Below are 144179 nucleotides of genomic sequence, written 5' to 3'. Positions count from 1 at the left end.
GGAACGAGGTTAAGGGTAGACCGTGAGGGGGAGCAAGAAGCTAATGTGGACTGTCTAGTCAGGGAAGGCCTCTGTGAAGGGGACTTTTAAGACGAGACCTGAGTTACAGGGAAGTTTCAGTCATGCAAAGCCAGGGTGGGCGCGAGTCTGCATTTTCACCGGCAGGAAAAGGGTTCGGGCGCCTCAAGCACAGTTTCTGCAGGTGAGGTCAGACAGCGAGAGGTCACGACGGGGCTGGGGAGGGCCACTTAGGCCAAGAGAAGATATCTAGATTTTGTTCTGCCCACAGCAGGAAGCCACTAAGGCTTTTATACACAGGAGTGAGATGATCTGATTTAGTATTTTTAGAAGATCACTCGGCTTCTGTGCAGAGGGCATGAATAGAAGCAGTATCAGGTTATCGGTGTAGGACAAGAAGATGACTGGAGATGGCGATGCGGAAAAGCGGGTGGATTTAGGCTGTCTCAGGGCAGAGTTGACAGGACTCACTGATGTGATGTGTGAAGGCGGAAGCAAGAGGAAGAGAATGACCCCTCAGTCAGACGTAGCAGCTGTGTGGATGCTGGTGTTACTCACTAAGGTGGTGGCGATTAGAAGAGAAACAGGTTCGAGGGACAGCGGGTGGGGAAGAACCCAGAGTTCTTTTGGGGGCGTACTGGGTAGCAGATACCATGATATGTCCATCAGTGGGTGCAAGCAGCTGGTGGGCTCCACTGGGTGGGAGCTCCAAGTCTGCTGATCACCTGCCGATGAAACACGGGGTAGGACAGATACAGATGGAGCCAAGGAGTATGAAGGAGGTCAGAGCAGGAGGAAGGGAAAGGAGAGAAGGGAAGAGGAGAGGTGAGGAAGGAAGGAAGGAAGGAAGGAAGGAAGGAAGGAAGGAAGGAAGGAAGGAAGGAAGGAGGGAAGAATCAGGGCCCCAGTGAAGCTCAGGTGTGCTCAGAGAGAGGAGAGCGGGCAACACGAGCGATGGAGGAGGGAAATCCGACCCAGGGAGCGTGTGCTGTAGAAGCCGAGACAAGAACATGACAGGCTGAAGAAAGCGCTGAGAGGTCAAGTCAGATCAAAGCAGCAGTGCCTGGATTTGACAAAAGGGAGGCCTTTGATGACTTCGGTTAGAGCCATTTCAGTGGCCGGGACGGGATGAAAAGCTCAAGGCTGGGGAGTTGAGAGGATGAGGACTGAGACAGTGACTCTAGGCAACATTTTAAAGATGGTTCCCCGTGAAAAAAAGAAAAATAAAAAACGTGACACTGGCAGAGCAGGAAGGAGCAGTCAAGAAGGTGGGGGAAGAGGTTTGGGATTTCCTATTTAAGATGCAAGCTTCTGGCACCTTTATCCGAGCACAGAGCCGAAGAGAAGGGCTGGTTGCCCAAGAGGACAGGTGAGAAGGGGAGTCCAGGCACAAGTGGAGGGAGAAGAGTGGGGTCACCTACTGTGACCACAGGGATGGCAAGGCACCCGGTAGTGGCCGGATGGTAGCGTTGATCACCGGAACAGTCTGGCAGCTTCTATTTTCACAGTAAAGTCTGAGTGAAAGGCGTCAGCAGGAGCATGAGGAGAGGAGGAAGCAGGTGCTGGAGTTCAAGGGGGGAAGAAGCTGTGAACAGTTTCCTGTCGAGTGGACGGTGAGTCACCAAGGGGCGTGTAGGCAGGTCACCAGTCGCTGCGAGAGCCATCCTGTTTGGTGATCGTGAGTTTCAGTGAGACTAGGTTCTAAGCTTTCATTTCCTCATTTTCAGCTGTTCAGAATAGCTAACTGTAGGCGATACCATGGGAGGAATTTTTTTTTAATTGAAGTATGGTCAGTTTACAATGTTGTGTTAATTTCTGGTGTACAGCACAGTGATTCGGTCATACACAGATGAGAGGGCTTTTGACCAGGAACAAAAATGCTTCAGGGATGTACATTCCCGGCACCTGAGGCAACAGAGCCAGCACTAGGGAACGAGTGAAGCGGGGAAGCTTCCTGTAGGAGTCACTACAGCTCTCTCAGCATCCTTCCCTCCTTCCTCTTCCATAGTGGAATCCAATTTGGTTCAGGTGTTCACCCAGCCCCTGGGATTCACGAGAATGGGAAACTGAATTCATCTGCAGTTCTAGGGGATGCTGATGTTCTAAACCAACCAGCACACGCCACTCTTCTGATGATGATTATTAATGATGGTCTAGGCGTGGGCATGGGGACCACATCGGTCCAATCAGATGGAAGGGAAGGACCTGATTCCCGGGTGGACTCCTATCGTTTCTCACACTTAACAAAAAGGAGGAAACTTGAGGACCCATCTGCTGGTCACAGTTTTGAGATGAAGCTGATGTGGATAGCAGTGTGGGGAGGTGGAGATAGCGTGAGGCCGCCATGACACCATTAAACCCCTGAATCAATCAGCCTTGAAGCCCCTCTTACTTTTAACCTTCTTGTTATTTGACATAATTAAATCTCCTTATTTTTTCAAAACCAGCCTGAATCCGGGTTGCTGTTACTTGCAGCAAAAGCCTCCTCCTAGACACAATTGTTTTTCTGTATTTACAGTGTATCAGCAACCTTCCAGGCTGGATTGACAGATGCGTGGCTTACTCTCAGTTAAACATTCTGTCTGATGGCAGAGTGAGCTTGTGCTCTGGAGGCAGGACTCAGGGTCCCTGCGCCTGCTTCTGCCCCCACAGTGTAGGGTCACCAAGAGGCAGATATGTTTGTTCACAAACCGGTTTGGCCAGTTGTCCTTGTTTTGTAGCTAAGTAAACCAAGGAAATATGAGTGAGGAAAAGAATTGTTGTTGTATAAAATCCAAACTGAATGCCTCTAACAAACAGTAAAGGGAAAGTAGCTTAAAAAACAAACAAGATAAAATCTTTTGGTTGTGGGCAAGACAAATGTAAACCAATTGGTGTAATTCTGTTTAATCTAGAAAACTCTGACTCGCATTGCTTCCCCTCTGTCTCTGGGTTCTCTCTCTACTTTAAATATGCTGGGACTGATGACCACTGGCCATTGTGTCAACCTTTACTTTTTAAAAGTTCACGCAGAGCTCCAATCAGCTGTCATATGCTTAAAGAAGAAAACGCATCCTTTCAAAATATTTTCAAATGAAGTTATGTTTTTTGTTTTACTTCAAAAAAAGTATGTTTTACTTTAATAAAATATTCCAAATGTTTTCCATTTTCACTAGTTCCCTATTGTAACTGGCTAACTGAACTGATTACTCAACTAGTGGGCAGACTGGGGGCTTCTGAGAAGACGTGTCAGTGTCCCCCATCAGCTCCCTCTTCCACTCGGTCAACCCATTGCCCTCAAACTCTCTTTTTTCTCCACCTCATCAGCACCTATTTTTACAAAATTATAATCAAAGTAACAAGAGTCCCTTCCATTTTAAGAAGACATCTTGAAGGATCTACACTACAGTGTTAACTGCCTTTTCTGCATGAAGAGCTTACGAATTTTTTTTTTCTTATCATCATGGCCATGAATAAGAATGATGTGAGCTAGTATTGATTTAATGATAAGAAAACACACATAAAAGTTTTTGGTTTTTAACATTAGTAATAATAATAAACATAAAAGTCTTTGTTCCCCCAAGAACAAAGAATACCTTGTCTATTTACGAGAATTTACCCTTGACAGAGAACTTTTAGGTCCATCGTATCAGTGGCACTTCATAACCACTCAGTGAGAAAATCATTTAGTCTCACTTACAGATGAGGACACCAAGGTGGAGAGAAAGGAACAGATCGGCCTCAGATGGCAAGGCTGATAAGAAACAGAGCCCGTTTAGATGCACAGGTCCCTGCTGCCTGCTTCAGATGATTTTTGCATTCCTCTAAATTACCAAAGATTTAGACCAAAAATGGACCGATCATAGCTAAACATACCACCTCTGCCAGAATGGAGACGTATATCTATGTTACAATTTTTTAGCAATATAAATAAATGCAGTTTTAAATGATGGAAGCCCAAGTCCAAGAAGAGACAGGAGGGGGAGGAAGCTGTCCCCAGCGCAGCTGACAACTCCTATGCAAGGTCAGTGTCATATGGGAGATGGCAATTTCTTGTCTAAATCACACTTCAGAATCAGCTCTGCTGCTCTCTCCTGGAAAACTGAGGCATACCATTTGACCTCTTTGGGCTTTGGCACGGCCAAAGTGAACTGGGAGTGATAATACGTAAATACCGGTGTCAGGGTTTTAATGGTAACGTGCGTAAAGCCCTTAGCACAGCAGCTGGTGGAGTCTGTCATCATCACTACTAATACTGTTAGAAGTAACCTCAATACCACTCTTTTCACAGAAGGTAAAGGACTTGTTGGGTACCACCTGGGTGATGGGCATTCGAGCCAGAAGATGAGGAATCAGAACAGCACTCTAAGGATTCCTTAGAGCTGTTAGGATTTATCTCTGCTTGGCTCAGGTCTTTTTATTCTTATGCTGAGAATTTGGCCTCTCAGAGTTTTGGGGGCAACCTCTTTATCACCTGCAATAGTTATCACCTCCCCTTTGGTCCCCTGAGCCTTCTGAGAATGGGAAAACTAGTCTCTTTGCAGAGGAATTCCACAGTTCCTTCCATGTTGGTAGTTAGTCTTGACCTCCCATTGCCATAGAGAGTTCCAGGAGGCTGCTACCTTGTGTATTTCCCCCCACGGAGAGAATGGAGGATGGGGGCCTCATTTATAGGTGGCCTGAGCAGCCCTAGTGCCGTGTGAGCCCTCAGACAAGCAGCCCCCACAGCCTTGTGTCTGTCCCACCTGTCCACCATCCTTCCAACCAACTGGCCAAACCCACTGTGTGTTGACGTGATTTATACTTCGCAAGGATTTCCCATTGTACGTCACAACATTGTAAGGAATTATAACAACTCCATTTTGCAGTTGTAAAACCCAAATAGTCTTTGAAAGCTGACCCTGAAGAAAACCTTAGATGTTAGCCCACCCCAACCCTTTCCTTTTTTTGATGAGGATGTCAAGGCCCTGAAAGGTTAAGTGGCTTGTTCCAAATCACAGTGACAGTGACGACAACATGGGTGACTTAGCCAGCTATGGCACTAGGCACTTTACACACATCATCTCTCTTGTTCTCACCATCTTACAAGGTGGGATGCATCAGAGTGTAACAGGGAAGAAGAAATCTGACTCCATATGAGATCTGTTCCTTTAGCTCTAACCCTGGGCTCTGTTTCCTGGGCTTAGTCGTGCTGGTTCTGCACCTTTTATAAAAGATTGCTGCCTAGAGCCTGAAACATACAGGAGAGCCCATTCTCAAGGATCTGACCTTTAAGGGTAATAATAACCTTAATAAACCTAAATAATTTTCCATTCATAAAAAAGTTGCAAAACAGAGAATAACATTTGTCATGTTGGAGGTTTCCAGGGGCACCATGACCTGACCTAGGAGGACAGCTGCAAGAGCAAAGGATTCTGACACCAAGAAGTTTGCAACAACCAACCACACCCCCTTCCCCTTTTAGTTTAAAAGGAGCCTGAATTCTGACTTGGGTGAGGATGGTTCTCTAGGACATTAGTCCCCCATCTTCTCAGTCTGCTGGCTATCCAAATAAAGTCGTTATTCCTTGCCACAGCACCTTGTCTCTTGATTTATTGCCCTCTCATGCGGTGATACCATGGACTCGGTAACAAGAGGAGGGAACTAGGAGGGTAGGAGTCAAACTCAGCTTTTCTGATGCAAGCACAGTGCTGCGTCTGCTCCCGGGGGCGACTCCACTCCCGAGGTCAGGGCCATCCAGATGGGGGACATGCTCTGAGCGGGGGAGAGAGAAATGGGCAAGGCCTGCCCATGGCAGGAAGGAATCCATACATGGCACGGACACTGGGAAAGCAGATGAATTGCAGGGAAACTTGGCTAAGGATGAGGCTGGAGATGGGTATCAGTAAAACCAGCAAAACCATCATTGTAGCCGCTCGCTCCAGCCACCCAGGACTTCTCTTAGTCGTGATGAAATAACATTTATATTTTAATGTAGGGCAAGAAAAATTAAACATAAAATTCTCTCTCTGTGTCTGTTCGGGCCTCCCCTCAGCTCCCTAATGTGTGGTTGGCATCGGCATTACACATTAACCACAGCTCTTCAAAGATGGGAATGCCTGCTCAGCCATGAAGATCTTTTTTTTTTCTTTTCTTTCCTTCTGACTCTAGCAATGTAACGTCTTAGAAGAAAAGCGTTCTTTCCTCACTCTGTAGGGGGTCATCGTGCCTTGCTGCTCACTTGGTACCGTGCTTACCTGGACTATGAATTCTTGGCGAACGTCACATAAAATATCAGTATCTCATTTTGATGTACGATCCTTTGTCTCAAAAATGTGTATGACTTTTTTTTTTTTTTTTTTTTGCCTTGGACATCTAACAGGGACAACAGTTCTCAGAGTTTTCTGAGAGTCTGTCTCCCAGGTTATAACCCTCAGTTTGGCTCTAATAAAATTCCTTATTTTTCTTCTTAACTTGATTGTTAATTGACTTTTCATTGACAGCAACACAGTATGAGCAACATGGAGCTGCATGAGAGTCAAGGAATAGACCAGAGATTTTTAGCAGGATTTTTTTTTTTTTTTACATAAACCTCCCAGAGTCTGGTGAACTCTGAACAAAGGTCTAAAAGAAAAGGTTGCTGATTACATGAATTGTCACCAAGAGTAAATCAGTGGTTCTTAACCAGAATGATTGTGCCCCCAGGGGACACTTGGCAATGTCTGAAGACATTTTTGATTGTCACAAAAGGGTGAGCGGATCCTGGGGGTGCTACTGGCAAATGTGGAGAGGGGCCAGGGACACTGCTAAGTATACTACAGTCCACAGCACAGCCCCATTCCACAAAGAATTATCTGGCCCATGACATCCCTGGTTCCGAGGTGTGAATGAAACAGAACTGCATGTAAACATGACCTCAATTGTACACCAAGCACCTCAGATTCAGAGAAATAGTGAAGTTGGGCTCAGGGCACTGGAGTGGAGGTGGCAAGACCTAATTTCTAGTCCTGACCTGATGATGACTGGTTAGAAGCTTGGGGAAGGTCATTTGCCTTCTCTGGTCTTTTTCTCTTCCTACAACTAGGGCAGCCTCATGACGGCACCAGATCCTTCCTGGGATAGGCTGGTGGCACATCAGAAACAACGGGGCTACTTCATCTTCACAGGACGTCGTTAAGCTGTGATAACCAAGCATCTCAAAGGTTTGTGTCCCATGGCAGTTTTAGTAGATAATCAGCACTTCCCCCCTCTACTTATAAAGGTAATCCAGTCATTATAGAAACATAAGGAAACATAAGATAACATAGAATAACATGCACACAAAAACACATCTTATAATACCACTCCTTAGAAAGGAGCTTTATTCTAGAAGTCTTCAGATACCAGACTCCACTATTTTGAAAATGGAGAGGAAGTGGGGAGGGTGAGGTCTCTGCACTCCCCTTCTGTTGCTATTGGGTTTCTGTTGTTTTTTTTCTTTTTCACTTCCTTGTAGTGCAACAGAGCTTTACAGACTTTGAGTCGGAAGTGGAATGCAAATATTTTGAACAGTGAACTACTTTGCACTAGTGTCTTAACTTCTTTTTTTTATTTTAATTTTTAATTGTGGTTAACATATAAATAACATAAAATTTACCCCTTGTCATTTTTAAGTGTACAGTTCAGTAGTGTTAAGTATATTCACATTGTTGTATAACTTAGTCCCCCAAATTTTCATCTTGCAAAACTGAAACTCTATGCCCATTAAATGCAACTCCCCATGTACCCCTCCCCTCAGTCCCTGGGAAACACCATCTACTTTCTGCCTTATGAATTTGACTAGTCTAGACACTTCATGTAAGTGGAATCACAGAGCTCTCGATCTTTGTGACTTGTTTATTTCACTTAGCATAATGTCTTCAAGGTTCATCTATGCTGTAGAATGTGTCAGAACTTCCTTCCTTTTTTATGACTGAATAATATTCCATTGTATGTTTACAGCTTTTTTGTTTGTCCATTCATCTGTCAATGGGCATTGGGCTACTTCCACCTTAAGTCTCCCATGAACACCAGTGTGCAAATACCTCTTTGAGACCCTGTTTTCCATGTTTTAACCTCTTGAGTTTCCTTCTCTTCTTTTGTAAAATGGAGAAAAGAAGAATACTTGCTTTGCACGCCTTATAGAGAGAGTGCTAGAGAAACAGTGAAAGACAAATAGCAGTTATGTTCCCACCAGAGCAGGAGCGGGGATTGGATGGGGAGAACTGGCCCTCGCTGGAAATGCCGGGTAGAAAATGCTGGAAATGACAAGGTCTGGGAAGGTGAGAAAGACTGCAGCCCCTGCTGTTCCAGCACGAGCGCCCATGCTCACCCAGGGCTGCCGCGTCCCCCAGCCTGGCCCTCCGCTGTCATAGCTTTCCTCCTTGTCTTTGGTGTGAGGGTCTGGTTTCTCTATGAAGCCCTTCTTTGCTTCCTCTGGAGAATGTCTGTCATTTTCCAAGAACCCCTTAAATAAGTGTCCTGCCTACAAAGCACCTGTCTAAGAACTCCAGCACGTCTTGTTTCTCCCTGCAGTAGGGAAGAACCAATCTGTCTCCATATAAGGTCTGTTCCTTTGGCTCTAACCCTGGGCTCTGTTTCCTGGGCTTAGTCGTGCTGGTTTTACACCTTTCATAAAAGAATGTTGCCTAGAGCCTGAAATACACAGGAGAGCCCATTCTCAAGGCTCTAACTCTTAAGGATATAACACTTTCCCATTCATATAGAGGTAAACAGTTGCAGAACAGAGAATAACACTTGTCATATTGGAGGTTTACAGCGACACCATAACCAGACCTACATGGACAGCTGCAAGAACAAAGGGTTCTGGCATCAAGAAGTTTCTAACAAACAATACACACCCTCCCCTTTTTAGTATAAAAGGAGCCTGAATTCTGACTTGGGGAAGATGGTTCTCTAGGACATTAGTTCCCCCATTTTCTCAGTCTGCTGGCTTTCTGAATAAAGTTGTTATTCCTTGCCCCAACACCTTGTCTCCCGATTTACTGGCCTGTTGTGCAGTGAGCAGAGTGAGTTTGGACTTGGTAACAGAGCCTGAGTAACAAAATCAGATTATGTCCATGTTTAATAATCCCTATGCTGTCAATTTACAGACCTTTGGAAAACAACTCTCTCAGAAGTATAGGGCTATGAACTTCTCGAGGAGGCTAAATCCAATCCTGGTGGGCCAGTGCCTTGTCTCTAAGGTACTCTGTTTCCTTCCAGAACTCAAGTGATTCCCAGGAGACTTGGGCCAATAATCCCCCCACCTCTAACCTTTCACAGGACTTTGACCTCCGTCCTCACTGGGACGTAACAATGACAATAGGATCTTCCAGGCTGAAGCACTTGACGGATTATAAACCACTTTCGTATCTTTTATCCTGTCTGAGTCTCACAGGCCTATGAGATGAGCAGTCAGGGATACTTCAGTGTGTCTGTTTCAGAGGTAAAGAAGTAGGTGCTCAGAAACACAGTCAGGATGCAGGAGAGCCAAAACTGAACCAAGTTTTCTGTCTCCTGCTCCCATGACCTGACATTCCACCCAGTGGAGAAGTGTTGAGGGTGACAACCTGGGGGTCACCAAGGCCATATATGGGAGCTCCCAAGTCAGAGACAGAAGGGATTGGAATGGCTCTGTTTTGTTTTGTTTTGTTTTTTTAGTTACTTCCGGTTTTAAGTCATCATTGAACAATGACAGGGGTAGAGAAATACTAGGGTATGCATACGTGTGCACGAGGAGAGAAAGCAGCAAAGAACTTGCAAATAGGAGGAAAAAAAGAAAACGAAATACCACCTGATCAATTATGATGAGTCCTGTCAGCTAAATCTTGAAGTTAATTACACGTGTAGGTGGTCCTACTTGAAAGGATCGCTTACAGATTTATAATCAAGACTCTGCCAACATGCTTAAACTATTAGCAAAAGAGAAAGAGTTGTCTGCTGTTTAAAACGATGCATTGACCTGCTGGGAAAAAATTCATCATCTGAGCATAGCTTGCAGCAGTGCCATTAGGAAGAGTTCGCGCTGTGAGAAAAACACAATTATGGCAGCTCTGAAGATGCGCCCTTTTAGAACCCCTCCAGAACTAAAGGATGTAGAAAGGATTTAGCCACATCACCAATATGTCTGCTGCCGTCTGTTTCTGTTCTGCTCCATTCATCACAACTAACTAACTACTCACCTGTGACTAAAGAGTGATGTCATGCAAGCCTTTGTGCTGGTTTGTTAAAATACTTACGTGGCCCTCCACTGTCTCCTACAGCTTTCGTCCCGAGGCAGGGTCCTGTTTGTCTTTTGAATGGCACAGAAGCATCATTTTCCTTCTTTGATCATTCCTGTGGGATGGCAAACCTCCCACTCTTACAAGCAGGGGACGTCTACAAATGTCTTGCTTTCAGATGAAACGCTGTCCACAGTTAAGAAAAATGAAATCCCATGTTTTCCTTGAGTATGACTGAGGGAATTTTTTTTTAAATCTTTGCTAGATCTCCATTTGATTCAAATATTTTTTTTTCCCATTATAGAGCATTCTTTGTGAGTGGGCCCCGTTCAGATGAAGTTAAGTGCTCCAAATTAAGTATATTGCTCTGCTTGGGAAATCACCAGGGCAGAGTGCTGTGAAGTTGGCAGTGGATGTGCCTCTGACTTCTGAGACCAGCAACTGCCTCAAGGCCACGGAGAGTCTAGTCTGCTTTCCCCTTCCCCTGGGGATAGTTGGCCGTGGTGGGAGACATTCTGGATGGTCACAAGTTGGGGAAAGAGATGCCAGTGGCCTTTAGTGGGTAGAGGCCGAGCGTGTTGCAAAACATCCTACAGTGCACAGGCCAGCCCCTCACAGCAATGACCAGACCTGTATTCCCTGCCAGGGCCGCAGTAATGAGGCACCACAGACGGGGTGCCCTAAACAACAGGAGCGTATTGACACTGTTCTGGAGGCTAGAAGTATGACAGGCAGCATTCCTTCTGTCTGAGGCTCTGAGGGAAGCATCTGTCCTTGGCTTGCAGACAGCCGTCTGTCTTTCTGTCTCTTCACTCAGCGTTCCTCTCCAAGTCCAAATTCCCCCTTCTTGTGAGTCACCCGTCCTGCTGGATCAGGTCACCCTCAGGACCTCACTTTAACTTGATCACCTCTGTAAAGAGCCTGTCTCCAAATCAGGTCACCTTCTGAGGTCGTCAGGGTTAGAACTTCAGCATGTGAACTTTAGGGGACACAGCTTGACCCAGAACACAGCCTCAAATGGCGTTAAGGCCGCGGTTGAGACACCCTCATCGGAACGGTCGCTTAACTTCTCTGCCCTCTCCTTTCTGCTTCTGATTTGGCTGCATCTTTGGAACAGCATTCGCCCAGAAAAAAGATGGGAATTCTCTCTGAAGCATACTTTCTGATCTTCAAATTCCCAGAGACAGAAAGTGTTCATTAATTATGATTTTAAATAGCATTTTGTTCCAGTTTTTAACTTTTCTTCAGAGTCTCCGTTCATTAGAATTTATCTGCTTCTCTTTCACTTCACCCATCTTCCCTCCGACCATTGCTTCTTTATCTTTTATTCATTCTTTTGGTTATTTTTCTGCATTGTTATCAATTTTATTCTCCCTTGGTTACCCTCTGTTTTAGTCTTCTTTTCTTTTTTTAATCGAAGTCTAGTTGATTTATAATATAGTGTTAGTTTCTGGTGGTACGCAGCATAGTGATTCAGATACACACACACACACACAGATATCCTTTTTCACATCCTTATAGGTTATTACAAGCTATTGAGTATAGTTCCCTGTGCTACACATTAGGACCTTGTTGTGGGCATTTTCACATATCATCAGAAGATTATCACTAGTCATTTAGGGATGAATACCCAGAAACCATTATGATGATTGGATAAAATTTTCACTTTCATGCCCCATCTAGCACCAAATAGACGATTTTGCCATCCACTTTCCTCTGTCTCTGGTTTCCTATACATGTTCCTCCCCTCGGACTGGCTTTTGTTTTGAGGCCACTAGCCAGGTATTATTTCCATGGATGCAGCAGATATGCCTATGTTTATATATAGGAATAAAAAGAGGACTAACAGAGGCAGTCCTTTTAAACAGTTTCCAGTTATGGTGAACTGACACGACTTGATAGTACAGCGTAAGGTTGAAACACGAGCCTCTGGGTTAATCAGACGTGGGTTCCTATCCCACTCTGCCGTCAGTGCTGTGTAACCCTGGGAAAGCTAATTAACCTCCATCTCGCTCTCGCTCTCTCTCCCTCCCTCCCCGTGCTGGTTTCCTTCTTGGTAAAGGGGGCAGGGATAACAAGAATATCTGCATCATGGATAAAGCCGCAGTGCGGATTCTGTGAAATAACACATGAAGTGAGGCCAGCTTAACGCCTGGGTCATAGAATGCAGCCAGTAAGCGTTAGCTGTTGGTATCATTATTTTAAAAAGAATGAAAATGCAGCCTTGAATTCATCCCTTCGTGGCAGTGATGTTGATCGAGAAGTCAGGGCACTAGGCGCTCGGGAAGCAAATGGAGGTAAGATCCTTAGAGTCTAGTGAGGAGGGAAAATGAGCAAACAATGACAACTGTGCACAAAGCGCCGTGATAAAACCAGTATAACCCGCTACGGGAACACAAAGAAGGAATTATGGAAAAGGCCTTTGGGAAAATACTCAGAAATATTTATAGAAACCTGAAGTCGTCATCTCCACTCATCTACATGCAACTTGCGTTTTACATCAGTGGCTTTTTTTAGACTCTATTATGACAAAATCATGCCCCCTTTATCACTACAAGAACGAATACAGGGTTTTCAAACATTAAATGAAAAACCCAAACATTAAAGGGAAGAACAGCATTTTTAATAATAATGAATAATTTGTTTCTGTGAAAAGAGAAATGAGACCCATGTGAAGCGATGACATAGTATTTCCAAATATTGGTGGATGAACGAAGCAATGAGAATTTTTTTAAATGTGTTTATTTCAGCAATAAACATGAAACATAGCCTGGGAAATCCCACTCATGTTACAAAGATGGTAGAAATGAAAAATAGGAGAACAGTTGTTTCCAATAATGTTACTTTTAGAAAGAACACAAAAGTAAAAGGAATTACAACCTTTAATGAAAAAAAAATATGAAAATGAATATATGTATGTATATGCAAGACTGGGACATTGTGCTGTGCACCAGAAATTGACACATTGTAATTGACTGTACTTCAATTAGAAAAAAAGTAAAAGGAATTACTGAAATATAACACTTATGAAATAGTTTGCCTGCTTTGTTCACAACTGTATCCTACTGCTTAGAATTATGGCACAAAGTAGGTTCTGAAGAAGCCAATGAATAAATTGGTTGCTTCTCAGCCAAAAGAAAATGAATAATCAGCTAAGATGAATGGAAAGAACTCACTTGAAGATCTTTACATTACGAAAGAGCTTGGAAAGTCACACTGGAAATGCCACACACAGGGAATTTCCTTCCAACCTTGGGAAGCTCACTTCAGACCATTAAATGATCAGTCAGACATGTTAAGGGTCCAGTACCGCTGCACCCAGGGGTGCACAGATGAGGAGAAACCTGCCCTGCTTCTGTGAGGAAGAGGTGGGCAAGGACACAGGGGTGATGTTTGACACAACAGAGGAAGAAAGCACAGGGATGTGGAATCCAGCTGGAAGGAGTTAAGAGTTAGCTCCTGGAGAAATAACACATTTATGAAAATAAAAATCTTTCCCACATCTATCCACTCGCTCAATAATCACTCTTTGAGCACATATGATGTGCCAGACACCAGGTTCGGGGCTGGAGAGAAAACATTGGATGAGGCATCACCACTGCCTAAGAGCGTTAAGGTTTAGTTGAAAGACACAAATGTGTAATTCACAAGTGCAGTGAAGGGTTACAGACGCGCTAGCAACATGGCTGGGATGGGCTGGGTACCACGGAGGGAGAGGTTTACTGGTAGGACGGGACCAAACCTCTGCAGTGAGAAAGCCCCCAAGCCACTCACACTCACCAGGAACAGGACCCAGGAAGCAAGGAGAAACCGGGGCAGCCCTGGCCTCCCATTCAGTTCCACCGAGCCACCTAGTACCCTAGCTAGACAATCCCTCACCAAGGGTAGCAGGGCAGTTACTGAAGCTTAAATAACTGAAAGCACAGTTTGCAAAAAAACAATTTGTCCAATTATCAACTCACCAAATTTACCATTTTATTAAAAAAAAAAAAAAACCTGCTTCTCCTAATTCTCTATAACCCTAGCGTCACTTGTCTCCATGGAACCATCTTAGTCATTTGAGAGGATTTTTCTAGTTTTCATTAACAAGATTTCACTTTGCCTTCATAGCAGCATTGAAAAAAATCTTTAAGCGCTTTTACACTGTATTAAAAATTCAGAAATCATGTCATAACCTAAACGTCAGTCTTTGCTTCCCCCAAGAATTTTTCAGTTGACACTGATTTCTTTCGTGCTGTTTTGGTTTTGCCAACATTTTAGCATATTTGGGATTGTTCTGCCAATTTCTCAAGTACTTAGTCATTTCTAACAATTTAATAATTCAAATCTACTGTGTGATATGATTATTCCTGTAGCTTCCATGTTGTTTCTCACTTTGTCAGTCTCTTCAGCATTTTAGGATTAAAAAAAAATTAAAACAAAACCCTTTCACAACAATTTTGTACTTACAGTCAGTGAGTATCAAAGTTGAGACACTGATCATAGAAATCATTATAACCCAATCTTCTGGGCATCCTCCCTTTCTTTCTTCTGCCTTGGTTTGTTTTATCTCAATTGTTTCTTGTTAGAATTTAAAATGTCACTATTTCTTATGAAATAATTGGGACTACTACTAATTTTTTTCCTCAGGTGCTTTTAAGCTTAAATTAAAATTTCTAATTTAAATACAGCCTCATCTGTTTCTTCCTGCAAAATCCCCAGTTAAAACTTCATCCCTTTATCCTAAGCCTGTACAATTTTAATCTAATTTGATTTAATGTGGTATAATTAAGTTTTAATTGCTGGAAGCTCAAAATTAAGGCTGACATCCCAGTTGAGGAATTGGCAAAGAATACTAAGCATTGAAAAATAGACAAATGACATTCAAATCATTAAAAGAGACAACTTTCAGAATATTCGTAAAATTTAAAAGTTAGATAAACTGGTCATTGGGAAACTGAAATGCAGTGAATTGATCACAAACCAACTTAGTATAAAATGTCTTGGATACTCCATTCTGTTCCTACTCTACAATTAGCTCTTTCTCTGGTTCTTCTGGTAGTGATTAAATGGTGTGTGAGTGCGTGCGTGTGTGTGTGTGTGTGTTAGTCTGAATAGTGAAACATAATTTCAAATATGTCCAAGTCCTAATCCCCAGGACCTGTGAATGTCTCCTTATATGGCAAAAAGGACTTTACAGAGATGACTACATTAAGGGCCTTGAGATAGGAAGATTATCCCGGATTGTCTGGATGGGCAGTGTCATCCCAATGGTCTTTAAAAGAGGGAGGCAGGAGAGTCAAAGTCGAAGGAAAAGCAGATGTAATGACAGAGCAGAGGGTGGAGGGATGCACTTTGAAGATGGAGAAAAGAGACACAAGGCAAGGAATATAGGCAGCCACTAGAAACTGGCAAAGGCCAGGAAATGGATTCTCCCAGAGCCTCCAGGAAGAACCAGTCCTGGTGTTGACTTCAGCCCAGTGATACCACCTTAGGACTTTTGAACTGTAAGGCAATACGTTTGTGTGGTTCGAAGCTGCTAAATTGGTTGTAATTTGTTAGAGCTGCTATAGGAAACTAACACAGGGTGTCACTGACCCCCTCTCAAAGGGGTCTTTGCCCTGTTGATGTGCTGGGTTTTGCAGCCAGCCTCTGGTCCACCAAGGATGCTGTTCATCTTCTCAAGGGAGAAGATCAGAAAAGCCTGCCTGGACCTTTGTGAGTCCATCTCCCCTCAACCCCTTTCCTGACTTCAGTATATCCACCCACCACCCACGAGATGAACAGTCATACAGAGCCTTGTCTGTTGTGTTAATGTTGTCCTAGGAAGTCACCAAAATATGTTAGAAAATTATCTCAATTAAGGGCACACTGTACACTAGCCTGTCCATCCCATTTTCCATCTCCAGCCATGCCTAGCTACATTTTCCCATAAATCTCCTCAGCCAAAATGCACATCAGATAATTGTGCTAAAAGATTCAGATAAAATATGGTTAGCGTTACAAAAAGCATCTAATTTGCACGCACACCCTTGCAAAATTGAGCTACATAGATTTCTCCTCTTTTCCCATAATAGTTCCTGTTATCTTCCCAGCAATTCCATAAGACAGGCACACTTTGTCTAACCCCGAAGAGCTGTGAGATTAACTGACATCCCCAAGGCCTCACTGACAGAGACAGGCCAGGGATTCAAACTTGGGTCTCATGACTAGCTCCAGCTTTGCACCTGTAACTTGGAGCAGGGGCGCACACACACAGGTGGAATAGGTAATTTTACTGGTGCTGCTATCAGAAGAAATACAACCCCACCTGCTGGTTCTAGTCTGAAAAGCCCCGGTAAGAACTTGATCCCTTCTTAAAATGCCAATGCCCTAGAGAGAAGCACAGCAGGGCACCTGTGCTCACTCCAGTCCCAGTGCCCACACGTCATTTCAGCACTCAGGTGAATTGCTGCTCCTGATCCTCCTAGACTTCTGGGCAAGTCTGGGGTTCACAGTATTGGCAGTGGTCCTCTTGAGCCAGGCTACCGCTGGTTCTTCATCTGGGCCCCTGCACGCTGGGCATGAATTGTTTGGGGGAATTCCTTGAAGTTTGAGGCTGTGAGAGAAGTTGTGTCTGAATCCCGCCCAGAAGATGAGATGATGGAGAATGGAAAGACCTCGGACTCACTGGGATTTCCAACTTTCAAAGAAGAAGCTATGACTTCTCAATTGCAAGACTTCTGGGTCCTACTTTCCCAAAGAACTAAGAAGAGAGAGTTCCTGATACTGACCAATGGCGCGGGGACGTCATTAGCATCTTCTGTCTATTTCGTCAGAGGACAACACCCAGGGCAAGAAGGAGCCGTCTGCTTCAGAACGTGTGTCTGTGCAGCGGCAAACGTGCGCAAGAGGGTCCCTGGAAAAGAGGAGCTGCTTACAAAGACAGCAGAAGGGAAAGAGAAGGAAAAGCCTTTTCCCCCTTATTGCCTCCAGCAACGTGGAGATCAAACAAGAAAATCGCACCAGAGTGAGTAAAACAAGAAATTGGAGGAAAATGCCAGCATTGCAAAAGACTCTATAAAATTTTTTTTACTGTCCTTTAAAAAATAGCAGTAAAATACGTGTAACAAAATTTACCATTTTAACCACTTTTAAGTGAACAGTTTCGTGGCATTAAGTACCTTCACACTGTTGTGCAACCATCACCACCATCCATTGCCAGAATTCTTTCATCTTCCCAAATCGAGGCTCTGTGCCCATTAAACAATAACCTCCCATCTCCCCCCTGACCCCAGCCCCTGGCAGCCACTGTTCTACTTTCTATCTGAATGAATTTAATTATTCTAGGTACCTAATACAAGTGGGATCATGTAGCATTTGCCCTTTTGTGTCTGACTTATTTCACTTAGTACGTTTTCAAGGTCCAACCATGTTGTAGCACGTGTCAGAATCCCCTTCCTTTCTGAGGCTGAGTATATTCCATTGTGTACATATGTCATATTTTACTTATCCAGTCATCCATCAGTGGACATTTTGGTTGTTTCTGTCTTTTGGCCGTTGCAACTGACGCTGCTGTGAACACAGCTATACAGCTATATGACTTTTAAGTGTGAACCTCCAACGACTAGAAGACATCAACATTTGGAACAGTGGAGAAATCTTATATATATATATATGCGATGATTGTGGAAAATCATGCCAGAAAAATCCCACCATAAAATGTATAGGAGAATACATACCTATGTGTGTCTTGAGTCTGGGAAAGTGTCTGTAAGAACTGAGTCCTTACTCAACATCAAAAAATGGAAAACTGGGGAGAAACCATTTGCTGGGGGACAGAGGGCATAGAAAAAGCCCACTGAACTGAGAAGGCATCTTGAGACCTGAAAACAAGGCAGGCAGCTCCATCCAGTCAATGGGTCAGTGTGTTACTGGGTAACTTTCTCACAGAGTGGGACTGGGATCCTGGGGACAAAGATCTGGAAGCATTTGCAGATGCACGCCACACAGCCAAGGGGCCATTAGGACAGGTTTATAGTTAACTTGGGGCACAGGGGTTGGTGCTTGGAAACAGGACATGCATGCCTAGGTCAAGATTGATGAATGAGTAACTATTCTCGTGAGTGCCAGGAATATGTCAGGGAAGGTTTTCATCATTGTTTGGGGACTAGCAGAGCGTAGAGATCACCTGGTCCTAATGCTTATTAAACAATTTTTAACTACAAAGCCCTTGATGACAGAGAAGTGATTCACTGCACAGTACAGTCCTGGGTAAGGTCAGCAGAAGGGCAGGAGGAAGGGTAAGGACCCAACATGGTGTCAGTTATGCTAACAGCCACACACCATTTAAACATGACCACTGCGGAAAACCCTTAAGACAGAACCTTTGCCTAATTGGACATCAGAGAATTCTTAGCATAGAGAAACCAATTAAATGTGTGAATGGGGAAAATGGCCTATGAAAATCACGGCGTACTTACTATAAGGGACTAGACAGCAGAGCAAGAGTTTATTCCAATGAAGAAGATGGCAGCCCCGTTAACCTTAGAGCAGGTCATAGCACGCATGCCATAAGTGCAGGCAAGCCTTCGGTCACGCAGACGAATCTACCTGTGACCCAGGCAACAGCAGGTCCCAGCATGTATTGCAGTAGACACCATGAAACCCACAACAAAGGGAAACCTTTAGAAATACAGCAATTGTGGGCAATTCCTTTTCGGAGATTCAAATTGCCTTACATATCATAATATATAAAAGTCGTGGTCAATGTGAGGAAAGCTTTCTTTGCAAGGATTCTTGCTTATGACTTACAGAAGAGAAGATCTTCTAAGAAAGAAAATTTACAGGAAAAAAAAAAAAAAAAGAAAGGGAAGACCAAAGAGAATATGGAAGAAAGGAAGAAAATACATTCCTGGGCAGGACAAAAAGCTCTTCTCTGTTTTTCAGTCCAGAGATCCTGCTGGTAGGTTCACAGGGGAGGGCACCTGAGGTCCTGGATACCGGGGCCCCCAAGGAGAGAAAAGGATGGACATGGGATGCTGGGCTGCCTCCTTCCACATTTGGGGTTTTGGACAGAGAGGCAACTGTAGGATCTGAGATCAGGCCAGTGCTGAGCCGGTAACTGGTCCCTCTGCTGGGGGCCTTCGCTGTTGTGTTGCCCCTCAGGGGGGTCCTCAGCCCCCTCGTCCTCACCCCCACACACTGGTGCTTCCAGCAAGTGAGCAGGAGGCCCTGAGGTCAGCCAGGATTGAGGGCTGGAGCCAAGTTCAAGGGATGTGGGTTTCCCAAGGTCTAGTGAACAACCCTGCACAGTGCCTGTCACCTTGTTAAAAGAGAGGTTAATGCTTCATCCAGACCAGCTTCCAGCAAAATTGCACCATTTTTCTTTCCTCCTCACTCCCATCTACATGCCGGGAGGCACTGGGCTCATCATGATCACCCAGGGCATGAATCTGGCCTTCCCTGCAGGATCTGTCCCCTCCATCCCTGCTTGTCCTGCTTCACACCCAGCCTGTCCCCTCTTCACAGGATCTGGCTCTCTGATGAACAAGCCAGAACTCTCGTGACGATCACACATCTGTGTTTCAATGGGCGTTGTCATCAAATCACTGAAACAATCAGCCCTAGAGTAGGTGGGAATGCGAGGAAGGTCCAGACACGGAGTCAGAACTCCTAGCCCCACCGTGGGTAAGAGGTAAGTTTTTCCTGAGCCTCAGTGGCCTCACCTGTTAAATGGGCATCACCAGGGCCCCCTCACAGAGTTGTCGTGAGAACAGGGGAGCAGTGCCCACCTCCCTGTACCTCAGCGCCTGGCACATAAGGAGGGTGCTTCCTAAGCAGCAATGAGGCAGACAAATGTATACAAATGTGAGCTGAATAATACGTCTACAGCAGTAGGATCCACACCACCAGCAAAACATAACACATTAATGATTTCATCCTCAAGTAGAAACATTAGTCACTGAGGCAGAGCAGGTGGCAGACATACCTTAAGGCATGTGACTTTTCTAGGAGCTCAGTTATTCTATGGAGCAGCACTTGGGCCCCATCTGAGAGTAAAACCTGTCTTATTTCACCCTGTCTTATGTCTTTGGTCCTCAAAAGGTTAAAAACACATGTGTGGACAGATGACTAGATAAAGAAATTGTGGTGTATTTAGACAATTGAATGCTACTCAGTCATTAAAAAAAAAAAAGAGTGAAATAATGCCATTTGCAGCAACGTAGATGGACCTGGAGATGATCATACTAAGCGAAATAAGTTAGTCAGGGAAAGACAAATACCGTATGATATCACTTATATGGGGAATCTTTAAAAAAAAAGACAAAAATGAACTTATTTACAAAACAAAAACAGACTCATAGTCAGAGAAAACAAACTTGCAGTTACGGGGTTGAGGGGGCAGAGTCAGGAGGGATAACCTGGGAGTTTGAGATCTGCAGATACTAACTACTATGTATAAAATAGATAAACAGCAAGGTCTTATTGTATAGCACAGGAAACTACATTCAATACCTTGTAATGGACTATAATGAAAAAGACTATGGAAAGGAATATATATATATATAACTGAACCACTATGTGTACACCAGAAATTAACACAACATTGTCAATCAACTATACTTTGGTTAAAAAAAAAAACCCACTTGTGTGCACTTCCTAAAAGACAGCTTTTCGTCTGTGTCTTATTTTCAGGAATCAACTTGCTTAGGCCCTCTTCAGGTTTTCAGTTATTTTGCTAGCAGAACATGTAATTCCTTTTTTTTTTTCCCAATGTGATCTTATTTTGCAGTATTGTCCTGAGGAAATGTGATAACCCTAGTTGTACAAAGGAATGAGAAAAAGCCAACTAACTGGGCAGGGATGAGAAAGAGGCAAGGGACTCAAGTCCCGGCAACACAAAGAGATTGAAAAAGGAGGGAGGAGGGGGTGAGGAAGGGAGCAACCGGAACCTGAAAGATGTGGGCTCCCCAGGAGCCTGTCAATTTTCCGGTTGTGTTTGCATTTCTGTTTCTTCTTAAGGCAATGATGCATATTTCATGTCATCCTTTATTGTCTTTGTGGTCTAACTAAGAGAAGAGGAGGAATCTAGGCATGAAGAACAGTTATTTTTTTCCCCAAGTGCTACATCTGTTCAAGGTTGGATATAAACGAATTAATTGCCATAAATGCCTGAGGGAGAAGGCACACGTTTGTTCTCCAGTTTAGTCACCAGGGATTGCCAGAGCCTCATTCCAGCATCCTATCCCTGGTTGAAAAACAAGTTCTCACCAGTCAGGGTGCCAATGCTTAAACAATGAAGAGGGAGTTTAATCTGAAAAGGATTTTTTTCCTACCCCCAAATACTGTTGCTCACACAATGTAGGAGTCTACTTCTGACTCCTCAAGCTAAACACACACACACACACACACACACACGTACAATAAACACTTGCCCTACCACAGCTGAATCTTTCCAACAGCCAGCCCCACCGCCATCCTCCCTACCCACCACCACCTTCCCACTTTCTCAGGGAAATTTCCTCTTCCCCAGTGACTTGGGCTTTTGTGATACCATACAAGGGAAGGGGTGGGGGAGGAGAGGGGCTGAAGATGTGGGAGAAAAGGGGAGGACCAGGGCCCAGAGGCTGAGCGGATGCACAGGATGCGAGCACAGGTTGTAGAGGAGGTGGATGGGGAAGCACAGAAAGGGGATTTTATCTGAGCTGCCGCGTTGCCAGTCACTGCATCTTCACTCTCTCACCCTGTCCCCCCATAGAGTAAACCATCTGCACGCTAATGATTCCTAAATCTGTAACACAAGCTTTGACTGCTCCCCAGAGCTCCAACCCACTTGGATTTTGTTTAAGAAGCATCTCAAAACTTATCCAAAACACAACAGTTGATTAACAGTCCCCCAATGCTCATTTCTCCCCCTCTTCCTTCAACTCAGGAAATAGCAGCAACCCAGTTTTCAAGCAAAGACCTGAAGGATCAGCTTTGATTCGTCTGTTTTTCTCCACACCTGCAACCACTCCCTCAGGGAGTCCTGTCGGGTGGATCTCCAAATATTATCAAAATGGCACTGGGGAAGGCGAGTAGGGTGGGGAATCTACTTCCAGAGGAGCGGGATGTGGAACTTCAGGTAGGTGTAAATCTAGTTCTCTTTCCAGTCTTTCTTTCTGCCCTGGGGGGTGGGGGGCACTGGCTTCCTGGACCCCAGTCTTCCCACCTTCAGAACAGAATGCCCACCCTTTCTTTCTCTCCACCTCCCGCTGTCAGGTCCACATCTCTATCTTCCTGACTACACTGTTGAGTAAGAGTCCAGATGCCAAAGTGTACATACTGTATCCTCCCCATTCATGTAAATTTCAATAGCAGGCAAAGCCGTTACCATTATGGTGGTGATGGGGGCTGGGGGGTCGGTACGGAGTGACTGCAAGGAGTTGCCAGGGGCCTTCTGGTGAGCTACCCGTATCGTTTCTTGATCCAAACACAAATGTGTTCATTTTATGAAAATCTATCAAGCTGTGTGCTTAGCACTGGTGCTAAGCATGTTGTGCTTCAGTAGAAAGTTTACTTAAACAGAAGTGTTCATCTAGACTTTTGGAAAAGATTAAGCAATTATTTCTGGACCAAGGATATTTGTAAATCATTAGAAATATTGAAGTGTCTGTATGTTGAAAATATGTGATTTAATCCTTGGTACTCAAGGAGATTCAAAACGCATCATCTTTCAACAACAAGTGAATCTTTCCTCCCAGACTCCAAAATCACTCTTTTTAATTCGACTAAAAGAAAAATAGGACTCAACCGCTGCTAAACTTTGGAGAGCTGTAAGAACAGCTGAAATGGGAGGAATGTTACCAACACTTGGGTAGAAACTGTCTGGGGTAGATGTCACACCATGATGTACGTAACAGAAATCAGCCCTCAGCTGTGCTGTGAAAGCTTCCTGAGACTTCCCTTCACCAGATGTTCCCCTTTCCTAAAAGACCCAAGCCGAGCCACTGCGTGCCACCGTATGTTCTCTAGTTTTCTGATTATCTAAAATAGGAAAGGTGGATGCCAGGGATACCCTAATAGCCAGAGACAGCTCCTGCTGGTGTCCCCAGGCTGGTCTCCAAGGCTGGCTGGGCCACTAAGGTCAAAACGTGACCAGGCTTTCTGGCCCCAGCACCAGCAGGCATGCCAAGCAGCTGCCTGTGGGGTGCAATTTGGAGAGGGCAGATGGTCCCCCACATATAGAGCCCCCGCCAGCCTGCCTGAAATTCCACCATCAGTACTACTTCCGGGTTGTCAGGCCCTTTAGCACTTCCCAACCCCACCTCCTTTCCCTCACGTCAGCACCATTAGGTCTACTCCTGGCGCAGGTGGGCCCGGCCACCAGTTCTCAGGACCCACTGTGACCTGGGGTACCACTGAGTTACCCAACTCAGTCATAACATTTATCACATAATGTCCTTGCCTGTTTCTGTGTCTGTCTTCCTTTCTAGACCAGCAGTTTCCTAAAGACCAAAGCAGTGACCTCTTCACCAGGTCCCCTGAGCATCCAGCATGGGTCTAGTATAGTATATATTTATTGAATAAATGCCACCAAGTGTCCAAAAAGACCCCGACATACTATGTCCATAAAAGAAGTGCTGAAGGAGGAAAGCATGGAACAGGAATTCCACTTTTTTATCTCTTTATTAATTGGAAAATGTTATTCTCTCTCTCTCTCTCACACACACACACACACACACACACACACACACACTACTGTGAAGAACGGAAGAAGCAACAGCATGGTGGCTCTTTGGACCAGCAGTGGGATGATGTGGGCTCCAGTGTTGGTTCCACTATTTAGGAGCTGAGAGACCGTGTGCAATTCACTCATCCCTTCTCCATCTGGCCAAAGAGCTGCTCATCTTGAAAAATTATTAGGTGAATCTGGGAGGTGAATATAGATTGGATTTTTTAAATTTCAAGATACAATATAAATATAAGGGACTCCTATGTACCGCGATTCCTCTACTCCTCAAAATAACCCTTCGCCATCTTAAAATTACACACACAATAATTTTATTACTTAGAAAAAATTACAATAATTCCTTGCATTAGCACCATATTTAAACCCTTCAAAGCACTTTTATGTCCATTATCTGATTTGATCCTCATAAATGAGATAGGAAAAGCAGGAATTAGCATCTCCATTTTATAATTAGTGAAACTTGAGCCCCAGAGATCAGGCGATTTGCCCAAGAGAAGCTACTCTGAGCTTCAGGGAGGGGACTGGGTTTTCTGTCCTAATTGGATTCTGCATTTGCCATATCAGACTTCTTCTAATGGTTTCAGCTCTGGAATATTCCATCTCCCATAACCCGAAACAAAACACACACACACACACACACATACACACACACACACACACACACACACACTTCAATCCTTAAGTAATTACCCTCAACTTTACAGAAAATTCCATCCAACAAAATAGCCACATCCAGGGAGATTTAGAGAGAAACATACAGCAGACAAACTCCTGAGTGCTCCACACAGTTGGGCAAAGCATGACACTTAGTTCTATATAAAACTAAATCTCTCATTTCAGGAGCCAATGGGGAAAAAAATCAACCAAAACTCTGCACTGAGATAATAAAAATATCTTTTGTTATCCCCTCAAGACAGATTGTAGATGTGCTACATGTTAATTTACTGCCAATTTATTCATTTTTTATGTAATCTCCTCCAGTCAAGGTAAATTTAATTCCATTTTCATCTTGTGTACTTCCCTTTCAAAGCCTGGTAATTTCTTTTCTATTTTTATTCATTCCATTTCTGCTTCCTGTCAATTTTTATATCAAAATCTGCTTCAGTTCCATTTGGCAAGGTGCAGTGATAAAAATACTCCTCATGCTTCAATGTAGATTTGCCGTGGCACTTGAAAATGGCGCTCGCCTTGTGCCAATGGCTCAGTGTTGGCTTTTCCACCTGGCGTGGCTTCCGGGCTTGCAGAGGCAGGAGCTCCATTTCTACAATGGTTCTTCTTCATCGTCTGAAATGATCTTTCATTTCCTAGTCTTGGAGCAAGCACTGAGCACCCACTGTGTGCCCAGCGCTCTGTGTGTGCAGTGGGAACACAAGTCAGAGGCGAGGTGAACTAACCAAAGCCGGTAACTAACAAAAAGATGGGTTATGATGGCAACACAGGCGTTGGGAGGAAGCTGCCCCCGCTGTCGTGGAGGAAGTGGCAGGCAGAGGAAGAAGAAAGATCTGCACAGATATCAGAGTTAGAAACCAGGTGCTCCTACCTAGAAAAGGAATGTAGACACAGTGTGCCACATATTGGGGCCATTCTGCAGTCACTGGACCACAGAACACAGAGAGTAATCTAGAGAGAAGCCTCTCTGGTGTGCTTGACTAGAAGCTTGGCTCGGCAGTGGATTTGCTGGAGATACTGAAGTGCTATGCATTATTTGAGACCAGAGCCTGAGTTACAGGCTTTTCTTCTTCCTTGCTTTTCAGACCACCCCTCACATCCTGGGAGGGGAACTAGAGTAGCGGTTAAGAGCCAGGCTGGAAGCCAATCTGCTTGGGTTCAAATCCCAGCTCTGCCACTGGCTACCCTTGTACCATAGGTGAGTTATTGAACCTATTTGATCCCTGTAACTCAGTTCCCTCATCCGCACTGTAAAGTAGGATTCTTATGAGGAATAAGTGAGTTAATTGAAAGCAGGAATGCTTAGAACAGAGCCTGGCACATGGTGAGCACTCAGTGAGTATTTGTCATCACGATGATCCTTGATTTTTGGTTCTTGAGGAAGCAGAATTTACAGGTTGTGTGGCTCTGCATCACCCTTCCTAGGATGCCCTGGTGGATACTGTGCAGCAGCTAAAGGTGCGGCAGGTGGCACGGAGCTGGGACTATTAGCTGGTGGATCAGCTCACAGTGGCAGCCGTATCTGTAATGGGCTTATAACCTCCTCATGGCCACAACAAGCCCTTTTCTTCTCACATTGGGAAGGGAAGCAGCATTTATCTGAGTAAGTTTCTGAATCACTCATTTACTAAGCACAGAACAGGGTAACTGCCTCCTAGAAAACCCCCCTGAGAAAGTCATGAGGTCAGAGTAGTTGTAGTTTTAAAACAATTTACTCAAAATCTCACAGCTAGCAAGAGCCAGAAGAGGAATTTGGACCCCGACCTGCTCAGGTTCAAGTGCCTGCTCTCCTCCTGCTTCCCCATGCACCAAGTGACACGGGGACACATACACATGCTCCTGCACTCCAGGTTACACTGCAAGTTCACTGTGATCACTCACACCTGTATAGACTAAGGAGTGGTGAGGGGGGTGCAGGGAATCATGGCCGCCAAGGATGACGAGAAAAGACCACCAATTATTTCCTTCTTTGCCACTCACTCACATACCACAGATGTCCCTCTCAGACTTAATGATCCAAATGAACAAATGCATTCACTCATTCAACAAGCAATTTTTAGCACCTACTACGTGCCAGGCGCTATTTTAGACACTTGGGTGAAGAGCAGTGAATTAAATTGGCAAAATCATCACATTAAGAGTTCACATTTGATTGGTGTGGGGGAAGAGGAGACAAGTAAATACGTAAATGTGCAAATTTCAGATTATGATGGGTGCTGTTGAAAATAGGTCAATGACACAGAATCATTTACCACTCAGCAACCTAAACCAGCTTTTGAAAGCAGATATCAGATCGTTTCATGCCCCGGCTTCCAACTTGTCAATTTCATTGTACTTGGAATTGAATGCAAATGTTTTTCCATGTTTTTCAAGGCCCTACACAATCAAGCCTCCCCTCAACTTCATCTCTTACTGTTCTGCCCCTCCTTCAATAGTCTCCAGTCATCCTGGCCTTCAAAAATATAAAGCTCCATTCCCACTCCAGGCTTTGCACCTATTGCTTCCCCTTCCTGGAACATTCTCTTCCCGCCTTGTCCCCACCACCAGCTCCTTTTCATGCCCCCAGCTCTTTAAATTTCACTCATTCTCATCTTCCTGCTTAAAAAAAAAGCAAACAAACACTGCTTCAGAGAGTCATCCCTGATGACCCTACAATCATGTCATTCTAAATCTCTTTCCTTTTATTCTGCTGGTTATTCTTTATAGCACTTACCATTGTCTGCATTTATTCACATACGTGTTTGTGGTCTTCCCCTCCTGCTCATGCCTGCAGATTATAAACTCCATGAGGGCAGGGACTCTGTCTCCTACACCACTGTATCCCCAGTGCCTACAACACATATAGTAGGTGCTCGCTGGAAGTTGACTGAATGAATGAAAGCACATTCGTACATAACAGCCAAGAAAGAATCCTGACAATCAGCAAATGAGGTACGCTTCTGAAGACTGCCCTCCAAACACCAAAAATCTTCTATTTAATAAGCCCAGGAAACCAAAATGTTGGGAAATGGAGACTATGTGAGAATATAAAACACCAAATAGAGTATATTTAGTCTTTAGACTCCAAAGGCTCTGAAATTAGGGATAATTTGGAAAGAAACTGTCATGGGGTTTATACAGGGATGTTTGCAAATTGTTTTTTTATCTTCGAGACAGAAGCTGGGTCAGCACCCAGCTAACCATGGGTATAGATGTCAAAATAGACACATGATTGCTTTTCTCACATGATTTCATTGGGTATTTTTTCTACTCACTGAAAGAAAAGTAACATGAAACTATAAACGGATCTTTCAAAGTGGTCTGTGGATTTTGAGAAGAATCAGAATGTCAGAGATAAAGGATTTTCTCTTTAAAAAATAGTGTTTTTCAGTGGCAGAAACTTTTGCTCAAACAAGGTATTATGCAGAACGTGTAAGTACACATAAGAGAGATGCAAGCAGCGGTGGTCTGGCTGCAGTCTGGGCAGCCACATCACCCCCACCCCTGCCATGTCTCCCTGGCACCTAGGCAGAGCCCAGGATGAAACCTACTCACACAGCCTAACCTGCTTATTTCATTGGGAATGAAAAGGAACACGCCAGCCCATATCACAAGGACAAATAAGGAAACTTCAGAGCAGACACTCAAACCCGAGCTCCTGATGCCCGTTCATCCTTTCAGCTAAGCCATAGCAACCTTTCAAAAGGACGGAATAACATGCTTAAAGAGAGTTCTCTAGGCTGGGCTCGTCAGGCTTCTAAGTACAATTATGTCTTGTAAGAAACATTTCCTCTTCTGCCAGGGGTCACATGGCATCCTCTGCAACGGGCTTGGTCCTCTCAGCCAGCCTCAGTCTGGCCGGCACCATCTTCCTGTGCTTTCCTTTTCTAACCACTCACATATACCCATGAGATTCAGGGCTAATGTTAGAATTTTCTTAACTGGTCTCATTAAAAGTTGCTATACAAAACCACTCTGGACCAAACAGCTTGCAGGATTCAATTGTTCCCTCCAAGTGGTGAGAGGAGGTATGATGCCAAGACTTACAAAGCTGTGACAGAAGCAGTCAGAGCTTCGCAGAAGGCACTTTCTCCTGTATGTTTCTTCGACACCTCACAGTTGGCACAGGAAGAATGCGGGGTGAGAATTCGGGAAGCCAGGGTAGGAGTTGACGTCTCATGGCTTCATCTTTAGCTCTCCCAGCAAGGACTGGAGTAGGTCACTCAACACGTGCACCCCATCATTCGTCTATCCAGTGTGTCTTTATGCACTAACCAGGGGCTATGCCAGGCTCTGAGGATACTTAAGTGAGATTGTAACCCATTGCACTTACAATGTGGTAAAACAAAAAACAAAATAAAATAGCAATTACAGACTCAAGAGATGCTGCTGAAGAATGAGCAGAGAGACAGACCCATGGCTGTAGACTTTGACTCCGGTAGTCCCCGCCCCCGAATTCACACGCCTCTTATTCGTCGTCGTATAGGCTCCACCCACACTGACTTTGTCCAGTGAGAGAGCAGCGAGCATGCTGCAAGCAGAGGACTGGTAAATGCTTATATGTGAAGGCCTTCCTGGCATGGAAAAAAAAAAAAAAAGCCAAAACTAGTCATACAGAGAAAGCCACAGGAAGAAAAAAGAGTCAGAGAGAAGGTCCAGCATTCTGATTGTCCTCACCAAGGTTCCGGACATATGCGCGTAGCCAGCTTGAAAGTTCTGGTCCCATCCATCCCCTGACTGCAAAAGCATCGAATACCCCGAGACAGAGGAAGAAACACCCCCAGCGTCCCAGCCAACCCACAAAATCATGAACAAACAAAATGGTGGTTGTTTGTGGTCACCAAGTTTTGGGGGTGGTTTGTTACATAGCAATAAAAACATAAACATGTACATTTTTTAATATCCTTTTTTGTTAAAATTGACACCGGGTTGGGGGTTTTAATTTTGATTGATTCTTTTTGCCAATGTGATCTCTTTTTAAAAATTATGTTTCCCAAGTGATTATTGCTTTAGAATAACGTTTTCAGTTTGTGGCATGCATGCAAATGTATTCATTTGAGGAAGAACAATCAATAGACTATTGTCAAGGAAAGGAGTCAAGAAATAGAATTTCCAGGAGAAAGAGGAGAGGAAAAACTGAAGACAGTCTGGGAGAGTGACTTTTGTTTGCATATTTTTTGAAGTAAACTGATTAGCTTGTTTCTAGGGGAAAAAAGTCAGTCGGGACAGTCTGTTCATAAGTAGGCTGATGACGGGTTAGCAAAGGAAAGAACTGAACTGTTTGTGGATTCTCCCCAAAATGGCTAACGGGCGTCCTGTCATTAGATCATGGCTAAGCCAGGCCTTCACCATTTTCCTCATCACAGTTCTACATGTGGATTTTAATGTGCTTAGCCACTTTATTCTAACCTTTAAATTAATTCTTTTAGATTTTCTCAAGATGAAATTAGATCATCTGTACACAATGTACATCTTTCCTTTCATTAACATTACAGCCACTGACAACACCGCATCTCATGTGGGATATTAACACAAATTATGAAGTACTTAGAGCACATGTCCAGCTGGTGCTGAGACCTTACAAGGCCCCTTGCACTCCAAGGTATTTGATCAGTGCAGCTGAGGCTGCTCTAATTTGGACCAGGGAGCAACGCCAGATGGGCCATTTAGAGTTAATTCTCACTATAAAAATTCTTCTGAAATCATCTGACTCCTCAGGAAGTTCTGTCTTAGAATCTGGGCAGTAACAATTCTTTCTTCGAGATTCAGCAGATGGTTAATTCTCATCACATAGCACTCCACAATCACCCAACTCTATGGGATGCTGAGTTTATTTCCTGGAAAATCAAAGTGAAACAAGTACAACTTGGCTGAAAATGGTTTTAATAATATCCAACAAAATCGAGGGTTTTTTTTTTAATTTTAGAGCCAAATTTTACAGGTGAATATTCCACTGTCTCGCTCTGCTGCTGCTCTGACCAGTGCACGCACACACGCACATGCATGCACACACATGGACACACACTACCATCACCACGGCAGCACCACCCACACAACCCAATACACCTCACAGCCTTTAGGTGGGAATCAGGTATATACTATGTTCCCCAAGAGATCTACCACGTAACTCTAAAAATTATCTATTCACCGTAGGAAATCTGCTGTGCTAACAGACTAACAGATGGAGCTTTCTGTGGAAGAGGTTAGAAGCGGCTTCTTCTATATAAGAAAGTTAAGGTTTATTCCACAGGTTGGTGATTAAATCTCTAGGGAAGGCCCTTTTCTTCCCCCAACACTCAACATATATGTTTGCAAGTCAGGAGAGTATGAATTTGCTTTCATTTAGCTGACCTGCGGCAAGTTATTTGGGACAACAGACCAGACCACCATCTGCCTATTTGATGCAATCAGAAACGCCAAGACACATGCACCACGGTGTTCATAGCAGCACTGTTTACAATAGCTGAGACATGGAAACAACCTAAATGCTCATCAACATATGAATGAATAAAGAAGATGCAGTGTATATACACACACACATACATATATATATACACACATACACACACACACATATACACACATACACAATAGAATATTACCCAGCCATAAAAAAAGACTGAAATAATGCCTTTGCAGCAACATGGATGGACCTGGAGATCATCATACTAAGTGAAGTAAGTCAGACAGAGACTGTTATCATATCATTTACATGTGGAATATAAAAAATTTGATACAAATTTATTTACAAATCTATTTACAAATAAAAAACAGATTCATGGAATAGAAAGCAAACTATGGTTACCAAAGGGGAGAGAGGGGGAGGGATAAATTAGGAGTTTGGAATTAACAGATACACAGTACTATATATAAAATAAACAACAGACCTACTATATAGCACAGGGAACTATATTCAATATCTTCTATGACCTATAATGGAAAAGAATCTGAAAAAGAATACATATATGTATAACTGAATCACTTTGCTGTACATCTGAAACTAACATTGTAAATCAACTACACTTCAATAAAAAATAAAATTAAAAAAGAATCCAAAGGAGGAAAATGCCAATTTCCTGAGTACTTTTTTTTTAACATTTTTTATTGATTTATAATCATTTTACAATGTTGTGTCAAATTCCAGTGTAGAGCACAATTTTTCAGTTATATATGAACATACATATATTCATTGTCACATTTTTTTCTCTGTGAGCTACCATAAGATCTTGTGTATATTTCCCTGTGTTATACAATATAATCTTGTTTATCTATTCTGCATTTTGAAATCCCAGTCTGTCCCTTCCCACCCCCCAGCCCCCTGGGCACCACAAGTTTATATTCTATGTCTATGAGTCTGTTTCTGTTTTGTATTTATGTTTTTGTTTTTGTTGTTGTTGTTGTTGTTGTTTTTAGATTCCACATATGAGTGATCTCATATGGTATTTTTCTTTCTCTTTCTGGCTTACTTCACTTAGAATGACATTCTCCAGGAACATCCATGTTGCCGCAAATGGCATTATGTTGTCAGTTTTTATGGCTGAATACTATTCCATTGTATAAATATGCCACTTCTTCTTTATCCAATCATCTGTTGATGGACATTTAGGCTGTTTCCATGTCTTGGCTATTGTAAATAGTGCTGCTATGAACATTGGGGTGCAGGTGTCATTTTGGAGTAGGGTTCCTTCTGGATATATGCCCAGGAGCAGGATTCCTGGGTCATATTGTAAGTCTATTCCTAGTCTTTTGAGGAATCTCCATACTGTTTTCCATAGTGGCTGCATCAAACTGCATTCCCACTAGCAGCATAGGAGGGTTCCCCTTTCTCCACAGCCTCTCCAGCATTTGTCATTTGTGGATTTTTGAATGATGGCCATTCTGACTGGTGTGAGGTGATACCTCACTGTAGTTTTGATTTGTATTTCTCTGATAATTAATGATATTGAACATTTTTTCATGTGCCTATTGATCATGTATGTCTTCCTTGGAGAATTGCTTGTTTAGGTCTTCTGCCCATTTTTGGATTGGGTTGTTTGTTTTTTTCTTATTAAGTCGTATGAGCGGCTTATATATTCTGGAGATCAAGCTTTTGTCGGTTTCATTTGCAAAAATTTTTTTCCTATTCCATAGGTTGTCTTTTTGTTTTACTTATGGTTTCCTTTGCTGTGCAGAAGCTTGTAAGTTTCATTAGGTCCCTCCTGAGCACCTTAATAATTGTCACTTACATTTATACCATTCAGTTTACAAAGAGACAGAAATTCCCTATTTTGAAGACTCATGTGATTCTGAAACAATCCTCTGGGGCTCCAGTATCAACCATTGTCACATTATATTAAAGACCTGAAGGAAAGAGCATAGGATTGATGTGCTCTGGTTGTGGAGAGGGGAGAGATTGAAAGCTGGTGGGGTGTTACCAAGGGGAATTTAGGCACCCAGGGACTAAACATTTAAGTACACTGGGGTACAGAGAGTTGGAGAAAGGCAGGCAAGCACAAAAAGGAGCAGTTATGACAACAAAAAACAAACTTTGCCCCACTTACCAGTTTTTCTGGCTCCTAATCCTCACTGTAGCAGCTCTCTCTTTCTGAGCATTTACCTAGCAGGCTCGTAAAGATCCTTGCACATGTCTCTCATCACATCTTTACATTTCCTAGTAGGTTTGACATTGGCCTGGAGTGAAAGGACAGCTGGAGAAATGTCCTTCTTTGTAGGGTTATAGGATAATGTGAGATAAATCAGCTCTTTGCAAGTGATAAGGCATCACCAAGTACACAAGGTGGAATTTATTTCTACTGTCTTCCATCGTCTCATCTCTGGCAACTATTTCCAGTGTCTGTGAGAGATTTTCTATTCCCATCAATCTTATTTTCCACTGTACGGACTGTACTCAGTAAAGGAGGCAATGAACAGAGGAAATTGATTATTACCATGAATAAAATTGATCACATGTCATTAAAAATAAAATCGGTTACCACTGATGCCCAGGATGAGCTTGATAAGTAAAAGATGACCAATCAATACTTATAAACTGGCTGAACATCAAACTAAATTATTTTGAGTGTCGGTAAGAAGGAGAGATTTCAGACGGGCTCACTCAACACCTGCTCCAAACCATTCCATGTTACCTTCCTAGATTATAGGCATTAACTGTAGTTTTTTTTTTTTAAGTTCACTTCTTTCTGCATTTTCACTCTTTCTTTTTGGCCTGGACACCCCACCTCATCCCCGCTGGAGGGCTCCTTCAAATGTGTAGTGGGTCTTTGTTTGGCTGTCCAGATTTCAGAGTGATTTGCAAGGAAAAGCTGGTTTGGAGTGTTACTGAGTCCAAACTATCCAAATTCATTCTGCTCACCACATGACAGGCCAATAAATCAGGAGACAAGGTGTTGGGGCAGAAATAATGATCTTATTTGGAAAGCCAGCAGATGGAGAAGATGGCAGACTAAGGTCCTGGACAACCATCTTCCCCCAAGTCAGAATTCAGGCTTGTTTTATACTAAAAAGGTGCGGTTGGTTGTTGCAAACTTTTTGGTGTCAGAATCCTTTGTTCTTGCAGCTGTCCACGTAGGTCAGGTCATGGTGTCCCTGTAAACCTCCAACGAGACAAATGTTATCCTGTACTGCAACTTTTCATCTCTATATGAATGGGAAAGTGTTATATCCTTAAGGGTCAGCCCCTTGAGAATGGGCTCTCCTGTATATTTCAGGCTATAGGCAATATTCTTTTACAAAAGGTGCAGAACTGGAATCAGAGCATAGGGTTAGAGCTAAAGGAACAGATCTAATATGGGGTCAGATTTGTTCTTCCCTGCTACAGGAGCTGTGTATGTGTGAGAGAGGGTTTGTGAATTGCCGAAGTCTGCTCTAGTTATCAACTGAGAAATCATCTTTTCTGCAGTGCTAGAATGCATTAAGTCTTTCCCCAAGGGCCAATGTCCCCGAGAAGAAACGCCAGTCTCCAGCCTGGATGAGATACCCAGCTGCCAGCACTGGACGTGTTGGTGTTGCAGTGAGGTGGGGGAGAAAGCAAGGTTCCACTCTTCTATACCCAGGCTATCAATTAATTCCCTAGTTTTTGGCTCCAAGCTTCATTCCTGCCCCCTACTACACCCAGCTACTCCAATCCAACACTTATAAGTTTTTATAGAGCAAATTGTCAAGATGCCTCTTTATGAACAATCCAAATGATGGCTTCCTCGGTCCATGCCACATCCTTCATTTACATCTTTCAGAATTTTTCAAATAGTTCTTCTACTGAGCCTGCTTATCATTCTCCTTGTTGCTGGAGATCTGGTTTTGTTTTGTTTTGTTCTGTTTTGTTTTGTTTTGTTTTGTTTTGTTCTGTTTTGTTTTGTTTTTTGGTCTTCTTTATGTCTCTTCAGTGGAATCTCAGAAGGGAAATAAACATATGTGTTCAATCCACCATCTTTAATCAGAAAACCTCTGACTATGCATTTAGACCTGTGTGAGTCATGGAAGACCATTTGTTCTTGTGTGTTCAACGAAAGGGGGACAGAGGAGGAGTTTTTCCTTAAGGAACTATTAGCAGGCTAAGGGGATGTTCACCTTGGACTGGAAGCAAGGAGCAAATGGGTGGGGGCCCCTAGTTCCAGAAACTTCTCACTGGTGAAGGATCAGCCATGTGGAGCCTGCCAGGACCAAGGCACAGACCGTGAGGAAGGCCCAAGAGTGAACATTCCCCAACATTCAGTAAATTGTTATTAACATCACTTCCAGATCTATATCTGTTTGGGAACATTAAGAATGGGAACTCTATTGACACTTGGAATGAATGATTATGGGACAAAAAACAACCTTGAAGGACAATTTCAGAGAAGGTGTGACAAGACTAGCAGGGGACCAGAGAATGTATTTGTGGATGGAGTTGAGGGCCATTACACCCTAAAAATCACTTGGGGAAGGGGGCCCTGGGAGAAAGATAGGTCTTGCCCAACCTGGGAGTATTTTTTCATTGTTATGTTTCAACATTAAAATAAATATAATATTTTGTCTCAAGCTGGTGATACAAAATATACTTGTTGGAAATATTTTAAATCTATGTTTTGGCTTTATTACATAATCACATTTACCTCAATGCTCTAGCTGGTTTCAGCTTGAAGGACATTCTTGAGCTATTGATAATGTCAAAGGGAAAAGGGGAATTGTTTATCTGGGAGGATTCTGTTTGGATTTGCCTTGCCCTCCTGGGTGACATCTGGGGGTGTGGATCAGTGTCACACAGGGCATGTGACTCCACGGGGCAGTGAGAAGGCACAAGTCCCTGACCTCTCCCTGAGACTGGCTGCAAATAAAAACTGATGGGGTGGAGTAGCTATGGAAACTGTGAGGGAGATTTTTTTTTTTTTTGCACATGAATTAGAATAAAATGACTGGCATCTCTTTTTCTCTTTCCATCTGTGACAAAAGTTCTGTGTCCTGGTTTCTACCTTCCCTTGGAGTAAATTATGAGGAAAAGAACATCACGAAGACCTGTTATTACCAGAGTGGCATATTCCATCTTCCTATGGAATCATTTTAAGTCATTTGATAGAATTAACCATGTAAGTCAGTCCCATTTTTCCTGAGAATGTCCACATTTGTGCAGGTGATTTTGGAGAGAGGAGCTTCTCCAAAGGAGCCTCTTTCAACCACATGGATGTGAAAGAAGGTCGTTTTGGAGACAAGGAGGCTGGGATCTGGAGAGACAAAGTCACTTTCTGAAAGGCCTCCACATGCAGGTATGAGTCCCTCAGTGCACAATTTGAGATTTTTATGAAGTTATCTGTCTTCCATCCATTTCCCTTTATATACGTTGGCTCTCTTAGCCTTAATCAGAAATACACATTTTATGAGCTGCTGACATGTATAACCCACCCTACCATTTTATTGGAGACTTTCTGCATTTTGCCCTTTCATGGACCACATATTGGCTCTTGGACTCTGAGTTTTTTTAAAAGGTATCATTTTTGTTTCACTCCAGGCCATGGTAGTTCCACTTCATGCCCAAGCCTCCCACCATCAGCTGGCACTCTGCATCCACTTGTTCTATTAAAGTGTCATCAGGAAGGCCCACAATTGATCCAGGGTAAAGAATCCTGTTCCAGCAGCAGGTGACTCATCCAATGCTGTGTGTCCACTGGAGAAAAAGAAACCCATTGCAGCATATTCATTTTCTTCATTATTCTTATTATGCATTACCTTCCAGGGGAATTGTTACTAATTCTCTCCTCAGAGAGGCCCCCAATGCATTTCAAAGACTATGACACTAATTATTGTAGGCATCTTTACACTCACTTTATTTCACTCTGTTCTACCTTCTCAAGGAGAGTGTGTCTTGCTCTATTTGCACCTTTTTCTGTGGATATTCAGGCCAGTGATGGGAGAACCTGGCCAGCACAAGGAGAGCCCCTCAGATCCTCGCGGATGACACAAAACGAGCTCACGAGGACAGGGGAGAACAGGGTCCTGCAGCACGTGGACGTGGGAGGCTGGCGTCTCATTCAGCCAGAAAAACACAGAAGAACAGACTCGTGGGTTCCAGTATTTCTTCGGGTGTCTTTCAGCTGAGAACTGAGGTTGTACTCCCCAGCAGATGTGAATGTTTCCGTTCAGACGAGATGATCTTTAAAAAGAGGAAACCAGCCGAAATTTGAGGAACATTTTGAAACATGTTTTTATGCTTTGGAAAACTTTCAAAGTATTAAGTAGAGTATTTCAAAATCAAATTTATTGTAGATTTTCACTACTATCGGCCTGAAAGGGCAGTCCACGTTTAATTAATTTTCTCAGGTAAGGCTATGACACCTATACAGGACTACAGGTAACAATTTACAAGATACATTGATGTTTGAATTCCTTGCTCTTATTTATTTAGCAATTCCTTGATTAATAACTAACTAACTAAATATTTATTTATTATTTATAGTATTTATTATAAAGCCCTACATAAATTATAATAAATTCATATGATATTTATAATAAAGAAAGAAAATTTATTTATAATAAATTATAAATTTATTATAAGTAAATAAATAAAAAATAAAGGAATTGCTCTTACTTATTAAGCACTAGCAAGGAGGGGCAGTGGCCAAGAATACAGACCTAAGAGTCCACGATATCTGGGCTTCATGAAGACTTAAACATGCACTAGCTGCTCGACACTGGCCAGGTCACCTAAGCTTTCTAGCTCTCAGCTTCATAATCTTGAGGCTGGGGAATGACAATACCTATTGCACTGGGGTATTATAAGCATCTGTGTCTGACACATGGCGAGCACTCAGTGCTAGCAGTTGTTCTGCTCTAGCGTATTACTGAAATGTACAAACCTTACCTTTCCCACCGATTTTCAGCAGCCAAACGCCCTCCACAGTGTTTCTGCAAATTCCCCGGGGTGTACATTTTCATGCCCCTGGTTCAGACAAAGGACATCTTTCTTACACTCCTCACAGGATAATTTATTTCAAAATAAAGAACTGGAAAGATCTAACTGCTAATGAATACAGAATGCTGGATCTTCCTTAATAATGAACTTCAATCTGCCATTGCAAATTTTTAAATCTATTTTTAAAATGCTCATTCTATATTCAATTGTTGACATTTTCAGGTCTCTATTTTGTAGGGTAAGGACAGCATTAAATATAAAATGAAGGACAGATCTCTGGTGTAACATTTCTAAGGCAGTGCCATAATTCGTGCCCCTGCGTGTCTGGAGAGCTCGCAAGCTGGCTGGGGCCCCAGGCACATCAGAGATAATGTCTCAAGGAGGGGAGGGGGCTGCGTGGGAGGAGGACATGGCAGAGCACTGAAAAGTTCCCTGGGGAGGGCATCTAGTTCTCCAGGTCCTAATGAATTTTGTCGTGATGTTGTGCCACTCGTCTCCTTGCTAGCTCTGTCGGAACATTCTGAACAATAACAGTGACAGAAATGCAATGACAGCTACTCCTCATCCCCAGTGGTTTCCGAAGAAAGTGACAGGTATGCACGAACAGTCTCTCCCAGTCCTGATTAGGTATTCCACGGGTCCACTCCTTGAAGGAATCCAGGAGTGCTGACATGTTCTAGCTGCTTCACTTATCTGCCAAGATTTGGGTATCTTATACAGAGGTGGATTCGAGAGCTTGGAGTGTTGTTTTGGGAGCTGGACTCACCATTTTAGGGCCCAGGGTTGTTATGCCCTAAGACCAAAAGCTTGCTAAGGATAAGCATTTTAGAACTCTTCCGTATCCTGCACAAGCTTTATCTTGGTGTCCTGTATATACAAGGTGCTAAGAATAGTTGATTGACTGAGTTGAAGTTCTCCTTCCTCTGCCTATACCATTCTTCTGATACTAAAATCCACTCACAAAGTGCTTGCAAAGTGCCTCTCTCACACTGAGTATGCCACAGTGGGATGAGTATGTCACATTGTCACATGGAACTGTGTTGGTTTCTTTCCTTCATTCTCTGTTTTCATATTGGGCTTTTTAGGGGCCTGAGAAAATAAAACATGGGCTCAAGACCAAAAAAATGTGACTCTTAAAGGCAACTCTCTTTCCCTAGTGATTTATCGATGTTTCGAGTTCATTGCATAAAAGGACTCAATATATATTTTAACCTAAAGGGCTTTTTCCTCCTCAATTTCTGTCTGAGGGGCAGGAAGTAGGTAGGAGGTGTTTATTTTTCAGTTTTCCTGGTCTTCCAGTTACCCGATCACAAGTCCGATGGTCCCTGTTCTTTGAGATGCTGACAGAGTGATGTCATGCAGTCAAGGACAAAATAAATCCAAAGAAAGAAGGAATGACACAATAAAGATAAGAGCAGAAATCAATGAAGCTGAAAACAAAAACCAGTAGAGAGAGTCAGTGAAACAAAAAGCTGGGTCTTTGAAAAGATCAATAAAATTGACAAACCTCCAGCAAGATAGAGAAAGAAAAAAAAAAAGGAAAAGACACAGAGATCAATAGAAGGAATGAAGCAGGATATTGCTACAGACCCTGCAGACATCAAGAGAATGATAAGAGAATTCTAGGGATAAATCCACACACATAAATCTGACAACTTAGATAAATCACTCAGTTTCTCAAAAACAGAGTATGAAGTAGATAATTTGAATAGCCCTATGGCTATTAAGGAAATTGAATTGGTAATTTAAAAACTCCCCAAAAAAGAAAGCTCTAGGCTAAGATGGTTTCATTGGAGAATTCTATAAAATATTTAAAGAAGAACTGATACCAATCCTATACAGTCTTCTGTAGAAAGTGAAAGAGAGGGGAATACCTCTCAATTCACTTTATGAAGCTAACACTAACTTGATCCCAAAATCAACAAAGACAGTATCAAAAAAAGAAAAACCTACAGACCAATATCCCTCATGAATATATATGCAAAAATTCTTAACAAAATATTAGCAAGTTGAATTCAGCAATATATGAAAAGAATTTTATACCATGCCCATGCCCAAGTGGGGTTTATTTCAGGGATGTAAGGCTGGTTAAACATTAAAAATTAATCAATGTAATTTACCATATTAACAGGCTAAAGAGGAAAAATCATATGATCTTATCCACAGATGCAGAAAAAGCATTTGAAAAAATTCAGCAGCCATTCATGATCAAAAGCTTTCAGAAAATTAAGAAAAGAGGGAAATTTCCTGAATTTAATAAACAACATCTACAAAAAAGTTTCTATAGCTAACATCATACTTAGTAACAAAAGAATGAATACTTTCTTCCTCCAATCAAGAATAAGGCAAGAAGTGTCCATTATCACCACTGCTATTCGGCATTGTATTGAAAGTTCTGGCCAGTGCAGCAAGGAGAGAAAAGGAAATGAAGTGCCTACAGTTTGGAAAGAAAGAAATAAAACTACCCCTATTTGTAGATGACATGATATTCTACATAGAAAATCCCAGGGAATTTACGAAACTCTCCAAGAATTTCTAAGTTCAGCAAGATCACAGGTCACAAGATCAACATGCAGAAATCAGTTGTATTTCTCTATACTAGTAATGAGCATCTGGAAACTGAAATGAAAAATATAGAACCATTTACAATTGCTCGAAAAAGTGAAATATTTAGGTGTAAATCTAACAATACATATATAGGCTTGTATGCAAAAACTATACAACACTGATGAAAGAAATCAAAGAGGATAAAAATAAATGGTGACATAGCTCATGTTTCTGGATTGGAAGGCTGGGCATAGTAAAGATGCCCATTTTTCCAAGTTGATATATGGTTTAATATTATGCCTATCAAAAATTCTAGTAAGATTTTTCATAGATTTAGAAAGAGTATTCTAAAGTGTACATGGAGAGGCAAAGGAACTGAGAAAGCTTAAATAATTCTGGAAAGGAAGAATAAAGCACCAGAATTTAAGGCTTGTTATATTGCTATGGTAATCAACACTGTGTGGTTTTAGCAAAGGGACAGACTCATTGATCAACAGAATAAAGAGAGAAGGAAGAAATCACTCCATATGGATATGCCTACCTGGTTTTTAACAAATGTGCAAAACAGTTAAATGGAGGAAGGAGAGCATTGTCAATAAATGTTTAAAGCAATCAGGTATCCATAGGCAAAAAAAGAAAAATGAATGTAGACAAACTTCATATCATATAAAAAGTTAACTCAAAATGGATCATAGGTTTAAGTGTAAAATGTAAAACTATAAAAATTTTAGAAGATAATACAGGAGAGAACTTGGGGGACTTAAGGGTCAATAAAGAGTTCTTTGACATGACATCATAAAAGAAAATATTAGTCAATCAGACTTCAGCAAAATTTAAAACTTTTGCTTTGCAAAAGACCTTGATGAAAAGACAAGCTACAAAGTCAGAGAAAAAAATCTGCCAACCACATACCTAAGGAAAAACTCATATCTAGAATTTATAAGAATCCTCAAAACTTCACATTAAAAAAAATCAAACAATCCAATTAGAAAATGGGCAAAGGACATGAAGGGACACTTCACTGAAGAGGATATGCAGATGGCATATAAATACATGAAAAGATGTTCAACACCATTAGCCGCTAGGGAAATGCAAATTAAGACCAGGATGAGGTATTAAAACAGGTAACAGCAAATGTAGTGACAAAATCGAATGTTGTGAGAATGGAGAGAAACTGAATCTCTCACGCATTGCTGGTGGGATTGTAAAATGTTTCAGCGAGCCTGTAAGATAGTTTGGCAGATTCTTTAAAAAAAAAAAAACTACAAGTGCAAATACCGTATGACCCAGCAATTGCACTCCTGGGCATTTATCCCAAAGAAATGAAAATTATGTCCACCCCAAAACATGCTTGCTTAGTCACAGGAGTTTTATTGGTAATAACTAAAAACTGGAACACCATGGAACACTGCCCAGCAATAAAAAGTTTTTTTTCCTTTTTTTAAAAAAGGCCTGTCTGATTATATCTCATCCCACCTGCAAACATTTCATGGTTTTCACTTATTCCAAAGGTGAAGATGTGCACTTGTAACATGGCTCAAAAGCCCAGTAGAATGTAGCCCAGTCGTCCACACTCGACAAAAGCTGGTCCCTCTTGGCCCCCTAACTTCCAACCACACTCAACTCATTCATCTCACGGTAAATCTGCCTCCAATGGGGAGACAGTCTGTGCCGCAGCGGTGTTCTCAAGGTAATACCGTTTGAAAACAAAAAATAAACAGAAACAAAATTCCTCTCCATCTTTCATTCCTTCTTCTTTATTAAATCAGAAAATCCAAGTCATTTACCAACAGTAAGTAACTAAAGTTCTCTGAGGCTCAATTTTTCCACTTGAAAATTGGGGATTAGTAACATCTAGCTGGCTGCAGTCATGTGACACCCAAATGAAATTATGCACCTAAAATTGCTTTTGTGTGTGTGTGTGTGTGGAGGGGGGAGCTAGCTAGGTTTATTTAGTTACTTATTCTTAGAGGAGGTACTGGGGATTGAACCCAGGACCTCATGCATGCTAAGCATGTGTTCTACCCCTTGAGATATACCCTTCCCCTGAAATTGCTTTATATACCATTAAGCACTATATAAATATAAGTAACTATCATCAACAATCAAATGCTCACCCGCTGAAAACACTGAGGCAGGAGTGAGGAAGTGAGGAAGAAGGGACCATCTTGGAAAACAACCAGAATGTTTGCCACCCAAAACTCTGGGGACAAGGGAAAGATTTTCGAGCACCTACTATGTACTGCTCTGTATCAGTTCTAGATGCTTATCCCCGTGACTGACACTCATTAAATATGTTTAATGAAACACATTTAATCCTGAGACTAGGGCTTTGAAGCTTGAAATAGTGAAAAATTGCCCAACTGCGTAGAGATGTCAGTAGAAATAGATCATTCTGAACATCTCATGTATATCATCTCCATTCTTTCAGAATTTCTCAAGCCGGCATAACTCCTGCTGATTTCGTATCTAGCACAAAGCAGAGATGAACCACCACCCCGTGAGCAGGTTTACACTGGCTGGGACACAGCCTTCCTTCATCGATGGTAAAGCATTGCTACAAAAGGATCAGACTATAGTTGGCTCTCCTGCAATGTTACATTAATCAATGAATCAATCCATCAAGTACTTATTGATTCGTTACTTATTACAAGGTGCTATACCGTCTGGCTGAGGGACAAGGAGGTACCCGCTGAGGGACAACGAGGTTCCCACTGAGGCGTAGAATGAGGTGAGGAAGACAAAGAAGGACACAGCATAGACCCTGTTCTCAAAAAGTTTGCAATCTGTTTGAAGAAGTATTATATATACATGTCAAATTAAGTAATCAGGTCAAAAATAAATAATAGCTTAGTGAATGCCTAATTGACAAATGAGAAATTAGACTAAAGGGGCTATTGGAGTTCAGAGAATGGAAAAAGCTGGAGTGGTCTGTAAAATTTTTATGGAAGAGAAGATATTGAATCAAGCTTTAAAAGATAGCGTAGGAATTATGTGGGAGGACAGGAGGAGTAAAGACAAGACAGATGAGGTGACAACAGGAAAACATGACCAGAATTATAAGATATGAATAAGAGATTCATGGAATAGACTGATGTGGCTGGAGAGAAGGATAAAAGACAGTAAAAAAAACTGGAGTTAAGACTGAAAATGAGGTTAGAGTCTACAGTGAGGAAATTTGAGGGCCAGAATAAAAGATTTGTTTTCCTATATGAAACTGAACAGAATGTTTTTGGTTCATTTTGTTTATTGGTTTTAGGAAAATTCAGTGCTACCATATTTTTATTATTTTTATTTAAAACTTAAGATCTTGATTTTTCTTTGTTCCCTGTGAACAAGGCCAGAAGAGAGATATGGAATGTCACCGACAGGAAGATTTTCATGACCAAATCCAGCATCAGGATGGCATCATTTCAGTGAGATTTAAGCAGCCATTGCTGATTCAAAGCTATGGTTTCCTTGCCCACCTGGACCCGGACATATGTCCTGAAGGCAGAATTTGCCCTCTGGGTTCAATGTTTACTTTTTCCAGCACAGTTCTTTCATGGGGCTTCCTTGTACCATTTATTTTCCCCTCCCTGGTGGCAGCACAAAGGCCTCAGCTCCTGCCTGGACTGACTCTAGACTGGAAGCCTCTTGGCCTTGACCTACGGTCCACCACATTTTGGCCTAGAGCCTAAAACCATTAATCTACAGACACCTCCTGGGTATTGTTTTTTGCCTTTTCTTAAGAGAATGGGGTGCCATGCCAATTTCTAGAGGACAGCCCAATCTGCTCCTGATTTCCCTCCTAGTGTACCCTGGGCTGACCCACAAGAGTAGCCTGTCGGCTGTGGATCTTGGAGCCTACTGCTTGGTAAGCCCCAGACTCAGCAACATGAGGGCGTTCAGCTGCCCCACCCAGCAGGTCCCTTTCTCACTGGCTGGCCATCGTCTTCTACTTCGTTAATTGTCAGTTCATATCCGTGGTATCCAGCCTCCAGGACAGGCCCCAGCGATCCCTGCCTCCAGGTACTCATGCCCTTCCCACCTGTATAAGGACCAGTTTATGTGACCCTAGAATATTGTGGAGGTAACGGTGACTTCTGCCTTGCTCTTCTCCTCTGGGATTCCTCACACTGGGGGACGGCACCTGCCATCTAGTGAGACACTCAAGCAGCACTATTTGGAGAGGCCCGTGTTTCTAGGCACTGAGGCCGCTTGTCAATAGCTAGTTAGGAATTAAAAAAAAGAAAAAAGCCATTCCCAAATCCTGTATATGAGCCACCCTCCCATGCCAGTCAAGCCTCCTATGACTGACATCTTGACTGCATTTTGTAAGGGACCCGGAGCCCAAACCACACAGCTAAACCACCTTCCAACTCCTGACCCACAGAAACTGTGAGAGAGCAAATGTTCATCTCTTGAAGCTACTAAGTTTTGAGATAATTTTCTCTGCACTAATAGATAACTAATATAATATCCCTTTGCCCACTTTTTTCTGTTATATGTTTTCTTAGTAATTTTTAAGAGCTCTTTGTATCTTAAAGATAGTAATCCTTTGTTAAAAATCTAAATTTTTTCCTAAGTTTGTCACTTTTATTACTTTGGTTTTAGTACAAAGAAGTTTTATATTTACATATTCAAACGTATTAATCATTTCTATTTTAGTTTTGCCTTATATGTCATGTTTAGAATTAGTAACATAACAATTTTCTGAATAAATATTTGACTACGTTTTCTTTCGGTAATTTTTTTTCTTTAAAATCTCAAAATTCAACTCACCTGGAATTTATTTTGGGTCTAGTGTGAGATGGGAATCTAACTTTGGCTTTGTTTCTTTGATCTTTTTCTTTTCTTTTTACCAAATTTGTGGCCAGTTTTAATCATAATTCTGTATGATTTAAATATTCTGCTACTTCCAAGTTCTTTTGACCTGTCCTCCAAATGCTTTGTAATCAAAGTAAAGACTAAGCAAGATTTTAAAGTTTTTTCTGGGGAGAGGGTATAGCTCAAATGGTAGAGTGCATGCTTAGAATGCAGGAGGTCCTGGGTTCAATCCCCAGTACCTCCTCTAAAAATAGACAATAAAACCTAGTTACCTCCCCACTGCAAGAATAAATAAATTAAATAACAATAAAGTTTTTTCCGAATCTTTTATCACAGAAGTATGGTCCTCTGCATAGGTTAGGACATTTAGTACCTTGGCCGGATGTGGGCACAGCTATCGATTGGGAGGAAACCTTACATGGAGCCCCATCTCTCAATTCATTCCTCTGTTTTGGCGCTGAATCTTCCCTCCTGACTCCATATCTCCCTATGGCTTTCCAGAGGCCCTCCCTTCTCACCGTACCTGGGAACTAGACCTTCACAGGGAAAAAAACAACTTTATTTGCACAGAATCCTGTGGGAGGGCTTGTGAGCTAATCAATAAGGCAATTTTAGGTAAAATACCAATATATAATGGGTTGCTGTCCCTACCCCAGCCCCACATCCCTCTCCCAATACATTCCTAAGATGGCATTTATGCCTTGATTCAAAGAGAATTTCTTGTTCAGAGGTTTGAGGAGTGAGAACTTCTTACCCCTCAACTGGTAGAGTTCGGGCCTGGCCCACCTTTGCACAACCACAGCCAAACCCCACTGCCTGAGAGCATCTGAGCTGTCATGATGGTTCAGGAAAGGTATTTATCAGTTGAGGACACTGAATCTAGATCAGACAAAACTGCCATTCACAAGATAAATGACCTGGAGCAAATGCATAACATAATCTCTCAAAACTCCAATTCTCCCACATACAAAGAGGAATAATAAAACTCACTTCTAAGGGTGATATATGAGATTGTGTGTAGAAAAAAAAAGTACTTGGCTTCATATCTGGTGTATTGTGAATGCTCAATAGACAATGTTTCTTAATATTTTTGATTCTTTTTTTTAATAAAAAAGTAACTTTTCTTTATTTGTGAAAACCATGAGAAATATAATTACTCAGCTTTACTGATGCTGTTATATTGTTTTTAATGCTTTACACTGGCTTTTTTTCAATTAAAATAACCATTATAATATGTATTTATTTATACATTTGAAATGATTTTAAGTTTGTAATTAAATTTTTTAAAAATCCTTTGTAAAAAATACAGGATGTTAAATTTAGAAACAGAAAAAATATTACTCACAAGTCCATAATTAACTAAATTTAATCATTGATTTAGAAACTTCCAGAATGGTATCATTAAAAATATACTCAATATTGTAATCATACTGCACAAAAATTTTAAAATAACATTTTAAATATCCAAGAAATCATTAACTCTGTTTTCCCTTTCTTCTTTTTTCTCACTACTTATACCTGACACGGAGCAATCTTGGAAGGGGGCATCAGGAGGATGTGACTACTGGTTGACCCTTGAGCTGGATTCAGGCATTTAAGGCTCCTTAACCCCTCCCCTGTCCCTGGAATGTGTTTCACTTGCCTTCCCTGCAGGAGAAGCCCCACCAAGTATGCAGCCTTGTGACAGTAATGTGTTTGTTGCTAAGACCATCCGGACAGTATTTTAAGGCTTCTATATAAACTTTTAAGATTCTGGTGGGGGTATGAGAAGACTCTTGTGGCTGCTCAAGGCAAGTCTCATAAGTAAGTTATCTTGCTGATAAAAACTGCCACCCACTAAGCTGCAGTGGTCTGCCTCTTTCTATGATCTCTCCTTGCCCTCTGTGCTGGACCAGTTTGTGGATCACCAAGCAGACTTGGCTGAAGTACATCCTCCAGTGATTCTCTCTGTGAAGATGTCTGGGTGGAAATTTTTTTGCATCCTTTTTATTTCTACAAGTATATTTCATTATTACTCTCATAACTGCTAATTTGTCCAGGTGCATAGCTTTTGGGGGGGGGGGGTTTGTTTTTAATTTTTTCTTTTTTTTGCCTTTTTTTTACATTTTTTAATTGAGTTATAGTCATTTTATAATGTTGTGTCAAATTCCAGTGTAGAGCACAATTTTTCAGTTATACATGAACATACATATATTCATTGTCACATTTTTTTTTGCTGTGAGCTACCACAAGATCTTGTATATATTTCCCTATGCTATACAGTATAATCTTGTTTATCTATTCTACATTTTGAAATCCCAGTCTGTCCCTTCCCACCCACTACCCCCTTGGCAACCACAAGTTTGTATTCTGTGTCTATGAGTCCATTTCTGTTTTGTATTTATGTTCTTTTTTCTTAGATTCCACATATGAGCAATCTCATATGGTATTTTTCTTTCTCTTTCTGGCTTACTTCACTTAGAATGACATTCTCCAGGAACATCCATGTTGCTGCAAATGGCGTTATGTTGTCGGTTTTTATGGCTGAATAGTATTCCATTGTATAAATATATCACATCTTCTTTTTCCAGTTATCTGTTGATGGACATTTAGGCTGTTTCCATGTCTTGGCTATTGTAAATAGTGCTGCTATGAACATTGGGGTGCAGGTGTCTTTTTGAAGATTCTTAAAATACTAGACTTGAGTACAGTTGTTTATGACAAAAATATGGTCCACGAGGTTCCATATCACCCTAATCATATCCAACTTTAATACTAGCATGAGAGACCCAGTGAGGCTAGTTGATTAAACATAAGACAAACCATTGAAACAAAACAATTCAGGAAAAAAACTGCAGTTCTTTTTTTCAAGCAGAAATTCAATGATGGGTGAAAATTCTCTCAAACTTTTCATCTCTTTTCTTAAAATTATGCTTACTTCTTCCCATTTAAAAATAAATCACAGTCTCAAGATGCATTGTCACATTTGCCTTGTATCTTCTTAAAATGTAAAAATTATAAACATATTTCTGATTTTTTTATCTTTTAACACTACTTCCCACATGGCTTGAGTTTGGGGACTATAGCTGTAGAAGATGTGCGATTCCGGAGGAGTTTCCTTTCTAATGTTGTGTGTCTTTCCCTTCTCACCGCAGAGATAAAAAGCCAGGCTGAAACTCTCCGCCAGCTCCCATCTGTCAAATCCATTCTCCCATTTCCATCGTCCATCAGTAAAGGTAGGATAGTTTTCTGCTCTTGTGCACTCCTTTAAATCTCTTCTCTTCCAGTTTTATTGAGATATAATTGACAGACAGCACTGTATAAGTTTAAGGTGCACAGCATAATGCTTTGACTTCCTTTCAACATGAAATGGCTATCACAGTAAGTCTAGCAAATATCCATCATCTCATATAAATACAAAATTAAAGACAAAGAAAAATAAGTTTCCTTGTGACAAGAACTCTTAGGATTTACTCTCTTAACAATTTTCATATATAACATACAGCAGTGCCAATTATGTTTACCATGTTATTTATTATTAACTTATATATAAAATGCCAGGTGCAATGCTAGCACTAATTATGCCGTATTTCTAGTGCTCACAACAACCCACCAGATGATTATTATTACTCCTATTTTTCAAGTGAGGGAACTGAGGCTCAACCCCATTAAACTAATTGACCCAAAGACACACAAACTTGCCCGATTTCAGTGCCTGGGCTTCTATCAGTCAGAAGCACATTGTAGGGTTAAATGGGAACTCAGATCACATGATCTAACTCTTTTACTTAATGAATGTGAGAAAATATTCCTTTTAATCAATTCCATCCTCCACTTTTAAGTTGTATCCCTATTTTGAACTTGAACTATCCGTGCTTTCCTATCTCTGTGTTCTGTGTCCACTTCTTGGTCCCTCCTTCCCAATAATTGGAGGAAATGTCCTGGGGTAACGGGATAAGGTCAGAGGCCAGAGAGGAAGGTGGATGGAATGACAGGGGGATGTAGTGGCTTTAGTGGTTCAATCCACTCGCGATTGATCAACAGTGGATATTTCATCCTCCTTACAACACCTGGTTCAAGAACGGCCAATTCTGACCAAGAAACATGAGGAGAAGTCTGCTGGGGGTATTTCTAGGATCAGTTTCCTCCCTTCTAAGGAGGAGACAAAGGAAGAAGTAACCATTCTTTTACCTCTGGATTTTGTCTCTGGACTTGTGCAGCCATCTCACTCCCAGCCTGAGACTGAACAAAGCTCTGAGGATTGTCATGGGAAGATGCAGAGACCTGTGTCCCCAGGGATATTCTTGAGCCACCAAATCAAACAACTCCAGTACCCACAGGACCTGAGAGCTCTTATGAGAGATGATACGTTCCCTGACTGTTTAAGTCAGTTTGAATTGAGCCCACTGTTGGGTGAAGCCCAAAGTATCCCAGGAAAGATGTAGTTTTATGGGTGGTGCTGTCCAGGCTTGGAGGAAGGCAAAGGGCTTCATGGAAGTATGAAGGCCTTTGAGAAGAAATGAGAAAGACATTCCAGAGGGTTTGTGTACACTAAAATGAGTTACTGATGGAGACTGCTTTTCCAGGCCTCTAAAAATAGGATGGAGTCTCATTCTTCTGGTATGATTTCAACTATTCCCATTGAAAGGCAGAGGGAAGGACTAGAATAGCTGATTTTAAAAGGTCAAATTCTGAGGGGTCACAATGCCCGCTTTCATAATACTCTGAAGCCTGAATTTTATCTTTTTAATCTTTCAACAGTAAATACAACTTGAGATAGTTTTTTTTTTAATTCACAAAGAGAAAAGAAAACAAGAAAGAGATGATCATATTCCTACGATCATGCAACCTAGTGTCAGGGAAATAAAAAAATACATATTTTCTAATGGAATGTACCTATAATGCCAGAATATGATTTTGTAATGCTTTCTATAAATCTCCTCAATAAACGATTTCAACTCTAAGCTAATGTAATCTATTCCCCTTCCCTCCCTATGTCTTATTTCTCGACGGGTTATGGCTGGGTTATGTAAGGCATTTTCTTTAAAAATTGTATTAATAAAAATGTGAAGTCTTAATAGAGTAAGTGTTCTTATATCTCGAGGTATAATCTCTGTAGCTGGGGGAACTTTGACAAATACTGGATCATTTTAATTGAAGTAATAAAGCTATGGGCTTCCAAGAAACGGGATGAGCAGAGATTTTCTCTAATATAAGCTACCTGCTGCATGATTCACGAGGGTGAACCCCTGCAGGAAATGGTCAGTAATAGCCTCTGGTGAATCATAAAGCAAAACAATTACCAGTTGCCCACAACCTGGGACGACTTGGGCAACATATGCGTGGAGAATATGCAAGTGAAAGCCAGGTGCGTGATTGGCCGTGACTTTTAATACGTGACTCATCCCGAGAGAGAGAGAAAGTATTGCCTGAAGTAGAGTCACGATGGGGATGCAGACTATTAGGAGACCTTTGAGGTCTTGTTCATTCAACGTGTACTTACGGGACTTCTTGAGGGCATCCAGTGCTGCACGTGGCCCTGGAAACACTGAAAGAGAAGGCATGGTCCCACGCTTAAGCAATTTGTGGTTTAATGGCAAGTTGTGGGATGGTGGGATAGACAACACCTATCTGTTTGAGGAAGGTCAGAGAAAACTTTTTGGAGGAGATAACCCTAGAACTGAGACCTCCATATTAAGAAGTTTTAGGAGGCTGGGTGGGGAAAAGTATTTTAGCCTGAAGGAATAGCACCAGCCAGAAGGAACTGCTCAAAGGTTTAAAAAAAAGAAAAATGGGGCACCTTAGAAGTGATTCAATGCAGGTAAGGCACAGAGTGTGTGGGAGATAGAGCCCGCGGTGGCAGTTAAGTTCTAGGTGATAAAGGGCCTCATAGGACGTCTGAAGGAGGTAAGGTTACGTTCTGTGGGTAACAGGGAGCTATTGCATAGTTTTGAGTCAAGGTGTGATGTAATAGTGCTGCATTTTAGAGAGATCACCCAGTCTGGGGGTGGCATGGAGCATGGATCACAGAAGCTGCATCAAGGGATGAGGGAATCCTCTGAGACACTATTGTATTTATGAGCTCGGGAAGCAGTCACGGGCGGGGAGGGGGGGAGGATGACCATCTTATTCAGAAAACACACTGGAGGAGCATCGGCAGGACTTCGCTGACGCTCAGTAGCGTGTGACCAGCATTTGCTTCTCTTTCTTGAAGCGCTCCACTTACTTGTTTTCCAGCCTGGACCCTAGCCTCTTAGTTTTCCTTGTACTTCACTGACTGCTCCCTTTTCAGTCTCTGATGCCGGCTCCTCATCCTTTTCCCGACCTCTAAATATTGGCAGACCTTTGAACCCACTCTTGGGGACTCATCTCTTTCCTCTCTCCACCCTCCCTCTTGAGGATGTGTCATTCAGTGCCATAGCATTAAGGATTACCTGTACACTGATAACTCCCCACCTTTCGTATCCAGTCCCAACTGCTCCCCTCAGCCCTAGTCTTGTGTACCCGATGACGTAGTCAAGCTCTAAAATTTAACATCCCCACAGAAGAACCCCAGCTTTCCCTGAAAGCAAGCTCATTCCTTCCCTAGTATTCTGCATCTCACTACATGGCACCACCGTCCACCCAGTTGCTTATGGAAATAAACAAATGAAAAACTCCTATGTCTACATAGAGTCTTAGAGCTTCTCTCGACTCAGTGAAGGCTGCCCTGTTGCACGAATCAGGTAGGCACCACTTTGGTTGCATTCTGGGCTAACGGCACCCCTTTATCTTGCACAATGCAGTTGTCCCCCCAGACTTCTCCCCATTCTATTTGTTAAAAAACTAGAGAAATACTTTTAAGTGAAATTTCATGACCCAGTATTTCAAACCTGGTAAATGTCCCTTGACGCAATACAGTCAACGCTCACCTTGTACCTATGTTTCATGAAAACTGAAACCTCCCCCAGTAGTTGCTAGCCAATAATTTATGCTGAATTTTGTTAACTCAATTTACGTTGGCATTTCAATAAATACTGAAGGATTGGCTCTTATATTCCAGGCCACAATCTCATTTAGTTAATAAATATTTCCTCTCCTTTCCACATAATATTATCCTTATCTATCACTATTCAACTTTTGTTTATCCAGACCTTGCCTCTTCATTATTATGAAAGATTTTAATAGCCGTACCTGCAATCAAGAGCCACAGTCCTCTAGAACAGCAACATTAAAAAGGCATACACCCTCCTACACTGTTGCTGGGAATATAGTTTGGTGCAGCCATTATGGAAAATAGTATGGAGATCGCTTGAAAAAAACTGAAAATAGACTTGCCCTATGATCCAGCAATCCAACTCCTGGGCATATATTCAGAGGGAACTCTAATTCGAAAAGACACAGGCACCCCAATGTTCATAGTAGCACTATTTACAATAGCCAATACATAGAAACAACCTAAATGTCCATTGACAGATGACTGGATAAAGAAGTTGTGAGATATATATATATATATACACACACACACACATATATACATATATACACACACAATGGAATACTACTCAGCCATAAAAAATGAAATAATGCCATTATCAGCAACACAGATGGACCTGGAGATCATTATACTAAGTGAAGTAAGCCAGAAAGAGAAAGAAAAATACCATATGATATCATTTATATGTGGAATCTAAAAAAAAAAGATACAAATGAACTTATTTACAAAACAGAATCAGATTCACAGACATAGAAAACAAACTTATGGTTACCAAGGGGAGAAAGGCAGGGTGGAGAGATAAATTGGGAGCTCAGGATTTGCAGATACTAACTATAATGTGGAAACTAGATAAACAACAAGGTCCTACTGTATAGCACAGGGATCTATATTCAATATCTTGCAAAGGCTTATAATGAAAAAGAATAGGAAAAGGAATACATACATGTATAAGTGAAACACTATACTGTACACCAGAAATTAACACAACATTGTAAACCACCTATACTTCATTTAAACAAAAAACTTACTAACCTCACAGGTGCAGGTGAAAATATACCCTGCCTGTGGCTTATTGACTGTGATGCAGCTTTGCTCAGTACATAATGATCTGGTTAAGAATAAGGCAAACTCAGGTCTGCATTTCAGTTCCAGCACCGTGTGATCTGGGCAAGTCAATCTCTGAAACAAGTTTCTTCCTCTGAAAATAAGATCACATCCACTGAGTTGTTGTCACAATTAAATGAGGTTAATACAAAATGCCTGGAATCCAGAAGACGCTTAATCAATGGTAGCGATTTTGTTGAATTATTACTGCTTTTTCTCTCTGCACCACTTGAGATTCTCAGGCCACCTAATAACCAGATGTGGGGTCATCCCAGTCCATCTCCATGGAACATCTTATCCTGGGGCATTTAGCTTGAAAAATGGTCAAATTCCAGCTATCAAAGTCTAGATTTTATGATCTGTTCTTATGAGGAGAAGCCAGGCATGACTCAGGAATTAATCTGAATGTGTGAGTAATGAAGCTGTTCCCAATCTGAGGATAAATCTAGACAGGAAATGAAACACTGAGCGAGCATCGGGTGAATTTAGAGACACGTGTTGCTCCCAAGTGTTACAAACAGGGTGTGCGTCCATTTGGGCTCTTTTTCTCCATCCTTCCTGAAGACCAGGAACAGCATATGCTTCTGAGCAGAGTGTGTTCCACTCCTTGTCAGAACACCAGGAGCCTTCCAGGGTGAGAAATCAAACTGACATTTCGAAAATTGACTACAGCTACCTGTGACACAGCCACAAATCAGGAAGTCTTGAACAGCTGTGAATGGAGATTTCCCCATTCACCTAACATTCCAAACGAAGTGCTCCGTTTGAAATGATGGGTATTTCCAGCCCATCATTTTTAAAAATTTATTATTTATTGAAGTGTAGTTGATTTACAATGTTAGTTTCAGGCGTACAGCAAAGCGATTCAGTTATACATATACATACACATCAATTTTTTTAGAGTAAGATATATTTCCTATCACGATGCCTTGACACAAACCATGCTGCAGTTTCACTATCAGATCATAGAGTTGCTCAGCCTCCGATGCTTTGAGACATATCAGGCATGAGGAAGTTGGGCTGGTAAGGCTGGCAATTTGAGCTAGCCCACCAGAAAAGGTTTCCGTCCAGAGTTTACTATTTCACCATCCTCTAGGAGACAGGTAGCACTCAGGAATTTTTATAATTACCCACACATTGTGGGGTGGAGGGGGAAAAATGGAGAACTAACATTGTACACTGTATCATTTACCCCTATAGTTTGGGTATTGAATGAAAGTTCTTCCTGGCCATAATAGCGCTGGAACCATGAAACATCGGGAGCTTTCCTGTGTATTTCTATTTATCACTAAACCATCATATAAAGCTGGTTTATAGAGCTCTGTTTGAGAACCTAGACTCCAAAGGATGAAATGGTAGGTGCCCTAGGTCTTCAGTCCCAGCCTCCAAATATTCCTCAGGAGCCTTTAAAGATGTCCCGAGGGAAGTGAGCATCCCAGACCCCCCAATTCTGAGAAAACCCAGGTTGGAGCTGTAGAAGAGGAAGGAAACACAACAACACCGCAAACGGCTTTGAATCCCTCAGGGAAAACCCAAAATGTCACTTCATTTCTGCTCAAAGAAGAAATATATTAACAACGGCTTTGTAAAACCCACCGTGACAGTCGAATTAGCATTTGAGGGGAGACTCGGCATTTCCCAGTTGTCATGACAACACTGATGCCTCCTCTCAGCTTGCATGCCTGTTCAGGTGTTGTGCCTAATTTAGGATTTGACTTGCTAGCCGACAGAAAGACTTGGAGATTTGGAAAGATGTACCTGTTTTATCAATTAAGATGACATGCAAAGGTTGAGAAGACACTTACTAGCAAGGAAAATCTTCACTGGAACAGCGGTTTCCATGGAGATGCTATTCCCAAGTCAGTGTTGCCAAAAATAAGTGTTTACTCATCCAGAAAGGTCAGAGGAGGGGATTTCTGTGATGCAGGTGTGAAGTGGGGCACGGTAATAGGAAATTCTGTTTCCCTCAGGGCTGTTTGCCAAGTTTTCATTAGTGCACAGCCGAACTGCAAATAATGAAGTGTATTTTTCAACTGAGAGATGGGATTAGAATTAGTTATTAGGATGCAAAGTTCTGAAGGGTACAGAAATAAAAAGGACTTCTAGATAGACCTTTATGTTTTCAGATAAGGAACCTGAATGAGGCCAGGAGGGGAGGCAACTAGCTTCCAGTCCCTGGAATGCCTTCTTCTCCCAGGACCCTTGGAGCCTCTCCTGCCCTCACCCCCTGCAGTGTCTCTGCATCATCCCTTCTGAACCCTTGAGCAAACGCTGCAGATAGAGGAACTTCCAAAGACCTCTTTGAGAAAGAATAACTTCACCCGGAAGAAAAATCCCTTCCTCTGGAATCTTAGAAAATTAAAGCTGATTCTGAACAGTGACAAATTTTCTTAATTTCAAATGTGAGTTCAGCCACTCTCCAACCATATACACAGACTGATGAATATGTGACGTGAAGAAGTAAACAAGATACATGTGAAAAAAAAAGGTTTTGCAGTGCACTTTCTATTACCAAAACAGTGCTTCCTCCTCTTCATTCAATTCCTAGGACATAAATCATTCGTAGCTGATATTCAAATAAGGCAATTTTCATGAAAAAGATTTTACTTCTATTCATTTTTTCCTAACCTCTGGCTGATTAACCAGGTACCTTAACATTTATTAATATGGAGGAAAGATAATGTAATCTGCCTGACACATCCTCCCACTTGGAAGATCCTCTGCTTTAACCACCTCCTTTTCAAATAAAAACTCTTCTGATAGGATTCTGAATAACTGAACAAATAGAAAGACCTTCAGTACCTTAATAAGAAGTTTATCTTGTTTCATGTGTTTGTATGTATTAGTTACTTTTATCTAAAAGATACTTAAATGTGAAGATTTTTGGACAATAACTACTGAAAGATGCTCACGTCCTTAATAGGAAACAATATTACAGTCGTCGATTTAAAGCTGGAACTTTTGAGCTGACCTTACTCTTTAACGAGATATGACTTAGGGCAAAGCTAAATGAAGCCTCCATTTTTGTTATGGCCAGAACCTCAGAGCACATATCAAACAAAAGTCAGGATTATACATGTGGCCAAAGCTGGGTAAAAGAAGGAAGTGAAGGAGAAGGGTCCCAGCATGCAATGGGTACCTGTTATCAGCAAAGGCACAGCTTTAGGTGAGCGCTGTGCATATTGTAGACAATATCTGAAATTTGGGGAGGTGATTCAGCATTGAAAACCTCATCCTTCGGAGAAAAATCCTCAACTCCTTGATAAAAGAGAGGCCCGCTTCTTGCTATCTAAAAGGCCACTCTCTCCCTCTTTCCATACCCTTGTGGCTAAATACATTCATGGACTCATGGACTCATGGACACAGCCAACTAAATGCTCACACTCAGGAGAAAACAAAACAAAACAAAAACCCAGCCCTGATTTTTGGCATTTGGGATTTCTGTGGTACAGATAACTCCCACCACAGCTGAATTCAAACTACAAATATTTGAATACCCAGCTTGCAAAATTTCTGAATGTTTAGCAGTCGTCTCTCCCAAACAGATTCAACTCAGGTTCAGCACGTCACTGAGAGGGCTCCACGCATAGACTCAGTGAGGACAGTCCTGTGGCATCGATGTCCGACTTAGCCAGGCTGCAGCAGCAGGGGCTGGGGTCAGCGGTAAAGGAGCCGGTGAGGGTACCGCCACCGGCCACTCCTGGTGTTGACCTTGGCTCTTTTCTTTGGCTTGGCTTCCCTTAATGCCTGCTCATTTTCTGACCCTGATTCTTTCACCTTCCTGTCAATTCTGAGAATATCTCAGTAGCCTCCCAATAACTCCTTTCCTGCTTAAGTCAGCCAGAATTGGTTTCTCTTGCCTGCAACAGAGAATAACACACTTCTAATTAAGCTTAATGATAATCCTGTGAGTAAGGTCCTATGACTATTATCTCCAGTTTACAGATTAGGAAATGAGGCTCAGAGACATTAAGTAACTTGCCTAAGGTCACACACAGCTAGTAAATGGTAGAACCCAATGCTTTTTCCGCCCCACCAAGTTTCCACTCACAAACCAAAGCCATCTCTCTTCTGCATGTGCAGTACTGACGGCATGCCTCTGGTTTCAGTCTCTGGTAAACCTATATTACCTTAGAAACATTATTTGGGGCATAAAACTTTTGAATAAAATAAATAAGTTCTCCAAGTAACCATTGCCCTCTAGAGCAAACAGAATAAAACTTGAGCTATCCATTGGTAAAGGGTAGATGATTTCTTTTTGTAGTCCATCTGTGAAGTGATTTGCCTCCTTTAATAAATCACATCCAGAAACTCTAGAAGGAGAACTCGCTGGTATGGAGAAGCAGCTGAACAACTGGTCCTGACTCAGCCTCCTGAAATATACCTTCTCCCTTTGGAGTTCTCTCACCACAACCATGATGTCTTCCAAATGTGTTCTTTAACACTCAGGCACGATATAAACAGAACTTTTCATCTGCATGTCTTTAGCACAGTGCTGATTCTGACTGGAATAAGAAAATGTGGATAATGAGTTGAAGGAATATAACTAATCTTACATACAAAGCAATGAATTCTGGTTCTCCCTCAGCTAGCTTGTTCTCGGGATTGATCAAGGTTTTTAGCTGCAGACAGGGTTCCCTCTAGCCAGATGATGCAGAAGAAACTTACTAAAGGGTATTAGAAAGCTCACAGAATCACTGGAAGACCTGGAGGAATAGTGTTATCAGCTTCCAGGGACAACTCCCAGAACGAGCCCACAGAACTGCCCTGTTGCCACCACCAACTCCAGACCCACTCTACCTCTGCTGTGATCAGGAGGTGCCTCCACCACTATTAACCCCAGAAATACACATCTTGGCCACCCCCACACCAGCAGCATAGATACCCCAGGGCTCTGCCAGTTCCCTCAGGTACTTTTTCTTCCAGTCTCATGCATCTGTTTGGAAGAATCGAAGACCCATATCTGCATCTTAGGGGCAAGGAAGGTTCAAAAATATAACTTTTATCTTTGGAAGGGGTTCTCAATAGATGGAAAACTATTAAAATGTGAAGAAGAGAGTCAAAATATAATGGAATGTCCACTCACTCCCACAAATGGCATTACTTTCCCACATGCCAGGAGACAAAAGCGTCTATGTCCAAGTTGCTGGCATAATTTTATAGACATGTTGCCTGAGTTTCTCACTTTCATGTGAGGAACTGCTTTTTAAACATCTCAACTCTTTTTTTTTTCTTTTCAATTCTAACATAAAAGAGAAACCAGATGAGAGACTGGCAAAAATTGGATTGCCCTCTGCCCTTTGATCTTTTGGTCTCAGTACTTATTTCTGAATAGAAGCCAGTCTCTTCCCCAGGATATTTATACCATAAATGGCCTCACACCTATTCTGAGATCTCATCCTCTACATGGTCGGGGCTGTCTGTGTCCCTCCTTTAGATCCAATAGCATAACAACATCATACCAGACATGGCTACCTGCTCACCAAACTCCATGATCTTCTTTCCTTCCTGGGCACATGGGTAAACTACATTTCCCAGCATCCTTTGCAGCTGGATGTAGCCATAGACTGAGTTGTAGTCAATGGAAAACATAAATGATGGCGGGAGTTTCTAAGCCAAAGTTTTCCAAGTGGCTGTGCATATCCCATCGTCTTTTCTTCCTCCTGCCTGCTAAATGCAGGTGACAGTGAGGGGCTGGGAGATGGCAGAACCACAGACAGCAGGCACCTGGGTCACTGAAGGACACAGTATAGAGAAGATATGCCAGAAATGTTCCAGAAACAACCATTTGGGCTCATATGGATGAGAAATCATCTTGTGTTTGAACCACCATTAATTTAGGAGTCTATTTATCCCCGAACTTAGTCTACTCTAACTAATGCAATACTTAGAACACAAACAACTCTAGTAGTAATCTTCTGGTAAGAATTATAGACTTGTAGATGGGAATTCTTTCTTCATAACATCAAACATAAATACGTGGCTTTACACTTGGCTATAGCAAATTAAACCCCACGTTTCCATTTCTGAATATTTTTCACTGGCTCCGTAGTTTTATGTTCTGGTTACAGAGGTCAAGACTGAAAGGTCTATACTATCATAGACCAGCTAGTCCATTCAGTTCCCAGGACGGATGCTAATGCCTTCCAGCTGTCCTGCCAACATGTTCCCTTGGTCACCAAGAGTCATAGAGGAAGAAAAGGATTGGGATACTAGGAACTCACTATAACTTTTGAAAGACTCTCTTAAAGTCTCCATACTATTGTTAAGTCAGTGGCATCGCTTTTTACATGTCATGGGCAGCCATCTTTTCACTATAATAATGTAAGCCTCATCGAGCAATCCTAGCCAATGAATATAAAAATAGAGAAAACTAGTTGTGAAAAATATGCATTATAGTTCTCATCATACTTCTGAAAGGAGAGTGAATTATCTCCCTTTTGAAGTTGCATTAACTTGCTAAGATTAATGGGACACTATTCAGTGTGTTGAAAGAGATAGTTTATTGAGCAGGCTTAAGTAGGCTTTCCCCAAAAGATTTAATGCACCTACAAAAAGTGAGCAATTTACGCCCTTGTCATAAGGAGGAAAGTTCTTTTGAGAGATAATTTCTTCACTTCTGAAAATGGAAGAAATAAGAGCCATGAGCAATAGTCTGTTGATTATATCTGTGTGGATTTGAGAATATATAGCAAATGGTCAAACACACTCTATCCTCATTTAAAAACATGCAAACAGATGTGTGCCTGTCTCCATGTGTGTCTGCATGTATGTGCATGTATATGTATATAAATATATGTACATATATGTATATAGTTGATTCCCATTATTTGTGATATTTATGCTCTGTAAAGTAACTGAGAAAATTGAACCATTGTCCTTAGGGGAAATGTCTATATGATACTATATGTTATGTAGATATATGTGTGTGTGTGTGTGTGTGTCTGTGCAGGTATAAATATATATGTGCATACATATTATAATCCTAAATCCGAAAAACAACTCATCCCAGTAGATTCTATTTTCTTTCTTTTACTAAAGTGAAAATGAGGTTGAGAAGTGTCAAGTGACTTGCCCAAGGATGCCCTTCCAACAGGTGCTGGACTTGGGATTCAAACTCGGTCCGAGTGGCCCAGAGCCAGAGCTCCTGCACTCTAGTGCCCTGCCCCAGCGTCTCCATCCTCTGGTCATCTCTGCAGAACTGCTGCCTTGTTGCACCTCAGCTGGGAACACATGCATCGGGACAACTCGGCACATCTCTGCAAGTAACTAAGGAAAGCACCGAGTGTATTGATTTGGGGGTTGCCAATACATTTTAGTGAGTAGGCGAATTCACAAAGAAGGAATCTGCAAATAATGAGGACTGACTATATATATATAGTCAGAAGGACCTACCTCTGCTGCTTGTAAATATATATATATATACACATACACACATACACACGATATACTTTTTATGTTTTGTAAAAGATCAGCTTTTATTCAAATACATATACACATATGTGTGTGTGTGTGTGTCTGTGTGTGTATACACATGTACATATACATATTTTTGGAAGTAGAAGCCTCATTCTCTGCAAAAAACGGCAACAGGATCCAGACTAACAACAGATGCTCCAGCTGGCGCAATCCAAGCCAAATAAGTAATGCGGCACATTTCAAAAGAAGGGCTGTTAAATTGGTACTACAAGACTTTTGAAACATCAGTAGCAATTTCTTTCATGATTAAGCAAGTGATTAGTGGTGCAGTCATTTATCTCATATACGATTTCTTTGGCTACCTAACAAATTTTTACAACCTGCTCTAAGTAGTATATTTTTATTGCTTTTGGTTCACCTTGTAACTATTTTTGCTTTATTATAACTATAGTTGGAAGCGCAAGCCATCTTTTGTGTCAGTGTCATGAAATGACCGTCAATTTCAGTACAGTTGGTCATTAGCTAAAGGAAGGCATGTTGCTGCCAGTGATGTGTAACTTAAGGGGCACAACTTGACCCTGCCTTCTCCAAAACCCCTCTCTCTCAGTCCCTGACATTCCCACAGACATGAGAGGTACTAATAGATTAGCAAAACAAGCAAGGACCATTAGAAGGATTTTCCCCACTTTCTTTATTCCTGGCCATCTCTTATTTACGGTTGAGACAGTTGGGAAGTCTCTGCACTCCACCCCAGAGCCAACCTGGGTTAGGTCTCTGACCCAGGCCCCCCTGCTCCTCAGCAGCCCCCACTTGCCCCTCTCCGTGACGTTAGCATTGTTTGTGGTTACTGCCTATTCACAGGTCCACCTCTCTTTCTAGACCTGGAGCTTTTCTAGACTAGACTGTGCCTTTCACAGCTGTGAGCCCAGCACCTAGCACAATGCTGTAGTCTGGAGAAGGACCTACCTCTGCTGCTTGTAAATGTTCTGTGGCCCTCTCCAAGCCATTCATTTCTTTAACCCCTGTTTCCAGTGCTAAGGAGCCCAGTGTCACCTGTGGCTGTGCTGCTGCCCAGGGAATTCTGAGGCATGGAATCTAATTCCATGCCTCAGTTACGACCAAAGCCCTCCCTCAATTTCCCGCCAAGTTCTGGAGGGATGTGGGGAAGGGTGACATTCTCAAGGTCTTCCCCATGTCCTGGTTCTAGTTTACATGCATGCGATTCCCCAAGTCACATCAACCTGAAACCGATCTCCAAAAAAGTCCCCGGGAATCCTGTCTGCCGAAAACACCCTGAGTGCAGTTGACATTTTTCGAGGACTTGGGCTCCCTAGGAAGGGTTCACATCACTCACCGGAGAGCAAACAACTCTAAAGCACAAAATGGCAATTTCTGTTTTTCAGAACTGTCTTAGCTGCCCTGCTTTTAAGTGTTCCCTTTAAACCCAGGTTGTGTCCCAACTCCTTCCAGCTCACACTCTCCCCTTAAGGGAATGAAAAATAAAATAAAGTAAAGCAAAGTAAAATAAAATAAAATAAAATAATAAAATAAATCTTCCTTTTCTTGACATATACAAGGCTTTTTGGGCACCCACATTTGTTACCTTGGTTACTGCCCACCCCGAATCTCAGCCTTTCACTGACACCACAGGTAGTCTTATCAAAATGTTTCCCTGAACAAAGGCAGGAAATCCTATTGCCAGCTGTTAAGATATTCCATTATATATTTATCCCACTATGCTTATAATGGTTTACAAAGCATTTTCACATCAATTATTTCATTATCTGGTGTATAGTGCTTCAGTTATACATATGGATTCCTTTTCATATTCTTTTTCATCATAGGCCATTACAAGGTATTGAATAAAGCTCCCTGTGCTGTACAGTAGGACCTTGTTGTTTATCTATTATATATCTACATCTATATCTATATCTACAGATACAGTAGTTAGTATCTGGAAATTCTGAACTCCCAGTTTAGCCCTTCCCACCCCTTTTCCCCCTTGGTAACCATAAGTTTGTTTTCTATGAGACTTGACTTTCTTTTTTAATTGAAGTACAGTCAATTACAATGTGTCAATTTCTGGTGTACAGCACAATGTCCCAGTCATGCCTATACATACATATATTCATTTTCATATTCTTTTTCATTTAAAGTTATTACAAGATATTGAACATAGTTCCCTGTGCTATACAGAAGAAACTTTTTTTAAATCTATTTTTATATATACTGGCTAACATATGTAAATCTCAAACTCCCAAATTTATCTCTTCCCACCCCCTTTCCCCAGTAACCATAAGATTGTTTACTACGTCTGTGAGTCTGTTTCTGTTTTGTAGATGAGTTCATAGCTTTCGAGACCTGACTTCTTGGTGAAAGGAACATTTGCATACATCTCTCCTCACTCTGTTAGAGCTGTCAGGGAAGGGAAATTTCTCTCTAATCCCTCTTGGTTCTTTTTGGCTGATCAAAGAATTTAGTTGACAGGTTAACAGGGGAAAAACAAATTTAATTCATAGGTACAGGAGCTCATGGAAATATGAGACTCAAAGAAGTGACCAAAGCCAGCAGCCTTTAGACCTTTTAGACAAAGAAACAATAAATTTATGATGAACTGACAAGACAAAGAAACTTAGGCTCGGGTACTAATTAGTGAAGAATCTAAGCAAAGTTTATCTGTACGGCTTCTCAGCCTTGAATTCCCTGTCTCTGAAGATGTCTCTTTACCTCCTAGTGCAGAGAAGACATCTTTCTCATGGGAGGTTTATTTCCTGCTCTCAGGGGGATGAAGGAGGGTCAGAGTGTCCTTCTTGCACTGGCAGTTCTTAAATAACTTTAATTCAAAATAATCAATATGTCAAAGCAGCATATTATGGGGCAGCCTGTCCTGAACCTCATCAAAGCTTGAAAGACATTTTCTCAGCTTTGAAAAGTGAAAGTCTTCTTCACATAAGAAATGTCTGTTATGAAAAAAGATGTTAAAAGATTTTAAAAACGTCTGTTATGAAAACAAACTATTCTTTTCTATACACCTGCATTATGCAATTTCAAAATAGACAGTTCACAACAGTAACAAAACCACAAAGTACCTGGAATAAATTTATTAAAATGTGCAAGACCCTTTTAGAGAAAACTAGAAAATATTACTGAAGAGTGTATCTGGTTGTGAACCAGAAGATTCAGTATTTGTGAACACTTAATTCTCCACAAATTAATCTGTAAATTTAATGCAATCTTTGTGAAAATCTCCAAATTCTTTTTTATATAACTTGCCAAGATTATACTAAAATTTATATGAAAGAGTCAATACTATGCCATAATCAAGATGATTTTGTAAGTGAAGAACAAATTCTGGGGCTTTTCATCCTATATCAAACTTTAAATAAGCTATGGCAATAAGTAATAGCTTATATAATAGCTTAAGCAACATAGTGTTGGAACAGGAATACAGTGGGTCTTTGGACTAGAACAAAAATTTTATATAAATATGAAAATTTAGTATGTGCTAAAGTAGCATTTCAAATCAGAGGTAAATTACTTAATAAATGGTATTAGATCAACTGGATATCCATTGGGAAAAAAAAATAAGCTGTATCTTAATTTCATGCTGATTACAAAATAAATTCCAACTGGATTAAAGTCCTAAAGATAAGATAAAAATACATAAAAGTATTCAAAACAAATCAATGAGAATACATGCATGACCTTGGGAAGGTAGGTCCTTCTGAGAAAACAAAAAATTGTAAGAGAAAGGACTGCTAAAGTTAGGTACTTCAAAATTAAAACTTTGATATGACAAATAATACCATGAAGGAAAAGATTTTTTTTAAGTGGTAGACTAGGAGAAGATACTTCAACACAGTATGATAAATTGTGGAACAGACATAGAAAAATCTCTAAATATGGGAGAGAGTGCAAATAATCCATTGTAAGACTGAATCCCACCAAAGAAACTGCAAGCAGACAAGTCACAGAATGAAAATACAAGTAGGGCTTTAAGCACCTGAATAATAATGCTCAATTCCATTAAAAATCAAGAAAATGTAAATTTTTTAAATGATATATCATTTTCAACCCGCCAGATTGACAAAAATTTAAATGTTTGATAATATTAACTGTAGGCAGAGAGGGTAGGTAAATATGTATTCTGATCGCCAGCTAACAGAATTCTAAATGGCACATATTTTAGGTCCCAGTAAACCTAATTTTTAAATCTCTTCCCTAAAGATACAATTTACACATATGACCAAGAAGGCATGGTCACAATATGTAAGAATGACACTGGAAACACTGAAATGTCCATCAATAGGAGAATGGTCAAATAACCTAAGCATATCTTCACTATGGTGTATTATGCATCAGTTAAAAAATAAAAAATAGCTGACATTTATGTGTGTAATGTGAGAGACATATAAGGTAGTATGATAAATGTTAACACGGAAATATCTAAAAGATGTATTGTTGATGAAAAAAAAACAGTTGTCCAACTACACATATAAAATATTATCATTTGTGTTAAAAAAAAAAGAATGCTTTCTTTCAAAGCAATAGTATACAGTTTTTCTGGGTAATAAATATTTTTAATTGCATAATAAATAGACGCAAGAATATATATAATTTTTTTCCTATACTGAGGGCATTAGGATGTGGGTGGTAGGCAAAAGAGGACTTAGCCTTATCTGTGACATTTTAATTTTTATGAGGCAGGTGGATTGGTCTATTACATCTGCAGATGTAACAGGCTAATAACTGGAGAAAATGTATCCAAACTCCTTCCTAGACTTTACGGCTGTTCCCAGCATCCTCGGTTCTCTATGATCTTAAACATTTTTAAGGACTCTGTGAAATGAGCTCTACAATTCTCCTCTACTGATAACCAGATATTGAATTGTATTAGGCTTCCCTTTTCCCAATTCCATTTTTCCAGTTCTCTGCATCTTGTTTAACACATTCCGTAAGAGACTGTGTATCTATCATTTTATTTTAGGAAGACAGAATGACAGGAAAGTTTTTAATGCCTAATTTTCTCCTTAGCCCGAGTTCACTTGAATAATTCTCTCTTGTGTTGTGACCCGTACGGATTTATCTTGAGAAAGAATCTTGAGGCAAAATAAAATATTTGCTGCATCTCAAGAGGCTTCCCCAGAAGGATCATTGTTTTGTTTTCTTCTGTGCTTCTATTTGTACCTCAGATATTTCACAGTTGTCTTCAGAAACACTGTGTACTTTAAGGACTTAGCAAATATGTTCTCTTAAAAATAAAAAAATTAAAGAGAGCCATCAACCAGTTTGTTTCCATTCTCAACCTAGGTGAGATCTCTCTGTGCTGATGCTCAAGAAATGGGAATTCTTCTGGCCAGAAGATAATTTTGCCATTGGTTTTCTTTTCCATCCCCCTTCTTTACTTTCCTGTTTTTGTCATTGTAGAGAGCTATCTTGAATCACAGGGAAATCCCTATTTTATATCTATATAAAAATCTGAAAAAGACAGGGATATAATTGAACTCTACCAACAGGTTTAGAATAACTTAGGCTTAACTGGGAAAGAGATGAAAAATAGCTGATTCTCATTATTTTAGGAAATAATGCTTTAAACAACATGTGAAATGGAACTGAGAGGTGATGTGAAAATGAGCAGGAAGAGGCAAGTAAAGTATGAATCAGCCCCAGGGCCATTTGTCTCCAGGGGACAGGCTGCAAACATCTCTGGACTTCTGCCCCTCGCTGGAGGGGGACTAAAGGATGACAGGTTACCCACCCACCAAGAAATAGCATTACAAGCACTAAGAAGTGCCTGCTGACCCTCTGGGGTGGGGATCTGCTGTCCTCCTTCCCCCCAGGGCCCTGATGCTTTGAACCCCAACAAAGGATGCTATGATTCTTCATCTTAATCCAACACTCAGGCTTCACAGCCAAGTCAGCATCTGTTCCCCACTAATGTTCTTACAGACCCACTGCAGGGATGCTGGGTGCAGTAGTGAAATGCCTTTCCTCCCTCTTAGGGTGACCCAGGGTCTCGGATCTGTGCACAGCCAAGTGTTAAAATGGAAATGGAGGCAAAGAAAGGGATATAGGCCAAAAAAATGGAGGCAAGGATTCTCCTTAAGTAGGAAACCTACAACTAAATTGTCCATTCACCATCCAACAAACATGCCTCAAGGTTCACCTCTTCCAAGCCTTGGCTGCACCAGAGACAGAAAAGTGAATTTCTATCTGTAGCTGGCACCCTTGGCTAAAGCAGGCATTGCCGATTGATGGCAGCTGCACTCTTTCCCTTGTCGAAGCAGCTGCTGCCCCCTTCTAATTTACACTGGAACAATTCCCCTGCCCAAATGCCCTGTCCCAGCTCCACCTACCTGTTCCACTGCTTAAAACTCTGCCACTATTCTGCCTCCTATTGAAAAACCAAACAACCTCGGAAAGAATGACATGGAGCCTCTCTGGGCCTTTAATGAGTTTTGCAGCCATAAGGAGTTAGTCTCCAGGAAGGCAACTGGAGAGCCCTGCTCCCCCTCCTGGCAGGATCCGGGAAGTACAAGTCTACCTGGGCCCGTAAAGGACCCCATGCGGTCACGGTACAGGGAGGAGACTGGATGACGCGAGGACAAGGTGAGGGAGCAAGGAGGAGAAATGAAGAGAGGTAAGGAGGGGAGTGCTGAAGAAGACGTACAGTTTGGGCCAAGATTAGCCCTGGAAAACAGCGGAGAGAGATCCTCCCACAGTACCCAGGGGTCATGTCAAAGAGGAATCCAAGCCCTTTGGAGTCAAGAGAGTGCTGGGTTCAGTCCCAGCTCAGTCTCTTACTAGCTCAATAACTCTGTAGACTTTTACCAGTGGAAAAAATAACCCCCTACGCCCACCTCCGGGAGCACTGAGGAAGACTGAAACGTTTACAGAAGGGCTGGTACAAGGTCCCACCCGCTGTAAAATCGTCATTACCGACTGACAGACTGACACCTCAGATTATTTCTGCTGTGGCGAGATAAAGAGATTTCTGAGGGTCTCTTCCAAAGATGGATCAGCATAAACGATCCTTATCAAATTCCCCACATCTTCTCACTTGTTATCAGCAGACTCGGTCATCTTAGGTCAGTTCATCCTAGAGAATTTTTTACCCAGTAGCAACGGTCAGCCTTTAAGTGCTGTGTTACGGGCATTTTGCTTCACTCAATACACAGAGAATGTTTATTAAAGGCAACAGTCTTTGTAACTTTTAAAAGGAGCCTGGAGGGAGCGGGGGGGGGGGGTCTAGCTCAGTGGTATGCATGAGGTCCTGGCTTCAATCCTCAGTGCCTCCGTTTAAAAAGAAAAACAGGAACCTTCTGCTGTTAAATACAGATAGCGGTTTAATCAAGGACTGTTCTCTATTCCAATTCTGAGAAAATCATCACATTTTCACTCATTAAGCCAGGGACTGACTCATCATTCAGCACATTTCTACAAACAAGAGAAAATAAAGGTCATGGGAGACAGTTACAGAGCACTATTTGTGGTAATAAAATATTAATGATGGCTGTATGTGTGACTGTAGTTGCTAAAGAATCTTTGAAAAGATAGGGTAGAGAAAAGGGAGAGAGGGACAAGGGAAACATTTCAGGAACAGAGAGAATTTTTTGAGGAAGGAGTGTTTATATCCTTCCAATTTGGTTGCAAACAGAAAGTAATGAGGCCTTTTGGGGATCACTGGCTTAGAGGCCCAGGTTTTGAATTTACCATGTTGGATTAATGTCTTGGTATATATTTTTCACATAAAATGAATGTAATACTAATGAATGCATGGACTCTTATAGCAGCATCTTCATATACATTTATTCTTATCTCACAACAATCTTACAATGCCCATTTTACAGAGAAGGAAACTGAGGCTCAGAAAATTTAAGTGACGGTAAAAGTATGTAAATGCCTTTCTGTTTTATAACACTACATAGAGCTCTTAAATGACCCAAGTATGTAGCTTGTCATGTAGACAGAGTTCTTAGGCTATGAGGCTGTCATCAAGTTTTCAGAGGAGCCTAAAGATATTACCAGGATGCTTTGCTATAAGGCAGAACCTCATAATAGAATCAGTAATGAAATTCAATCTCTGTGGCTTTAAGGCCTTGCCATCTTTTTTTTTCTATCGTGTCTACAATTCTATAGAATTGATTTAGCAAAAAAAAAATCTATTAACACTTCGTATATCTGTATAACCCTTTAAAATATGCAGAACACTTCAAGTATGTGAGTTCATCCAATTGACTTAATAAATTGAGTTACAAGTAATTCAATTTGTTATAGTGTTCAGGTCTCTGTGTTGGATCTATAAGCTTTCTTAATCTTGTTGGGACCTTATTGTAATTCTTCTGCTATAGAAGGGGCCCTTATCTCTCATATTCTGATATTAACTAGGATTTCATTAAGATAAAGAGACATCATTCCCAGCTGGCTGAAATCCTACACATGAAGACTAAAAGCAATGGAAAAGAATTTAAAATGGTAGGAACATGAAAGGAGCCTAATGATTAGACCTTTTCTTTTTAGCGTCAAGGCCTACAAGTTACAGTTAAGATAAAAAGGAAGCTATCCCTTATCATTATCCAGAGTAGGATACTAAAATATAAAGCCCTCCTTATTGGGTGCTTTGTTTTAGCTCTTTATTTGGGAGGCAGTATAGCACCTTGGCGAAGAGTGTAGACCCTTGGCTAAGAAACTAGACTGCCTGGATTTGCATTCCAGCTTCCCTACATTACTAGTGAAATATTCTCCTGGGCAAGGTATTTGAGCAGTTTAAATTCAATTTCATCATTTGTAACATGGCATCAGAGCAGTGTTCTCTTCACTGGGTCATGGGGAGAATTAAATAAGCTCATCCTTGAAGAGTTCTTTCTTGGCTTAGTTCCTGGACTATGTTGGTTTTGTTTATGTTGTCTGTTGAAGCATTCGAACAACCAAAGAAAAATATTTGTGGAAAAAGAATCATATCAGCTGAACAGGAAGCTGTAATCTTGTCTTTTTCTTGTATGTTACGTACTGATTTTATCTCTATTTTGCCTTCTGGGAAATGTGGAAAGAAGCTTTTCCTGCCACTCGGTGATGGAATTAAGTTTATCTAACTTAATGAATTTGCCAGCATGATTCTTTTTATTTCTTTTGTTTGTTTTTCCTCGATTCAGCCAGGGAGAATAATTCTTAACTCTTGCCCAAAATGCTCTAAAGAAGTTGTATACCATCTTCCTTAAAGTACAGTAGAACTTCTGTCAAATATGCGTGAAAATGAGACTTTTAATACCTTGATTTATTATATACCAAAGCAGTTTGAGTTTTCAGTATAACAAAGCATTCCCAAACTTAGAAGCTTAAAAATAATTATTTATTAGTTCATAATTCTATAGGTCAGCATTTGGGCTGGACTTGGTTAGGCAGTTCCTCCGCTGGTCTTACCTGGGCTCATTCACGAGGTTGCAGTCAGCTGGGGGATTAACTGGGGGCTGATTGGTCCTGGATGGCTCACTTGCATGTCTGGTGGTTGGCTGAGCCAACAGAGTAACTGGGTCACAGTTACTACTATGACATGTCTAGCAGGCTTTTTCACATGGCAGCTTGGTTCCAAAGCCAGCAAGACCGAGAACAAGTTCCAGCAAACAAGCACTTGTCAAGCCTCTGATTATGCCATGCTTGCTAACCTCCCACTGACCAAAACAAATCATATGGCCAAACGGAAATGCAAAGCATAGACAAATAGACTCTACCTCCTGATGGGAAGAACTGCAAAATAATGCTGCCATTTTTTCCCCTTAATACTGAATTATAATCTGCCCCAGGGAAAATTAAAGCCACCTAGTTGCAGACCACACAAAGTGAATTTGAAAGACTAAATCTCTTATCCCTAGTTTTTGACCACAATGAAGAGACAGGCAGTATGCTGGGTAAGGGTGAGGAGTGGAATCACCGAGCTCAGGTAGTATATATAATTTAACGATGGAGGAGAGGGCTTTATTCAGTTCACATAAGTCATAGTCCTTTCGCTCCAGGACACTTTAGTCAGTTGATTTCAGAGACACATGCAGAAGGCCACACTACAAGGTAGTATGTGATGAGCATTATGGGAATGATGTAGCTATGAAGTACTGGAATTCTCCAAAGTAAGAGATCACGTGGAGTGTGTCTTCAGAGGGTAGGAAAACCCCTTGGGGGAGGTGAAGCTTAAACAAAGCTACAGAAATGGTAGGGTCTGCAAATAAAACAGCAATGTGTTACAAGGGATGAATGTCAAGTTGAAAGGTGTTACCGTGGGCATGAATTCTGCTCATTTGAAACAATGAGAAGCTCTAACAGTGGGAGAGATGATACAGCATATTCTGTTTATAATACACAGTAGACCAATTGCTTTCCATGCCTAAATCAAGCTTAGCACTGAATCAAGGATTTCAGGTCTCTAAAGGCTAGATTTCTCCTCTTAAAATACTGTTCCCATCCCATTCTTCTTTTGCTCTTTGAAAATCTTTGATGGCTACCCTTGGTATACAAGATAGCTTGTACTGCAGAGTGTAGGGTTAAATGAGCTCTTGCCATATGCTTCAAATCACATTTTAAGTCTTCTCTCTCACTCCTCCCCTATCACATTTTAAAAATTTCTCAGACACTGTATCAATTAAATATTAAGTGTGGAATCTCTCTTTACCCAGTTTAAAAATTCTTAGGCCTTTTTGATTTTCAAACTTAATGTTCATCTTTAAATAATAACAATAATGCCTTCTAGTCTTTTAGAAAAAGAATTTGGAATGCAATTACAAATGTTCTTTGAGAAGAGTAATCACGGGAATCTCTACCATGTAGCTTTTATTTTATATTTCAAGCATTTTGCTTAAATAAAGGGATTTTTTTTATTCTATAGCTTTCAGCAAAGGATGGTCTACCATCAATCAATACTGAGCTTCCCACTGAGTACCCAGCACTGACAAGAGCTATTTTTAAATCCTATCTATTTCTCATTTGGCCAAAACTGTCTGAACTTTTATTGCCTTTAAAAAAATAAAAAAGTAAGTACATCGTTCACTCCCCTAGAAATACACCGCACAAGCCAAATATGAGGTTTGTGAACTCATCCTAGTATTTAGGCTGTGAATAGCAGAAAATATCCCCCTCACTATATAGTTCAACAAAAACCCTTTTGCCGCCAGCAAAGACTTTCTAAATCCAGCAGTAAAGCAAAAGGAATTTTTTTTAATGTTCAGAGTTGTGAGATATTTCTGGATGGGCAGTGTTCCATTTTTAAAAATAACAAAATCATCTTTGCCCAAGAACCAAAACAAAGTTTGATAAAGCAAATCTCTTGACTTGTCTGGGAGTTTGGCAGTGAGATTTCGGGGGTGTAAAACTTATTAAAATAATGTAATTTGTTTTTTAATGACTTCTCAAAACTCTTGAATGGGAGGGGCTTTATGTCTAAATCGAGATTCCCTTACCATTTCTGAACAAAACAAATCAGCACCACTCATAACCATCTTCTAAGACTCGACAGCCCCAAGCCTCCACAGTATGTGTTTATCCCCTCTCTGGAATCGACTGACTACAGTGTCTTGAGCAAAGGGACTATGACTTATGTGAATCGAACACAACCTTCTCTGAACAGTGTAGAGTTGCACAGCCTAAGGAATACAATCCAATTACTGCCCTTTTAACATAAAAATCCCAGCTATTTCTGTGCAGTTTATTCTAGACTTTCCAGGAAATTGGATTCACAACATCTAAAAGGAAAAAAGGTTTGGTGACCCAGAACTTTGGGAAAGTGTAGCTACATCCAGTATCGTATGTTTTGGGCCCAGTGTAAGAAACTGAAAAGGCCATTCGTGGGGGATTCTATCAGCTGAGATACAACAAGCAAACTGAATCTCCAAAGTGCACGGTGTTTAACAGGAAGCTTGAAATCATTACACCAAGAGTATTGCCCAAGGGAACTTCAGTCCCTATAACTGGTCTGAAGCAATGTCTTTTTGTTTAAATGCTATTCTGTTTAATCATTCTTTTCTCCACTGGCTAATTTAGCCATCATTGACCCTTTTTGCTGTGAACTTTTGATATTAATGGCAAAGAAGGGCTCCCATTCTGAGGTCAGTTTAAGCCAAATCTTGAACAAAAATTTCAATGTAATATTTGTTCTTCCTCTTTGATAAGGTAGGATTTGTATGATGAAATAATTGTTTGTTGTTTTTTGTTTGTCTGTTTGAGGTGGAGAGAGAAGAAGTCTCCTGGAAAATGGCAAACACAGCCTTAATAATTTTTTATCTTAATCTATGACTATAATATTCAAGACTTGACATTAGCTTCTAAGCATATATATATTTTTTCATACTTAGGTCACACCTGTATAAAGTATAGTGACTCATCTTGGGCTTAAAAGAGTTTTTGTGGTTTTTGGTTTTGTTTAGTTTTCCCACGAATGGGCCAAGCCATGGCCAATTATGCAAATTAAGAATAATAGTGCAAGTGAATTAAAGAAATTGTCCAGCAGAAACAGGAATCTATGCATTAGACACAAAATGGCCATGAAAATGTAACTTCTTTGTTTTTGAATAACTGCTCTGTTTTTTTCATGAGCTCTTACCCCATTAGATAGCAAGAAAAAAAAATAACGTCGCACTGTCTATCCAATACCTTAGGCAGTCTCTTTAGGAAACATGACGTCATCAGGATAAATGCTCCAAACTTCAGATTTCCTTTTTGTCCCTGGTCCTCTTCAAGATAACACCTGGGTGTATAAGAAAGAGATTTCTGTAACCTCATGATGGTTGGGGGAAGGGAATTTGGACTTAGTCCTGGGGCTTAGTCTTCTGCCTTCTCTGTTCTCCATTGTGGTGTCCCCCATCCACCTGGTTTCTAGGTCTGATAAGGGTAAATAAAAATATTTAGAATTTTCCCTGTTGCCAAAAGGAAGAGAGGATTCACACCCCTCCCTCCTCTTTTGTATAGAGCATTCTGTGAGAAACCTAATGTTTGTGAATTTTTTCTCTCTCCCTTTGATATGTATGTAAATCTTTGCAAAGGCTAGGTAAGCTTTTCTGCCAGTTTTACAACCCACAGGTGTTTTGCTTGAGGTCCTGGGAGCCATCGCTATTGAAACATAAACATCAAAGATAGCACGGCTCTCTCCTTGTGATGACAGGACTTAACCTAGGCGCCTCGCCCCATGCTGTAGCTACCTGTTTGTCACAGATACATGGAACCTAAAACAAAGACTCTAAACAGGTGATTTTAAGGAACCAGACGAAAGCACAAATATTTCTAAATTTAAGGTGTGAGCATTCATTTGTGTAAAATTAGGACAGTTATTTTATTTTGAACAGGGGAGTTGTGCAAATAATAAAGAGTCTGTCCAATTATAGGCTTTCTCCTCATCCCCTCAACCCAAGGGAAAAGAAGGGTGGAGGGTAGAAATGTCTTGTATTTGGTCTCTTACGTTAACTACCATTATTCCTTAAAGGGCAGGGATGGCATCGACTGATATCTGACTTAGAGCCTAAGAATAATATTCAGATTAAATATGCCAAGTACTTATAATTTGGGATATTCAGCTTTCCTGCAGATTGAGGCTGAAGATATATACTAACTCATCTACCAAGCATGATTTTTGACTTAGTTAGAGAAAATGAATCGTAATAAATTTCATAAATGTGATTCATCCACATTATCACAGTTCATTTCATGTCAAAATCAGTTTTATTGTTTCATTTTAAAAATTCTGATCAAATAACGTAACCAAGGAAAAAGAGCCTAGCTTCAAGTTTACAATGTGAAAGCAAGGGGGGAATGATTACATTTCTGCTTAACTGTCCCATTTAGGACCACTAAAGAGTTCATTAGTTTTTAGGGAGCACCAGTATGCTGTTGGTGCCAAAAATTTCATGCGCTGTCCTCGCACATCAAGTTCTAAGTTTGGCCAGCTGGTCATTTGATTGTAAAACTGATTCCCCAATGAACAGTTTTATTGCCTTTACATAGTTCTTTTCATCCAGAGTGAGAAGGTGATAAAACCTCCAGGAAATGTTATGTCTACTTTCTCCATACAAATCGGAATCAACTTGTCCTCTTTATCCCTTGCATCAAAATAACCACTTCCATCAAAGATAAATGGAATTTCATCATCCAAGTGTAAATATTCTTCATAAAGTTTCTTAATCTTTGTCTTAAGATAAAGCTTCTGTTTCTTTGGGCAGGTATTTCTCTAATTCACCTGTACCTGGAGGAACATTTTTTCATACTTTGGTAGGTTGTCTTTCCATATGGTTATTCTGTCAATCCAGATATGGTTTCTTCCTTATCAGAACTTCTTCTAATTTTGGATCATTCTCCTATGTGTCGCATTCAGTTTTCACTAAAAGACACAATGTCAACTCAGCTGTTCCCAGTTGATTTGGCACCTGGCTCTCATTAATGAGTTTCCTCTAGTCTGAGGAAGTGGCCATATACTGTGATTCCAAGATTGTGTGGAACAGGCATCCTGTCTCCTGCAGAAAAATCCCTGCAAGTCCCAAGTGGCATGGCTCAGTCCTCCGTCTTAAGCCCCATTCTGATACTTCTAACCTGTTTGTCTTTATATTTGAAGTGGTTCTTGCAGGCAGCATTAGTTGGCTCTTGTTTTCTTATCCAGGTGACAATCGCTGTCTTTGATTGTGACATTTACACCATTTACATTTAATATGATGATTGATGTGGTTGGGTTTAAATCTACCATCTTGCAATTCGTTCTCTGCTTGTTCCATCTATCCTTTTTCTCCTTTGCTGCCTTCTTTTGGATTAATTGAGTGTTTTTATGATACTATTTTATCTGCTTTGTTGACTTATTAGCTATAACATTTTGTAGTTATTTTTAGTAGTCACTTTAAGGTTTACATATTTTTAATGTAATGCAATCTACCCTTGAGTAAAGTACACCACTTTACATATAGTATATGTTGTACCTTAGAACAATACACTTCCACTTTTCTGCTCCCAATCTTTGTGCTATTGTTGCCATATATTTTAGTTCTTCATATGTTATAAACACCACAATGTATTGTTATTAATTTTGCATTAAAAAGTCAATTGTCTTTAAAGAGATTTAAATAATAAAGAAAAAGTATTTTATATTTACTCATGTAGTTACTATTTTTAGTACTCTTATCCCTTTGATTGACCCAGATTTCTATCTGATACCATTTTCCTTCTTTCTAAAGGATTTTCCTTTAACATTTCCTCTACTACAGGTCTGCTAGTGATGAAGCCTCTCAAGTTGTGTATATCTCTCTCATGCCAAAAAATATTTTTATTGGATGTAGAATTGTAGGCTGAATTTTTTTTTTCTTTTAGTGCTTTAAAGATGTTGTTCCACTGCTTTCTGGCTTGCATCATTTCTTTTGAGAAGTTTCTGTCACCCTTATCTTTGAGCTTTTGTACTTAATGGGTCTTTTACGTCTGCCCACTTCAAGATTTTTCCCTTTATCACTTTTTATAAGCAAATTGATTATGATGTAGCTCCAAGTACTTTTCTTGATATTTCTTATGTATGGGGTTTGTTGAATTTCTTGGGCTTGTGGTTTATAGTTTTTATTGAATTTGGGGATTTTTTTTTAGTCTTATTTCTTTGGGTAGTTTTTCTGCCCCCTTCCTTTAGTGACTTCAATTACTTAGTGGCATATTAGGCCATTTGAAGTTGTCCCACCGCTCAGTGATGCCCTGTTCATTTCTTTCCCTTCTCTTTTCTCTCTGTGTTTAGTTTTTGAATAGTTTCTATTGCTGTGCTGTCAAGTCACTAGTCTTTTGTTCTGCAATTCTCTAATATGCTGTTAATCCCATCCAATGTATTTTTTCATTTCAGACAGTGTAGTTTTCATCTTCAGAAGTTCAATTTGAATCTTTATTTATGGTTTTACTTACCATGTTAAATCTTCCCTGTAGGCTTCTTGGAGATGTGGGGTACAGTAATAATAACTGTTTTATTGTCATTGTCTATTCGTCCTTTATCAGTTCTTGGTTGCTCTCAATAGGTTAATTTTTTTTCCTCATTGTGGGTTGTATTTTTTTTTTCCATTTGTATGTTGGCAAGTTTTAATGAGATGCCAAACATTATAAATTTGAGTGCTAGATATTTTTGTATTCCTATGAAAATCCTTGAACTTTGTTTTGGGACAGAATTAAAATACTTGGAAACAGCTTGAGACTCTTAGGTCTTGCTTTAATGCTTTTTTGTTAGGTGGGACCATACAAGCATTTAATTTTGTCCCACTACTGAAGCAAAAGTCTTTTGAGTACTCTACTTGATGCCCCAGTAATTATGAAGTCTTCTACTTTGACTAACGGGAACAAGAACTATGCTTTGCTTTGTGTGAGCTCCAGAAATTCCATATAATCTTTCAGGTGGTTGTCTCTCTGGACTTGGGTTGTTTTTTCAACTGCATGCACTGATCCATGGTCAACTGAGTTCTTAAGGAGGACCCTCTATAGATCTGCGATGTTTCTCTCCATCTCTCTCTTTTTCTCTCTCTGTCTCTCTCTGCCTCTCTCTCTTATTATTTCCTCTTAAGTAGTCTGTAACTGTGAACTCTGGCTGCCTTGGCCTACACTCCCAGAAATTTCCCTTCAACCTCAACAAAGAAAGAACACCTGACTCCACCTGAATCCCATCTTCCTGTGTTAGAGACTATAAACTTTCCAGGCAATCACAGGACCCACATCATTTGTTTCTTATACCTCAGAGATCCTGTCTTTTGTTGCCTAATATCCAACGTCTTGAAAACTGTTGTTTCATATATTTTCTTTGGTTATTTAGACATTTCAGGTAGGAGGGTAAATCCAATCTGTGTTGCTCCATCTTGGCCAGTAGTGAATGTCTTGATGTACTTATGAATAATTCCCTCCTTTCATCTTCAAGAGCATCTCGGTTCGTACAACATATATTACTACTTATAGATCATATCTAACAACATTGTAAATTGGTTTGCTATAAATATATTCCCTTTTTATAACACTTTCCCCAACATTCAGACAAAAGCCTTTCCTGAAGCGGAAACTCTCCATTAAATTGAGACAGACACATCCTTCCCAGGCCCCCCAAATAATGAATGTAAAATGAATGAACTGAAAATGTGACATTTTGAGGATTATTTTTATCTTAAATCTCTAATTTGTTCCCAAGGCTCTCTAGGGACACTGAAGATGTCCTTAAACTGCATTCTCATTCTAAAGGGTAAAAAAATCAGAATTTCAGAGTCTATGTCAAAGGAAAATTTCCATCTCCGTTCTTTACCTGGGATATTTGGAGTATAAAGAGAAGTTTGGTTGTCATGGATATTTGGTTAAATGGATGAAAAAAAGATATAATCAGCCGGAATCCACAATTTTTAGGCAATGTGATTTTTTAAAAAATCTCTAGTTTGATTTGACCTCTGAAGTAAGTGTAAGTAAAAGCAATGAGAGGGAGAGAGAAAAAGATTGATTTTGACCCTTCCACTCTCTGCTGGACTCTTCGGAAACAGACACTGTATCAATTAGGTCACTCTGTCGTAAGCAACAGAAACACAACTCAAACTGGCTTCAAAAAAGAGAATCAATTGTCTCACATAACTAAACAGTCCAGAGAGGTTCAGACACAACTTCATCTAGAACCCAAAACTCCTCTCTCTCGCCTCTCTCTTTCCCTCTCTCTGTCTTTCTAAGTGTGTGTGTGTGTGTGTGTGTGTGTGTTTTCCTGGTGTTGACACCATTCTGAGGCAAGTTCTGCCCTCCCGATTCTGAGATGTCTGCAGCAGCTCCAAGGTTAAATTCCTCCTCATACACCTCTAGTGAGGAAGGGACATCACAGAACAAAAAGGCACTTCAAAAATCTCCTACAGAAAGCCAGAATTACCAGCAAATATCCTCTTGTCTCATTATTTGTGACTGGCTATGTTGAGCTCTATCCTGAAACAATCACCAGAGCCAGAGGTACAGAATATATTTATTGACATAAGTTCTAGGGAGACTCCTACCCCAACCTCATGGCTGAGTAAAGGGAAGGAGTGACTACCTCAAAAAGAAATCAAGGTAGTTCTGGGGGGAATGGGGACAACAAACAGATGTCCCTTAGAGAGGTACATTTGGCTGGGAGAGTTAACAGAAGACTGGACATGGGCTGCCAGTGCCCACCCTGGACCATCCTGCTGATGGCTCCAGATGTTATTGTTGACCTGAAACAAATACACTGCCAAATATTTCTCCTACAAAGATGGAGTTTCTTTGGATGAGCAGACAATTGCAATCATGGTGCAAGTCATGTCGAAAGGAAGGAGACCACTTTTATAGAGAAGAAGAGGAAGCTAGGGATGGGGCATGGGGAGAATGCAGAAAACAAGCAAACAAAAGTCCATGGCTTTTAATTGGCTGAGTTCTTGATGGGAAGGAAGGGGAGTCTCTTCTTCCTGTTGGACTGGACTATTATCACAGGGCACGAGAGCTCCCCCTTCTGGTCTCCTAACCCTATTTACTTGAAGTTTCTATTTATTAATTTTTTACAAGATTCCAGCCTGAAAAATTTACTGTGGAAAGATATTCAGCTGGAGAAATGGGATGAATTCGGAGGTGAGAGTTCTGTGAGGAGGGAATAAGGCTGTTGCAAAGTAAGGTGTTAGAAGGAGATCCAGAAAACAGAGAACTTAAAATGCAGGTGCTTCGAGAGAGAACAGAAGCCCCAGGAGAGAGAGAAGGGCAGTAAGTGCATCATTTTCTGTTACGCTTTCACTCCTAGAGGGCTTTTCTCTTGAGTCTTGAGGAAATAATGTTTTGCTGGATAATTTTTAATTCTGTCTTTTAAAATTCTGCTTAATTTGCTCCAAGCTTCTTATAAAGTTGAATATATTTTTACAGCTCTTGGTGGTGGTGCCATGGAGATACATGAAACTAGAATAGCAGTAAGAGGAAAAGCTGTGATTTATTGAGTATTTACCATGTGCCAAAGCTGCATTTTGTGCTTCCCCTGTATTAACTCACAACAACCCTACCAAGGAAGGCTGCATTTTTAGCATCATCATCCCCATTCTACAAATGAGAAAACTGAGATACAAAAAGATAAAGTAATATGTCCAGCTCCAGAATTTTTGCTCTTTATTTATTTAATTGAAGTGTAGTTAATTTACAACATTATGTTAATCTCTGGTATACAGCAAAGTGGTTTCATTATACATACATATGCATACTCTTTTTCATATTCTTTTCCATTGTGGTTTATTACAGCATATTGAGTAGAGGTCCCTGTGCTATACAGTAGGACCTTGTTGTTTATCTATTTTCTATATAGTAGTTTGTATCTGCTAATCCCAAACTCCTAATTTATCCCTCCCCAACTCTCTTTTCCCTTTGGCAACCATAAATTTGTTTTCTATGTCTGTGAGTCTGTTTCTGTTTTGAAAATAAGTTCATTTGTATCATTTTAGATTCCACATATAAGTGATATCAAATGGTATTTATCTTTGTCTGACTTACTTTACTTAGTACAATAATCTCTAGGTCCATCCATGTTGCTGCAAATGACATTATTTCATTCTTCTTTATGGCTGAGTAGTATTCCATTGTTTATATATATATATATATATATATATATACCACAGCTTCTTTATCCAGTCATCTGTCAATGAACATTTAGGTTGTTTCCGTGTCTTGGCTATTGTAAATAGTGCTGCTATGAACAATGGGCTGAGTGTATCTTTTTGAATTGAGAGTTTTCTCCAGATATATGCCCAGGAGTGGGATTGCTAAATTACATGGTAGTTCTATTTTTACTTTTTTAAGGAAACTCCATACTGTTTTACACAGTGGCTGCACCAAACTACATTCCCATCAACAGTGGAGGAGGGTTTCCTTTTCTCCACACCCTCTCTAGCACAGAATTCACACTCTTAATCACTGTGATATACTGCCACTGAGGTGATGCAGCTCAGACTCCACCTCCATCCACCCCACAAAGGGACTCAAGTCCATGAATTCCAGGCTGTAGCAGCGTGGATGGGTCCAGGACCAGTGTAGACCAATCTTGACCCTACACAACTATTAGAATAAATGCCTCCTTAAGCCTTGTTCCCTAGCTGCCTCACTTACCTAGCCATGGGGCTGGCCCTGCTGGCAGCAAAAATAAGAGAATAGCCCATGGAAACAGAGAGTGACTGCCAATATGTGACTCAGGACTGGCTATCACTGGGTAACACTGGAACAAGCATATGACAAAATCCACCCTTTTTCCAAATACAGCAAAGGAAGGGATGACCTAAGGGGAGAAAAGGCTGACACGGGATACATGTAAACAAGCTGAGATGGCTTCCTGTTAGGAGGATCAAAGAAGACATCTTGTGGGAGAGGACACATGAGCTAAGACTTGAGGAATTCGACAATTGTTTTCAGAAAGGTCACAAAATCTTTACTTCATCAGTGCTTAGCTCCCCTGAGTAGCCACTCAAATGCTTTTTGGAATTGGATGGTGTATCAAGTATAAAGACCTATTACATTCTGCAAGCATATAAATTGGGGCTAATTACCAACAATTTGAGTCACGAATGAGAGTAAATCCTGCTCTAAACTCAAGAGATTTCCGAATTTCCTATACAAAAAGGTACAGAAAGGGTCTGCAGAAAGACATGACATTTTGTTTGTTTATAAACCATTCCTTACTAATATATATAAAATAGATAAACAACAAGATTATACTGTATAGCACAGAGAACTATATTCAATATCTTGTAGTAACTTACGGTGAAAAATAATACAAACTGTTCCTTGTCATCATCTTTCCTAATGTGAGCTTGATGGTTCTTCTCAATTGAATTTGGGGATCCTCCTGGACCTTGCAAGAGAATAATTTGTCCGCATAAAGCAGCTGGAAGCTTATTTGAAGAATAAATTCAGCCTTTGAAAGGACATGGCCTGTGAAGGACATTTGTCTTTTGCAAAATACCAAGGTCGTTTTCAGAGTGGTGATTTCATGTTGGACTTTAAGCAGCCGACTTTGAGGGGACAAAACAAGAGCCAACATACCATCATGGGGGGAGGGTATAGCTCAGTGGTAGAGCGCGTGCTTAGCCTGCACAAGGTCCTGGGTTCAATCCCCAGTACCTCCATTATAAATAAATAAGGAAACCTAATTACTACTCCCCAAAAAATACAATCATGGCTGAAGGGGGTGGGGAGGGATATATTGGGAATTCGAGATACTAACTACTATAGGTAAAATAGATAAACAAGTTTCTACTGTATAGCACAGGGAACTATATTCAAATATCTTGTAGTAACCTGTAATGAAAAAGATGAAAAGGAGCATATGTATGTTCATGTATGACTGAAACATTAGGCTGTACACCAGAAATTGACATAATGTTGTAAACTGACTATACTTCAATTAAAAAATACAATCATGGCACGGCAAGCATAAAGAATAAGAGGAGACAGGAAAGACACTGTTCCTATCACAGTCAGTGGCTCATGACAGCTTTTAACAGCCTCAAAACTGACCATAAACCTCCATAAGACTTCTAGGAATACAAAAATTTCAAATCTTTTTTTTGTGTGCTGTCAGAGAAGTGGAGAGGCTTGGAGGTAAAGACTTGACTAGTGGGCAGCACTAGTCAAGGGGGGAAGTGCTGGCTTCAGAAACCTGGCTGCATTGCTCACTGGCTGTGTGACCTCGGCTGAGTCCCTCGACCTCCTTTGGCCTCAATTTTCCCATCTCTAAAGTGGGGATAATAATAGCATCAGTCTCATGCAATGTAAATGGAGTAAATAAGGTAAGACCTAGAAAGTACTGAGAAGAGTGTCCGAATATGGTTAAGTGCCCAATAAATGTTACTTTGGGAATTAATATTATCTTATTACTATTAGAAGGAAAAGTACAATATTTTAAACATTCCTTGTTTTAAAAATTGAGAAATTCAGTAAATATTAATACAACATGACCAGCTTCATTGCTTTTTAAGCACCCTGGGGCATTTAGTAACCATCCATGAGGCCCTTCAGTCTTACATTAATATAAAACCACCAGACCCCTTGTGGGTTCTTTGACCTAAGCTCCCTTTGTGCTGTGTGCTCAGCAACGTGCATAATTTATCTGAATTTTTCCTATCCCAGTTTATTAGTAATTTACATATACAGCCTGCCTTACTAAGTCACATACTATGAAAGGGTTTTTATAGAGCATCATCTAACTTTCTGGATCTGTTTTAGCAGCAGGAGGCTGCTACCTGAGCCTGCCTTCATACTTCCCTAGTGGTGTCATCTGGGAACGGGGGTGGGGTGGGATGGAGAGGGGATACTATCCCCCAGCAGAAGTTCTCAAAGTGTGGTCCCTCATTTGAATAAGAACTTTTCATTAACGGTCCTCAAAGGGAACGGATTCTTGAGTTGTGACTGGGGAGATTCTCAGGCTCCCTCACTTGAACATATTCCAGGGATTCCTGCCAGCAAACACCAACCCAGGGCAAACAGATGACAGAGTGAGGTTCACCCCTGCTGAGACTCGTCCAGGGCTCTGAGCCAAGACACCGAGTTCCAAGCTCCTACCCACTGCACCCACAGGCTCAACCCCCACGCGAGGGGCCATGCCTTCCTGGCCCTGAAACCCACCAGCTTTCCCCCTCCAATAACATAATTCTCCAGCCTCAGCTCCTTCTTGACCAGTTAATTGTGGCCAGAGGTTAATGTGCTTGACCTGCCAAGAGACCTATTTACACTTTATCATGACAGCAACCACTTAACTCAAAGGAATTATCTGAATGGCAATAATAATAATCACCATTTAATAAGTGGTTAACCTATGCTAAGCACTTTAAAGACATTCTCTAAATCACATTAAGCCCTGGAGTTAGGTTGTAATGGTCTCAGTTTTATACTGGAGGAAAAGGAAGAGTAGAGAGCCAAGTTATTGGTCCAAGATCACACAGCCGGTGGCACTGAGAGTCATCCGTGCTCTAAACTGTGCCTCCTCGCTGCATGCTAGTCACTGCAGGAGGTGACAGAGGGGAAAGGTTCCCAGAACCCGAAAGAACAAAACACTTGGAACTAGAAGACCTGAATTCTAGCCTTGGCCTCTGTCCACATCTCTTTTAAAATCTTGGTTAAATTTCAACTTTTCTGGCCTTGATTTCCTCAGCTGAAAATTAGGATATTGACACCTGTTAAACCTTAAAGAATTGGAGATACTCCAGTGAAGTAAGAGGTAACAGCCATGTGTTAGCTGTCAAATTCTTCAGGAATGTAAGACGTTTTTCTTCAGGAAGCAAAGCTTATAGGACCAGCACTGGTCAACCATTTAACTTACCAAGTTTCTGAGCTCGAGATGCTGATTTTCAGTGGGAAAGCGCCTGTGATCTGACTTCCAATTGCCTGTGCTCTTTTCCCCTTTTGACATTCATAAATAGGACAGCTGACATTAGGGCATTTCTCCTGGTAGTGACAACTCAGTTTATATGTTTTCCCTAAATTGTGCTCACACTACAGACAAACCAAAGACATCAAATTAAAGTCTTTCTTACCTCTTTTTTTTTCCTCCATTCAAATAGACCACAAAACTGATATTTTTGTTTGGGGATGAATTCAGAGATTGAAGAGAAAGAGGAAAATAAAAATAGGTCTATAGAGCCAAATTCATTGGGATTTTGATTACAAATGGAGATAAAGCTACTCCCCCAAAAGAGTTGGGTTCTCACCCTAATGCAGGCCCCTGGTCTCCCTTTGGGAAAAGCTTAATAAATGAGGCTGTTTCCAGACAAACCTCTTGGGAATGAACCTGAGAAGTCAACTCAGGTAAAATCTCTGGGCTGTCACCTCATTTCACGGGACCCCTCTTGGCCACAAAGAGTTAGACAAGAATATGTCCCCTGATCCACAGGCAGGGAAACAATAGGCTGGACCGTGGCCTGTGGTGCAATGGGAAGGATGCTGACTTCCTGGACCAAGTAGACTTTTCTCTCTTCAAAAGTTTAAATATGGTTCCACAGTGAGAGAGCTGACACTGGGAGGGAAAAATAGAAGAATCACAGATGGGTAGTGCAGATAATAAGGATGAGAGGGAGCAGCAGTGTTGTGCCATGAGAGGTCTCTGAGAGGCCAGGCTGGGCGGGGTGCCCCACCAGCTGTGCCGGACAAGTGCCGTGAGTGGGGACCAGACTTGCCGTGCTCCACCACCGAGACCCTGCCTTTGTTCTTACTACAGCGTAACTTGGCCCAACAGCTACAAGTCCTCTATTTCCTTTTACTCTTAAACTAGGAATGGCCCTAAAGTTTTGTCTTCTTGTCGTTTTATTCTTTTTCTATATTCAGTCTCAAGTGTGATCCTCCTTTCATGTGCTTTCAAGTGCCTTTTTCAAGGGATGTCTCCCCAAGAAAGCCATATTTCCAGATGCCTATAGCTTCACTCAACTTTCCAGCCATCACTTTAAACTTTACTCAACTCGATACAATGAATATTTACTGAGTGTTCACTAAGCGCCTGGCCTTATGCTGGATGTTAATGACAAAGAAGCCTCATGTCCTCACGGCACTTACAGCTCTTCAGGGAAGACACTAAATAGGTAATTAAATAGACTCAATAACTCCAAAGAAAACTCATCATACCTGCTACACAAATAGATGCATTGATCTAAATACCAGATTGCTACCATGGACAGTTCTTTCCCTCGTCCCAGTTTAGTGAATGTGAGATAGTGTTGGCTAGTCTCTTACCCTCTTTCCCTAAATCAAAATGGACACAAAGTCCCTTTGTTTCATCCGAGGAAACGCTACTCAGTATGCCCCTTTCCTCTTCTTCCTCCAGGCACCTGAGTCCCTCTTCCTCGCACCCACCTCTAGTTGGCTTCTCTGCCTCTCACATCTACCTGGTCCAAGTAAGATACATCTGGACCAGGATTCTAAAACACCACTGCCATCATGTCACTCATTCAGAAACATTAACTGACTTGCCTAATGTCTCAAACCCCAATAAACCTAAATTCCTCATTGTAGTTTTCATAATCTACCCCTAAATCTATTTTTCTACTTCTCTGAATGACTCTACTAATGTTAGCTAAATGTATTGAGCACTCACCCTGTATCCGGCACTCTTCCATTAAATCCTGACTAAAATCCCTTGAAATAGACAGATTATTATCCTCACCTATTGACAAGGAAACTGAGGTTTGGAGAGATGAAGCAAACCCAAGGTCAAATAGTAAGTGGGTTTGAACTTAGGTCCTAAACCCCGTTCCTTTTTGTAACATGTGAGCAGGGATCATACTTCATACTTGCTGTAAACCCACAGTTCTGAGCGCAATGCTGGGTGAACATTAATTATGTTCATAATCACTACTGATTGATTAACATACTCTTTCTAATCTATTCTGGTGAAGAATAAGGTCATCTTAGAAAGATGTCTGAGATCACTCCTGCAGGGAATACTGTTCCAAAGCAATCTGTGTTGGTTTTTTTAAAAGGGGCAAGGCCCATGAGAGATTAGGAGGAACAGGTCTGAGCTAGTAGCCTGGAAGTTAAAAAAACAAGAAAAGAAAAGAAAGAGAAAGAAAATAAAAAGGAAATAGACAATGTAGTAATAAACCTCCAGAGTTAGTTTTATCCTCCTAACTTTTTAAAAAAAATATTAAGAGCTTTTACATGTCAGAGATTATATTGGAGAATTCCAATAAGAGAGGCTGAGGAGGGCTGGAGACAAGGATTGATTGACAGAGGTGGGGGCAGCAGAGGGTTAAATGTGGTTCTGCTTGTGAGCAAAGCTGGTGGACTCAACAGCCAAGGTGTGATTCTGAGCTGTACCCACAGTCCAATGGCCACCTTCACCCTGGTCCACACTTCCTGATTAAACCTCAGTTAAGTGCTTGCAACATCGGGGAACAAAGGCTTGTCTACCTTAAAGAACAGGTTTTATGAGTTCCACTGAGAAAAAAAGGGAATGGCCAGCAGGGAAGAAGACATGAGGAAACCTAAAGTACCTCCAGAACCATTCAGCTGAGGAGCGAGATGAAAACGAGGCTGCGGGGCTAGGAAGTGTTACCTGTGTAATACGTTACAAGAATTGCCAGTGTGCAGGAATGGGAATGTGATGAGATCATCCAACAGCCGACACAGTTTCACCTGCTGGTCTGTTGGGTCATCACTGGAAACATCAGCCATCCCCAGTACAAGTGAAATATGAAAGTGCCAACTCATTGATTCCTGTCTGATGGACACTGAATAGAACAGTAAGGGCAGTGACAAGGACAGTGGTGGGACTGGAGACAGAAGCACAGAGGTCACATGTGTAGCTGGCCAGACAACCTCATGCCCATCGCTCAGAGGTGTCAGTTTCTACATGTGAAAACAAGAAGGCTGGGCAGCCTCCAACATCCTTTCCAACTGAAAAGAATACTATTTCAAGATAGTTTAAAACATTTTTTTAAAAAATTGAAGGAACCAGAATTAAGAATTAAGTAGATAGAGAACATTTTGACTTCCCTTTTCATTTCCTAAATTACTTAATGCCATTTGAGGAAGGATATTAAAATCTTTCAACCAATTATGGGAAAGGCTACAGATAACATTTTCCCCAGGAAATGCACTGTAAATAAAAAAGTAGAGAGAAGAGGAATGGGAAGGTACAGAGAGAAAAAGACTTGAGAGGCACATCAGTCAGTTGTTTCCATCATGATTCAAACTACAATAAATATTCAGAAAAAACGGGGAAATTTGCATGTTGACTATATATTGGGTGATATTGGAGAATTTTCATTCATCTTTTACTTATGGTAATTGTGATTTTTAAAAAAAGAGTCTGGGGTGGGGAGGATATAGCTCAAGTGGTAGAGTGCCTGCTTAGCATGCACGCAAGGTCCTGGGTTCAATCCCCAGTACCTCCTTTAAAAATAAATAAACATAATTACCCCCCAAATAAAATGATTAAATAAAACAATAATAAATAAATAAAATATTTTTAAAAGAGTTTGTTACTTTCAAAGATACTGAAATATTTACTGATCACATGATCTAATGTCTGGAATTTTCTTCAAAACAATCCATTGAGGAGAGGGGAAAGTTGAGGTATAGATGAAACAAGATGGGCCATGAGCTGATAGTTGTTAAGGCTGATGTGAGGATGTGGGTGCGGGGTACTACTTTAATATACGGTTAAAATTATCCTTTATAAAAAAGCTTAAAGAAACACTGTAACTTCTACTAAAATATGAGACATTAATATTGCCTGCTTGATTCTGAGTTTATGAGATATAGTGGGAAGTGAGAGTTAGGAGGGAGAATGATGGGGTTTGCTGATGGATTGGATTTGGGAGCTAGGGAGAGGGAAGTGTCAGGCTTCCAATTTTCAGAACTGCTCGTACAGAGAACAACAGAAGAAAAGAGGACACCAGGGGAGCTTTGCATGGGAAGATCCCGACTCAGGTTTTAGATGTTCTGAACTTTAAATGCCTTTGAGATGTCAAATAGGTTCAGTAAATTTCTCTGCTTAATGAATGAATAAATTAGCCCAACCAATGTCGTCAGGATGTGAAATTCAGTAGCAGTGCTTCTTCCATTTTTTTGGGTCATGGATTCTCTTGTGACTATACTGAAAGCTGTAAGCCTTTATTCCCACATAAGGACAAGTTTTCACACGTAACTTCAGAGCCATGCACAGAACCCCAGAGACACTCACATCCTAGACGCAGAACTTCCGTTGCCTTTCATTATAACAAGTATATCTCCTTTGTCCGGGACTTGATCACTCTCTCTATAAAATGCAGATGGAATAATCTTGAATGCTTTTCATTGCCTTTCTTGTTTCCTCATGCTCTAACACAACATAAACCTCAAAAATTAAGGGAAAGTTAGTATGCTCTCTGACATTGGTCTTAGCAATATTTTTTTGAATCTGTTTCCTCAGGCATGGACAACAAAAGCAAAAATTAGCAAATGGGACCAAATCAAACTAAAAAGGTCTTGCACAGTGAAGGAAACCATCAACAAAAAGAAAAGACAACCTACTGAATGGGAGAATATGTTTGCAAACTATGTATCCAATAAGGCGTTAATATGCAAAATATATAAAAACTTCTTATCACTCAATAGAAAAAAAAAATCCCAATTAAAAATTGGGCAGAGGACCTCAATAGGCATTTTTCCAAGAAAGACATACAGATGGCTACAGGCAAAGGAAAAGACGCTCGACATCACTAATCATCAGGGAAGCACAAATCAAACCCAGAATGAGATTTCACCTCACACCTGCCTGAGCAGATATCATCAAAAAGACAACAAATAGCAAGTGTTGATGAGGATGTAGAGGAAATGGAACCCTCATGCACTGTTGGTGGGAATGTAAACTGGTGCAGTCATTGTGGGAAACAGTATGGAGAGTCCTCAAAAGATTAAAAGTAGAACTACCATATGATCCAGTAGTTCCACTCCTCGGTATTTATCCAAAGAAAATAAAAACACTAATTCTAAAAGATGTATGCACCCCCCCACACCATGTTCACTGTAGCGTTATTTAGCCAAGATATATAAGCAATGAAGCGCTCATTGACAGATGAATGGATAAAGAAGATGGGATATATACATAAACACAATGGCATATTACTCAGCCATAAAAAACAATGAAATCTTGCCATTTGCAACAACATGGATGGACCTAGAGAGTATTATGCTTTAGTGAAGTAAGTCAGACAGAGGAAGACAAATACTGTATGCTTTCACTTACACGTGGAATTGAAAAAACAAAACAAATGAACAAATATAATAAAAACAGAAACAAGACTCACAGACACAGAGAACAAACTAGTGGTACCAGTTTGAGGGGTTTGAGGGGAGGGGAAAAATAAGTGAAGGGGATGAAGAGATACAAGCTACCAGTTGTAAAATAAATAAGTCACAAGGATATAATGTATAGCACAGGGAATATAGTCAATATTTGATAAGAATTTTGTATGGTTTATAACCTATACAAATATTGAGTCACTATGTGATACACCTGAAACTAATATACTGCTGTTAAGTCAACTACACTTCAAAATAAAATAAAATATAAAGTAAATCTGAAAACAAATTAAAGGGAAATTACAGTCTTTCTCTTGTTCCTTTACCAAATAACCCAATAACTAGAGGCTCATAAACTTGAGCTCCACCTGCTTCTCAGTATAGCCCCCTCTGTGTTGCCATGTATAAGAAGAGAATGTGCCAGAATGAGGGTGAGGAGATTGGGGCTAACTGGCTGTGTGACATTGGGCAGGCCATTTGTCCTCCGTGTGCTTTGGGAGATGAGGATGTCCCCATCCTCAGCGTCAACTCTGGAAGGTATCCTGGCCATCTTGATCCAGGGAGGAACTTGAATCATCTTCCCCCTGGGAGCTCGGGTGATTAATCTTGGCTCTTGGATTTAGAGAGAGGACATGGGCCGGTCTATGTTTCTCTGCTTGGGCTGAGTAATCTTTGGAATCAGACTGAGGAAGCTCTATCTGCCCACCTTGCTGGGTTTTCCAACCATTGCTACACAGGCTGGCTTCATTTATGATGGTTTTAGATGGTCCAAGCATTTCAGAGCACACGGTCATCTGGTTAATGGATCAGACCTGGCCTGCTCGCGCGGGTTGTTCTCCAGCACACAGCCTGCCCCTGTCTGCCATCTGGAATCCCTGGCTCACTTCCAGCAGCAGCGCTCCTGAGCTGACTTGCATTAAACTCCCAGCCATATGCTTGTCCCTTTCAGTTTCTATAAAGGCTACATGTTTACTCTGCTAGACGAGAGACCAGACAGCTTGAGTTTGTCCATGTCTTCCCTGGAAGCACTCTCATGTGGGCGTTAGAGACTGAGGGTCTCACTCTGCCCTGCCAGGTCATCAGCAACAGTATTAATGACAACAGCAGCAGCAGCAATAATAATAATATTTATTCAGTGCTCTGTGCCGGGTACACACTAAATATTTTTATTCGCTTTCTCAACATGTCAATCTTCACAACATACCTATGAGATGGATGCTTATTAAAGGATGCTATTATTAATTCTAATTTTATAGATGAGGAGCCCAAAGTTTAACTATGTTAGGTAACTTAATGCCACACAGCAAATAAGTGGTAAAGATGGAATTTGAAGAGTCATTGGAACCATATTTTTGACCACTTACACTACTGTTATTTCTCCCAGACCAGGAAAACAGAAATCTTCCTAGGTATGAGAGCAAAAAGACGTTTACTACTCTTATGTATTATCATGTGCTTACAAAACTGTTAGAATGTTGGACTTACAATTGTGTGCTTATAAAATCATGTGAATTATGTACTTACAAAATTGTTAGAAGACCTGGAAGAGTAAAAGTCAGGGGGCTGCCAATAAAGTTGTTTTGGTCATATGGCCACAAGCTAAGACCCAGAGTTCAAGAAGCCAGTGAGAGATCAGAAAGCTTTGGGGCCACTGCTGAAATCAGTGTTGTCCCCCATCCCCAAAGCCAGTGACTGGCAGAGGGATGCAGAGTCTGGCTAGACACTGAAAAACTCATCCACCGAAGCCCACATGTCAGCCGTCACCAAATGGCTTCCTCCTCATTTTGCCTCCCAAATGTCAACTCATTGGCCAAATCTAAATCATGTCCAGAATCTGTTGGGAAGGGAGTCTGAGAAATGTAGTTCCTCATGGAAAGCAGCATAGGAAGGCATGAAAATAGTTGTCAGATGGCAATGTACCAGACAAAATACCCAATACTTCTAGGGAGGATGTGGTAGCCAGCCTCCAAGTTGACCCTCAATGCTCTCCACCCCCTAGTATTTACATGCTTGTTTATTTCACTAGTGTTATAGTCCCTGTGACCAATAAAATATGGCAGGAGTGACGCTCTGTCACTCCCGAGATTAGGTTATGAAAAATCATCACTTCTGTCTTCAGGGTGCCCTCTCTAGCCCACTCGCTCTCTCTTTCGGATCTCTGGCTCTGGGACAAGCAAGCGGCCAAGCTCTGGAGAGACTCAGAAAGGAGCCAAGGAAAGAAGAAACAAGATGATGTGAAGAGGGGCAGAGGAAGAGGGAGGCACTGAGTCCTGGGACTTGGACAACATTCAAGTGAAGACCAGAGACTCCTAATGCTGGTGTCCCTGAAGTGGCTCTGCTTTCTGAGGGACATTGGTCAAATGTCCTACTGGAGACTGGTTGTTTTATCATATCTCAGTGCCCATGAGGCCTGGCCATGTGGCTAAGTCCCTAATTACCCCCAGAGTGCTAAGTGCAGAGTCCCCATCACTGGAGATGGCATGAGTGAGTCGGCACTCTTGCAACAGGACAGCCTAACCAGCACGTATTGTTGCCGTGACTGCTGGCCTTTGTTACCTATCCGGGAAAGCCTCTCAGCCCTCAGCGATCTGCCAGAAAATCCCCTGCTTGGAGCATGCTGCCTTCACTGCTGGCACAGAGTGGGAGGCCCTCACTGGAAGAGCTGGCCTGGCCTCTTCAGGGCTCAGCTCCCAAGGGTGCGGCTCTCTGCAGGAGAATGACTTACCTCCAACAAGGGAGGAGAAAGAACCCAGAGTTCGGGTCCTCTGCCACCAGAAGAGCATATCCGGCCACTAACTTTACAGTCACTCAGCTTTTCTCTGTACTGAGAGCTCAAATTGGTACAAAGTGACCTTGATCAAAATCAGTACAATTACACATCGGCCTCTCAAAGTCGTTGCCTGTGTGCTTGCCCTGGGAGTCCTTGTCCTTCAAGGGATCTGGTGGTGCTTTTCTGTGCACTCATCTAGGGCGCTGCGTGGAAGCGTTCGCTGCTTTTCTTCATCCCAGGTGCCACCACTCTTCACCTCCGCTCTCATCGTCCCTTCCAGGCTCTCCGTAAGCACCACCCACGCTGTTGCTATGACAACCGTTCTGCTTAAGTGCCCTGAGTGCTACCCACAGGAAGAGAAATGCTGCAAAGACTCTTCATCTGCAGGTCTGGGGTGAAGACGAGAGGGTAAAAACAAAAAGGGGAAAAGCAGGGAAAAGGCATAAGAGGACAGGACAGAAGGGGAGAAGAAGGTGGGTTCCCAGCCTGAGCCAAGTTGCCCAAGGGCAGCTCCCAGCTCACCTCATGGCCACCTGAGTGGAGCACAGAACTCAGCTGAGACATTTTCCTCAAAGGTCCCACCTTTGCCAGTGTTGAAAAGGCTGTGTTATTTCAGGCTCTGCTCTTCACTGATCAGGGAAGAAACAGCCACGGTACCAGTCTGGTTGTCTTTCTGTCTGTCATGTCATTTCCCTGATAATCCTTAGCTTTGTCCAGGTAAGTGGAGAGACTCAGATCCCGGGAGAGGATGCTGGGTGCACTCTAGTCCCACACTTCCAAGAGGCCTGGCTTGTTGAAGGGGCCACCTGACCAGAGACCTGATGAATGTGGAAGGACCGAGGGGACAGTCTGTGTGGGGTCTGGTGGTGAAAAGCGTCTCTAATGCTGCCTAAGTTTGTGTCCCTTTTGGTGCTGCAGCTGCCTGAGTCAGCCTGGAGAGTGGGTGATTATCTTGGAAAATGCCTATTTTCATAATGATACTGTGTTTTCAGGATATTAATTTTGTTTTCCACACGTTCAACATATTAATCACGTTATAAATTTGCAGTTCTAGAAATACATATAATTTTAAATACCTCCCTTTACAAGTAAGTGGATGTATTTTCCCTTTCCCTTTCCGAGAAGAATCAGCCTGGTGTGGGGAGATACGGGGAAGTGGCCAGTAAGCCAGCCCCACCCCAGCAGAGGTTACTGCGAAACAGGACTTATTCTCTCCCTACAATGAAGGGCAGAGGGATCCAGCGGACACTCCCTGGGGAAAATGGCCCCATCTGGGCATGAGGGGTGGGGCCGTGAGCTGGGGGACAGGAGCCCTGAGCTCTCTCTGCCCTTGTAATTGCAGCGCACATGTCAGGAGGCCTGAAACAGCAGGCCAGCTTGCGATTTTAGCCATGGCCCTGTCACCAGAGGGTGGATGTAGATACAGCAACCAAGTAGGTACCACCAAGAAGCACATCTGCACCTTGAGGTCAGGGAGAGAGTCCCAAAGGATCTCAAATCAGGTCTCCTGGGAGGGAGGGTGTCTTGTAAAGATACAAGGACTTCTCATGGAACCCAAGAGCAGTGAGACTAGGTTTCAGGAGAGGCAGGGATCGAGAACTAGAAAACCCTCAGGCACTAAGCAGCTTCTCTCATACACAGACATGCTCTCTGTAACACACCCACAAGCATATGCACACGGAGAACACAGCCATCTCTGTCCCTCAGTTTCCTCATCTGTAAAATGGGGATAATATTAGGAACCTACCTCATGAAGTTGTATTAAATGAACTAATGTCTATGAATTTCTTAAAATAGTGTCTGGAAAGTAAGGAAGTGCAAAAGAAGAAGGAAGAAGAGAAGGAGGATGAGAAGGAGGGAGAGGAGGAGCAGGAGGAGGAGGAAGAGAGGATGTTAAAGGGATCTGGTAGCCAAACTAAAAGAGCTCCCAATGGCCAAAGCTGGAAAAATTTGAACAAAAGAAATAACATAGAATTCACTTATAATCCAAAAAACATAGAAGTATTCATGAGTCCATGCTAATACAAATAAATGATTGAATTAACAATAATTTTAAGGGTAAAGGACAAATCTTACTTACAAAATTTCAAATAATTTATGTAGGAGGTAGAGCTTAAGTCCTCTCTCCATGAGTGAGGGCTGGACTTAATGACTCACTTTGAAAGAAGAGAGAGAGTGGAAAGGGACAAATAGTAACTCAACATTGGAGAAACCAGGCAGACCAAATGACCAAGGTCAGCATCACCTGGGATAGTCACGTCGATGCCAGGCACCTCCCATACGCTGTGATGAGGAGGGCACTTCACTTTTGTGGAATTCTTCCCAGAAACCACGAATTCCAGTCTTCCTTAAGGAAAACATCAGATAAATTCAAATCGGGGTCAGTTCTACATCTGACCAATACTCCTCAAAATTGTCAAGGGCATGAAAAACAAAAGAAACCTGAGATATTGTCACAGACTCAAGGAGACTTAGGAGATACCATGGCTAAATTCAATGAGGTTTCCTGCACTGAATCCAGGAACAAAAAAAAAAAAAAAGTGGGGCGGGGAGGGGAATTTAGTGTAAAAACTGGTGAGATTCAAAGAAAGTCTGAAATTTAGTTAATAGTAATGTACCAACGTTAACTTCTTGATTTTGACAAGTGTACTACAGTTAAGATGCTAATATTAGGAGAACCTGGATGAGACAAACAGGAATGCTCTGCACTATTTTTTTAACGTTTTTGTACGTCTAAAATTATTTCAGAATTAAAAGTTTATTTTTAAAATCGACACTAAAAATAGAAAAAACAGTACCTGACATATAATAAGTGAGTGAGTGTTAGCTATTATTGTTATTATTCTCTCACATCCCCTATTCTCTTGACAGGCCTGTTTCATCCCACTCGCTCTCCTGCTGACTGTCTTTCTCTGTTTTTCCAGCACGTGGTGGAGGGGGCACATCACAGATTAGCACCCACACAACTCAATTCATGAAACCAGCCGAAAACAAGACTAGTGTGTTCAAGTCTCAGTCACAAATTCCCAAGAGAAAAAAATCCAGTTGGTCCAGCTTGGGTCAGGCATCCTCCTATGATCTAATAGCATGTGGCTGAGGGAAGTGGTCACAGAGTACACACGGCCACAGGAAACTATTATTCCAGAAAAAGAAGAGGAAGACCTCATAACAGGAGTTTAGGAACGAGGCAGACACTCAAAAAGCTATCTCAGCAGGACTATTGTTTTAACCCAACCTTTTTATTTTATTTTATATCATTTTTTAAAATTGAAGTATAGTCCATTTACAATGTTGTGTCAATCTCTATGCGGTCTGTGGGCCAACAGCCTTGGCATCACCTGGGAGGTGGTTAGAAATGCAAATTCTTGGCCTCACCCCAGACTTTCCGAGTCAGCATCCAGGAAGATAGAGGTGAGGGGGCCATGAATGTGTTTTAACACAAACTCTCAGACTGATTCTTATGCATGCTAAATTTTGCAGCACACTACAGGACAGGATTATTCAGTTCGTGACAAAGGAAAAATAGTCTTAATAACGTCCTCTAGCAGTGCTGAAGGATAATTAGGCTATTATATAAATTAACATAAATTAAAGTAGTATGATGCCTCAACAACAAAAAGACAAACAACTCAATTTGAAAAATGGTCAAAGGAGAAAGAAAAAGAAAAATAGCGTATGATATCACTTATATGTAGAAACAGAAACAGACTCACAGACATAGAAAACAAACTTAAGGTTACCAGAGGGGAAATGGGGTGGGGCAGGATAAATTGGGAGTTTGAGATTTGCAGATACTAACGACTATACATAAAATAGAAAAACAACTAGTTCCTGCTATATAGCACAGGGAACTATATTCAATATCTTACAGTAAACTATAATGAAAATGAATATATGTGTCTATATGTATGATGAAACATGCTGTACACCAGAAATTGACACAACATTGTAAATGGACTATACTTCAATTTTAAAAAAAGATTTAAAATAAAATAAGGTAAAAAGATTGGGTTAAAACCAAAAAAAGGAAAGAAAAATGAGCAAAGGACTTGAAAAGACATTTCTCCAAAGAAGATACACAAAGGGCCAACAAAAACATAAAAAGGTGCTCCACATCATTAGTCATCAAGGAAATGTAAATCAAAACCACAGTGAGATACCACTACACGCCCACTAGGATGGCTAGAACCAAAAGTCAGGTGATAACATAACAAGTGTTGACAAGGATGTGGAGAAGTTGGAACCCTACACATTACGGGTGGGAATGTAAATTGTTCAGCCACTGTAGAAAATAGTTTGACAGTTCCTCAAAAAGTTAAATGCAGAATTACCATATAACCCCACAATTCAACTCCTAGGAAGGTAACCACAGAATTGAAGACAAGTATACAAGCAAGTACATGCATGTTCACAACAGCCAAAAGTTGGAAACAGCCCACAAGCCCATCCACTGATGAGTGGATAAACAAATAGTGTTATATACGCACGATGGAACATTATTTAGCCATTAAAAGGAATGAAATACTCATACGTGCTACATCGATGAACCTTGAAAACATCACGCTAAGTGAAAGAGGCCAGACACAAAGGTCACATATTGTGTGATTCCATTTATATGAACTATCCAGAATAAATAAATCTGTAGAGATAGAATGTAGACTGGTGGTGGCCAGTGGCTAGGGTGGGCTAGGGGGTTGGGGGAAGAATAGGGAGAAACTGCTAAGTGGGTCAGAGGGCTTTACTTTGGATTGATGGTAATGTTTTAAAACTAGGTAGAGGTGGTGATTGCACAGTATTCTGAATGTACTAAAGCCACTGAATTGTTCCCTTTAAAATGGCTAATTTTATATTGTGCAGGTGTCATCTCAGTAAATTATTTTTTAATATTCTGATGGTATTTTTTCCTGGTTCACCTTCTGTTGACAGATTATGTGATTTTTACCGCAGCCAGGACTGACCTTAGCTTAAGCATCATTCAATTTAAGACAACAGAAAGGTCCTCTGGCCTCCCAAACTCTTCCCACCAGCCTAGTCCTAATTTCTAAAAAGTCACTATTACACATTTATTCCCACTGGTTAGAGATAAAGGATGAACTAGGGATGATTCCAAGATATTACACAGTGCTTTGGGAAAAGATTATTTTCAATGTCACCTAGCACCTTCTATATTTAGTTACCATAATGGTCAAGAAGCCATTTCTTCCTGCAGTTGAAGTCCTTTTTCCCTTAGACAGTCCTCTTTTGAGGTAGAGACCCATGGCAGTGATCCTAGCAGTGCCTTAAATACAAGACACCTATTAAATCACTTCCAATCCTTCTCTTTTCCGGGCTAGCAAATGTCAAGCCCTGTATCCTTTTATTCAAAGGAATGATGTTCTAGCCCTTAATTGCTGGTGTTGCCTCTCTCTGGTCCTCACTCCTGTTTCTCCTCACCTGTCAAATCATGGGGCTATAAACTATACAACGTTCTCGTGTAAGGGTCAGACTAATGTCAAGTGAAGCATACAGAACATTTCCCAGCTCTTGCGTGTGATGTTTCTGTGGGAATAATTCAGTAAGGCTTTCACTTGAAATATTTATCTTCTCTTACCTAGCTAGCATCAACCCTAACATCTGTTCCAGCTGGCCCTGGAGCACAGGAGTCATCTTCTTACGGTTATGGTAATTGTCCTACAGAGTCAATCATTGGCTTTTTCAACAGAGAGTTGGTTGTTGCTGTGATTCATCAACAAACCAAATGTTTGGGGAGAGTGGTGAAGTCACAAATGCATTTAAGAATAAGGTAAATGTATTTCCATTTTACTTCTCAAAAGGGCTCCACACTCAGTCCTTGGTTTGATACATTGGGTTAAACCATTTGCATTCAGATTTTTGTAGTAAAAAATGGTCGAAAAGCAGCAATTTCACATTGTTCAATCTAATCAAAGAAAATATGGACCATAATCCACAGGCAGCAACATAGAATGTATACGGCATTCTTCAGAAGCACAGCCAGAGTTGACCTGGAAGGGCAGATGGGCGCCATGTTGGTGTAACTACAGAGCTTCTGAGAAGCCTCCTGCCCTCTGAAAACCCTCCCCTACCTGTGCCCAGAGTATCTTCACTGCTCAGCATCATCTCTGGCATAAACTAGGCACTAAAACTTCTTTTGAATGAATGAACAAGTGAAAAACTAAATATTAAAGTTGCGCACCTTGAAAATACAATTGCTGTTGAGAAGTAAGAAGATGTCAGCTGCAAATCTGGCTTTCGGAGCGAGCTTTGCCCTAAGTGTTCTTTTTCAGTTTTGAATATTCAATACACTAAATTGTGCTGGTATGATTCAGTCAGGGATAGCTGTAAACTCTCATCTGCTTCTGATTCACAATTCTAAAGAAGTTTACTGAAATAAGCGTAAGAAAAATAGAAAGTCTTCCTTACAGTCCTGTCATGCTAAGACTTCCTTGAAAGACTTCATTTCAGGAAACAGAGACAACTCAATTTTAAATGGCCGTAATGTTTGTACCAATTTCCGTTTCTAGCCAAGAGGTGTCATCTGGCAGGCAACAGAACATCCCACTCCCATCTTGGCTAATTAAGAGGTGTGAGTCTCCTGAGGAGAAGGTACCATTTGGCAACAGACTGAAGCACCAGTAAACAGAAATGGTATTCGACTAAGTCAGCAGCACCTACCCCTCACCTGCATAATTGATACCCACACTGTACTCAGGAACTCACAGCTGGGAAAGGTCTTCTAGGTTAAACACTGGACTCTTTGTGACCCTCACCTTTTTTTCATTCAACAATAATTAGATTGGAACCACAGCAGCACATTAAAATCCTACTTCCAGAAAACTGTCTTCCCACAATCTTTTTCTCTCCAGCTTGCTCATCATGGATGCGGTGTTCATAAACACCTCTTGAACGGAAGATGAATATTTGTTAGAATTCCAGATTTCATGGTGCATTGAAGCCAGTCTAACCAAACGTGGTAAAGCTACAAATAAGCTTTTGGTCAAATTTGTATTGAAAACAAGTGCATTTTTCCAGTAATGCATGAAAAAAGTATTCGTCGTAATTGTAGCCAGAGAAATACAAATTGAAACTAAAATGAGATAATATATAGGCCAGTTAAGATGGCAGGGAAAATTAAGTACTGTGTGGAGGGTCACCCAAGAGTTTGGGGAGTATAAATTGATGTAGTCTTTGTATCAGGTAATTTATCAATGTTGATAAAAAGCCTTTTAAAAATCACATGCCTTCTGACCCAGTAATTATATGTATAGGAATTATCCTGAGAAAGTGATTAAAAATATGGATAAGAGATTTAACTATAAGAGTGTTCATTGCACTGCAGCAAAAAAGATGAAACTCACCTAAATATCCAATAATAGAGAATTTGTTGAGTACATTATGCCATGATGAAATACCATGTAGCCACTAGAGAAACATTTTCGAGGCATCTTTAACAACGTGGAGAGATGTGTATGCTATTATTTTGAAAGCAGATACCAGTTCACAGAGAATTCAGGGGAAATTATGTATGGTAAGATCATATATATACAAGTTATACTACAAAATAGAGTGATATTATATCTGAAAGGTGGAATTATGGCTGCTTTTAATCTATTTTTGGCTTATTTGATTACATGATTTCTCTGCAATGACTATGAATCCCTTGTGTAATAAAAGTTATTGGAAATGAAATGCATCATGATGCAGCTCACAGGCCCTAGAATATTCCAATAAGCCAAAGAGCTTCACAGCCTCTGAAATCTGATAGTGATTGAGGCCACCCCACAAATCCTCTTATGTTAGGGATGATGACATTATCTGGGACAATTACAGAAACACTGTGAGTTCTGCCCTCGTTAGTTATCAAGGCAAAACCCCAGGACTAAGCAGCGGCTCCCAGAGCGGTATTTGAGGGTGTGCCTTTCCATGCTTTCTGAAGCATTGTGCTAGTCAATCCTTTTGTCAACCCTCTACGTCCTTGAAAGCCTGTCTTTAAAAGTATAATCGTGTTTATACTTCTACATTTGAAAAATCTACAAAATTGGGTGCTAAAATAATTATACTTGCTGCTGTCAGAGTGGAGAGGAAATACAAAAACTCACACTGTTGACAAACTACAACATTGCACAGTCTTTAGGGAAACAGTTTAGCAAATACCTACATCTGAAGAGGAACTGGGTAGCCTAATGGGAAGCCCATGAGCTTTGGCATCAAGTAGACTTCAGACTGAACTGCAACTTGGCCTCTTACGAGCTGTGTGACCTTGGGCAAGTCACTCAACTTCTCTGAGCCTCATTTTTCTCATCCACAAAATAGAAATGTACTAGTGCTACCTCTAGTGACATTGAGGAATTAAAATAATATCTGTAAACACCTGATAACATAGTGCCTGGCATTGAGCAGACACTTAACAAATGAGGGTGACTGTTATAACGGGTGTCTATTTTTGTCACTAGATGCTGAGTTCACTGAACGCAGGCTCTACCGACAACGTTCATTTGTGAAAATTCAGGGCACAGCACAGCAGCAGACGCTCAGTGAGGGGTTTTTAAAATAAATTGCACATCCCTAGAATTGTGTCTAGCCTTTGACTCATTAATTCAACTCTTTGGAATTTACTCCATGGAAATCTTTCAAAAGAAGAAAAGAATTGAAGGTATCTATTTTTCAAAGCAATATTGCTGATAATAGAGAAAAACCAGAACTAACCTACACATCCAAAAAAAAGGGGGAGAATGGTTTAAAAAAAATCAATGATACAACTGTGGTATGAAATATTATCTGATCATTAAACAGGATGATTCCAAAATCTATGTAACAACAGGGCAAACTAACACCACATTACAGATAAAAGCAGAAAGCCAAATTATAGATGTGCTATGAGCTACTACTCTGTAAACATGTAGCATTTGGACAAAGACTAGCAGGGAACTCAAGAAATGAAAACAGTGGCCTTTTAGAGGGCGTATCAGTGGGTGGACTTTTTTTTCACTTACTGTTATTGTTACCCTCTTTTACAATAAATAAAATTCGCAAGAGAGATATGCACAGTTACCATGTGGAACAATAAAGACATTAGACCATTATTCCCCTATAATTGCTCAGCTAGAGTTCAGAACACTACCTTCCCGAGCAGAGTCCTACAGAAATGAGTGATGGAGACAATGGGCAAAGGAGGGGAGACAGGAAAGGTCTGAATCATAGGAATTTCTCCAAAGCCACGTTTGGAGTTGGGGATGGATAAAGGAAGAGGAGCCTCCAAAATTAGAGAGAAAGCAAAACATTTAGGATGAAGCCCCGAAGACCAAGGTGTCCAAGACGGTGATAAACAATCTTGCCCAGGCCTGTCCTTTATGACCTTCCAAACCATAGTCTCCAACGTTAATAGGGAGGGAGAAAGGGGGCCTTAAACCAGTACTTGACTCCCTCATGCCAACAAACGCTTTCTCCTATTAAAAACACCGGGGAAATAACGCAGCCTGTGAGTGCTGGGTGACCGAGGCAGCACTGAGTTGCCCTGAGAGCTAATCCTATCAGGAGAGTTGAGTTGGGCTGCTCGCTTTCCTCTGAGGCTCTGCCAACCACAGGGTGGAGCCAGCATCGCAGATTTGATGCTTTGCCCTGGGACAGTCACTGCCCTGAGTTTCCCCATCTGTGAAATGGAATGATCTCCAAGGATCCCACCAGCTTCAACATTCTGTGGGTTTAAATGTTTTCTGAATCCCTCAAAAACCTGTTTCTTATGAAGTCATCACCACAGTGACAGGGACTTTAAATCTGAGTACTTCTGTTAATGCCAGCTGCCTCGCACTTCTCTAGCTCTTGAAAGCTTAGGGAGCATGTCCGCATACGTTATCACCCATCGTCACTGTGAGAATTGTAAGGACCCTTTACTAACCACTTTCCAGCTGGAAAAACAGAAGATAACGCAGTTCAAATGGCAGAGACAAGGCTCAAACCCAGGTCCTCAACTCCAAAGTGAACCCTCTCTTCATGACAAATTGGAGTCTCAGGAATTAGGACAATGAGTGAGCGTCTCTGGAGAGCCCAGGGGTGCTGAGACAGGACTCGGGAGGAAGACAAAAGTAGAAAAAGGGGGAAGGAGAGAGTCCAGAGGGAAACCGAGATGTCTGGGTGAGGTCCAGCAACAAACAGACTAGAACTAACCTCAAGTCTTTTCATTTTCTGAGGGTCTGGGGCAGTTGATAATCCAAAAACAGAGCGCTTACTGAGTCGGGTGATAATTTTGTAGAGGCCTCCTGTGGACGGAAAAATTGGGCACGTATTTTAAAAGCCTTAATCATTTCCCCTTCACATTTAATTTACCAGCCCTGCAACACGTTCTGTTCTGAATCAGATGCATCTTGGTCCCTTTGTTCTAAGGAGGAAATTAAAGTCTAGAAAAGAAGACAAGCTCTGGTCTGCTGATGCGTTTTATATCTGGCCATGGGAAGGTCATTAAAATGCACTTTCAGCTCCTACAGGAACATTTACATTTGAAGCAAAAGCAAAGTTAATTTACTTCTTTGCCTGGTGATACCCATTTCTTTTCATCTATTAATGAACTATGCCCTTAAATTCTGGACAGGTGCTTCAGTCGTTTTGATGATACACTCTAAGCACTGATGGAAAAGATGTCTAAGACAGAACACTAAGGGAGAAGAGTAAGGTGCGGAACAATGTGTGTAACACAATCTCATTTAGATGCTTCAACTGGTGCCCAGGTCTGTAGCCTTCTGGGTCACCCTTTCCTGTGACATCCAGTAGAATGACCCATGCCTTCATCCCCCAATCCCAGTGACCTCCCACTATTTCTGAAGATTCTTGAGGAATCCAATGTTATACTTTTCTCCAACCAGTGAGGACATCTTTTTATTTTATCAAGCAAAGCAGCTTAGCACGTCTTCATCTCAACCTCTCCCTGTGGTTTGGGCTCTGGACCTTGTCTCTGCATTTTCAAAAAGTCCATTAACGGCTTTTATTTTCCTAAACAAAACATCAGTCTCTTCCCAGAACCAGGGGCACATACAGCCGACAGCTTTTGAAAGATCATTTTTTTTCTTTTTCTGCTAAAACTATATAAAGATCCAGAAATCAACAATTACATTTGAAAAGAGGAGAGTTTAGAAGGCTCCAAGGCCATCTTTTTTAAAAATTTAATAGCTTTACTGAGGTATAATTTATATAACATGAAATTCACCTGTTTAACAAGCACAGTTAAATGATTTTATTAAATTTACAGTCATGCAACTATTTCCATCCCCCAATTTTAGATCATTTCTACCACCCCGTACAGATCCTTTATGACCATTTGTAATCACTTCCCATGTCCATCCCCAGATCCAGGCAAACATTAATCTACTTTCTGTCTCTATAGATTTGCCGATTCTTGACATTTCATATAAATAGAACCATATAATAAGCCTTTGCATGTACTTTCTTTCACTTGGCATAATATTTTTAAAGTTCATCCATACTGCAGCATGTATCAATACTTTATTCCTTTCTATTGCTGAATAGTATGCCATTGTGTGAACAAACCACTTTTTCCTTATCCATTCACCCCTTGCTGGGCATTTGGATTGTTTTTACTTCTTGGTTTCAAAGAATAATGCTGCTGTGACATTCCTCTCTAACTCTTCATGTAGACATGTCTCAGTTCTCTTGGGTAGATCCCTAGGAGTAGAACTGCTGGGTCATATGGTAAATCTACACATAGCTTTTTTTTTCATTGAATGAAAGAGTGTTTAAACTCTATAGTGCCCTATGTTTTTAGACATTTCACACTGATGATTTCATATAATCCCATAATAAACCTTTTTTCTTCTACCCCTATATTGCCTCTACCCTCTTCCCTCTCCCCACTGGTAACCAACAGTTTATTCTCTTTATCTGTGAGTCTGTTTCTTTTTTTTTGTTATATTCACTAGTTCGCTGTATTTTTTAGATTCCACATTTAAGTGGTGTATTTGTCTTTCTCTGTCTGACTTATTTCACTTAGCATAATGCCCTCTAAGTCCATCCATGTTGTTGCAAATGACAAAATTTCATCCTTTTATGGCTGAGTAGTATTCCATTGTATACCTATGTACCATTTCTTATTTATCCATTCATCCATTGATGAATGCTTAGGTTGCATCCATACCTTGGCAATTGTAAATAATGCTGCTATGAACATTGGGGTGCATGTATCTTTCTGAATTAGTGCTTTGGGTTTTTTCAGATATATACTTAGTATATACCAAGGAGTGAAATTGCTGGGTCATATGGTAGTCCTATTTTTAGTTTTTTGAAAAATCTCCATGCTGTTTTCCAGAGTGGCTGCATCAATTCACACCCCTACATGAAGTTTCCCTTTTCTCCACATCCTCACCAACATTTGTTATTTGGGTCCTTTCTGCTGATAGCCGTTCTGACAGGTGTGAGGTGATACCTCATTGTGGTTTTGATTTGCATTTCCCTGATGATTAGCAATGTTGAGCATCTTTTCATGTGCCTATTGGCCATCTGTATTTCCTCTTTGCAAAAATGTCTATTCACTTCTTTTGCCCGTTTTTTAATGGGTAGTTTGTTTTTTTGAGGTTGAGTGTATGAGCTGTTTATGTATGTTGGATATTAGCCCCTTATCGGTAATGTCATTTGCAAATAACTTCTCCCATTCACTAGGTTGTCTTTTTCTTTTGTTAATGGTTTCCTTTGCTGTACCGAAGTTTTTAAGTTTAATTAGGCCCCACTTGTTTACTTTTGTTTTTATATCCTTTACTTTAGGAGATGGATCCACAAAAATACTGCTGCAATTTATTTCAAAGAGTGTTCTGCCTATGTTTTCCCTTAGCAGTTTTAGAGTATCCAGTCTTACATTTAGGTCTTCAATCCATCTTGAGTTTATTTTTGTATATGATGTTAGGGAATGTTCTATTTTCATCCTCTTACATGTAGCTGTCCAATTTTCCCAGCACCACTTATTGTAGAGGGCTATGCATGTGTGAAGATAGGGGGTATATAGGAAATCTCTGTGCCTTCCTCTTGATTCTTCTGTGACCATAAAAGTACTCTAAAAAATTAAGTTTTTAAAATAATAAATAAATTGAAGTCAGAAATTTACTTAAGTACTGCTTTTGCTGCATCCACAAATTTTGATAAGTTGTATTTTCATTTTCATTTAGTTCAAAATATTTTTAAATTTCACTTTGCATTTCTTCTTTGAGCCTTGTGTTATTTAGAAGAGTGCAGTTTAATTCCATTGTGGCCTGCAAGCAGACATTGTATGACTCTATTCCTTTAAACTTGTTCCAAGACATGGAAACAACTTTAATATCCATCAACAGATAAATGGATAAAGCTGTGGTATATATAGATATATATATAGATATATATGGATATATATATACACATACATACATATAGATATAGATATATAAGGAATATATATATATGTGTGTACACACACACACACACACACACACACACACACACACACACACGGAATATTACTCAGGCATGAAAAATGAAATAATGCCATTTGCAGCAACATGGATGGACTTAGAGATTATATGTTAACTGAAGTAAGTCAGACAAAGACAAATATCATGATGTTGCTTATATGTGGAATCTGGAAAAAAAAAGATACAAATTTTATTTATGAACCAGAAATAGACTCAGGGACATAGAAAATAAACTGTGGTTACCGGGGACAAGGTGGGGGGAAGGATAGATTAGGAGTTTGGGATTAATAAGTACACATTACTATATATAAAATAGGTAAACAACAAGGACCTACTACATAGCACAGGGAACTGTATTCAATTTTTTGTAATGAGATGTAACGGAAAAGAATCTGAAAAAAAATACATATATATACACACACATATGTATATGTATAACTGCATCTCTTCACTGTACCTCTGAAACTAACATTGTAAATTGACTATGCTTCAATAAAAAATAAGAATTAAATTTTTAAAAAGTAAGAGGCACTCCCCCAAAATAAATAAATAAATCTTTTAAGATATGTTTTGTGGCCTAGAGTGTGTTCTATCTTGGTGAAGAATCCTTATAACTTGATGAGACTGTCAACATTTTAGTAGGCATGTACGTCCACTGATTTAATATCAAACCTATTAAAAAGACCCAAATCATTCTATTCAAGCCTCAAACCACTGTTGTGATTAATATTCTGCCACAGGGGGAGGGTATAGCTAAAGTGGTAAAGTGCAGGCTTAGCATGCTTAAGATCCTGGGTTCAATTCCCAGTACTTCCTCTAATAAAGAAAGAAAGAAACAAACAAACAAACAAACAAACCTAATTACCCATCCCCCCCAAAAAAAATCTCCCATGGGAACTACTGAGAAATAGTCAAGACAAAATAGCCTATACCTAGTAATCAACCACTGTCACATCTTAACATTGAGTAAGGAGAGAAGTTGTATTTAACGATGTGAAAAGTGCTTTTTAGTGCCTCAGCTTAAAGACTCAGGCTGTCAAAACAACCATTAATTTTCCCCACTCCTCCCCATCGCTGCTTAAAGTGGACACTGTACAGATGTTTTACAAAAATGCTTCCCCTTCTGCTCTCTGTTGTCAGCCATTTCCACAATTTGCGCAGCCGTTTCCAAAGAAACAACTAAGATGGGAAAGGCCCAGAACTGAAGAGGTTTCTCCTGGGCCTTTTTTGGGTCTGCCTCTGAAACCGTGTGCCCTTTTTATAAAGTCAGGGGCACAGGAAGCTCAGAGCACCCATTGAACCTATTCCTGTTGTCTCCAAAGCTGAAAGCCTGCTGCATTAAAAAAAAAAAAAAAAAAGACAGCCCCTTCGATCCAAAGCCAGAAATGAGGGTATATTTATTCTAAGCTGTTACTGAACCTCCACCCTCACCTCACATTTAAACCGCCCTACTTAAAACGCTAGACTGAGGCAACCTCAACTAGAGATACGCACCAGTCAGCAAATGGTCCCCTGGCCACAGCTAAATAACTCAGCCAGATGCAGCTGGCTTTAGAACATACTGTGAAACACCACATCACAACTGGATCTCTCTGCCAGCACATAGAATCCTGATGGAAGGAAGGGAGGGAAAAGGCAAGAAAGGAAGAGAGGAAGGCAGGCGAGCATTTACTACGTGTCGTCTGTTTCTTGAACCCCAGCTACTAAGGACTGACGACCATGCCTGTGGTGGAGGATAAACAGTGAAACGAGGGGAAGGTACAGCTCAGTGGTACAGTGCATGCCTAGCATATGCAAGGTCCTGGGTTCAGTCCCCAGTACCTCCGTTATAAATAAATAAACCTAATTAGCTCCCTCCCCCACAAAAAGAAATTTTTTTTTAAGTGAAATGAAATACAACCGCTATCCTTATGGACACAGTCCCATCGAGAAGACAAACATTTCAATGGAAAGCGATTTCTGACAGAATCGTGAGCGAAGTTACTCTTGCCTTAGCGCCCAAAAGATTCTTACACCCTTTAATTTAAGAGTGGGAACCAGGGAAGGGCAAGACCAGCAGCAGAGAAGGAGAAAGTGAAGCCCGTGTGCCCACTGGGCTTGGACGGCGCCAGGCCTGGAAGTGGGCCCACGACAGACGTGTTTCAGGAATGAGAGGCCTGGAGCTGCCGCCACCTTTCCTGTGGAAGAGCTCGCCATCGTGGGGCTGCCCCAGGGAGCGGGCAGGGGAATTCCTCTTTCCCCCGCAGCTGCTCACCGTGGAGGGCAGGCACCACAGAGGCAAGCGGAGTAGGTCAGCTGTCTGGGAGGCTCAGGCACAGGACAGGGGAAGGAGGACAGAGATGGCAGGCAAAGCCCCCCCTCCCCCCGACAAGGCTTCTGACAGAGAAAGACGAGCTGGGGAATAAGCCATGCCCTGATTCGGAGAGGCTGTTAGAGGATTTGTTCAGAGTGAATAGAGGAGTCGCATGACTTTAAATGGGCCTACAGTTGGTAGAGTGTTTACATTTTATTCTAACTCATATAGTATCTACTTCTTCCTATGTCTTCTAGAAACTAGCTCCACAGGCAATGTGGTTTTTGTTAATAAGGAGAGGTCTTTCTGGGCCAGTATATGCCAAAGTGTTCATGAGCTATTCATGGGTTTTATGGATAAAAATTGTTGCATGGTCAAGAAAATTTGGGAAGCACCATGTTAAATAAAGACAAAGATCAATGGCTTGTGGCAGCCTGTAATGAAAAAGAATATGCATACTTAGAAATAATGATCAGTACATTTATGTAAACTAAAAAAAGGGCAGTATACTGTTTATATGTATTTACATGCAATATAATGTATATGTGAAGTCAAACTGTAATAATTCTACTTAATAAAACCGAAAAAGGAAATAAACAAACAAAGAAAAAGAATATGCGTATATATGTATGTATAACCGAATCATTATGAGGTACAACAGAAACTAATACAACATTATAAATCAAAAAAATAAAAAAGAAGACCTAAATAAATAAATAAAGTACCTAAAATACAAAAAAAAGAAAGAAAGAAAAGAAAAAGACACTTATTTACTGCAGGACCTTTCAGAGCCTTTAATATGCTAATAGTCACTCTGAATTTCTGTGAATAGAATATTCTTTGCAGCATCTCCCAAATGTATTTGACCATGGAATTCTGATTCTACCAGAGAGCAGACTCAGAAAATTAATGCCCTTTCTTTTAGGTTATTGATTATGTTGTCACTTATCTTGGTAACTTATCTAGGTATCCGGCCAGTGGTACATCACTGGCCTTCATACCTAGTACATCAAGTCCTGGCTGGGGTGTAGAATGAAAAAAACATTATAAGTTCATGCTTTGAGATTTTCCTTGCCTTGCTCCCCTTGCCGTTCAAATACGTAGGACTGACATGAAAATATAACAGAAAATTAAAAGGACCTCATCAGATTCAAAAGCGAGATAAACATCTCTGTGGGCACCAACTGGTATGCAGGAACAAAATCACAGGCCTGTAGGCTCTGTTTGCAGAGTAAACTGAACAGCCAGAGACTTCAGGTCCCAAGGGATTGGAGAGACTAACAGTGCCACATGCAAGACAGGGATCTGCTGCCAGACTTGATTCTTAAAACTCAGGGGTTGGGGTAGGGCTGTCAGTAAAAGAGGGCTGAAAATGAAAGCTACCACCAGCAATTACCTAGGGACTCGGGGTGACATAAGACTGCACACCTCGGCAGACAGAGAAAGCGTCCAGACCCTGGGTCAAGCTCCACTCTGCTCTGTGGCTAGATCCGCAGTTCTCCCAAGAGCTGCATGGCCCTGCCATACCGTCAGTGACACCACGGGGAGAGAGCCCTCACTGACAAAATAAACCGCTAGACAAGGAGGAGGGTAAATATGGAGGAAGACAAGAAGAATAACTTATACACAAGAGTAGGCAGCAAATCAAATAAAGAAGCAAATAAGGATGGTGAATGTTAAGATCGCCAACAAATCAACCTGCAGCTAAGTTCACTCTGATGACATGAAAGTAATATAAAAGATAAGAATATTTGGATACTCAAAGAAATCAAGAAATAGCATTCATTTTTTTTAAAGAACAATATGTCATGAAGAGAAAAGGCAAATGAAGTGGGAACCGATGGGTGTTTAAAAAAGGAAAGACCAATTAAAAATTCTGAAAAAATTCCCGGAATGTGGCTTTGACTGATAAAGATGAAAAATAAAAATGAGCATTTAAAAGATGTGATGCTTATGTTTAAGTCTAACAGGAGCTCCAGAGGAACAAAAAACTGCAAACGAGAGAAGGAATATTCAAGGAGATAGTGGCTAAGCATTCTCTACAACTGAGGGAAAACATGACTTCCCCCATTGAAAGTTCACACTTCCACTGTGAGCAGCATAAATAAAAATCAGCTGGTACCTTGGTAGATGACAGTCAAACTATAGTACATCAACAGGAAAAAGAAACTTTTTAATCTACTAGAGGGAAAAGTCAAACCCAACTACAAAAAAAACAAAACCAAAAACAAGCCACTTAGAGTAACAGGAGATTTCTCATTAGCAACAATAAATGTCAGAAGGCTAGAGAATATGATTTTCAAAGTGTTGAGAGAAAACAACTGTCAACCTAGATTCTAGACCCAGACAAACTAGCTATTCAAGACCGAGGGCTAAAGACATTTTAAGATATACAAAGTCAAATCCAGAAGAGAGGAGTAGGATTCAAGAAAGAGTTGTGATCAGAAATATTGATCAAAATAAGTTACTAATATTGTAGCTCTTTTTTCTTCCAGTTTTATTGAGATATAATTGACACAAAGCCCTGTATAAGTTCAAAGTCTACAGTGTAATGATTTGACTTACATACATCATGAAATGATTTATCACAATAAGTTTAGTGAGCCTCCATCATCTCCTATAGATATAAAATTAAAGAAATGGAAAAAATATTTTTCCTTGTCATGAGAACTCTTAGGATTTACTCTGTTAATGACTTTCAATATACAATAGACAGTTGTGTAAATGATCTTTATCATATTGTACATTACATCCCTATACTTGTCTAGCTTATAACTGGAGGTTTATAACTTTTGATTGCCTTCATCCAATTCCCCTTTCCCCATCATCCACCTCTGGGAATATAAATTGGATCTCTTTTTCCAGGAGTTTGTTTGATTTTGAAGTATAATTGACCTACAACACTGTTAGTTCCTGTTACACAACATAGTGATTCAATATTTCTATACATTTCAAAGTGATCTCCGTAAGACTAGTTACAATATGTCATCATACAAAGATATTACATAGTTATTAACTATATCCTCCCCACTGCACATTTCAAATCCATGATTTATTTATTTTGCAACTGGAAGTTTGTACCTCTTCATTTCCCTCACCTATTTCTTTCTTTCTCCCATCCCTACCCCTCTGGCAACCACCTGTTTGTTCTCTATATCTATAACTTGTTTTGTTTTTTAGATTTCACATACAAGTGAAATCACACCATATTTGTCTTTCTCTGTCGGACTTATTTCACTTAGCATGATACTCTCTAGGTCCATCCATGTTGTCACAAATGGCAAGATTTCATTCTCTTTTATGGCTAAGTAATATTGTACTCCATATGTGTGTATATGCATATTTCATCTTCTTTATCCATTTATCTATTGATGGGCACTAGGTTGCTTTCATATCTCGGCTATTGTAAATAATGCTGCTATGAACATAGGGATACATATATCTTTTCTAATTAGTGTTTTCATTTTCTTCGGATAAATACCCTGGAGTAGAATTGCTGGATCATACGGTAGTTCTATTTTTAATTTTTTGAGGAATCTCCATACTGTGTTCCATAGTGGCTGCACCAATTTACATTCCCAACCAACAACGCACGAGGGTTCCCTTTTCTCCGTATCCTCACCAACACTTGTTGTTTGTTATCTTTTTGATCATAGCCACTCTGACAGGAGTGAGGAGATATCTCGTTGTGGTTTTGATTTGCATTTCCCTGATGATTAGTGGTTTTGAGCACCTTTCATGTGCCTGTTGGTCAGCTGTATGTCTTCTTTGGAAAAAACAGGTATTCAGTTCTCTGCCCATGTTTTAATCAGGTTTTTGCTTTTCGTGTTTTTGTTTTTTTGTTTTTGAAGTTGAGTTGTATGAGTTCTTTACATATTTTGAACATTAACCCCTTATTAGCTATATTGTTTGCAAATATCTTCTCCCGTGTAGTAGGTGGCCTTTTCATTTTGTTGATAGTTTTCTTTGCTGTGCAAAAGCTTTTTAGTTTAATAGAGTCCTGTTTGCTTACTTTTGTTTTTTGTTTCCCTTGCCTGAGGAGAGATATCCAAAAAAAAAAAAATATTACTAAGATTAGTATCCAGGGGCTTGCTGCCTATGTTTTCTTCCAGAAATTTTAGTTTCAGAACTTAGATTTGTCTTTAATCCATTTTTAACTTATTTTTGTGCCTGGTATGGGAGAGTAGTCCAGTTTGATTCTTCTGCATTTAGATGTCCAGTTTTCTTTTTCTTATTGTATATTCTTGCCTCCTTTGTCATAGATTACTAGCCTGTGTAAGTGTGGGTTTATTTCTGGGCTCTCTTTTCTGTTTCATTGATTTATGTGTCTGTTTTTGTGCCAGTACCATATTGTTTTGATTATAGTAGCTTTGTAGTACAGTTTGAAATCAGGGACCATGATACTTCTAGCTTTGCTCTTCTTCCTCAAGGAGAAGGCTGTTTTGACAATTAGGGCCCTTTTGTGTTTTCATACAAAGTTTAGAATTATTTATTTTATTTCTGTGAAAAATGCCATGGTGTTTTGATAGAGATTTCATTGAATCTATAGATTGCCTTGGGTGGTACGGTCATTCTAACAATATGAATTCTTCCAATCCGTGAACTTGGTATATCTTTCCATCTGTTTGACCTAAAGATGGAGCCTGCTTCCAGTTCCTCACCACGTGGTCTCTCCATAGGGCAGCTCATCAACATGAGCTAGAGAGAGGGAGAGAGCTAGCAAAACAGAAGTCACGGTCTTCAGTAACTTAATCTCAGAAGTGACATCCCATCACTTTTGCCATATGCATTAGAAGCGGGTCACTAGGTCCAGCCCACACCCAAGAGGAGAGGATTACACACGGGCATGAGTGTCGGAGGCAGGAATCTCTAGGGGCATCTTAGAAGGCTGCCTGCCACAGTATCTGAATCACACTCCACCGACTCAGGGGTCCAAGAAATATAACCTTCCTTATTTTTCTGTAACAAATTCTATTTTGAGCCTCATTCTTAAATGATGAAAGTTTGATCTTTGTTAAGTCAGAGCTTTCTGACCCATTTCCCAAGGTTGAAGTTTCAGGGAGATTGCAAAGGGGAATTACAGGCATACAGTGAGGAGGGAGGGCTGACAAGTGCTCAGTGTCATCTGTCCTCATGGGTCACTGCTGCCATTCCTGCCTTCACTGTCCCTCCATGCCCAGCTGACCTCCTGGAATGCCTGTGCCCAGCTGACTTCCTGGAACGCCTGTGCCCAGCTTTAGGACATCCTTCTGCTTCTTCCTGGCCAATCATGGACAAGAGGGACTCCAGAGGCCTCCGTGAGCCTATCACCTGACCTTTCACTGAGACATTCCCTCTTGGAGGTCTGGAACCTTCTTACGATGACTCTATCTCGAGAAGGCAACTTCAGAAACTCAGCTCTCTGTATTTCCATATCCTTCTCGGCCGTGCCTCCTGTTCACTGCTTCTGGGAAGCAGCAGCCCAGGCCCCTCCCTCTGAAACTCATCCAAAATCTCTTTTCTCTCTCCCGAGCCTGGGAGTCTTTCTTTAGGCGTAGGGGGAAAGGAAAGCCCTGTCACTCCCTTAATATTTCTCCCAACGTTTGATTTATGTCCAAGGTCCTTTCAGTAATCCTTTGGGCTTAGACTTTAGCAAACCAAAGCTAAACAAATGTTTTTTCCCAGCTCTTCACTTTGACATATCTCTGGAAGCAAGGAACTCTGCACCTCCTAAGTAGAGGGGTGCAGTGGGCAATACAAAAAAGCATTTGCTTACAGCTCCCATGAAAGATTATCAAAGCACCTATATTTGGTCATGAGAAGCTGCTGGGAAGCCAGTAAGTCGGTCTGTAAATGACAAGAACTGCTGACATCTTTTAAGCATTTATCATGTGCCAGGCACTACTGAAAGCACTCTACATGTAATAACTCACTTAATCCTCATAATATCCTTAAGATGGAGGTTTATGAATGGGGAGATTCAAGCACAGAAAGCTCAGGTGGCTTGCCCAATGCCACACAGCAACACGTAGTAAGTAGGCTGGGGACCCAGGAAGCCTGGCCCCAGAGGCTGGACTCTCAGTTACTAAAGCAAACCACGATTTCTGGAGGCACCAGCCTTCCAAAAGAGAGTGGAGAGCAATGATTACGAACTCCGTTGTCTATTTTTACTTTTCATTCTGAAGTATTTCAGACACAAAAAGGTATGGAGAATAATATCAAAAAGCCTTGCACCCTCTACCCAGTTTAAGAAATAAACCATATACAAATATGCGATATGCCCAACTGAAACGCCTGTTTCCTCTTCCCAGTCCTCCTCCCCACTTTCTTCCAGCAGTAGTTACTATCCTGTTTGGTGTTTCCATCCCTGTGTATAGCTTGACTTCTCACTAGACGCGCATGTAGTGACTTAATCCCTTTTGCTGGCTCTTGATTCTGTAGACCAGGAATTTGAGCTAGACTCAGCTAGATGGTTCTTGTCCTGGTCTTGCCTGGGACTGGAGCTGGATCGCCTAAGATGGCCCCACTCACATGTGTGACAGTTGATGCTGGCAGTCAGCTGGGTCTCTTGTCCCGAAGTCCGTCATCTTCCAGGTGACTAGACCAAGCTTCTTTACATGGCAGTCTCAGAGCAACGATGCAAGAAAGAGAGAAAGCAGAAGTTACAGTCCTCTTGAGGCCTTGCCTGGAAATCACAGCTTGTTCTCTGACATTCTTTTCACCAGAGTTGTTTGCGAAGTACAGCCCAGAACAGCTGCGACACAGGTTGAGCTAGGCTCAGCCTTCTGTAGGGAGGAGTGACATTTTAATCCACCACACCCACCAGAGGTCCTTTAGTCCCTCCTCCTGAGACTCTGAGTTTCATCTTCCCATGATCCTCTTTCCTCACTCATTTTTACTTGAAATTCCAGGCGCTGCAGTTTCTTACAGTAGATAAGAATAGATAAGAACCAATAAAGATCATCTGTTCTGTGCGTAATAAACTTCTCCCCAAGAGAGAAAAAGAAGCTAAATAAATTTCACTCTTAGAAGATAAGTAGAAATGTCAAGTCAGGGAAATGATAAAATATAATTTACTGTTTGGTACTACCTCCCATAAACACGACTGAGAAGCATAGCCTGGAAGATTGTAAATAGAATTCAGTTTCTTCTGTTTTCTGTTTGGAGCCTGGTATTTCTCCTAACTAATTGCATTTACATGACCTGTTTGTTAATTGTTTGGAAGCAGCTGGTCCAAAATAAATGCAGACAATGATAGTAATTTGCATATTTTTTATATTATAATTAAAGTTCTAGTTTGAGTCTTTACAATGTAGAGCAGTTATATAAGACTATATTTTGCAGAATGTGCTCATGGAAAGTAAAGAATGTTGACACACTGGATTTGTCCAATTGCCTAGAACCTTAAAGTTAACTGTACTTTTCAGCACTCCACTGTGGACAAAAAAAAAAGTAAATCATTAGAAAACATTAACCACTGACTTATTGAAGCAAAACAAATCTTTGTAGAAGCAGCACACGTTCAATTTCAATCTCCTGCAATTAGAGAGAGGCACTCAGGCCTGTAAATCTAAAAAAAAAAAAATTCAATTTTAATCAACAGAAGGACGGATGAGGCGTATTTCAAAGATTTCAGCATCAGGATGGAAGCAGAGTGTCCTCTGGCACTCAGTTAACCCAAGAAATCAATTTATCTTGATAGCTTTGACAATCCAATAATGCAAGTGAGTTGGGACTTGCTTTTATTTAAAGTAGAGCCAATGTTATTGTTATTGATAATAACAGCTACCATGTATTGAATGTTATCACGTGCTTTAGTGTATTATATAAATTATTTAATTCTCACAATACTTCTATGGATCAGCTTCCCAGGGCCTCCACAGCAAAGCACCACACACGGGGCGGCTTGAACAACAGATCATTTATTGTCTCACAGTTCTGCAGGCTAGAATTCCAAGGTCAAGATGTCCTCAGCTGCTTTTCTCTGAGGGCTGTGAGGGAAGGCGCAGTCCCAGGTCTCTCTCTTTGGCTTGTAGATGTCTGTGTTCAACCTGTGTCTTCGCATTGTCTTCTCTCCATGCGCCTGGTCCAAATTTCCTCTTCTTACGACACCAGTCATATTGGACAAGGGCCCAACCTAATGACCTTACCTTAACTTAATCATCTCTTCTGTCTCTAAATATAGTCACATTTTGGAGACCCTATTTCCAAATACATTATTAGGGGTTAGGACTCTGACATATACATTTGGAGGGGAAGACACAATTTAACCAATGACAGATCTATATTCTCCATTTTACAGCTGAGGAAATAGGCCCAGAAATGTTGCTACTTGTCCAAAGCCTCCAGTTAGCAGCAGCAGAGCCAAGACAAACCCAGGTCTGTTCAATTCCAAAGCCCAGCTATTAATCATGATACTGTATAACTGCTTTCCACAGTAGTCACAGGGATCTTTTCCCATCTGTGTCCCCACCCAATTCCAGGCTCCCACACCCCCAGGGGCTTTATTACCTTACACCAACTACTCTTTCCACACTAGGCCCTCGTTACTCCCACCCTCCTCCCCAAGGTCCAGTTGAATGTTCTAGTCAGGGCTTTCCTTCCATGAGGGTCCCTGAGTGGCTCCCCAAAATTCCCAGCCTCCACTTCCATCACCATCATCTCCCCCTTCCAAGCACAGACACCCCTGGCTTTCTTTAAACTTCACAAAGGCTCTCTAGGCCTCCTACGTCTCAACCCACTAGCCAGTAAATCAAGCCAAGACAATAAACTCAGGAGAGCATATGCGAGGTCTTCAAAGTAATATGTGTGCTCCCTGCACCCCTCTCTCTCACAACTCGCCTCCTTCCTGTGTCTTTCCCTCACACACCCCTGCCCAGAAGAACAACTTGTTCATCCCATATGCCCTCCAGGACCCAGGTAGAGTTTTATCGAATAACAGCAATACCTTACTGTGGGTATTTATCTCCGTATCTGTCCCCCACCAGACTGTGAGGTGGAAGCGGTGTCTTACTCGTCTCTGAATCCCCATTGTTTAGCATTTTTCCAAGACTTAGTGGTGTGTATTTAATCAGTGCTTGATAGATGGGTGAATGAATGAATGAATGAATGAATTCTCTACCCTACACTTCAAGATACTTTCCTCATGCAGCCAAATGATGCATAAAATGATAATATTAGATATTCTAATATGAGGTTTTGGTTTAGAATCTGTGCCTTACTTACTTCGGTTGTTGAAGCCTCAGTGTGAATGATTTCCTAAGGGGAGGTATATGGGGATGTTAGGAGAGATAATTACTGGAGGTCCCTCATAAGGAGTGAAGGAACGAGAAGACACAGAAAGATGGATCAAAAGACCGGAGGGGACTTTTCTCTTTAACAGATTTTCTGAGGAGCAGCTCTGGTTGCCATAGTAACAGCAGCAATTTGTGGTACTTCCTTCCAGCTTCCTACCTGCCTGTAAGGAGGACCTGAAAGCCACAACCTTTTAACCCAGCAGGACATTCTCCCGGCATCTCCTGAGAGTGGGAGCCAGGGTAAAACTCAGGGAGATGGCGGCCTCGGCTGAACCAGCTGGAAGAAAAGAAGCAGAGGAGGCGGGGCAGGTCCCTACACTGCTGCCAGGAGGGGAAGGCTAACGCGTGGGCACGAGTGACACAGGGACAAAGGAGGAAGCTGCCACAGTCGGCAAATACTCACAGCTGGGGCAGCAGTTCTCCGAGCTGATTATCTAGAGATCCTCTTACTTAATTGATTTTATACAACCTCCTGACTGCAAAATTGGGAGCCTTGAGCAATAAAGGCAATTTTCAAAGGATAGCTGCTTGCTCGAATGGACACCCCGCACAGAACTGTGTACTGGAGCTTCAAATGACGTATTCTTCTCAACCGAGCCAGAACATGGTATTCTAAACAAGAAATGGGAAGAATGCCAGATCTATGAATAGGAGATTGCGTGTGAGGGTGTCGCTCCAGTGTGTAATTAGTACTCTTCCTAATCAAATCAGCAGCTTTATTGTAAGATTTGCCTATTTCTGCAACAGAAATATGATTTGGAAACGCTAACAAAACAGCACCGTCTTTCTAGGCTCTTCCTTCTGCTCATTCTAAGTCTTGAGCATAAATCAAACCAACAGTTTTGTTTTTCTTTTTTTTTGCAAAGTACGAGGAAAGGAGAGAATTGGGGGTAATCATAAATTCTACTTGATCCATTTACTGATCAGTTTCACTTATTTGTTGCTCTGCAACAACCAAAAATGAAGGCATAAGAATTGTAAACACAGAAAAAAGTATGTTGGGGCTTATAAAGGTTTTCTTTTAGAGAGAATTATCTTTTCTATCAACACCAAGGGGGAAATTTATCCAAACAATTCCTAGAGTTGATCACGGTTCATTGAGGAACAAAACAGCAGAAACATGCAATTTCATGGCAACTCCCACCCAGTGCAGCCTCTCATTACAAGCAACAAGCCAAATAATTTACTTAGCAACCCTGCTGCTGGCATTTAGCCTTTGTCTTTCTCACATCTGGTGCTCCAAGTATGATGCATTTAATAAACATGCTTATAAGCTGGTAATTTATTTCTGGCACAATTTTTTGCTTCTTTTTACATCAAACCTCATTCATGGGGAGGAAACATGTTAACTGTCTCATTGTTAAGTGACCTTTCTTACTATATGGTTAAGAGACTTTACAAAACCTGCGAATGTGCACGATCTTAGAGATGAAGCCCAGTATATGTTATAGGCTGACATTTTGTACCACAACAGTCAGAAGGGAAGCATCAAGTCAAGGTGGGATGGAAGGGAGATCCACCTCAAAAGATGCCCTGAAGGCTGCCTGGAGTCAAAACACCAGTGGGAAATCACTGATGTATTTCATGCCCTCTAGATGGCAGTGTGTAGTGTTTCATGTTTCTGCTACATATTAAGATGGAAAGTCAAATAGAGCTAATTTGATTGGGTTGATGAAATTTTTATGTAAAAAAACAAGCAGATGGAGATGTTGGATAGCCACAGAGCAACCAAAGATCATTTGATACGTCTTCTAAAGCGGAGGCTCATATGACAAAATCTAAATGGATCTTTTTGGTGTAAGAATGTCATCCACGCATCCACGTGACCACTGTTGACTCCCTGAAAGGCTAGAACGTACCAGAGGTTACTTCTTTATTCCATTCATGCCAATGACACGTTTCCTTTTTAAATAAAAACTTGTGTTTTAAAAGTAAATTAATATAGATGTCAATATTAATTAACTAACAGTACAGATGATGTATAGGAAAAGCAGACTTGTGGAGGTCTGGTGCAAATGCCTGACTCTCAACTAGGACATCCATTTGTGAGCAGCACTGGTTCCCAGTGAACTTCCTAGGATGACTTAGTAGCAAATATCTCTCTGGCGGAGTCTGCACACTGTAGGGGCCATGTAAGACTGCCACGCAGGAAGAAAATATTAGAATTTAGATGTTACCACATGAAAAGAATCAAGCTTCTTTTTTTAATTTTCCCCCTTTTTTTAAGTATAGTCAGTTTACAATGTCATGTTAACTTGCAGCGTATGAAAGAAGTGAAGCTTTAATACCATTTAAATATTCCAGTTGACCCTGGCACCTTACCTGCTTGGTCAGCTTGCTAGATGTTACCTGCTGGACTCCCCACCTCCCACCCCTATCCCACCGTTGTTCTCTGGGTGTCTTTGGGGAAAAGTGGTAGTTCCCTAGGTAGAAAGTTGACATGTTTTTGTTCACTTTCACCAAATGGACACACGCTAGAATTCAGACATGCCTAATTAAATGGCTATATATGTTGTAGCATCCAGTTTCAACTACACTAACTTTCACAAGATGGAGAGGGTTAAAGAAATCTCAGTGATTAGCACAAGCAACAGAAAGAAAATGGCAGAGTCTGCACGCCTTTGATTCTTAGAACATAACAAGCTTTTTATGACCTGCATTATGAGGTAAAACAAGGATCTGATCGAATCTGACAAAAAGTCAATCTCCAAATTTAAAATTAATACAAAGACTATTTAAAATATGGATTACCCTCGACTCTTGTTAATTTTGAAACTTGCCTTGAGTTTTTATTGTGCCTTTGATATTAGCTAATGGAAACATGAAGCCATCAGGAGTAGCAAGGCATTTTTAAAAGGCAGGAGCCAGAACATTTGTTATCATAATGGAGTGATATTGTTCTATTAACGAATGAAATAAGAAAAAAAATCACATCTTATCCATCCTTTTAAATTGCCATTTTATGTATGCATTATAATATAGGCAATATATAATATATAATAGCTCATGTATAGAATATAATAGCTCATGTATAGAATTTATAAATAAATCTACATGGATTGGGAGAGCATGCTGACTCACTTTTTCACTAATGAGACAGGTAATTAAAAGAATTGGGATGCCACTGCTTTAAATAAATTTTTAAAATTAGCTGGTTGAGTGGAATTATTAAATTTAGAATCCCTACTTTTGGAGAACAGCCACATAAGAATTATTTTAATTGTAAAATAGTTGACCTAAGACTAGTTCTTCTGTTAGTGGTCTGATCACAGGATGCATCACCCAGAGGCCACTTCCAGGTTGTGACATTAACATTAGTGTAGAGGGAGGGAGAAACGCATTCAACTGTTTTCTGTGGCCAATGGACAGGCATCTAAATTAACCAAAACCAGTTCCAAATATTCAACTTCTACCAAAAAGGGGTGCAGAACACAGTCCTGCTTTAATGCCACTGGACATTGTTGGCTGAATCATCAAATGATAAGTCAGAAGCACCTAAGTGAACATAAACATGAATGGTAAAGGAAATGTTGTATTATATGATATATTGCATGTATCATGTTGTATATATATTATTCAGCCATGAGAAAGAAGGAAATCCTGTCATTCGTGACAATGTGAAATGGAGCTTGAAGATACCAAGCTAAGTGAGATAAACCAGACAGAAAAAGACAAATACGATGTAATATCACTTATATGCGGAATCTAAACAAACCAGAACTCATAAAAACAGGGAGTAGAATGGTGGTTGCCAGGGACTAGGGCATGTGGGGAACAGAGAAAAACTGTTTAATGGTACAAACTTGCAACTGAGGCTCCAAATCAGCAAAAGATCATGTCCCTCAAAACAATCTGCCTGCCTTACCCGTTTCCTCATTCATTCATTTATTCATTCATTCTGAAAATATTTATTGAGTGCCCACTGTGTGCCAGGCAGTGTTCTGGGAGCCAGAGTGAACGAAAGAGACACAAGTTCAGACACCAACAAAAAACATAATAAGTAAGTACAGAGTTGGAGAATGAAAAGTACCACCAGTACGATGGAGGAGGGAAATATAAAAGAAGGAAAGAGAGTTGGGGGGTGGGGGATGTCATTTTTAATAAAGTAGCCAAAGAAGGCCTTGCTGAGGAGGACACATCTGAGCAAATTCTTGAGGAGGTGAGAAAGAGCAATGTGATGTTTAAGGGGAGAACACTCCAGGGCAAAGCCCCCAGGTAGGCGTGTGCTTGATGGGACTGAGAAGAACTCACCAGGAGGGAGGGAAGGAGGCCACAAGGGAGCGGGGCGGGAGGGAGGCAGATGGTGTAGGGCCTTGTTAACTCCTCAAGCGTTCATTCGAGGTGAGATGGGAAGCTCCTGGAGGGACTCAAAGAGGAGTGAGTTGATCTGATGTAACATTTCACATTTAACTGCGTTGCGTCCAGAGCTGGAGGACCAGTTGGGAGGAGACCACGTGAATCTGGAGTGCGTAGAAAAGACACGATGGTGACTTGGACCAGAATGAGAACAGTGGTAGGGGTGAGAAGTGGTCAGATTCTGCATGTGTATACTTTTTAAGGAACAAACAACCCGGCTGATAAAAGAAGTCAAGCAAGACCCCAAAGTTCTGAGCCTGACCTGGAGGGATGGAGCCGCCCTTACCTGACTGGGAGGGCAGTGGGAAGAGGAGGCTGGGGGTGGACGGGATCAGGAGTCTGGTTTCTGACGTGTTACGTTTGTGGTGCCTACTAGTCCCTGGAAGTAGGTGCTAGCAGGGCAGGTAATACATGAGTCAGGAATTCAGGAGAGAAGTCTAGGCAGGGGATGTAAATTTAGGAATGTCAGCAGGTTGATGACCTCAAACACAAGAGACAAATGAGGTCACCAGTCAGTGTAGATGGAAAATAAAAAAGGGCCAATAGCTGAGCTGTGGAACACCCCAGCGTATAAGATGCTGTACAAGCAAGGAGAAGCCTGCAAAGGAGACTGAAATGGGGAGAGAGCGAAATCAGGAGGGCGCGGTGCCCAGAATGCAAGCCAGGAAGTGGTTCACAGAGGAGGGGAGAGCTGTGGCAAAGCCAGGGGACACTTCTCAGTGGCGTTAACACTGCAAAGGTTGTGGTGGTCTTGGCAGCAAGAGCCGTTTCAGTGAAGCAGGGGAAGCAAAAGCCTGATTCGGGCAAGTTCAAGAAAGAAGGAGGAGAATCGAGACCAGAGTACAAAGAACACCCTCAGGTGCTTTGGTGACAATGGGAGGAGGGACAGTCGCCTTTTCACTTGTTTGGGTTTGTTTTTCAAGACAGGAGTAACAACAACCTGTTTGCATGCAGAAATGTTCCAGTAGAGAGTCAAGATGATAAGGTAGGAGGCAGGGAAGAATTGCCTGATTGGTGTCCTTAAAGAGATGACAGGAGATGGGACCCTAATCATACTAATAATGAAAATAATAATACCAACTAACATTTAATGAGTGCTTACTATGCACCCAGCACTGTTCTGAACACTCGACAATCACTATCTCATATAATTCTCACAGTAACCCTGTGAAATGGGAAGAGTTACCAGTGAGGAAACAAAGGCTCACAAAGCCCCTGAGTTTGCCCAAGGTCATGGACCAGGTGGAAGGACCCAGATGCTCTGAATTGAGAGTCCAGGCCCCTAGCCCAACACCCACTGGGAGGAGCCGCTCCATCGTCAGGAAGCAGGCTCCCGCAGGACTAGCTCCCGCAGGAACCAGCCGGCTGCCCACCTCTAGCTTTCCCGCCCCGGTGGAGGTGGAATCAGGGTGGAGACTGGAGCTGAGGGCTCAGGGACCAGACGCAACTTGTTACAAGGAAAAGGAGGATGGTGGCGGGGCATTTGGTGAACAGCAAAAAAGACCTCAGAGAAGATTCAAAGAGAAGAGGAGGATCTCATGGAGGAGCAGCTGGAGGGGATCAGGAAGGCAAAGGCGGGCGGGAATGACAAGCCTCTGAAAGCCAGCACTGCCTGATTTCTATGGGTTCGTGGTCACTTAAGAATGAGCCTGCAGCTCTGCAAAACTGTGAATACTACAGGGGCACAAATTATGTTCAGTGGGATTTTAGAGCTGCACGCTGCACTGTGCCTGGCATATACTGGTGCCGACTGTGATGGAGCACTAGAAATATCAGAGCAAAGACTGCATGATGTAAAGGGTAAAGGGTCTGCAGGGGAGGGGAGGGGCAGACTAGATGGTACTGTGATCTACCAATGTAAAGGTCCATGGTCATGATTTGTAATTCTTAAAAACTGGCAGTAGAATACAGCACGTTTTACATCAGTAAGAAACTGATTGAATACATTCTGCTCTACCCACTGGAGCACCACACAAGGAAGGAGGTACGACTATATTAATGACATGGAAAGAAGCCCATGATCTATTTCTCCCTGAAAACTCAAATTACAGAAGATCATTTCCATATAGACAATTTAATTTTAATTTTTAAAAGTACATTCTATGTGTTTAGGGGGACAGAGGAGTTTTACACGTGCCCAGGGAAATCCAGACGGCTGCAGACCCAGGCTGTGGTGATGAGCTCTAGGAAGTAAGGTTGAAGGTGGCCCAGAAGTAATGGGATTTCACTTTTATATCCTTCTATACACATTCATGCTGTTTGAATTTCTTACAAGTATGTTGCATTATAAAAATACATAATCAGTCACCCACGTGTGGGTTTCCACCAGCGTGTGGTAACTTTCCACTAACCAACATGTGAATAGCCTGTTTCTTACCGAGGGGAGCTTGCTGGGTGTGGAGCAGGAACAAGAGCCCTGTCGGAAAGTCAAGAGACCAGGTCTCGCCCCTCCTCTGCCCCAGCCAGCTGTGTGCCCTGAGGCAAGCTGCTTCATCTTTGGGACCTCTATCAGAAGGATGGAACCAAATTTTCTCTCAGCTCCTTCCCAAGCTCAAAATTCCTAATAAGGAAATAAAACTTCATATAAGTGTCCATTTAAAAAGCTGGTTCAGGGAGGTGGGTAAAGCTCGAATGGTAGAGTGCATGCTTAGCATGCGGGAGGGCCTGGGTTCGATCCCCAGTACCCCCTCTAAAAATCAATCAATCAATCAACTACCTCCTCCCTTTAAAAAAAAAAAACAAAAAGCTGATTCAGCTGCAACTTCCTGAATATATTTCCTCAGTGAATCAAACAGTTCAACATTTTGAAGAAAAAAGAATTCAGTGGGAAATTTAAAAAAATCTTTTGGACTGTTAGACGCCCAGCGCTGATTTTCCAATAAACAACCATGCTCCTTTGCTCATGAGACTGAACTTTTCTCAGTTTTCTGATGCTGTTTGTGGTTTGCCCAAAGTTACCAAGAACTGCAAATTGCTTTTCCCCACAGCCTCCTGCTCCATGCATATTTATAAATTTTGACGAAAAGTAATACAGAGTTACAGAAGGATTTGCTCTGGGGGAAATTTAACCAGCCAGTAAGCCAGACGAACTTCACGACAAAATAAGAGTTAGGAAGGGGGACAAAATGATTTATTTTGAACCTAACTGAACATTTAAATATTAGAGTGAATAATATATCAACACCATGAGATTTCATGTAAACTCAAGAAACCAGGAAATTGGTTAAATTTCAGTATTCTTTTAATGATAAATAAATTTCATTTCAAGCTAGTCTACCAGATAGTGTTTAGCAGTCAGAGGGAGCATAACTAATAAATTAGCCTGCTTAAATACCTTTTTTAAAAAATGTTTTGACTATCATGTGAAGAAATAGGATCCAGAGCATAGATACATTAAATCATCAAGTGTAACATTAGCACGGAGTTTCCATGAAGCTCCATAAAGACAGTGTGTGCAGCTCATGAAAGAAGCTTTGTGGATATTGGGACAGTCGGGCTGGGAAAGCACAGCCACTCCGGTCAAAACTACCCTTGTTTCAGAGAAGCCCTGTTTTGATGGCCCCACTGGAAATGTCTAGTTGAAGGCTGAACTTCATGCTCCCTGGCAGTTCTGGGCCTTGGAATATAAGAAGCCAAAATTTAAACTCATCTCCACTCCTTACTAGGGCAACCCTTGTGACCTCTATCAACCTCAGTTCCTGCGTCTGTAAAATGGGGATAGAACCTAGCAGCACAGAAACATGGTCATCCACAGTGAGAGAATAGAGGTAAAATGACCTACGACTGGGGCTCTGGACAGAGTAAGCTCACTCAGTAAACATTAGTCTCCTTCCTTTCAAGCAAAGATTCTATTTCCAAAGCCACTGGGTACCAGGGTAAACACAGGGACTATTTTACATGCCCAGTCAAGACGATTTTCTTGAGGCAAAATTGACCACCTAAGTTGCTGAAGACGCTCTCTAAAGCCACTTTCCTATTTGTAAAATTGGAATAATGTCTCCTTGCCAGCCCACTGAATAAGGGTGTCATAAAGATAGATTTTCTATTTCTGTAAGTAATGAAGTATTCACACAAGTGTGAGCAGTAACAGCGTCACCCCTATGCCCCTCCCATGAAACAGCAGGTACCACTTAAACTCTTAAGATGAGAAAGAGCCTTGTGGAACATGTAACCTCTCTCCTAGGTTTTGCCTTTAGAAAACGGAATCCAGAGAGGTAAAGCGACCTGTTCAAGGTCACACAGCTTGTTAGGGATAGAGCTCAGTCTCCTGAATCTCCGAAAAGGGCAGATACCACAGGACCTCAGCCAGGAAGGTGAGTCATTCCTAATAAACCCTATGGATTCCAGTCTCCTCAGAGTCTAATTCTTGACAACCCAGCCTGTGACACATGGCCACACCCAGCTACTCAACTGACTAAAAAACGTAACATTTTAGCTTGTGCCCATGAATATTCCAAAGTATCTCCATAATAGGCTTTGCACTGTATCTGATACTTAAGAGGAATTGAAAATATTTATTGAATGAAAGAATAAGAGAGTGATTGGATGGATGAAGGAATAACAGGAATCCCCAGGGAAAGGACAAGAACCCAATGAAATGTATTGGTTATACACATACTGGGTCATAAGGGCCTATACATAAACACTTCAGGTACCAGTAATCAGAAAGGTACAAATAGGTTTAAGACACTCATTTCACTTGAAGAAAGAGAAGGACAGTTTCACAGTGACTTTGCCATATTTGTAAGAAAGGGGAAGAAATTCTTGTGCCACATTTTCAGTGAGAAATGCTAGTACATCACACAGCTAGTTGAGAAGGGTGATTCTTTGTGTTGTTTGTTTTCTCTCTTGTTTTTGCCAAAGCAAAGAGCGCTTGGGAAAGAAGTCTGCAGTCTTGTGGGAACCTTAATTCCCTGGGACAGAAGGGAGATCCAAAGCCTTGTACTTCTCAATATATTTGATGTACCAAGGAAGTTTACAATGAAAAAGGAAGAAATTCATCCATAAAATGTATTTTCCAAAGAGAAAAGTAGACATACTTTTCTCAAGGGAATATGAAGTTGTCAGACTCAATCGTAAATGGTCTGTGGATGAAATACACCTGAGCAGGGAGGGAGATGGGACGAGAACTGGGGGTGAGCAGTCACAGAACAGTGCTAAGGCCACAGGGGCAGCTCCTGGGGGCCTGGGGGGAGGAGTCTGAGGAGCCCACAGCGGCCAGCGGCCAGCGCCCACGATGCTGTCGAGGAAGGGGACTGAGTCCCTGGAACTGTCATGGCCTTCTGGGGGTCACGGCTGGTGCCAGCACTGTAGGCCAATGGGCAAAGAAGACATTCAGCAGAGACGAGGGTCCTCAGAACAGCCTGAGTCTGTCTAGTTCTTGGGCACATATCTTGCATTCGAATGAGGGCCGAGAAGAGAAACAGAATGAAGGTAGTATTCAACCTGAGAACAGAGCCAAATGGCTTTTTGATACAGTAGGCTGTCAGTGGAAATAATCAATAAACAATCTTTAATAGGAATAGAAAAGAGTTTTATTTGAGCCCAACTGAAGACCACAGCCTGGAAGATAGCCTCTCAGGTCACTCTGGGGAACTGCTCCAGAGAAGCATGGTTTTCAGCACAGTTTAATGTCTTGTCAGAACAAAGAACATCAAACAAGTCAGGGATACATCCTTTCATGGCTTCAAAAAAAAAAAAATATGATCAGCACATACACAACGAGTCAGTACGGCCCTGGCACCTGGGGAGGGAGTCTGGTCGCTGAAGGAGGACCAGCACTGGCGTCCCAGGAAGGGAGATATTTAATCTTTATTTTTAACATGGACATTCTCTACTTCTGATCATTGCGCCCTTTTCACTAATGATTAAAGCAGATGTACAATGTATGTTTGATAAACCACAAACAGGCCATTCTAGTTAGCATAAAATTCAAGTTTACTCATGTATAAGCCAGAATGACTTCCCCCTACCTCAATATGTGAACATTCCTTCTAACAAGGCCCTTCAAGAAACTTCCAAAAAGAAACAAGCCAGTGCACCTGCTGCGAGGAGCCCACTTCCTAGGACCTCAAGGGCCCAGGAAGATCACACTCAGAAACCCCGGAGCCAGAGCTAAAATAAACCCTTTTACTGACATTCAGTTTCAATTTGACTGTTTTTATTTAAAGTCCAGCCCAAGATGGACAACATGATACACTTTAATTTTTCTCCCAGAAAGCAAAGGCTTTGCACAAGGGAAAAAGAGAGAGAGAGAGAGAGAGAGAGAAAAGAAAGCCAAATGTGGCTATCATTCCTCATTAAAAGAAGTGTCAAGCTCTAAACCCTGAGGAAGATGCTGAGAGGCAATAGCTGGGAGACATTCATGGACTAGAGAAAGAAAGTGAGAGATAGAAAGAGAAGTGATACAGTGGTGTTTCCCCATCTCTCTCTGCTATTTTCCAGGTGTTACTGAGGGGAGCTGGGCTCTAGCAGGAGTTTCCATCATAGGCCAGAAGCTACAATCTGTCATCCTCCAGCCCCAGCTGCTCCCTTGGAGAGACCAGTCTGCACCTCACTCAACACCAGGATGGATGAGGTGGGGGAACCCTCAGCATAGCAGAGACCACCAGCCAGGGAGCGGGGACGCAGACGCAAGGGCTTCAGTACCGCTCCAGACTTGTCACCACGAACAAAAACAAAAATGAATTATCTCACCTAATCCTCCCAACAGCCCAATAGAAAACCCTATCTTAATGCCCATTTTTCATGAGAGGAAATTAAGGTTTAGAGAGATTCAATAACTTGAAAGAGATTTAAAACTATCAAATGAGGATCCAGCATGCAATCAATATATCTCCTGTCTTTGAAGGGAAGGGAGAGGTATGGAAATGGCAAAAGTGCATGCTTTAAAAAAAAAAAACCTTAGAGGGAGGAGGGTAGAGCTCAGTGGTAGAGTGCGTGCTTAGCATGCACAAGGTCCTGGGTTCAATCCCCAGGACCTCCCTTAAAATAAGTAGGTAGATGAATATATAACCTAATTACCTCCCTACTGCCGCAAAAATATTTAATTTAATTTAATTTAAAAAGTGAAAAAACCCTTATGTCTCCTACATTTTCTAGTTGCTCACGATGAGGCATCTGCGTTGGAAAGAATGCATGAGATGACAGATATAAGGACAAGGGGCCCGCAGTGAGCACCAGGGCAATGGTTAAGTATCACCATTAGTCCTCAAAGCATCCCTGGGAGAAAGTGGTGTCTCCCTCCACTTACCCACCAGGAGACTGAGGCTGTGCCACGTGGAGATGGGCTGGAGGCCATCCAAGTAGGAAACAGAGTAGTGGGAAGGGGAGCCCAATTCCCACCTGGTCTGGAACCCTTTCCCCCCCAGCTCAGCTCCTCCCCAACCCTCCCCACACTCCAGGGGTGTGCCCCAAGCTGCAGTGTTTGCTTCTTATTTTATTTAGTGCACATAGACTGGTGCAGATGGTATATTATTGTGCATTAAAAATCACTTGTATTAGAGCTTTGAGACTTCCAAATGAAATGCATGTATCTTTACTTTTCAATCCCTGTGTTGCTACCAAGATTTGGGCATTCTGAGAACAGGAAGGCAGGGAACACATCGTCCATTTTTATACTATTTCAGCTCTGGGTCTGAAAGATCTAAATTAAAAGAGGAAAAAAAATCCTATAAAATGGGAAGAAGATTAAAATTCTCTGAGTGTTAGGGAAAAAAAGGAGAAAAGCTTATTTTTCATTTTGATTCAACTACCCCAAGTAACAAGCAATGCCTCAGGTCACCTTTTAACATCACTGTAACATAATGACTCTGTAGACAGTCCCTGGAGACCTGTCTTTACTCATTTGAAGCTGGCTCTGAGGTTATTTTAAATAATGTTTTAATTTCCTCATCCCACCATGATAGAACTATGTGTTTGCATCTGAAGATCCTTTATGATATTATGTTCTCAAAATTAGCTGTGAATCAGGAATGAGTCTGCCCCAGAGCTACTCCACTGACTTGATATTATAAAGTGAAAATCGTATGTCTAATAATGTATATCTGAGTTGTACTGTTTTGTGAAAATTTGAGACGACAAACCTTTGGAACCAAAGGAAAAACGTAAAACCTCACTTTTGAAGGGGAGAGTGATACCTAAGGACAAGGTTCTGAACTTTGTCTTTGATCCTTAATAGCATTCTGAAACATACTATGAGGGGGGGAAGGAGAGGCTTTGTGCCTTCGGGGACCTGGAAGACTCCTGGTTCCTGTGGCGGGTGGGAGCGTACTGCCTAACAATGCATTAAACTGTCCACCTGTTTTATGCAGTTTTCTGGGTTTGTGTTATAGTTAACGATCTTAAAGAGACCAGCTATGGACAGCTCGATGGGTATCTGTTTTGTGCACTGCTGAACCTTCAGTACCTAGAAAAGTGCTTGGTCCACACAGGAAGGACCTGATAAATATTTGTTAAAGAAGATTATGCATATGAAAAAGACATTCATTCATGCAGTCCTTCACTGAGATGGGATACTTGAAAAAATGCAAATACCAACTAAGTTGCTCGTTCAAGTAGGTCTGGGTTGGGACCTAGAAATCAGAATTATTTTTAACTTTTTAATTATGAATATTTTCAAACATAAAGAAAAGTGGAAAATAGTGTAATTATCACCCATATAGACCCATTTCCTAAACTAATAGTTGTTAGCATTTTTACTGTGTTTGCCTCATCAATCTTTTTGTTATTTTAAATAAATTATATAGACACCATGAAAATACAAACATTTTCCCTTTTGAAGTCAGTACCATTAAATAGTTAACAAAGTTAATTATAACTTTTTATCGCTATCTAATACCTGATTCATATTCAAATTGTGTCAGTTGCTCCAAAAATGTGTGCTACTCCCAGTTGAGTCCTACTAGGGTCCAATCCACTTTACTTTTGGTTGTTATATCTCTTAAATCACTTATAACCCAGAACAATGTGCCCCTCATCCCCTCATTTCTTTGGCCAGGCCAACTGCCCCTCAGAAGGACCTACTTTCTGAATTTATGCAGCTGCTGAATTTATAGTGTCATTTAACTTATTCCAGTCACCCACGTATTTCATGTAAACTGGAGTTTGGATCTAGAGGCTCGATTACATTCTTGTTAAACATTTCAGGCAAGATACTATTGCTGATGCTGAATAACACTGCAATACATTATAAAGTACCTAATGTTTAATTGAGCCATTATCAGTAAGCCAGAGACAGCTGTATACTTCCATTGTAAAGTTCTATTTTTCTTTTTAAACCAACAGATCATCTGTGGAGTAACACTTCAGCAGCACTGGAGCATCCAATTTTCCATATATATATATATATATATATATATATATATATATATATATATATACACATACATATAAAATGGCTTTATCATCCACTGATGATCCTTGTCTCAATCAATTACTTCATTAGGGGTTGCAATATGGTGGTTTTTCTATTTCTATTATTCATTCTGCATTTGTTATCTGACAATATTTATGAATGAGAGAGAGAATGATCAAGAGGGAGAAAGAGATCTATCTTCTTCTGAAAATGCAAGACAAATAATTATTTGAATTATTATTTTTCAGAGTAAGGGGTAGATGATGAATGGTATTTTGTTTTGTCTTTGGTTTTCTTTTTTCTGAGTGTCTTTTTATAGACTTACAGATTTGCATGTATTCAGTGTTTTATTTCATTACAGTCATTCTTTTTGAAGCTTAAATTGTCCGATATTTGGCCAATACGAGCCCCTTCAAACTGGCTCTTTTCCTGGGACAGCAAGGTGATGGCTTCCCGCGGTGGTTCCACCTGATGTAAGCATCGAGGCACAGGCGGAGTGGGGAGAGCACCTGCACGGGGCAGGAGGACAGATGCAGTGCTGGGAGACTGGTTACACCAGGGGGACTGAGCAAATACATGACTATATTAAGAAAAGTGGGAGACGAGTTTCTCAGTGTCAGAGAATGGAGTTACACATAATAAGGAGAAAATTAGAATACTTCTATGATATTAGACAGGAATCGGAGATATCAGGGTGAACTCAGTTTTGAAATACAGACATAGAAGCAAACTCATACACACACAAACACACACGTAACCCAACCTGTCCACTGAGAGAGCCTGAGAGCAGTGACACCCCAGCAGGTATAGAATAGAATAGAATACGTTTTAGTTTTTAAATACCATTCTCCACTGAAAGGAACCAGGGATCTTTGGAGAAGCGGCTGACTCCAGGGCTGGGGCAGGGAAAGTCCAACGTTAGAACATCTTGTGCCAGACAGCAAGGAAGTACACCGAGAATAATGAAACGATCTCAAAAGGACACAGAAGCCAGTTTGCAGAGGCTCCCACTCATCCAGTCTGGGACAGTTTGAGCCTCAAAGTAAGTAATGATACAACAAATTATAATTCATGAATAAAGTAGGAAATCATATTAATTAGCTAATCAAAAGTTTGTTAAGAAAGAAGGTATTTACACAGTTTCAAAGTCCCTTCCCACAGATATATGAATTACAAAGGAAAAGAGTAGCTACAGTGGACCACCTTACTCAGTCACCATCACCAGTAATGGGACAACTCTAAATTATGCACCATTTGATAAGAGGCAATAGGAACACACATCATTTCTGTGATATTCCTGCCAAAAGTGCACAGCCTGGATCTAATCATGAGGAATCATCAGACAAACCCAAATCGTGGGATATTCTTCAACATGACTGACCTGCAGTATTCAAAATCTTTAAAAAGTTATGAAGTGAAGGAAGGAAAGAAGAAGTGTCCCAGACTTTAGGAGACTAAAGAAACCTGACGTTGGATGCACATGTGATTCTCAGCGGGATCCTTTTGCTCTAAAGGACATCGAGAGACACGTGGTAAAACTTGGAAGGGTCTGGGATTCGACAGTGGTCATGTTTCCACGCAAATGCCCTGATTTGATGAGTGTACCGTGTTTCAACGAAATGCACACTGAACTTTTGTGGGGGGGCGGGGTGAACTTTTGCTGGGGATGGAGAGTGGAGAGAGCACCATTTCAGCAACTTGCTCAAAAGGATTGTAAAAAAAAAAAAAAAAGCTGTTTGCACCAGACTTGCAACTTTTCTTTACCTTTGAGATTATTTTAGAGAAGTGTTTCAAAAATTTTAGATAGGTTACCATTTGTATTCATTTCTGATTTAAATTTCCAGTGGTTTAGGGGAGCAAATTTAGCAAAAAAAATATGCATTTCTAGGAGCAGAATTGCTGGGTCAAAGAATAAATGCTTCTTTAATTTATATCCTATAATGCATTGCCACATCCCGCTGCAGAGTACCAGCTGGCACTCCCACCACCAACGTACAAAAGGACCTGTTCCCCCTATAGCCTCGCAAGCAGAATGGATCTTGGATTTTTGTCAAATCTGACAAGTGATTTCCATTAAATTTTTTGTGAGTGTGGTTGAGAGTTGTTCCATGTTTTAAGGTCACAGAAATCCTGTTAAGCCCCACAGGTGAATCTGATGGGTGCCAGGTTTAGAAATGGCTTCGTTGTCCTCTGTGGTTTGTGTAGCTAAGAGGAAGCACTGAACTAGTAAATATTGTTTACGTTTATTGGTTTTCACAGGAGTTTAGACAGACAAGGGAAGATAAGTTTAATCAACTCAAATCTCATCTCTGCTATGAAACAAACCTCCCCCAGCTTCACTGAGCTGGTCTTAGCACAGTTCCTCCTAGTGTTTTTTGTACATACATCTATTAGCGCTTATCTTTCTGTATTAAATGTATTTGTTTAAATGGCTGTTCCCCCTGGGGTTTTGAGTTTGGAAGATAAAACACTCTGTCTTATTCGTCTTTAGATCTTTAGAATCAAGCCAATTTTCTGGCACATGGTAGATACCCAAGAAGTGTGAGTCCGCAGACATAGAAAACAAACTTTTGGTTACCAGGGGGAAAAGGGGGTAGGGAGGGATAAATTGGGAGTTTAGGATTTGTAGATACTAACTACTGTATAGAAAATAGACAAACAGCAAGGTCCTACTCTATAGCACAGGGAACTTGTAATGGTCTATAATGAAAAAGAATATGAAAGGGAATATATATATATATATATGTGTGTATAAATAAATCACTATGTTGTACACCAGAAATTAGCATAGCATTGTTAATCAACTATACTTCAATTTAAAAAAAGAGAAGTGTGAGTTTGAATAAATGAATAAACGAAATAAGATAAATAAATTCCAGGGATGTGATATGTAACATGGTTAACATAATCAACACTGCTGTATGTTAGATATGAAAGTGGTTAAGAGAGTAAATCCTAACAGTTCTCATCACAAGGAAAAAAATGTTTTTCCTTTTACTTTGTATCTATGAAGTGATGGCTGCTCATTAAATTTATTGTGGTAATCATTTCATGATGTGTATAAGCCAGATCATTATGCTGTACACCTTAAAACTTATACAATTCTGTATGTCAATTATATATCAATAAAAACTGAAAGAAGAAAAGAATAAAACATTAAAATCATCTGAAAAAAATCAATAAGCACTTGATAAGTAACACTGGTTTTAAATTAACACTCAAATCCAACATGCCGCTTCTCTGTAAATACACACAGCAGAAAGGAAATGATTTTTCTCTCTTGGACACCTTGAACTTTAACGGACTGTTTACTTCTGGCTTCTGACCTCTGCCTAGCTTTGGTCGGCTTCACTAAGAAAACAAGCCGGTCTCCAGACTTCCTGCCCCCTTTCCTCCACCAGGAGGTAGGGGAGGAGCCCAGCTCCTTCCAGGGACACCCAGGGCCGCGCCAAGGAAAGACTCCACAGCCCGCAGCCCTGCTTCGGCAGCACATCTGTCACATCTCCAGGACACCTGGAGTGAGCAGAGTTGCCATGAGATCCTCTCAGACGCCTTTCCGTCTTCCCTCCACGCTCTAACAAGTTACACTTCTGACAACTCCTTCATCTTTGAAGTTTTCATCACATTCAGGTTACAGCCCAATCATTTCAGCCCAGAAGGTGATAAGCATAATGTTCTACCTTGACTACTGTGGTTCCATTTTTCTCCCTGAGGGGAGAGGTTTTTAAACATAAAACAGTTGCTACCAATAATACATCTTAGGAAAGAAACTAAACTCTCCTTTTAACAGTCTCCTTCCCAGTTGATGGTCATATTTATTCTGAGAATACTTTAAATCTCTCTTAGAAGACAGGCACGTTTCTATCACCAAGAGCTACTATAAAATTGTAAGCTAAAACGCCAGGAGCCACAGCTACAGACAAAGTAGATATGTTTAGACACAGCCTTTGTAAGTTAATTTAAAACATATGAAGATTGCAGCTCTGCATGAGAAAAACATCAGAAAAATGTAAGTTGAGGGACAGCCTACAAAGTACCTGACCAGTATCTGACCAGTGCTCCTCACAGCTGTCAAGGTCATCGAAACTGAGGAAAGTCTGAGAAACTTGTATCACAGTCTTGAGGAGCCTAAGGAGATGCGATCACTAAGCATAATGTGGTATCCTGGGTGGCCTCCTAAAACAGTAAAAGGACAATAGACAAAAACTATGGAAATCTGGATAAATGTAGACAGTAACTGATTATGTCAATCTCAGTTCACTAGTTGTGGCAAATATACCACAATAACGTAAGGCGTTGACAATAGGGAAACCTGAGTTGTGAGGTCCGTGGCTATGGTCTCACAGAAGAGGAAGGTTTCTACCACAAGGAGCTCACGCCAGCCAGTCTTCACCCAGTGACTTCGCTTCTTTCTCTGGACTGGCCCGCGGGGTGCACAGCTGACCTCTCCCAAGCCTCTCTGAAAACCAGCTGATACACAACAACAAAATTCTGTGATCTAGTGGGCTGTTTATATTTATATCCAAGCATGCATTGAAATACGCTTTCCCTCTTTTGGCTGTCACGCTGGGCAGACAGCTTAGTCCAATGATGCCGCTCAGTGGCGCCCCCTCTCACAGCGATGCCGTCAAGCCTACCCTGCCCCATGGCGTGCTGCTCCTAACAGGTAATACCTGGAGCAAGAAATGGAAATAGTTAAGCCAACTAGCCAAAACGCGTAAAGCAAATAGTATTAACGTGTACCCGCTACTGTCTAATAAAAGAACACAGAGGGGAGGGGGGGGGGGAAGCTCAGTGGCAGAGCGCATGCTTAGCACGCACAAGGTCCTGGGTTCAATTCTCAGTACCTCCGTTAAAAATAAATAAATGAATAAATAGATAAGCCTAATTACCTCCCCCCACCAAAAAAAAAAAAGAACAGAGTAGAGTTTGAATTTTTCAGCTTTTTTTCCATGACCTTGTATAAATACATTTTAAAAAATGAAAGTGTGGACAAACCAGAGGTCAATGAAACACAAGCTGTTTTCTGCCTCAGGCTAGGGAGGAGAGGCCAAGGGGACCTCCCTCTGCTTAGTCCCTGTGACGCACCTGGTCCTACACATGGTGTCTCTTTCATGACTCTCATTGTCACCAACATCTCATTCTTTCACACCCAACCTATCCCAGCAGCCTTGTAATTGGCCTCCCTGCAGCCACGCCTAAAGTCACAAGCCAGTGTGACTTTCCACAGTTCAGAGCTTTTATCTCTCTCTCTTCTAAGCTCCTATTACATTCCTCCTCCAGGCAGAAGTGCCAGAGACAGTTGGCTATTCAGAGACTAATGCATCTCTCCACAGTGTACAATTGTCGCCGAAAAGTAGCGACCCAACCACAGCATCACGTGGGCCCATGTGCCTAAGCTACAACAAGTGGCTTGTGGGCACCACTTCCAAACCTGGCCCCAAAAGCCTTCCCGTGCAGCATCCCGGTTTCCTCTTTCCTCCATCTGATGACTGTGTGCAGAGGATCGGGAAGAGAACTCTAAGACTGTGGAGATCACTGGAGCCGTGTGAGGATGGCCTGCCCAACACTTCACTACTCTGACATAAGAGAGCAATAAAGGCCTCTGTGGCGAGTCGGTGCGGGCTTTGAGGCTATTTGTCGCAGCAGTCAGCCCACCCTGAATACCCAGCACGCTTTCACCACAGTACAGAGGGTGGCCGTGTCCAAGTCTCTCCTCTCTAATGTGTGATCCTCGAGGCAGGGACCTCATGTCACCTCCCCACGTTACCATGGGCTCCTCCAGGGTCTGGGACATAACTGTGTGCACGTATTATGTCTGGAGGCTGGTTCATGACTCGAGGAAAGACATAGATGGGTCCAACCCTTGGTTTTCTCCCTAACAAACTTCTTTTCCCATAAACTCCTCTGCCATTTCCCCTATAGAGAATTCCTCACACACCCCAATGTTCATAGCAGTACTAAAGTACAATAGCCAAGACATGAAAATGGTCTAAAGGTCCATAGGCAGACGACTAGATAAGGAAGCTGTGGTATATTTATACAAGGGAATACTACTCGGCCATAAAAAAGGATAAAATAATGCCATTTGCAGCAGCATGGATGGACCTGGAGATCGTCATTCTAAGTGAAGTAAGCCAGAAAGAGAAAGACAAATATCATATGTGGAATCTAAAAAAGAATAAGAAAAAAGAAGACACTGTTGAACTTATCTACAAAGCAGGAACAGACTCACAGACACAGTAAACAAACTTATGTTAAGGAGGGGAAGTAGGGTGGGAAGGAATAAGTTGAGAGTTCAAGATTTGCAAATATTAACTACTAAATATAAAGGAGAAAAACTAGTTTCTTCTGTATAGCACAGAGAACTACATTCAATATCTTGTAGTAACCTATAATGAAAAAGAATATGAAAAGGAACATACATATGTACATGTATGACTGAAACATTATGCTGTACACCAGAAATTGACACAACTTTGTAAACTGACTATACTTCAAAACAAACAAACAAAAAGAATTTCTCACATAGGATGTATCACCTTAGGCATCACTTGGACCCCCCTCATTTCTACTAAAATACACCAAGCATCTTCCTGAGGACCTCTGCCCTCTGAATTTTGTTACCAGGCTGTTCAGCATTCAGCCTCTACCCAAAGAGCTCATTCAGGAGAATTACTTTTCAGAAAGCAATCTCTGCCTGTGATTAATTCTACTTCCCCTGGAATGCTTGATTTGTTTTGTTTTTGTTTTCAACAGGACTTTTTTCCCATTAAAAATGAAATAAATTGTGCCTAATTTCTCTTCTCTTTTCCAACCTAAACTGATCATTCCTGCTTGTGACATTGGTGAATTTATTTGGGGAGCCTTACAGTTAGCTAAGAGCCTAGAAAACCTAGGTGGGAGTTAATTCCATTTCTAAAACAAAGCATAAAACCTAAACGGATTCAAGCGTGTAAAACAGAAATGAACTTCTCAGTTCTACAGACTCCCCACACCAAGAAAACCACTTAGAGCAGGTGGAAGCATCTTTTCAAATCATGACTGCTGTCGACATAAGTAATCAATAAGCAATCAATAATAAGATTAGGATAAGAGTTTTATTTGAGCCAAACTGAGAACTAGCCCGGAAGCCCACTTCCCAGATGACTCCGAGGCACTGCTCCAAAGAGGCCTGGCTTCCAGCATATGTCTTGTCTTGTCAGAACAAAGAAACATTAACAAGTCAGGGGTACATTTCTTCAAGCTTTCAAAAAAAAAATATATATATATAGACCAGTACGTAAATGGCAAGTCAGTATGGCCTTGGTATCTGGGAAGTGAATCTTATCAAGGGAGGACCAGCATTGGTGTCCCAGGAAGAGGGACATTTAATCTTTATTTTTAACATGGATATTCTTTACTTCTGATCAATGTGACCTTTTCTTTAACGATTAAAGCAGATGTACAGTATATGTTTGATAGGCCACAAACAGGCTATTTTGTTAGCATAAACTTTAACTCATGTACAAGCCAGAATGACTTCCCTATATCTCAATCTGCGAAAATTTCTTTTATCACGACCAATAATGAAAGGTGCCATCTGGAGGACCTATATGCCAGACACTACAGTAGACACTTAAAGTGCTGTTCTCACCACGACAACAGAAGATAAGCATTATCCTCATTTTTAGGGTCACCGTATAATCAACTCAGGACACGGGACAGTGAAAGGAGACGTTATTAATAAGGATGCCAGGACACAAGCCTAAACCAAGATTGGCCCAGACAAGGCGGGGCACAGGGTCACCCAGCTCACGTTCCAGCTGACAAGACCCTGACCGAGAGGACCCAGTGCCTCACCAGTCTCACAGCTTAGGAGGCAGCAGGATTCAAAGACAGGTCTGTCTGAAGCCAAAGTTCATGCTCTTTCTACTGACTTTGTCTAAAGTCCTGGGGATGGTGGGAGGAGGTGGCAGGGGCAGAACACGGAAGCGGAGAGAGGGAGTGATGAAGACCACTGTTATGGTTGCATCAACTCGCTCAACCACGTGGGCCTGGTTAATTCCGCAGGCTGCCACTCCCACTGCTTAATTCACATCTCCCCAAATTCCAGACCACAGAGAGCCTACAGTGGGAAACAGTCAACACATGATATATTTTATAAATGATTTTTCTGGTAAAAAGAAAGAGAAAATGAGACAAGAACCAACTGGAAGAGGCTCGGGAACAACCAGGTCATCTGAAGAGGTTCACTGAAAAATCCCAACTAATTTATGCAGACAACCCTGGATTTTGAGCTACAGGAACCATAAGTAAGAAAGGAAGGAAATATATACTTTTTACAGAAAGCGTAACTTATTTTTCAACCTGTAAGACTATTTCATTATCAGACAGATAGTATTAAGGAATTGTTTACCACTGTAAATGCAGACTGGCTTACATAATAAGGCTTCTGCACTAGTGAATGTTTCTCATACGGTGAGAAAATGCATCTGACTTCTGGGGTTATAGTTTCAAAGCAGTTGCTTTTTAAAGAAATGTTTGACTTGTGCATTTTATATTCACCAATGTGTCTTGATTGCATCTGGAGAAAAATGAAATGAAAAGAAATGACAAGTACTTCAAGTGAAAAAAAAAAGCCAAAAATCAGTCATTCCCCAGGGGCATCTTATATGTCAGTTCAGACTAGGCAGCTTGATAGATGTAAATCTGTTTATCACTCTTCAAGTGCCATAAACAGATACTCACTTTTCCACTCCATTCCACATCCCAGCACATCAGTTCGGGGAGAAAGCACATTTATTTCAGCAATTAAACCTACCAAATGTTAAAAGTGACTTTACAAGGGAGCAACACAGAGATTGGATCGTGAAAGCTTTAGGATAGAAAAGCTTGGTAAAGAAAACACCAGAGAGAAAGACTGAAAGAGAGTGCGTCATAAGAACTCTGCACCTCAAGTCAAGGTGGGCTCGGGAGCCACGGAGAAGGACTGGGGGCACCGCTGGGTTTTCCGTTTATCTGATGGCTGCAGGGTCTGATGGCTTCAGTCCCTTGCTTGTCAGTTCACTTTTCCACTAAATCTCTGAGGTCCCTGAAAAGTCACCACTGACAGTACATGAGATGCAGCGAAACAAATACTGACATTTCTTAAACAAGCTCCAAAAAACTGTTTAAAACCGATTCTGTTGCCACTAATACTTAGCTGCTCTTTCTACCTTTCTAGGAGGTCACATCTTAACGTTTTCCTGTATTAAAAGGTATCAGAGCCCCACCTGAAACTCCCTGACAGGCTCTGTTTGATTAACTTTTCCCCCCTCCCTCTGCACTCAGGGATCTGAAGAAATCCAGCAGGGCCAGCTCACCCTTCACTAATACTGTGACCCAGATTGGGTCTGTTTCTTTCAAACAGGAAGAGTTGTAGCCTCCGGCTGGTGATACATCTAAAGCTGCGATGAATCCACTGTTTGTATATGAGGGATGTTTTTGCCTGGGGGGAAATGTAGGCATTGGCTGTTGGTTTCTTCTGAGTTTACACAATGGGCTGAGATTCAGGGAAATTTTTTACTCTTCAAACATGCTCACAAAGCCGTTATCTTTTTCTCTTAACATGCTCAGAAAATTTTTGTAAATTTCTCCCCCTTCTAAATTTGGCAATTTCTGTCCCCTACTGAAGACTAACAGGAAAGAAAAGATTGTACCCATCAGCACTTAGAGCAGAGACAGCACTCAATAAGTCATTCTCTGCTCAAGGACTCATTTCCAAGTCTCCTCGATTCACTTTGATAATATGACATCATATTTGCACAGCTGCAGAGGTAACCAAGTATTATTTATTGAGCACTTATAATGTACCACGCTCAGGGCCAAGCACCTTGCATCGATTAACTCACTGAAGCCTCTTAAGTATGCTATGAGGTAGATACTATTATTAGCCCATTTTATAGATATCCAAGAATACCCATCTATTAAATAGAATTAAAACTTGAATTTGTCTTACTCCACACAGACTTAACTTTTATAGAGCTATTCTAGGAGTGTATAGGACTACAGATTCTAAATCATTCCAACCATTAGTAATGATGGGGTTCAGGACACACCACCCCCAAATACGGCAACTTGGTCTATTAAGTATTTTAAGCTGAAGCAGCAGGAGAAAACCAAAGAAGCAAGAAAGTCACTTTGACCTTCTCCCCATCTTTTCCCCCTGAAATTGGTCATAAAAACCCTCACGTGAGGCGTGCCCTCCCTTGACCTGGAAGAAAGAAGCATCCTTATCTCCGAAGACTAAGGGACGCCACGAAGAGTCCTAACCGGTAAGTCTTGCTAAGCTTCCCCAGTTTACTCTACCCACCTCCTAGTCCTTGACTAGGACTGTCCCCGACGGTCCACTCTTCATCAAACCCAGCATGAAAATACTCAGTTTAACTGTTTCTTCAGGTCTTCATCTCCTTATGAAGCCTCCGGTGTCACATGAAACTTACATTAATTTGTATGATTTTCTCTTGTTAATCTGTCTTTTTCGGCTTAATTTTCATACTCAGCCAGGGATCCTAAAAGGGTTGAGGAAATCTTTCCCCACCCCACTGCCATGATCCCACTTGATCCTAAGCAGAACTCTGAAGTAGACATCACTCTTGTCTTTCAGACTAAAGATGTCCAAGAGGTTACATGACCTGCCCAAAGGACGTTTGCCAGACTAAGGGGAAAAACACACAGGATACTCAGGTAAGTTTGGATTCCAGATAATAACAAATAATGTTTTAGTATTAGTATGTACCAAGCATTATTTGTTGTCTAAAATTCATTATTTAACTGAGTGTCCTGCATTTACATGGCAACCTTAGTCCAAAGTCACAGGGCTGGTGGAGGCAGTGTAGGGACAGTAAGGTAGGGCTTCTCCTCAAAGCCCAGGACTCTTTCCACCAGCCTGGGGTCAAGGGTCTAAACTCCCCACCCAGATTTGCAAATGGACAATTATAGAAAGCTGCCTCTCTCAGATACTCAAATAGCCACGTAAACTAATATTTGTTCCTATAGCTAAATTAACCTTGTAGCAGGCATGAATCTCAGTCCCTTTGCCCTAGGGCCAAAAATTATACCTTTCTTTTTTATAAGTCAGCTTAGTGTCTATTTTCAATCCTCCTTCTCCTGGGATAGTGGAAGCTCTACTTCTCGACCCTCCCCTTGAGACACACCACCACAATGAGACAATTGAAAAAATACGTGTTGGTCTCTGTCCCCGGTCCTGGCATAGCGCTCCTAAAACTCATAATTTCCTACTTGATAAGAGCACTGGAGCTTCTCCTAGGGCAATCCACCCAAGCAATAGCAATAAAAGCAAAAATAAACAAATGGGACCTGATTAAACCTATCAGCTTTTGCACAGCAAAGGAAACCACAAGCAAAACAAAAAGACAACCTACAGAATGGGAGAAAATAATTGCAAAAGATGAGACTGACAAGGGCCTAATCTCCAGAAGATATAAGCAGCTCATACAACTTAATAAGAAAAAAAAAACAAACAACCCAGTCCAAAAATGCACAGAAGACCTAAACAAGCAATTCTTCAGAGAAGACATACGAATGGCCAATAGGCATGTGAAGAGAACTAGGAGCATCTGTTGCCCTCACATTTGGTCTTTGACCCTGGTTTCTGACACAGAGTTTCTAAATCCCTTGGAACTTCCTAAGTGATAGCGGTGTCTTTTGTTCCAATGAGGTGACTAGGGTGGGGAGGCGCTCCTGGATGGGGGCTGGTCACCAGGAAGACCAAGCCATGATTAGAAGCTTGGAATTTTCAGCCCTACCCCTTCATTCCTCAGAGAGGGAAGAGAGGCTGGAAATGAAATTAGTAATTGATCATGTCTGTGTCCCAAAGTATGGAGTTCGGAGAGCTTCCAGACTTGTGAACACATCCACACCACGTACTGGAAGGGTGACACACCCCGACTCCAGCTCCACAGGGTAGGAAGCTCCTGTGCTCTGGACCCTCCCAGACCTCACCCCCTGGACCTCTTCATCTGGATGTTCATTTATATCCTTTATCGTATCCTTTATTATCTAATAAACAGCTAAACGTAAATATTTCCCTGAGTTCTGTGAGCAGCTCAAACAATATTCAGATCCAATGGGAGGAAGTCGTGGGGACTTCTGATTGGTAGCCAAGTTGGACAACAGTCGTGGGTGACCTGGGGACTGACTGCTTGCGATTGGCTTCTGAGCGGATGGAAGGCAGTATCCTGGGACTGAACCCTTAACCTGCAGGACCTGACGCTATGTCTATAGAAGGCAGTTAAATTGTAGGACACCCAGCTGGTATCGGAGAAACTGCTTGATATAGGGGGCAGTGGGGGTGGAAATAGACGCACATCTGGTGTCAGCAGTGTCGTGAGTGAGGTGGTAGTGCGAGAGAACAGCAGACACACAGGAAAAGTGTAGGTTTCCTACCCAGCCTCAACCCTGGAATCTGCCCCAGCGCCTGGTTGTTGTAGGGCAGGGTTCCCTCTGCTGACTGTATTGTCTGCTCACATTGGGTGCAGCTGAGGTCCCACTGATGCTGCAGTGACATGAGGTCCCAGCCTTTGCGGGGCTGCCGAGGACCACATCTTCCTGGTGCCAAGCATCCGGGAGCCTGGCTGCCTCTGCGGGGCTCTGACTGTGGGCTCTGATTGGAAAGCGGGGTTCACATTCTCTCTGTTCTCACCACCTCTCACCCTCTCTGCCCACCCGGGGGCAGGACAGAGATTTATCTTTTCTAGTCTTTGAGACATCACACCTCTCTTCAGTTTCTGGCCAGGAACTTTTATCTGTTCTTCAGAATCCTTTCCCTGTTCCTTGGAGTTAAAACTTTTCCAAAAAAAAGTCAAGAAGATTCCCACACTTATATATTTCTACCCCATCCGCTTCCCTATGGCAAGGAGCACAGAACCAACTAATTGTTTAAATACAAGAGACAGAAGGAAATTCAGGGAGAGAAGAAAATCTGTTAGTATCTTAATATATTCTTCTACCATAATATAATGTCAGAGTTATGGTTTTGTAAATAAAATGTTTGTATGTTATGGTTTTTCATTCAATACACTGTTGTCTACAACTCTGCAATTAAAATTAATATAACTATCTTGCACACTGTGCCCAGACCAATTTCCTAAAAGCAGACTCATCAGATTACATCTGAGCCCAATTCCCTCTAA

At 41.3% G+C, this 144179-nt stretch overlaps 1 long non-coding RNA gene across 1 annotated transcript; it reads right to left on the bottom strand.

Annotated features, from left to right (window-relative positions):
- Positions 1 to 36836: 36836 nt before the first annotated feature.
- LOC140700425 (uncharacterized) lies at positions 36837 to 92536 on the bottom strand. Its single transcript, XR_012078814.1, has 4 exons — positions 92242 to 92536; positions 73407 to 73500; positions 37889 to 37966; positions 36837 to 37180 (listed from the first exon to the last, which is right to left on the bottom strand). It is a non-coding gene; the product is annotated as an uncharacterized lncRNA (long non-coding RNA).
- Positions 92537 to 144179: the final 51643 nt, after the last annotated feature.

Source organism: Vicugna pacos, chromosome 12 (genome assembly GCF_048564905.1).
Source record: "Vicugna pacos chromosome 12, VicPac4, whole genome shotgun sequence".
In the NCBI taxonomy this organism is placed as follows: Eukaryota; Metazoa; Chordata; class Mammalia; order Artiodactyla; family Camelidae; genus Vicugna; species Vicugna pacos.
The sequence above is the reverse complement of the archived record's forward strand: the minus strand, read 5'-3'. Positions and strand labels throughout refer to the sequence as shown.